The 144,179-nt window shown below is 48.2% G+C and overlaps 1 protein-coding gene and 1 long non-coding RNA gene across 3 annotated transcripts; one reads left to right on the top strand and one right to left on the bottom strand.

Annotated features, from left to right (window-relative positions):
• Nucleotides 1–2,766: 2,766 nt before the first annotated feature.
• Nucleotides 2,767–71,898, top strand: LOC135899307 (uncharacterized). The gene is made up of 3 exons (XM_065428545.1): nt 2,767–3,278; nt 54,111–54,191; nt 67,816–71,898. Exons 2-3 carry the CDS (start codon nt 54,123–54,125, stop codon nt 69,511–69,513), a joined length of 1,767 nt encoding a protein of 588 aa, XP_065284617.1. The 5' UTR covers nt 2,767–3,278; nt 54,111–54,122; the 3' UTR covers nt 69,514–71,898.
• A 9,290-nt stretch (nt 71,899–81,188) lies between these two features.
• Nucleotides 81,189–97,061, bottom strand: LOC135899308 (uncharacterized). 2 transcript variants are annotated; one of them, XR_010563586.2, is made up of 4 exons: nt 96,981–97,061; nt 96,589–96,874; nt 94,190–94,256; nt 81,189–81,925 (listed from the first exon to the last, which is right to left on the bottom strand). It is a non-coding gene; the product is annotated as an uncharacterized lncRNA (long non-coding RNA). The 2 variants fall into 2 exon arrangements; XR_010563587.2 differs by having other exon boundaries at nt 96,994–97,038.
• Nucleotides 97,062–144,179: the final 47,118 nt, after the last annotated feature.

Consider the following 144,179-nt stretch of genomic DNA (forward strand, 5'->3'; position numbering starts at 1 on the left):
TAAGCTTTACTCTCCATTAGAAACGTGTTTCTAACTATAAATATTTGCCCCAAAGGCTGACATCTTTATTTGCGAACCAGCGCACGTTATGATTTTAGGAGCATATGCATGATGTCCATCGGTAAATGGCACCTATAGTAAAACAGTTATAACGTGTGTTTTCTTTCCTTTTTAAAGCTGTTCCACTGTTACACCACTCACAAACCTGGGCGACAAGGTTTGTGAGTGGTGGCGCTGGCTAACACTCCTAGGCTTAGTTCTAGTAGTAACAGATAAATGCCTCAGAAAGTGGATGGGAAAACGGCGCCGGCGGTAGCTCAATTGGTAGAGCATCGCACGTGTAATGCGAAGACGTGGGATCGTTCACCACCTGCGGCAAGTTGTTTTTCTTTCCATCTTCATTTCCATTAATTTATCCTAATTCTTTAATACAATTAATAAATACAAATAATTTCCCCTGCGTTGTCCTTGGCGTCTTTGTTGGCTTGTTATGATATGATTAATAAAAATCGGGCCCCTCGGTTAACCCCCTTTCGTCTCGTTCACTGCTGCCTAAATAGTAACTGCAGGTTCCTTTGAAATTAACATCTAGATCTCTTACAGCCACACTTATCCACCTTCTTTCTTTCTCTTTTTACTTGTTAATGTGTTAGCAGAAGGAGTGTCAAAGGGGAAAAAGTGCGCGTGTGTGTGCATGCGTGTGTGAAGTGTGCGAAGCCGGTCACGTAGTAGAGGTATAGACGGGATGGGAGAGCCTAGAAGAGCGTGTATGTGCGTATGTGCGTATGACATATACAAATCAGAAATTGACGGTGGTCTGCTCTGGACTAGCGTCAGTTGCACTTTGCCCCTTGAAGAGGCAGGACCTGAAGAGGCAAAACAACACTTTGCAATGTGGTGAACGCGGTTTAAATCATGGATCCGGGATCTCGAAGAGGTGCGACGTAATGCTAACACATTTCTCTCGCATTCGCCGCTAAATTACCCCTAAACGTTCTTGATTTTGTGTGCAATCGACAAGATCCTTCATGGAAACTTGTTGAGTGTCAGCGCACAATCTTGTAACACCGACCTTGGCACTGAAAACTGCAGCTGCTCCGCTAGCCGAAGCCAAAGCCAAGTTTAGGGGCTTCGTCCTCCACGTTCACATTAAGCGCAAGCTGACAACGTGCGAAACGACTACGCAGATAACTCGACAGCTTCCAACTTAACGCACTGAGGTATTCCGAATCATTCCGCCCTTTGGCACATGTTTATAATTCTACTAAGTATATTACTGCGTAGGTCGACGTAAATGCGAGTGGTATGAGGCGCTTAACGTGAGCTCGGGCAAACAAATCATCTCTCAAGTGCCTTATTTTCGCGCCCTCAAAACTCAGTACGCTCCCTAGTGGTACCTAACCGACGCTACTCGTCGCACTGCAGCGCCTAGATGAAATGGGTGCGTCCATTTCGCAGGCAAAACTTGACGCCGCGCGCAGCGTAGCCCGTGGCGAAGGGGAGCGCTCGCTGCAGCCAAAGGGGCGGTGGCCCGCGCGGCACGCTGCCCGGGCGAATGCAATGCGGCGGCGGAGAAAGGCGAAAACGAAATCCGGGAAGGCGCCGCAGGAGCGGCGGCTCACAGTGGCACTCGCGGCACAAAGGGGCACTGATGCACGCGTCGGCGGGTTGCGACGCCCACCGACGCGCGCGTGCGTGCGAGAAGGGGGTCCCCTATCGGACGACACGCGCGCGGCACCAATAGCAGTGGGTCGCCGGAGAAGAATAGCCGAGCGAGGGTGCGGGCAATCGACACCTTGGCGTCTGTGCGCGAGAAAGCAGTCGTCGGGAAAGCCGCGGCGTGCCGGCTGCGTGAAGCACGACCGCTCGATCAAAGGCGCAGATCGCTTTGATCCAGTGGCCATGCCACGAGAGACGCAGGCTGTGCAATAGACACACACACACACACACACACACACACACACACACACACACACACACACACACACACACACACACACACACACACACGAAACCAAGAAAAAGTGCGAGCGAAAAATGGAAGAGCACGTTCCTGGCGACCTGCGGGCATGCTGTCACAGGTACTGCCACAGATGTGTCGCGTCATTCAGGCAAGTTGCTTCAGCTCTGAAACGTGGTCGGAAGCTCGGGCCCCATGATGCGGACAGGTACAGAACGGCATATTCACACGAAAGCAGCCCATTGTTCATGTCACAACAACACGCTTCGCCGAATCCACGCTGACCGCAGGAATTGGAGGTTGCCGATTGACGAGCTATCACGCGAGTTGCGACATCGCACTTGCAGCTTTCGACTGCGCTACAAATTTGACACTGGATAAGGTACATTTGGTTAGCCGGATGTAACTGCCGGAAATCAATTTCTCAATGCGGCTGGCCGAATTTAACACCGGCCTGAGGAGATGCGTGAAGCGAGCTGGAAAAGACAGTGCAGCGGCAACAGCAAGCTGTCTTCGCCACAACGCTTGCGCGCTCTCGGTGGCAGCGCACGTGAGGGCCGGCAGCCAATGCGGACGCAAGCGCGGACTGCGGCCAGCCGTAACCGGCTGTGCTACTCTGCGCCTCGCAGGGACTCCGCACCAGCGGGGGAGACCCCCCCTCAGTTGCAGCGCCGGCGCGAGGAGGAGAGGGAACCCCCAAAAAAGGGAGAGGGCCCGAGAAGCTCATCTTCGAAGTAGGCCATCACGGACCGGTAACTGAGTATAAGAGACTCGCGGAGGTCCCCGGGCTACATTTGGGTGCCTGCTATCCGTACGTACCGGCGGCAACGGGACACGCTGCCTCCTCAACAACAGAGAGTGGAACTAGAGGGACGCTCGTGTCGTGCCTGCCGCGACGGGATGAAGGACCTGTGTGTTGTGTAGCCGCGGCTTCGCTTCCTACCCCTCCCCCACCCCCCTACCTACGGATTTGACTGAACAGCACGGACTGCGTGCGTGGGACACACCGTGCCGTCGAAAGCACCGCAGACGCAACAGCCGGAACAGCTAGCGCGCGCTTCGCATCTCAGTGATCAGCAGGACGAACCGGCCGAGGATGCTGCTGCTGCTCCTCTGTTTCTGATCACGTACCCAGTGTTGCCCGTTTGCCGTCTCTGACTTCGTACCCTGGTCAGCAAGCCGAGACGACGTGGACGCACTCTGAATGCGTTGTATCGTGCGTGCGCGACATTCCGCTCTCTGACTCCTCCCCAAGGCTGCGCGACGCGTTGAGGACAAGGATACCCCCTCTGGACTAAAACGGACGCCTAACGACCAGGTGAGTGCTCTAGTTTATCTTATGCGAGTGTCAAAAGCGCCAACTGTTGCCTTTATGTCATTGCTCTTCTTGGGCGTTGATCACTGCTGGCCGTTAATTAATACTCCTAATTACAATATCGCGGAGCGCCTTGCTTAAGGCCAAGAACGTATCGTAGCTGCACGCTGCACTGCTGATGCCAAACGAACAAATTGAATTACGTCACTATTCAGCTTCCCTAAAGGGAGACCACGTCCCAGCAAACGGACGCTGTTGCATTTCGATACCTTCTGATTCGAAATGCAGCCGCTCCGGTCTGAAGTCCAGTCTTCTACTCAAAGGTTATTTGAAGCAGTCGAAGCTTGTATAATGTCGTGCTTTACGAAACATGTGACAAAAGTTGTTCGGATGTTGTACAAGCAATGCCCCTTGTTAACAAGCCATCAGTACTTATTTGAGTTACCTGTTATGTTGAGGATGGGAGCTTGTAATTAATGAGAGAGAGAGAGGGAGATAGCAAAGAGAGGAAAGGCAGGGAGGTCAACCAGATGAGCGCAATGCGAAGCTCTTTAGGTGCTGGTGGCACAAGTTAAGATGCCACGTGATCGATATAATTTCTGGAACCATTTAAATCCCTACGATTACCCGGATGCCGAGCTGTTGCGGCGGATAATCATGCGAATATGCCTTGCAGTCGAAGGTGGTAGCGTAAAAGAAGAAAGTAAAAGCGTCTGACCTGGCCGATCACAGACCTCTTGGCCGTTTTTGCGCTCCACCTCGATTGGCAATGCACTGAACCTGGTAGCATGGAATGGGTTGCTGCATGGATATTAGACCTCACGTCACACTCTTTCGAAGTCGATTACGATGGTCATTCGAGCAACCTATAGCGGGAGAGCACTCATGGAACGTCTCTACGCACCCACGTTTGATTTTGTCATTTCGTTTTCGTAGAGCCAGAAGAAAGAAAAAGAAAGCTAACGGCAGAAACGTTAAGCACGAAAAAAAAAGAAGAAAAAGTGGGGCTGATTCGTTGCGAACTGAGCGCTAGACAGTGAGAGGGCAGAATCGTGTCTTGTAGCTAAGATGAAAGAAATGAGCCAAAAAAAGAAAGCTCTAATTCATGCGATTGGTAAACAAGATAGTGAGCGAAAGGCCGTTGCATCGTCCTATCGAAACTTCGGTGCGCTCGGAGAACGCGGAAGAGAGGCGCGCACTACCAAGTTCCCGCGCATGGATTTCCGGAAAGAAAGAACGAAAAAAAAAAGGCTCCGTGGGCATCCACGAAGTCAGCGACGCGCCAGGACGCAAGGTTTCCCCTGCTCTAAGCCATGCTTTCTCATTCGTAAAAATAACCGGACGGTTAAGGGGTCAAAGACAGCAGCGACGACGACCTGCCCGGGAGAATAAGCGGCTTTCTTGCAGCACGTGGTGGACGGAAATAAAGGGGAGAAATAAAGCGAACGGCGCACTCGCGGATGGCTGGCGACAGCGAGCGCACGAGAGAACGAAGGAGCGAATCCCGCAGCGGTCCGGCGCTCCGCCACTTCTGTCCCCGCGATCGAGCGGAACGGCTGTCTGTGTAGCGGCGGTGCGACCGTGGGGGGGCTTCTCTCGCCGGCCAAGCGCGCAATCGGCGGGCGTGTATAAAGAAGCTGATGCTGGCTCCCAAAGTGCGTAACCGCGCGCGAAGAAAAAGTCCTGCTCTTTTATTTTTGCACTCGCTCCGGCCAAAATCCCCCGTTCGTTCTCTCTTTCTCTGGTGCTGCTTTCGACGGAGAGACGAAAGTCGCGTCGCGCGGCGTTGCGGAACGGGGATCTCCCGTTACATGGAAAAGGTCAGTGTCGCGCCTAACGGTCCGTTCGCCAAGGTCAACGGTTCGCGCTCGCGAAAGCGCGTGCACGCGCCGGCCGCTCCGAGTATTCATGCGTGGTAGGCTCTCCGGATAAGCGGCGCTTGTTGCGGCACCGACATGTACGTTTACGTTAAGCGGCGTCTGCGTACGAGAGGCAGAGGTGTCTCACACAACGACTCGGAATATTCACGAGAGCTCGTCGAATGGCAGTCTAAAGTCTTGTGAGCGTTGTACATTGTGAGGTGACGGGCGGAAAAGGGCATTCTTTACGGACGCAGTGGAAGTCGCCATATCTACGCTGGGCGTTTAAGGGCGTTCGCCACTGACTGTGCGCCCGTGCCCATGCAGTTGCATCACCGAAAAAAAATACACCGAACAGGTGTGAACACGTTGAAAATGCCGCATTAAAACAGAACTATTTCCTCTTCTGCCCCTACTTCCTCTGTGAGGATAGCTGTGAGGCGCACACCATCCGTCTGTCGTGCACTGTTCACCAATACATACACTAAGCACTCAGACCAACTGTCTATGATGCACTTACTGACTGCTTCGTCGCGAATACGGTTTGCACGCTGGACAATTTCATGAGAATGGTCGTAAGAAACTTAATGTTATGTTACTCGATGTGGCCAACCACTGACGAACAGTTCTTACGAACGGAAAGCTTTGGATATCCCACTCACTTTCATTTCCTTTTGTGTGTGCACTCAGGTTCTTCTGCAATCATCGCACGACGCTGCAGTACGGCGCATCGTTGGATCTGACATAGTACTTACTCCAACCGTCAGCTATTGCGGCGAGCCAGGAAATATGGCAAATAGCTTTGAAGCTGCATATCGTTAAAGTTCGGCGTTTTGTCATTTCTCTGACATTTTGAGTATTAATAGATTAATCCAATCCGCTGAGCACTATTAATCGGATTCCACGGATGAAACTTGTCGCTCTGATTATACTTAATAAGCAGGTTGGCGCAACTGTCTGTGAGTATAATTATTTTAAAAATATCGTTTGGGATAAACGATAACAGATTCGAGTGCCTAAATTACGCTATATTTCTATAGATCACTGCTTCACAATTTCTCGAGCAACTTGGCAAGTTATCGATGTAGGTGTGTATAACATGTGCTCAGGGAGCCAAAAGTGAAAGACGATAGTATCTGTCACGGTCAAATTATTTCTGCTTGATTTTCAATCAAAAAGAAAACAAACTTGTGGCTACACGTACGTGAAAAGAGGTCACTGCTTGGGTAACTTGATTTGTGTGCGTGTGTGTGTGTGTGTGTGTGGGAAGGCACGATAAATGGAGCAGGCTAGTCTTACGCAATGTGAGCTTTAATGCGAATTGCACCACGCGGTTGAAGAACCGTGGTACAATCCGCATAAAGCACTCTATCGGTCGTTCGCATTGAAAGCATGAAGAATCCCAATAATACACATCATGCGTGAAAGCCAGCTTAATCTAGTGCAGTGACTATAGAAGACGTTGCCCTGTTCTACGGGCGCACACAGCGTCTGCCCGAATCTCTGCCCACTTGCGACATGCAGACCTCACGTAGAAGAAAAAAAAAAACTGGCGGACGGTGACGCACGTGCTCAAAGCAGCGAAAAACAAGCACGTCCCGAATATTTTCTGGCCTACACCAGCCCCTACCATTATTGACTTACGTCCCATGAATGATTGCGCCTCGCAGGTCTTCCTGAATGCAAAAGAAAAAGTTTTTCGTCGCCACACCATTGCCTTTACCCTACGACCATCAATGCAAGGGCATCAACTCTATGTCGGACTCATTCTCAGCAGCAGCTATCACTGCGTCTCCCATCTCGAAACTCAGTGTTTACGGAATACGCCAATTGTCAATGTAAAATATAACTGTGCTGTCAACCAATATATATATATATATATATATATATATATATATATATATATACAACGCACATGTCGGATATTCTATATGGGATGGGAAGCTCTAGTGACTGGTGAAACCTGAACAAATAAATATGTTCGACTAACTACACGCGATGTGTACAATCCTATTTATTTTAAACCTACCCATCTCACGCAATGTTTCTGTTTATACACTACTCGGTTCACAAGCTATGCCGAAATGCACACACCAGTTCAGGCGGATGCGCACTGTGATACGTCAACGCAGCGGCGCCACGAGGACGAAGCTACGTTGTATGCTTGTCGAGAGAAGAACGGAGAGCAGCGGTGTGTGCACCAGACTAGTACGCCCTAAATGCGTTTGAGGCTTCTATACCTCTTCCTTCTTTTCTTTTTCTTTTTACATTGACACATTTGCATATTGAAGGATTGGACAAGAGTGATGGACAAAACTTCATTGTCGCTCAACGATGGTTGTAAGCAGTTTGCCTCGGTCAAGGCCTCCTCCTTCAGCGCACTCGACAGCGAATGCGGTGTACGCTGCGATAGATATATACTTGACAGGTGTGTCCCGAGAATGGGCACATACGCAGTGATGTCCATACGCAGTGGTCAAAGGATGAGAAACATAAGCAATTTGAGAAAATCAAGGAAGCCGTTCAATATCTGCGCTATTCCATTATGCATTGGAGATACCCATGAGCCAACATTATTAGTACAAGTTCTATGTCATTATTTATGGTTTGATCACGCAGAACAGAGGTGTACTCACTGGCATTACGCTGCCGCTGAAAATTATATGCTTTATATAGAGACTGCAGCATCCCTCGACATAACGACCAGCAGTGGAAGAGATACAGAGCCTTGCTGCGAGGAGGTGAGCAAAGAAAACTTCGCTTTAAAATACAGGATGGGGTTCTCCTTCGATTTGGCGCCACAGATGGTGTGCTTTATTATTGGGTCTGTCTGTGAACGGCGAATAACGAAATTGTGGCGGAAAAGGGCAAGGACACTTCAAACTACAGACGGGACAGGCTACTCACACAAACGCTATACACACTGAAGGGCTATACACACCGAAGCGTAGCGCTTGCCCTGTTCGGTGTATTTATTGTCCCAAATGTCTTTAACGGACTGTGTTTTCATTACTAACACTTCATCCGCGCCAGGTTTAACGGGGGCAGATGCTTTGGGTGAATGTCCCGGCCTTACTGACCTGGCAGGGACATAACCCATCATCGGCAGTGCCCGAATGCAGACAATCTTCTTTCATAGTTTCCAACGTCACAAATCTCTTAACGCATTTAGATGAACATACCAACATCGACGACAGTGGTTGGGAAGGCACCGATAAGCAAGAACGGTGAACCCAACTGTCCACCTATATTCGAAAGTCCCGCCTCTTTACAAGCATGCTCATAACTTCAAACGCGCGAGGTGTCGCATTAAGGTGCATTCGAATTGATAAGATCGCCACAATGATTGGTCTCTAATATGAGCTCCGGCTTATCTTAATGGAAGCTAACCTTGAAGAGATAGTGTGGCGCTCGTACCGGATATCCCCAGGGCTTGTGAAGATGTACTGGCAGCCATGCACTCCCGTCGCCACTCCTTCATCCTTTATTTTATTTACGAATAGTTCGCAAGACAGCAAGCGCCCTGTCAGTGCCCGTCCCTTTCTCTTCTGTGCTTGTTCACAGTTCAAAGTTGGCGCCGAGAATAGCATCACCTGACGTTAAAAGTCGTACCGAGCGAACATGCTCGCGTTTCTCGAGGTAAACGTCGCAAAAAGGCAAGACAACGCGACACTAGACGTTCTCGACGCATTAACTATACAAGTGCACCGGAGTGCTGCAGCCGCTCGATAGCCCAAACCTCAACCTCCCAAACACTGTCATCTGTGGTGTCGCGATTGCGAGGCGCCGGTGAGCATTCCTGCAGCGACAGCTCGAGGCTCGCAAAAAGTTGACGTCACAGATGGCAGCGCGTTCTCGGAGTCGCGCACGTAATGCGGTAGCCGTAATGGTACAGTGACAGAGCTTGCGCAATGGGGGCCGCGCCGGGTCAGAGTTTATTTTTATTTCTGGCCGCCGGGGCTGCTCCTCTTAGCCGAGAGCGGCTATCGGCGGAGGACGCCTTCCCGGTAAGTGACCCAGAAAGCTGCGGCGCGATGACCAGCCAGCCGCGTTCGGGCAGGCGGCCGCTCTAAAACGGGTCAGCAAGAAGACAAGAAACGCGCCCGCCGGCGAGCCAAGGTCTGCGCGCGGAGGAAAGAAGACTCCCGCTCGCTCTAATCGATCGAGCCCCCCCCACCACCCACCCGGACGCGCTTCCCCGCTGTTTGAACTGTCGCGGAATGCGGTTTCTGTAGAATGGACAGTTCAGGGACGACGTCATTTTGGCGTGCGCTCAATACAAACGAGTTCCACAACACAAATGCTGACGCTAGCTATGGTACACTGATTTAATCGGGAGTCGACTGGGAGTATCTCTATGCTCCACTTTTTTTATATATATATTAGGAACGAGAATGGAGTGAGAAATAATACTAGGGCATAGAACTCTCACTTATTTTCAACGAGTGACGTCGGAACTTTTTTGTCGTTGAAGAAACCAAAAAGTGCCGTCATCATTTTTGGCAGCGAGGATGCTCGACCAGCTCTACTGTCCCCTCTTGTACTACTGTCGACGCCGCGAATGCCTGTGACGGTGACGAGAAAAGAATTTCATCGAGCGCCATGATGCTGTAAATGAAATGCTGATGACTCGTCTGTCACTGCACGCGTGACGCGTTTAGATATGTTTCTACTGCATGGCGCCTGTACTGAGCAGGGTATCCAGGAAAATGCCATAATTGAAGCTGCGACAGTCGCTGCTTTCCTAAGCCCGCTGAAAACAGCCCAAAATTGCATGCGGGTGGGTGGTAACTCCGCGTGTTACGACATAAATTTCGCAATACTGGACGAAACTCCACGCGGCGTGGAGTGAGGCAGTTTCAAGTATCAACACCGTGACATGATGGCTAGGAGAGCCTTCTGATGCCTCCTTTACGTCGATATACGGAAGCGTAGTTCCTACTAATCCGATCTCACAACCTTTCTTTTATTTTATTTTTATTTTAAGCGGGAAATGCTGCTTGCCCCCGTTGTAGGAGATTTCGGCGCGAGAATCAACAATCGAGCGAGAGGTATTGAGAATTCACTGTGGAAGCTCACTAGAACACAACGCAAATCATCCGACAAAGTCAACGGTAACGTCGCCGTAGCAAAGATCGACCGGTACCTGCGCGCTCTCTTTTAACACATTTCACGCATAGTCAACTTGCACAAACAAAAATCCGCGCATATTCAACGACTGACAGAGAAGGTACTGGACAGACACGGTCTGACCCTGCATACGAACGCCTCTCGTAACCAGGTCGCCGAGGCGCAAGGCGTAGACTGACAGTAAAACAGTTTCATTGAAATGTATGCGACCGTTTCAAGAGTGTTTCTGCATATGCACTGCCCTACCGCACGCGCGTGTAAACAAGGAAAGAGAGCCGACGGAGATACGGAAGCGAAGAATGTTGCTCTTTGAGTGCAGTATGCACTATGAGAAAGAAAGACAGACCTAGAGAAAAGAAAACCCGAGAGCTGAAATTCCCACACTAGATTTGTTCTTGTGGTAGCGAGCCAACGTTTCCAGATTGTCCATCCTAAAAATAGACGCGAACGAGCCACTAGAGGTCATCAGTTTAGCAGAGAATGAGTAGGAGAGAAAAAAAACAGAGATATCCGTGGCTTCTTGACGTTCGAGAGCGTCGTTTAGGACGAAAGAGGCGCGTCTCTGAAGACCCCCCCCCCCCCCCCTATCCCTCGGAGCCTCTTTCAACAGGCATCATTGTCCTTCCAGAAGCGCGGCCTGACGGCGGGAGCTGATGGCGGACGAGCACAAATATAAATTGCGCGCGATAACGGTCCTCATTTGGGAGTCGGCGCTTTCCTTTTGGTATTGTTGGTAGTGCCGCTGTTGTTGGGGCTGACCCGGCTGTGTGTTTTGCCAGGGTCTTTTTTTCTTAGCTTCCGAAGAACGCCAGGATCGACCATCGCAGCGGAAAAGAGAACATACGGGTTTCTAAGTAGTTCAGCATGCAAATGCAGTTATTTATTCATTCCCCCTTATCTCTTCCTGAAGCATTTTAATGTTCCTGACGATTGGCGGATTCAGGACAACAATATATACTCAGCACGCCTGCATATCGAGACGGATGATCTGCTAGTAAAGGAAAACAAGCAAAGCAGAGAAGATAAAGGGCGAACTGGGGGTAGGTCGTATGGGGCTCGCGTTGGTTGCTTTGCAACCTATGCTGCTTGCTCCACCAGTAATTTCAGACACCGTAACCTGCTGCCAGATTGGTCTAGTTTTTCTCTTTTTTGTGTGTGTGCTTTCTTTCTCCGCTGTCTTGGCCTAAGTTCATTTAATAGAATGACCAACACACAACACTTGAAGGTACAGAAATACTCATGTATAATACCTAAAGCACTTTTCGCTCGGTTAATTTATGAAGAAATTCAACGCTAAGAGCAACGGAAAGCAACATTTTGTTGTTGCTAAAAAAGACCGATTTGTTTATAAGATCGTGGAATAAAGCACTTACGAAGCTATTTGCTGTAGCACACTGCTTATGTCTCAGGCTTGTAGCCAAGGGAAATTCAAGCATGCGCGCACACACACACGCACAAATATCCTTATTTTCAATCGGCGTTTCAATCGTCATACCAATGCAGTGACGCTTTCTTCCCAAACAAAATTCCCTTATTGTGCGCGAAGGTATATTTTATAGTAAATTATACATATGCGTTGTAGGCGCGACATTATGACTTTACTTTTTTTTTAAGTATTATTAACCATTTCATTTCCCGTTCATCCTGAGGTGGTCGATGCCATTACCTCTGTGATTCCGGTATAGTTTACCTGAATCTCTCTTCAAGAAGACATACAGTTTTCGGTACACTTGTAACGATCCACGTGACTTTGCGCACCAGACTACACATTCTCGCTTGTAAAATTTAAAAATGGCCGGCCTCTCGTGTCGTGAATTCATCTTCTTTCTGGAAGTGCATGATGACCATCTGTAAACGAATTTCCCACGAATAGTTAGTAAGATCTTTCGGATGACATCAATTTATAGAACCGGAGAGACAGTAAGTCACGTAGACAGACACACGAGGGCCACCTTCCCCTTTGCAAGGGGCGGCAGGACTTATATATAGTCCGGGCTACAGCAAAATCACCGATATTTAAATGGAAAGAAAGAAAGGGAGGGTGGGGCAAGGTAGGATCCCGTGCTTCATTCGTTTAGTTTGCCAATTTGACGTTCGCGTTCGACTGCGTATGCTCCCGTAAGCGTTGCCTGTGCTTTCCTGCATCCTACGAAACGTTGACGGGCGTTCTAGCGAGCTTCGCCGAAGAAAGAGTTCCGCAAGACCGCCCGCGACTTGCCTGTGCGCCACCGTGTACCGGCGCGGTTTGCTCGTTCGCTCAGCAGATTCCCCCTACGCAGCTCGAAATTCGCGGTGGGGTAGCGAGCAGGCACCCGCAAACTGCGATTCCTGCGGAAGTGAGCATGCGCGCAGCCCCCCCGAGCTGTCGCGCACGGGGAGGGGGGGGGGGGGGGCGGAAGGAGCCCGTGCCGCCGGCAGCTGCGGTGTCTTTCGCAACGCGTCGTGGCGCGCACCGGGAAGTTGCGGGGCGCCGAGGAGTGCGGCCCGAGGCGCCAGGAAACGCGCGCCGGTCGAGGTCAATGGCGCGGGAGCCGATGCCGCCGCGGCGAGTAATTGGCGCGCCTCCCGGGGGCAAAGGAGCGTCCGACGGAGGCGGCACGCGAGGCCGCCTTTGCGCGCGGGAAACGCGGCGGTGTGGTCAACCGTCCGAGTTTCTGTGAGCCCCGCCACCACCTCGGAAAAACGCGCCTACGCTTTGGGTCGCGTTTCGTGCAACGTCGAACGTTTGTGCGCGACCTCTGCGAAACTGGCCGCACCGACCGCAGCATCGGAGATGTAGAGTCGCGCCAACGCTTCCGTGTGACATAATGTCCAGCGCGACATATTTGCTCCGCTGTATCTGATACGTCAACGCTATAGTTGTACCCCACTTTTGGATAGTTCGGCATACCAATTACCAAGCGTTGTCGTTGTTTTTTCCTACTCTCCACGGTCAGAATAAATAAAGTTGAACAAGTTGTTATAATTGTTCTTTTATGTGGAACCGTGTTTGGGAAATACACGGGTGCGTAACACCCAGGATGGCGACGCCTCCTCACTCTCGTGAAATTTTTGTTGCCTCTTTTACGCATAATATTCACTCAGTCACACGGCGATCCGACCAGCATTCTCCGACGCCAAATCCGGGTACGGTGCTTGCGCAGCGGAGTCCAAATCGTGTCGAAAAAAAAAAGAACAGAAAAAGAAGGGGGGGGGGTAGCTAATCGTGCCCTATTGCGTGCACTTCCCCATCTGCGGCGCGTCGAATGCAGCTGCGCAGATTCACAGCACCGTATAGCATGACGTCTTGTGCCTTGTGGTACGCCTCGAGTGGCCGGCCGATGTGTAAGCAGAAAACCTCTGCAGTTCATCGCGATAAAGCTTCTCCGCGCTTTATAGGGCGATCCGATCGACCGCGCCTGCGGTGTTTGGAGTGGCGGCTCTGTTTCGACACCGAGAAGGGTCGGGCCATGACATTCCGAGGTGTACACTCTAGCGCAGGGCGCGACCGAGTCTCTGCGTGTTGCAATATTTACGCTGCGCAATGACGAGGCCACGCGCACTTTGTGTGTGCCTCGGGACACGTTTATTGCTGTGGCCGAAGGACCCGGAGAGGAAGAAGGTCATCGAATACGGTCCCCTTGCATGCGTGCGGAATTTGCTGTTGTAGAAACAATTCAATCATTTGGTAAAGAGAAAAGCGTTTATTGGGAGAACTAAAAAAAAAAAACGAGGAGGTGGAATTCCTGCGGGTTTTCCGGTCCAATGGGACCCTGGACGGTTGAATTGGGATATTTCATTTTCATTCTGAAGTCTCGTTCGTAGAAGAAAGAAACAAAAAAGGAAAAGAATATGAAATTTTGAATCGCCTAATAAAAATGCCTTTAATTCGCGTTTTAGATTATTTATTTTTTTTGTATTGTAGGTGTAGTCTCATTTATTGCATGCTTCTGAGGTCGTACAAAATTAGTAGCAGGGATGAGTTGTCTCCTTTGCAAAACATAGTAAAAATGCGCTAGATTAAATATTAGAGACCTAATGAATATCATTGTTTATTCACCCCAAAGTGAGGCGTCAGTAATAGATAGCCTATCTTATAGAAACAGTAACCTAGCGCCAAGCAGGTTACAAAAACCTCTAGCTAATTTTTTTTTTACAAGTACGCACATTTAGCTACTGCTAAAATGTGTCGAATTGGAAGCAATAATTAGCGCCAATCTGGCTATAAAATTTACGAAAGCTTGCGCTCACTTGTCGTTGGGGTCATCAGGACGAAATATGACGCATCGTCGCCGACGAAACAGGCCTGCAATGTATGAATAACGACTCCTGTTGAAGTAGCCGCATTTCATCCAAGTTATATACTATGCTATACTGTTGGCCGCTACAGACTGTTCTCATTTCCGCTGATGGGGACAGTCACGCATTTGATGAGTGGTCCTTTCTTTCCGCTCCTTCTTGATGATAACGAACCGTAGAACTAATCGTTACAACAGAAATGGACTAATAATTCCCATTCGAGTGAGTGAGTGGTCTATTCTCGTGACATCGGAAATGTTGGCAACTGGTGCGTCGCCGGCATCGCCACAAACAATAGATTGTCCAATGAGTAAAAGTTGGTGAGGTGAGGCGATCTGAAAAGCGAACAAACAAACAAACTCACGGTCCGGCAATAAAGCATATTTCAGAACGTCCGAGAGAAAGATATTGTGGTCGTTGGTACCTGTCAGCTCTTCTACGAGCCTAAAGCGATGCAAGACATTTATAGCCAAGTCAGATGACCCATTTAAACGCAATGGTACGTATCTGTTGTCCCAAGAGTGAGAGCACACGCCACACACATGCCGGTGCTCGTCTTTTGGATTCCGGCGTCGAGGAGCTCTACAGCGGGAGAAGTTTCCCGTTTTATCTACACGTTGGAGCGCCCCCATCATAAGCGACTAATATAGGCGAACCAACCATAATGCATGCTATTACGGTTGATTCGTATAGTATATGCGCATGGATTTTTTTATACGGACGCGTTCAGCCTTCCAGGGACGCATTAATTTGTAGTAAAGCTGCGCACAAGAAAAGGAGAAAAAAAATGAGAACCATCGTGTTGCAGGCATACCATGGCTGCACCGAGGTTCTCAAGCGATCGCTTTTTAAGATATTTTGGCGAGATTTTGCGTGACTAGAGCCGCACGCATCGGCACCTACTGGTGACAGCGTTCCTATTCACAATAGCCAAGTACGGTTGACAAAGCGGGAGGGACACTCTCGCCAGTAGAGGCCGACCCGTCCGGCTCTAGTCACGCTAAATCTCGCTAAGTCATCGCCGAAGGTAATCACCCGGGAATGCCACCCCAGGAAACGAAAAATTATATCGTCTATAGACCACTGCCATAAGCTAAGCCCCGGCAGGTACTCTCGCCTTCGGTGATTTGCACTTCCGGTTATACGCACGCCGCTGACGTGCGTACTCATTCTTGCAACGGTGGTCGCATATGGGATGAATTTCTTTGGAAATTAATTTGTTGCTCGAAACTGTCCGCCCCGCTATACATCCTCGAGAGGTTGACTGATATCGGAAGTCGATCCACCTGCACGCATCTAGCAGGAGTCTATGAACAGAGTAGGAGAGAAACGCATACCTGTGGAGAACTGACTGTGTTTGATGTGTGTCCAATATGTGAGTGTATCTGGGTAGCGTTCAGATCAGGTCGTGCATGAAATGACCGCCATAATGCGGAGGGAACAAACGCATCTAGTCAGTGAAGCCGTATGAAGTCGCAGCAGCGAATCTATGGGGCCCAGCAAACGCCACAGTTTCCACGCCGCAGAGGTGAAATTAGTTTTCTGTGGTGTTCTTTTTTTTGTTACTTTCTGGAAAAAGAACTTGTTGATAGGAAAGGGACTTTTAACGAGTCTGACCCCTAACGCAAAGCACCACAGTCGGGCCTCTTCCCGAACATCTCGAGTCGCAACCAAAATGTAATACCTCTAGCGCTTCATCGCAGCCGCGCAAATACAGGCTCCCCGGGGGCGCGCTCCGGTGCTTCCCACCACTGCCTGGTTCCGACACGCAAGCCTAAGCTTCGGCGGCGCTTCCAACGCGAGATGGACCGTGTAAGTTAAGCGAATCGTTGTTTGTGAGTAAAACCATTCGCGTTGACTATTAAAAAAAAGAAAGAAGATTACATTGCTTCAAAGTATCTTCGTTATTAGCTGTGAAACGTGAGAACTGCCGCTAATTCTTCAGCGCTTCTTTTTGTTTTAATGTATGCGTGGCGAAGGAATGAGCACCCCGAAAACGCCCGGGTGCCCTCGACAACTTAAATACATTGACTGCCGTATGCGGAGGCGTCTACGCAGTGCCGCGAAGAAGACACCTCCGCGAAAAGCGATGTGCGAGCGCGGTGATTGACATGCACGGAAGGAGGGCGACCTGAACGTCGCAAGCAGCGTGCCAAAGGGAAAACTCACAGAGAACAAAATCGGCCCCGCGTTCGAGAGATTGGCACTGCTCTGAGCACAATGGGCGCGTGATTGACGCGTGACGCGTCTACGACGACGTATCGTCCGATCTCTGCCGACGGAGTAAAGTTTGAAGGTTGTACACAAGCGAGATATAACGTGAGCGAGCACACGCACGCACCCACGCACGCCGTCGAATAGAGTGGAATAAGTACGAGTGGTCGCCGCTGTCAGCAGCTCGACTAGTGACGTCGAGATACGGCGCACGTACAGGTAGGTGCAGGCAAGCGGCTGCCTTGTCTGACCGGGCGGCTGAACTGGGGGCTATCTAAAGAAACGGACGAGACCTCGCTCCGTTATACTGAATGCGGCAGCGCCCAACCCTGAAAAATGGTAGCTTCTTGTGGCGCTGCAAGTCCGACCACCGGTTAGCACTGGAGGGACGCTGGCAATTAAGTGGCGCGCACTGGAATCCTCGCCCGTAATCCTGGAGCTCGAAATCACATTCGACCCCGCGGTTAGTAAACGAGGTCGTTAGTATACCATCAGGTCAACAGCCATACAAATGTCGCATTTAAATCTGTACAAGTCATATACCGGTCTCCTTGGTCCAAGCGTTTCACACACGCTCACCTCACACTCAGCGACTCCCGGCAGTTATACCAGACAATGGCGTCACACGTTACACGCTCGTCACTCGCGTTGGGTCTCAAAATCTTACCTAGCCCCAGCAGCGGACACTTTAAATGCTTGTAGACCGAGCGCAACATTTTAGCAACGCTGCAGAGCGCCTCTCGCGGCGAGTATTGCCTTCTCCTAAACGCCGCCGCACGGCTCGCTGCAGTACGAACGACACGCCGGACGGCAGCCATGCGTTGAGAACTCATCCTCTGGAGGGTTGGGCGAGAGCGCACCAGAAATGACGATGAAAATGACGACGACGGGGAACGGCGTTACAGCAGCACGCTCGCATGTGGCCAGCGTAAGTACGCGTGCCTGGCCGCGGCGTGTTACTCTCGCGACCGCGCGGACCGCGCTGCTATTATCGCGTCCCGCGTGCGAGGTCCACGGCGGTCCATTGCAGCGTGACTGTTCCCGCCGGCCATGCCACGTCGCCGCGCGGGACTGCCGTTCGGAATGGCCCAGCGGACGGACACGCCGGTCGTTTCCCACTGGCATGCAAATGAACGGGAAAAGGACGCTGGACGGACGTGGCCCGTCGATGCGCGCGGCCATGTGCTACTCCTGCCGGACCGAGTCGTCCGGAGGTCAGAACGATTTGGACCGAGAGGCGCGAAGTCTGGGTTGCACGACGGCAGAGAAAATAGCATGGAGCAGGCTCTCTGCCAGCATCTTCTTTTCTTCTCTTTTTTTACTTTAAGTGATATACCTTTCTTTGCCAACTCTCCCGGACTTTCCTGAACGTGGCTGCTGCTGAATAACTCATACTTAAAAAAAAAAAGGATTACGTGCGCAATGGTGGGATCGAACCACGGGCAGCCAGCACAGCAACCCAATGTTCCAAGCATTATACGCAAAACGCACGCATACGTCTGCAGTGCGAACGCCGAGTGGCTCCTGGAGGGGGTCGCCACGTGTGTCCCTGCGTCGATCGGCGCCAGTAAGGTGCCGATATGCTCGTACACGCATTGGCTTTGAAGCAAATGTATGTACGATGTAGCGTCGTTGAAAGCGTGCTGCCAGCTGAGACGTCAAAAAAAAAAAGTTTAACGCCGTCGCGTTTTTTTTTTTTTTTGCTCCCGCACTACTTTGTAATATAGGCAGTGAAGCGCATGCAGGGGTCTCAGCACGCGCGCACTCTAATGTCTGCTGCATTGAAAGAGGAACAAAAGAGAGAAAGACTGGGCGATCTACGCTGCAAACGTCTCATTCCAACAGAGGACGGCTTCCAACGCACAACGAGAACACGGCGTCAAGCGTTATATAGGGGGGAGGTAGATCTCTTAACCGGCACTCTTCCAAAAGAGAAGCAGCGCATAATGACGTGGGCGTATGTGGGTTGCGGCACTGTGTGTATACGTCGCCGCAGCGCGCCCGCGCTATCGCATATCACGAGCGGCTCGTTCAGCTCACGTCGTGCCTAATGCAGCCGCCGACTCTTTGTGTTCGTCTTTTGTGAACAGCGGGCACGGTCCCGTAAGAGTGCCCGCGTAAACGCCGCGCGCAGTTTTGTAATGCGCCCGACCGTGAAAACCGCGGCCGCGGAACAAAGGCAGCGGCGGCGGATGGCTCTAGCGAGCTGCCCTTGCGGCGGACGGGAAAGTGGCGCACTCGCTAGCGGCCATCGCATGCGCGGCGGCGTGCGCCGCCAAGACGCCTGGTTAAGGATCGCTCTGGTTTATTCTCTCTCCGGTTCACTGTTACACTCTGTGGGGGTCCATTAGCCCATCGGGAAAACGCACCTCCACCTCGCCCCCTCCCCCCGCCCCCCGTCCTATTTTTGTTTTCTTCGTTACGTGCAACCGATTGGCGTCGAGACATGGCATTGTGCATGCCTTTCGTGCTCGTGTGCAATGCCAACATGCTAGTATGCCACACCAGGCACTTGCTTCGTCAGAGGGGCTAAGGATGCAGTTGAGCAGGCGCTCGCAGATCCCCTCGTGATCCCGCGGCCGGAGGTGACTATGTGATGCGAAAAAAAATATAAGCTTTTTTTTCCTGGAACGCGTGGTCCGTGCACTTTTTCTCAGTGGCGTATACCTGATTTTATATCAGGGCTGTAATGGTGCACGTCTGAATATTTAGGCGGAAACGTAAAACACTGCCACTGCAAACATACCTCTTTGAACGTGTCGGTGGCACACGTGCTATTGTCGCGGCAGCTGGGACACAGGCTGAAGGAAAATGCCGCCTCTGATACATTTCGCAGAATATGGGCAGGAACAAATGGTGAACGAACGAAAGAAACTCAAGTAGTTTGCGTAGAAGTACGCGCAACGTGCTACTAGCTCTTCGGCCGTTTATGTCAGGCTTCTCGTGAGACGTATACAGACCTTATATGAATGCATTCGCTCTTAAACCAACAATTTGCAGAGCTGCCACCCAAACGCGTGCTTGGTGTTCAGAAAGGAGCTACCCGTAATCGTTAGCGAGCCGAGGTCGACATTCGGAAGGGTTCATTAAAAGGTAACCGAGGGAAAACATTTACGCAAGGTGATCCCGCCCCATGGACCACAAGATGTAAGTTATTTGCCTCGTTTGTGTGGTACGGCAATGAGCCGGACCTCCTTATGTCAGCGATTGTTATTACGGCGTCTCCTGACTTTACTTGAACTGAAATAAGCACCATTTTCTATTCCCTAGAACAAACAGTCGTGACCGAATCTTGTCCTTGCCTGCAACTCAATGAAACAAAGGAAGTAGAAAAGTCGTCATTGATCAATGACCGAAGATAACGCGCTGCCATTGCACTAAAGCCGTCGCTCTTCTTTGCCATGTCCCTCGTAATCGTTCGTATCTTTTATCGACGGATTTGCGTCCCGGTACGCGCGTGTAACACGTAAATGAAGATGGGAGCTATTGCTGGCAGGTTTCCTTAAACATGGAGCACAGAATGAAAGCGACGCGTTCAGTGCATGGTTCATCGGCTATAAGGAAGAAAAGTAACAGTTTCAAAGGATCCCGACCTTGTTACGCATGAGTGATCGAGTGTCGCGGGCGTCGCACATTTTGCACAGAAAGGCCCGCCTCCGCGATCAACGCGCATGAAAACTGTCGGAGGAAAGGGAAAAGCCACGCGTAAGTGCAAAAGCGGCCGCTTCGAGAAGCGGTGTCGCAAAATATATTTAAAATATTGCTAATAACGCACGTTACCTTGCCTCTGCTACTTTAGTATATAGGAAGCCGAGGCCCATTCTGTGTTGCACCCGATTGGAGGGTTTTTACAAGTAGGGCACGAAGACACGCTGTAATGCAGACACGCTGTTGCGCACGACTGCCCCCCCCAGACGGCTCGCTTAGTCGCCACCTTCCTACCTGGCGCGAGCGATATCCAGTCACCGTTCCACTCGGCTCAACGTCCCACGCTTTGACTCCTACCTACAGCATACGGGGTGCGGCCATGATCCTGTCGCACTTGAACTTTATACGAAACCCACGGCAACGGGGCGACGGTGGAAATTCGCTTTGAGCGTCCACATAGCTACTATCGAAATAAAATGTTTCAAAAGACCGCCCGGATTTCAACAACCTTGAAATAGCAACGTTTAGAGGGTGCGCCCTTTAATAGCAAGGCTACTATCTACGGCACTTATCCTTAGCTCTCCTGCAGCGTTATAGCACTGTTTTAATCCTGACCAAAATTATGTTATAACGCTGCACAGACCTTATTACTAAGTGTCGTAAATACGTATGCTAATAAAAGGGCGCTCTCTTTGAACGTTGCTAACTGAAAGCTGTTGAAATTCGGGTGGCCTTCTGAAATATCATTTTTTTTAATGCTACCCATTGAGTTACATTGGTGCACTGCGCTGAAGTTCGACAGATGGCCGAAAGGGCAATGTCCGAAATTTCTGGACATGGGTGCAGACATTAGACGAGGACCTTCGGTGCACCTGTTGAGCAACAAAAGTGAGTCAAAGTCCTGTGACCTCCTCACTTTTCGCCAATCAAGAAAGAAAAGGCAATTATTTAAGAATGGAGCGGTAAGCACCTCCAATGGGGGTCCGTCACTACAAAACGTTTCAAAAAACATTATGAGGTTCTTACGTGCCAAAACCACTTTCTGATTATGAGGCACGCCGTAGTGGAGTACTCCGGAAATTTCGACCACCGAGGGTTCTTTAACGCGCACCTAAATCTAAGCGCACGGGTGTTTTCGCATTTCGCCCCTATCGAAATGCGGCCACCGTGGCCGGGATTCGATCCCGTGGTACAATACGTTTCAGCTGAGAAAGCAAACTAGCTCTTTGTGACGGTAGTTAGAGTCCACCCCAAAACGTCTGTCCTGCTCTTAAGAAGTGGCTTCTCTGTAGTACTGTTAACGCAGAAAAGCCACTTCCAAGTTCAACAAGTCGAGTCAAAAGTGGTCACGGCGACATGAAAACACTCACCAGCATCCACATTATTCTACTTCGATTGTGAAACGAAATAGTCGCAACGTGTTTTCTTCTTCTTTTGAAGCTCGTTTCCGTCATTTCTAGAGCAAAATGAACAAAATAAGAAAAAGCTGGTTTCATCTCCATCGGCAGACACTGCACCGAAGAGTTAGGATACAGGAAGCGAGGTGCGGGTCGAACGTGACTCCAGCGGAAAAGGTCGTGTCCCGGTTTCTCGCATTTTCTGCAAGCCACGACGCCGGCACTCGATCACTGCGTCCTCGCGCTCCGAAAGCAAGCCGTGACTCAATGTCCCCAAAGTTCATCTGCGTGTGTGTGTGCGTGTGTTCATCCACAACGAGAAACGCATGCCGAATAGTTCTGACCGCATACTTCAGAAACGCCCCACCACAAGCATAGTAAGTGAAGTGGCAAGTATTGTGCGCCACGGGAGGCCGTAGCCGGTCCTTCCCTGTGGACATGGTGTTTGGAGCGCGTTGCTGTCTTTGCTTTCTGCTTGTTTGGTTGCTTGTTTGTTTCTTCCTTTTGTTGCTTAAAAAGAAGAAAAGAAAAGGCGGGGGTAGTGGAGTTAGGAGCAAGTCTGCTTACAAATAGCACGGTGTCGCGGGCAAATCTAAAACCGAGAGCGTCCGCACCGCACCTTCGGGAGCTGTTCAGCAGCGGAAACGGCGCGCCAACTGTAAAAAAGCCCAGGAGGCGGGCGTCTCCCATACCGCCAGCGGGCAACGGCGGGTCCCCGTGCGGCGCGCGCGTTTATGCGTATCGCCGCCGCGCGCGCTCCGACGAGGCGCGAAGGCGCGTCCCAGTGTTTGTAAACGGCAGCGCGCTGGGCGCAGCAGCCCCGGCGAGGAGGAGCACAGGTTCCTCCTGTCCGACCTTGAACCAGCGCCGAAACGAGGTCAGCGCGCCGTCTCGAGGTCCGCGGCCGCTCCCGTCGTCGGCGCGAGTAGCGCACGCGCCGCCCGCTGTGCGGCGCCGAGAATACGTGCTCGGGCGACCGTCGCTGATAGCGTTGCCTCCTCGGCGGCCGGTGGCACGGCCTCCCACTGCAGGCGCACGGTTCGAGGCGCGCGCGGGCTGGAGGCAACGAGAAGTAATAGCAGCGTAACAACCTGAAAGACAAGAAGAAAGAGCGAGTAGTACGAAATTCAAGTTCCAAATATCGCTTCCAAGTTTGGACGCCCGAGGTGCGAGGTCGGAACCTTGGAGCGGCCAAACTTATGATAGTGTTCACATACAGCGTATAAGGGTAACTGCGTCAGTTCCTGTGTCGGGCCAGTTTTATGGAGTTTTATGTAACATGTGCTTATCTGCTGTCGACCGAGACTTGGCTTTTCCCTTTGAAGATTCAAAAGGGCAAAACATGTTTAGGTATGCGGACGATTTATTGGTGATTTTAAAATCTAACCTCTCTGTGACGACCCTTAATATAGTGGAAGAACTTTTAGCGCTATTTGGACATGGCAAAGGGCTTTCCTTCACGCATGAGCTTCCTTTACATTGCAAGATGCAGTATTTAGATTTAAGTCTATTCTTTTCTGAACCACATAATTGTTGGGCGTAATGCCCGCGCTCACGCTAAGAGCTTTTACCGTTCGACTCGGCGCATACTAAACTTGTTAAAAGAGCAATAGCCTCCATGTGTCTTCAGGCGGCGTTGGTGAGGTTTCGTTCTCACAAAAGGCAGGAAAGCTTTAACTGTCAAGTTGCAAGGCTACGATCGGCGGGATACCGTCGTTCTACCATGGTTGCAGTCGCGGAAACCCTCATTCAAAAATTGAACGTTAAGCGGAAGGCCAAGCCACTAGTAGAAAAAGGTCGCAGGTCGTTGCGTACACGCATAAAGTGGCCCACAATTTAAAGAAAGAGACCAGCAGGTACAAAGTACCTATTTTTTTTTCGGCTCCACGGAAGCTTGCTGGCCTGTGCCCACGTATCTCATACTCTCAGAAGCTGACCCTTTTTTGGTAAACAATCATACAAGGCCGTATGTCACTTGCGCGGTCGGTGTAGTGCACGAAATTCCACTTGATTGGGGCAAGGTGTATATCGACTAGACAGGCCGTTGCATCAACGATAGGGCAAGGGAACACGAGCTGTCTGTCAAGAATAAGATCAATGCACATTTACCTACGCACTGGGATTCCTGCGTGCACGTGTGAGCCAGATCCGTTCCATATCCTCATTCTTGGTAAAGCAAAGGTTCCCTGGCACAGGAATTAATGGAGGCCTATTTCATCAACATGAAACGTGACTTCTGTGTCAGCTATACATCTGTGGTTTATATATATATATATATTTCTTTTGTACGAAAAGTACGGTCATCGGGCGAACCCCTTAAGCTTACGCTCAGGGTCACAATGAAGCAACAGTGTGTTCAAATTTTCAAACTGAAATTCCTCCCCCCCCCCAATAAAAAAAAAAAGCAAGCAATACGACAACGGACAAGCAACGAAGCCCTGCCCTGTTCCGCAGTCCCGCGGGGCAGATCGGCGCTAGGAGGAGTGGCAGCAGCAACATGTTCGCCAAGGCCGGCCGAGTGCGCGCACCCACGTTTAAAGGTCGGCCGCTCCGTTGTTGGACGCTCTCGACGGCCACCGCGCGTCCTGTCGGCCTGCCCTCCGCTCTTGCGAGAAGTGGCTCCCGGTGCAGAACGCGGTCACGGTGCCGCGCGTACGCAACGAACAGGCGGCCCTCCTTTCCGGCGTGTCAATCCTAAACGGCACCGCGAATCCGCCAAGCAATCATAAAAGGAAGACGAGACTGATCGCTTCTGGTTTGTGGGGCGCGCTCGAGGCGAATGCGCGCGCACCTACCTACTCGTGGGTGCGCGAACGTCGGGTGGCGCGACAGGTTGTTGCAGCGGGCCGCTCGAACTGCAGCGCTTCCACGTCGAAATCGCCTTGAAGGCCGGCCTTCCGTTGAACGCGCTGTCAACCTTGCGAGAGGTACCGAGAAACACCGCCGGGTCGTTCTTTTTTCTTTTTTGTCTTCTCTTCTTCGCTAAAATAGCAGTCCATCCTGCCAGTAACAGCGCAAAATGTAGACAAGAGGCGAGACAAGAAGGCACCACAGGCGCTGACTTTCAACAACGTTTATTCCGAAAGAAACACGGCTTCTTATAACCATTGCCCACACGTGTCGCAGTCACGTGATCGGACAATGGTGATAACCATTGTACTCGACAGCATATGTTTGAATCGTGCTTCTCAACATTGTTAATAATAATAATAATAATAATAATAATAATAATAATAATAATAATAATAATAATAATAATAATAATAATAGTATAGAAGCATTGCGTGACACTAAATTTATTGGCCATATATGGCGACAACGTCGACGCGAAGGATTCCTTCGGGAATGTTTTACAGGTGCCTGGCTGCAGTTGCTCCCTCGCTGAAAATTGATCATTGTTGCGATAACAGCTCGCGACATGAGAAATAGCGCGCCCACTAGGCACATCGGCAGTTGTGGCATACACCCTTGCTGCGACAGATCGGATCGTGACGGGCCAATGCGCTCCACCTGCTCGAAACTTCCATGACGAGCCCGATAATTCTATGGCATCGCGTTATGCCCTTCTGGCTTTCGGAACACATACGATCGACTGGGCCTCATCTTCGTGATTCCGTCCGCAGCAGGTGCCCAGGCTTACAAAAAAAGAATATCAAAAGCCAGCCACGAATGGTTGATAGGCCTCTCCATAGAGCTGCAAGCACGGCCGTTCAGTTTTCGTGGCCATGATGGTTAGTACATGAATTTGCCTAAGCTTCGTCCTTCTAGCTTCAAATGGCTTCGCGACTTTGACAAATTCATAATTTGCAACAAGATAATGCGTTATGAATAATGAAGTAAACAATCATAAACGTGTCCGGCGGAAGGAATCGAACACATTACCTTTAGCGCAGAGACGCGACACTGAAACCATTAAGCCACGGACACATAGACGAGCCTAAATGCTGTGATTAGCAGCGGCTATGCGTGTTCCCAGAGTCTTATTGTTTTCTTAACTTACGAAAAGTACAGACTGCTCCGAAATTTAGGTCAATGAAGGCACATTTTGTGTCATTATTCCCCCTTCTTGCGCGTATTTGTTTCCTTTGCTAAGTGACAAGTAGTTGCCGGTGCCGCCATAAAGGCGCCAGCCTCTCCTATTATTCATTTCAATAAAAAAAAAGGCACGTAAAGCGTAATAAACGAAGCCACAAGAATGTTTAAGCAACAAGCATCAAAATCATACAAATCCATGTACTAACCATCATTCCCCTGGTGGTTGAACGATCGTGGCACCAGAGCTAATTGTCTCTGGTAATTATTGTGAGAAACTCAATGGGCCTCTCAATACTTTCGCGACAGGGTGCACGCCATATCGCAAAAGTTTTCGTAACACTAGAGCTGCGAAAAAAAAAAGAAGTTGCCTTCCTTAGCAGAACTTGTTCTTGGGCTGGTCGGTTCAATCTCGTGGCGTTCGCCCAGTCACCTTTCTTGTATCCGTCGGTTTAACGCTTTGTTCCTTGCAGCTTCGCCATTCAGCCTGAAATAAAGAGAGAGAAGTATACCCTCGTTGTCTCGCACAGGGAAATATACATTCGATATCTCATTTTCAGCCAGTATGCGCGGGCTACGATGACAGTCCTGCCCCCCCCCCACCCCACCTCCTTTCATCCACCTCACGCTCTGAAAGCATTATAGCTCTGCGCGTACAATGTGTCCTCTTGGTGGCCTTTTGTCGCTGCATCTTTTTAGCAGCTTTGACGGCACTGCTCATACATCTTTTTTTCTTGATAATCATAAACAGTAAATATTAGCATTCGAAAATGTAGAATCATTGAAACGTAAAGTAGTGAATCACGCTGGAAGAATTTGTCCTCACCCTTTGATATTTTGTCTGTCATTTTCTGTCTTGTTCCTTAATTTTTGCTTAAGCCTTTTCGGCCTTTGCTAATGTTTCCCCGTGTGAGTGTTTCTTATGCGCGTGTGCGTATGTGTTTGTGTGCGTGGGTCTGTATGTATGCGAAACAGTTAAAAAATTTGGCGACTGCGCACGCTCTCCCTCTTTCTCGTCGAGTAACGCGTGAGAGTTAGACGGAGAGAGAAACACTTTTTTATCAATAGGGAGTTTTGCTGCCACCACAGGAAGCCAACTGTACTAAAAGTTTTGTAAAGAAGCGAGATCTATCAGATCAGTGAGTTGTGAGTGTCAACGTCCCGATGCTATACACGTATGTTATGAACTAATGGCGGGCGCTGTAATTCAGGGCTCAGAGTAAATTATGGCCGCCTGGTGTTCTTGAACATGCACAAAAAAAAAAACACGCAGCGAACGGAGTTTATTATTATTTTTGTTTCGTTCTATTCGTTCTCATCAGGATGCAGCCGCTGTGGTAGGTAATCGAATACGCGACCTCGTGCTCGTGTAGCGGGACGGCGCTTAACGACCACAGTGGGCGTACCTCTTGCGAAAAAAAAGTAATAAAGGAAGTTCGGAGAAACATAAGAACGCAGGAAAGAAAGCACCTCATCGTTAAAGTATACCCACACACACTGTCGCGTTGTGTACGCTATTAACAGCGTGAACTTACTCATGGGAGGCACCGATATAAGCCACTCTCTCGCTACCCATCCTGCCTGTCATTTCCATGTCGCTAATTTTTTTCCACTGCCTGGGACAATAAAAAATTAAAAAAAAAAAACAGAATACAAATGCATTGTGGCATCGCAGACGCCTCGCGAGCAGCGCCGCCCGCGCGTTTCGGCCCCGATACCGAGGTAATTAAAATGTTCCACCCTATCTCGATCAACCAAAACTTAATAATCTCGCCTCCGATCGACGAACAGCAAAGGAAAAAGAAGTAAAAGAGGGAGAGAGGGGCTCCTAGTGGAGCATCGAACGAAGTTCATCAGCGGCGAACATTTTGTGCATGCATCGCGCGCGACTCCGCTCGATCTGGAAAGCGCGCGGTCCGCGTTACTCGCACGGGGACGCCCCTCCCCCTCGTAATACTAGTTCCAAGTGGGTCGCGTTCGCTCGGGATTCGGGTTACACGCGTCCCGTCTCGTCCGCCCGAGGAACGTGCGCAGCGCTGGACCGCGTTGAAAGGGGCCGCGTGAGGGATTAACTGGTTCAATCAGACCGGCAGCGCCTAATCACGCGTCGGTGAAGCCGCCGCGCGGGAAGGCCAATTCGCCGGAGGCGCCGGCGGCGCACCGGCGGGACGAAGCGGACGGAAGGAGGCGACGTGCCCTGGCCTTCGCCTTGTCGCACACCCGGAGCGACGAGGAATTGCGCGCCAGATCCCTTCCAGCCACCGCATTGGCGCGTCCACAGCCGCGGGAGAAGACGTGCAGGAATGGGCCTTGTTTTTTCTTTAACGCGTCCCAGCGGCGATGCACGCACGTACACACGCGCGCGCCCAGCGAGTAAACGCGGCCACGTTGGGCCACCATCGCGGTGCCGGAACTGGTTCTTCCTCCCGGCGCAAACCGGTATAGACGCTTCGGCGACGTATACTATATGTACGCGCTCGGCGTGGTCGGTCGGTCGGTCGTGTCCTCGCCCCTGTCCTGTCGTGGCTAAAAAAAAACTGGCGCCAACGGCGCGGAGGATTACGTGCAGGGGCGACAGCGGAGCGGGCGCCTACCTCGAGGCGAAATGCGCACTAGGTGCGGTTCCGATACGCCTAAGGTCCGTAGGCGCTGGCCGTCCTCCGGAGAGGTGTGGACTGCGCATTCCCCCAAATTGGGGACGCGGCGCCGCGCTTATGATTAGGCGCGGCGAGTTTGCTGACCATATACACGATGTCCCCGCGCCTTTGCTCTAATAAGAAGCGCGGGTAAATTTAATATTGATCATTCGATTCTGACTAATCGCAGCGGTTCCACCGTCTCGAGGCGTCGACTGCACGTCAGCCCGCCGTGCAAACGCAGCTGACCAATTACGCCTTGTTGCATTCTGTCGCGCTCGCGCGCGCCACAGATGCCAGTCAGGCTCGGACAATGACGACTGGCAACGAAAGCTATGCTCCCCTCCGGCGCTCATATTATATAGCCTCAGGAAACGCGTTACGGGTATATGACCTCTTGCACAAATATGCGCAAATCATCAGTTGTCGCTCATTTTGTGTTTACGAGCGCTTGCACAAAGTATTCGGTGTTCAGAGAATCTCTATAGTAACGCACTGCTTCTCCTACCTGGAAGTGTTCGAAGAAGTCATTGGACCCGATGGTGGCGCGGGCTGTCACAAATGCTGTATATATCTAACGCGCACGCGTGCTGACTAGGATCCTGCACGTATAGGGTTAATCTTAAAACTTAAAATTAAGCTGTTAAGGCGTTGAGCATCATGTCCACCTACCTTTCTTATCTTTGCAATGGGGCAAGTATTTAAAGCGCACGAGAATTTTTTATCTCCGCATTCTGTAAATTGTTCTTGGTCGTAATTAGATCATGTACTACAAAAACTAACACAGGAAAAATAAATTATGGGGTTTTACGTGCAATAACCACAATCTGATTATGAGGCACGCCGTAGTATAGGGGACTCCGGATTAATTTTTACCCCCTGGGGTCCTCTTACGTGCACCTAAATCTAAGCACCTGGGGGATTCTGCATTTCGGCCCCCGTCAAATTGCAGCCGCCGTGGCCAGGATTCGATCTCGCAACCTCGTGCTTAGCAGCGAAACACCAAAGCCCAGTAACAGAGGGAAAACATGGTGAAGGCGGGAGATGGAAATTCAAGACGATGAGCAAAACGAGAATAAGGTGTAAGCAGGAGCCGACGTTTCGACAAGTGGACTTGTCTTCTTCAAGGCAAGTAAGAGAGGAACGTTAAACTGAGGGAACATGGAACTCCAGATTTCAGATTGTAAAAAAAGCTCGGTATATTCAAATTACAAGATCGTTTGGAAACTGATTTATAGCGCATGCTTTAGATGACGAAAGCGATCCTTTTCCGCCTGCCAGCTGTGCTGTATACATGAAAAAGAAAGCAAGAAAAAGAAAACGCATTCGCCGGGATCACCGTCGAGTAAATTTTCTGTGTATTCCTTTGATATAAGGTTAAACATCCTGAAAGTCTAGAAAAGGGCTTCACACAGCGTTACTTTTTTTGTTCTATCCCTGAGAAACTTGCGCGCAATCGCAAACGGAATTTTAATGCAGTGCAAATCAGAAGAGGGACTATGAACAGGAGAACAAGGCACTTCGGCTTTCTCTTCTACAGCGGTAACTTCCCACGCAATACAGAACGTCCACTACCGAAGAACACCCGTCGTCCAGAGAAGCGGTGCGCCTTCAGTGCACTATACAATTGCATTACAACTTATTCGCGAAAAATATTCTTCCTCCGTCTTTGACAAATGCGTAGTCGATGCAGTTTACAGCATTGCTTTGTCGGAGAAATAAAAGAGAGGTAATCAGTCAGCGATGCCAGTGATGCGCTTTGCGAAGCCAGAGAAGTGCCCATGGCAAAATAAAGCACACCGCGATAAAAAAAAAACAGTGCCTCCGTAGACAACCTTTTTTTTGGCTACTCCTGCACCTTGTATGACAACGGGCAATCCTCTATGCACGTGCGCATGTATGTTTAATGAGTGCGCGCCCAACGCCGTACCATACGATTCCACGAACAAGCCACATTGGAATTTCGAGCGGCATGTCGCAATGCTGCGTTCAGATAAATTTGATAACGTTATACATAGTCTACTGATCGCGTTTGTTTGATCACTGAGAAATTTTGGCGGGGCTTTTAATGCCACCCAACGTTCACATTTATATATCCGACTACCTTCAGACTCGCTTTCGCACTTTACCCTACATGTGCTCGCTGCCCCATTTACCATGTCTTCAATACTGCACATTTGTCAACCACTTTCCCGCTACGTGGCGCTGAGATCACCACAAGCGTTCAATGTGCGGCGTGTTCCCCTTACACTGCTTCGCGAGGCATTAGGCCAGGTCCAGCATATGTAAATACCCGATGGTAACAAAAACGGTGTTAACCTCTCTCTCTCTCTCCACACACACACACACACACATATATATATATATATATATATATATATATATATATATATATATATATATATATATATATATATATATATATATATATATATATATATATATCGGTTCCAAATTAAAGGCGGTCACCTGCAGAAGCTGGCTTCTCCGCACAAATATTTATACAGTGAAAAAGCCAACTTTAAAGGCGTCCGCTCCGTACAGATGCCTCTGAACTGGTGATGAGGTTTGCATTACAAGTTATTGCGTCTGAAAAGTTCGGAGTTCACCGTAATTTTATTTAAAGCAATTCAAACCGTAACCAACAGGAAAATAGACCTTGGTACGTGCTGTCCGTATCTGTATTGAACTGCTCTGCCAAAACCCTTCGGCGTCGTTCCGGCGCTCTTTGGCCCACTACAAGTGAAGCTAACAAGACTAGAAGTGTCGGTAGCAATTTATTTTTTCAGGTAAATATACTAACCAGTGTTACCTGGCAAGGATTTGTACTAAACTTACAATAGTTTAGAACGGATGCACGTGGGTGATCTTATGCCATGCTAAATGTTGAGTGAGACTCTTGTGGTTATTTCTTTCAAATCTGTGTTTAATATTATGAGAACAGCCGCAAAAAAAGAAAGAGAAGAACACAAGCGAGAGTAATAAAATTACATAATGGTAGTTTATGGAATAGTTTCCTGGCGACAGCTAGAAATGCGTGGGTCTGCCGCGTACGAGTGATCATAATACAATTACTATCATCGACTGCTGGGCTCTTCAAGTGATCAGCCACGTCATACTGTGTAGCATTCCGCACAGCATTTCATATCATAGCGTTGCATGTCCGGCGAAGAGTCAGAGTTTCAGGGCCATCTGCAGTCAAGCAGGAACGAGAATTCTCTTGCTGCCATTGTTAGCAATGAAAATATTCTTATCACCTTTCTTGCACCTTCGTTAAGTTTAATGCTGTCTACTAGACGCTAATATCTATTCCTCTCGCTTAAGTCGGCAATTATGTAGTCAGGGCCCGCAAAAGTGTTAACGATGAACGACATCACTTCGTCAGAGCAAGCTAGATTTTTCGCGAAAACTGTCCCTGTCTAACCTCACGGCGCCTGTGCGCTCAGTTCATTTCGTGGTTGAGCCGCACCGCCGCATCGTGTGAACGCGGTCGCTCGATAACGCGGTCGCTCGATAGCCAAAATTTTGCGCACCGAGATTAGCGCCTAAGCCCGTAGAAACCACAGTGGTTGGCCCCGTCCGCATGCCCGTGTTCCGACTACGGGGAGCTCCTCCGCGTGACCCCTTTGCTTTCTTCGCTTAAGCGTGGGACGGCAGATGGGGGGGGGGCACTCGGCGAACGCGCTAAATTCGGGTCCCGCTAATGACCTCGTTTGGCGCGGACGCCGCGGCAGAGGCGCTTTCAAACAAAGCACGCGCTGCGCATACTGAGAGCGCGCGCAGCGTCGTCCGCAGCTTGCATGCCCCGAACGTTCTCACACGCGTTCTCCCGCCGCCCGGGGTCGCGTGCGAACGTGGCGCTGGGCGCTCGCGAAAGCGTCTGCACTTGCGCGCGTTCTCATTTGGTAGGTCGGCCTCTGCCAGCGAATATGTGCACCACGAATTTTTGCTCGAAGTCGTTGCGTAGTCGCGCGCGGGATATTGTTTTCTGAAGGAGCCGGTCGGCTTCGTCCGAGTCGGACTCGCGTGGGGTGGGGAGGAGAGGTGCGCGCGGAAACCTATATCGTGCAGCATCCCGTTGGCTGATTGGCTTTACTTGGCCAAACAATACGGCTATGCGTGCATACAGTTTCCTAGAATATACTAGAGGGAACTCTGGCGCTGCAATCGTTGAGCCACCATGGCAATGATGGGAAGTACATGGATTTGTCTGACCTTCGTGCTTGTGGATTCAGACGTGCTTGTAGCTTCGTTTATTACGCTTTTTGTGCCTTCATTGTCGTAAATTTCAGAGCAATCTATATCTTTCTAAGTGCAGAAGACGCGGCGAACGCGCACAATCGTAACCAATTGCAATGGTTCAGCTTGTCGAGGTGGCCAAATCGAAACGCGTCAAGCGTCTCAAGGCACTAGCATGCCCGCGATAAATTCATCAGGGCCTTATATGTCGCTCGTCGATGCGTGCGTCCGTAGGGTAATGGTTTCAAGGTCGGGCGACTGTGCTAGAGGTCCTGTGTTCGAATCCTGCCATCGGACAATTTTAATAATGTTTACCTAATTACTTATTAAGCAGTACATTGTTGAAAATGACACGTTTACGAAGTCACGAAGCCGTTTGAAGCCAGAAGGACGAAACTTAGGCAAATCCACCTACTTCCCATCATTTTCATGCTGGATCAACCGCTGTGATTGCAGCTCCCGTAGACACCAGCTAGCGCCAGAGTTCCCTCTAGTAATTATTGCGTGAAGCTCTATGCATACGTGCACCTGAACTGGCGGCAAAATATATATGCCGGCTTCGGCGACACGCTCGGGTACTTGGTATTGTTGTCTGATTTCTTTCCTCAGCCGCCATTGCCAGCTGCCATTGAGCGTGAGGCTCCACGTGGTGCTACGAAACCGAAGAAAACAAAATCGTGCTTTTCAAAAATGTGCGCTCACCATGAGCTCGACTACGCTGCAGGAGGTCTTTCGTTGCTTGACGCTCTAGCTGTGACAGAGGCAAGCGTTCGGTCGTGCTTGGGTCTTGGCAATACTACTCTGTTGTCACTTCATTTTCTTCTGTTTTGTTTTTTTGTCATATTTGTAGGCGATTTCGTAACCACTGTCCGGAAGCAGGTGCGGCACACACTGGGCAAACAAGCGCGTTCGATTGAGTTCGATCCGCAGCGAGCGTCGCTGAGACGAAAAGGGGGCCACCCAAGGTGCGCGTAGGGCCGCGCGCACGCCCACTTCGAGTCGCACCCTTTCGTCGTCGGTGCGGCTCGTTCGAGGTAGGTGGGAAAACAAAGCGATCGCTTGCACACGGCCTCTCGCACTGCCCCTCTTAGAAGCGAGGAACGGGGAGAGGAGGATCAGCAGACCTGCCAAAACAAAGACGAGTCCGCCGTGCGGATGACGACGAAGGGGTGAGGTCCCACTTCGGAAACGGGTCGAAGATGGATACCTTCCACTACCCACCCCGCGCGCCGACATAAATCGAGTGGGACAAAAGGTGTGCGCAAAGAGTCATACAGCGGGAGCTACAGGGTTTCGGGCCTCTCAGAAAGGCCCGCCTCTGTGTCGTCTCGTCTCGCCGTGTGTGCGTACACACGGCCGCCGCGCGCGATGCGTGCTCGGCCGAGGCGAAACGAAACGCGGCCGCTGAGCTGACAGATGCGCGGCGTGAACCGAGCCGGCACCCTGGGCGACCTGCCGCGGCCGAACAATGTGATCGGAAGCAACGACGTCGTTGACCCAGAGAGAAAGAGGCGATCGCGCGCTGTATGCGGTAGGTACCAGTGCGCGGGGGTTCGTCTGTGTTCGCCCTGCTTGACATACTGGGTGACCATTTTCAAGTTTTATGGAGCCTTTAAAAATCGCCTGCGGCAGATAGCATAATTATTGTCCTTGAGCAGGATTATTCGAAGAGGCGAACAACACTAGCGCGAGAAATCGAAACACACACTGAAATGATTTAAAAAAGCTCGCTAATTAACTTCTTAATTAGTTACATTATGCCACATGTTGCAACTTTAGAATTGTAGCGGGTGAGCTTTCGAGGCGTGTCAACTTGAAATGAATTTCCAGGATGACACCAGTTTTTCACGAAGTGTGGAACGAAATACATGGGCGTTGCAGTTACATTTGTGCTTGAATGCATAAAATATCGTTTTGTTAAAAAGTAAGGGAAAAGCAGTTCATATTTACGGCAGTTGTTGTGGCGCATATTTCCAAATTGGCGTCACTCTGGAAATTCATTGCAAGCGTGATACGCCTTGCAAACTCACCGGCAACAATTTTGCAGTATGAAATATTATCATTATTATAGAACATATAAATTCCCCCTAACTTTTTTAACGATCAAATCTTACATGACATTACGCGAGTGCAATTACATCTGCTACGCGAAACGAGATAAATTCTAACATTTACATTAAAAAATACGGATAATATACATCAGTGCATTGCTCGATTCAGTACGCTCAAAAGGCACAACAGCAAAGACTACTATGGTAAGAACTCATTGCGCTGTAATATGGGCATGTAATCATAATATAACTCCCAGGTGACTCTTCCGTGATTGCTAATTGAGACAGTGGCCGTTTCGCTATCCCGCCGATGGCTATCTTGAGCGCTAGGCATCCGAACGCTGACCAAAAAAATAGGCAAACGCGTTCACGTAAGACGAGTTTTCTGAATACACGACCCTAGCTACTTTCTCCCATACAGTCACTCTTGCAAAAATTATTTAGTAGCTTTGAAATTGTGCGTCATAACACCTGTTGTCCGTAATATGTATTGTTTATAGAGATGTTGTCGGACAAGTCGTCGTATGTTTAATTCTTACGTAACGCAGTTTACGTTAAAACTACTTAGATATGACTTGCACTGTAGTTGTTATGCGCACTTAGCAATCGAGAGGCAGGTTCTACTCTGATAACTAGCCCTCCTCCGAGCTGTTGGCGTCTTCTGACGTCAGTAGCAAAGAATATCAAACACCTGTCGCCTCACGCATGTCTCCCCTCCCTTCCTACCTATTTTAATTATTTGCTTTATGAGACACGTAAGAGAAAAAAAAAACTAGAGGACCTGTCAGCAAAAGCTACTAAGGAGAATAACATATCGTAGCACTTAGTTTCAACAGCGCTACGATCCGGTCTGAAACATGCAACTCTGTTCATACTTGTACTGGCGTCACGTTTACCAATGGGAATGAATGACCTAAAACAGCGCTTTCTTTTTGCCAGAGAGTCGACTGAAACGAAAAATAAGGTGAAGTACAATACACGAAAGGTGAAGCGTTGTTCCGTCTTTTTTTTTTTTAACCCTTTCCTTCCAATATATTTATTAGTGCGAAGAAATTAGACTTACAAGAAAGGGAATCCGAATGTTTTAAACATCGTGGACACGTTTATCGCCCAATCATCATTGCATTATGCAAAAATGCGTCACAAGAACGCACGCTCTGGCGCATTTCGTTTGCACGGATGCTTCTGCTTTGCTATTGGGTCACACACTTGAGGGATCTTTTAACCAATGACAAAAATATGCTGTCCGAGTCGTTGCCTGGGTTGCTGCAATATAACTTCAGCAGTTTTGATATGAAGGGCTGGGTTAGTTGGTTCTGGATAAGACTAAAGGTCGTCATTCCGATTTTGAAGAAAAAAAGAACTACGACAAGTTATGAGGGGCCACAGGCTAACATGTGTTCTGTCGTCCTTTCTTTTTCGCTCATCCCTAATTTTTCTTTCAAGAACAATGTTTAGTCAAAGCATCGTTTTGTTAGAAGGGCCACACAGACGCCACCGCCGACCGCTGTAGTTATTCTTGTCTGCTGCTGCATTGTGAAATAATTAATTTATGTTTGCTCCCACGTGCGAGAGGTAATCACCTGTTGAAGAAACAAAAGAATCAGTCAGAAATCATTCCAGGTTTCTAGGATTGCTATTACAATGCAATAATAGTGACCAGTCTTTAGAACTACGCTGACACGTGAAGGAACTGCAAACTGGCCTTATGCACTCAGTATGCTACTTAGACAGGGATCTCAGTTTCTTTGGATCCACATCAACAGCTAAAGTCGCATATCTAGAGCTCCGGTATCACAACTTGTCCATTAGAAGGGCTGTATTGCAGCCCTCCACCCTCCCTGCAATCGTTAATAGGAGCGCCTCGCCATCTTAATCTTCTATTATGATTATTTTGCTAGCAGCTATACACCCTGCCGTACAGCTGTCCCTTCTTGGAAATATAGTCCACGCCCCAACAGAAGCAGCAGACGGCACGCTATTCTGTTCCGCCTCCGTCCATGTGCCACTGACTTGTCCCAGTCGTCGAACTTCCAGTTACACTATGCATTCCATTTCGACTGGGCTTTCGGGTCCTAGAGCATATCATACGAGCTCTATCTAGGATTCCGGTCTAGATTATTCTTTCCTCCTCCCTCCCCCTCCCAAACGCCTGCATATTGATAAGCTAAGTGCGATATAGGTAAGTATGACGTTCTGACGTCATACTTACATTACATTACGTCATTGGCGTCAGATTACATTCTGAAGCCAGCATCATCGTCATCATTTTCAGTCAAGTGTATAATTCCATATACTTGGGTATAAGACGATGAAAAACTAGTAAAATGTGTCAGATGGATATTGACGATCTGAATGACAAACAAAAAGCTCAATATGACGGCGTCGGCCATTCTTTGTCACGACCCACATTGTTTTTTTTTTCCCTCGGCCTCTGTTCTACGCGCTGTTATAGCATCCTCATTTCCACGAATACCTCTTTTCTACCGCACAGGTATAGTAGCAGCATACGTGAGCAGCTTCGCTCGCAAAAAAAAAAAAAAAGATATTTCATGATGGGAGATTGAGATGGAGAGCGAGTGCCATTAACGAGGGTCGGTGGGTGCGGAGTAGCCTAGCGCAAAGCTTGGCACACCGCTCCAGATGTCAAGCGCGAAAGATAATGCAACAGTTTTAGACATTTGCTCTAAAAGCCGTTCACGGAGCCTGGTTAATGGCTGTGTCCTGAAGGAAGGTTAAAACAGCACTTTCGTGGAGCATCGCACGAAGGTGACGCCACTCGATGGCCCAAGAACCTCCCGCCTGGTCAGAGCGGGAGTCATCACTCATATCCAACTTGGCAGTGTACCTTGATATCGTGGTCGTATAAATAATGCCTGTCCATTTTGCGGCGAAGGCTCGCTCACTGGTCAGTCCACCGAAACGAGATAGCGACATAGATGAGGTAGACGTACGCGCTTGTGTGCTACTACTTTGCAACTTGAACGAGAAGGAGGGAGAAATGTTCATTCAATGAAAGGGAGACGTTTATGCCGTCAGTGAATTTCATACAAACTGAAGGAATAAACCAGGAGGGATGCGACTGTAAAGAAAAGCGTACGTTACTTCAAAAGTATAACCTGCAGTCGACATGAAGGAAGGAGATAAATGCGAAAGCGCTCCCTCTCTTGCCTTGTCGCAAAAAGAAATAGCTTTTTTGAATGAAAGATTATGACGTATCTGGTTTTGCAGGTGTATTTGCGACTGATGTACGCATGCCTATGCTGGAAAAGGCAACTTCCAGTTGGCAGTCAGCGCTTGTCTGTGGTATTCGTTTCCTCATGTCCTTGTTTAATTTGCGCTGTTCAACCTCAGTTCTACATATGAAACATTGAGTCACTCCCGAAAATTATAAGCATAAATTAAAAAAAAAAACAATCCACCTGGAAATGTCTCTAGACTATTCCCTGCGGAAGAAGGGCATGAATCGGCCCGAAAAATAACAGCAGAATCAGCGGTGTCATGCCATGACGTCATTGTTACTGCGGTTTGGGGGCCAGAGGAATTGAGAGTTGGCAACAGTCTTCAGGTGTAACTCACTCTCCTAGTGCTTCATCTTTCTTCGCTGAAATAAACACTGGAAGAAATCAATAGAGTGATGTGCCACTCTTGCTTGAATAGTTTCTTCGTTTCTTTCTTTCTCTCTCTCTCTTGCGTTTTTTTTGTTTTTGTTTTTTTGTCCAGTGAGTGTGGAGCTCGACAATTAACGGCTAGACAAAGCACGGCACGCCGATGCTCGGAAGGCTACAACTTGTGCAATTAAAGAGTGAAGCTGTTGTCTTGGTCGTACGTCTCATCATTAATGATAATTAAGTAAATCAATAGCGTCGAAGGAGCTACACGCAACGCGTTTTTTCTTTACATTTTTGTATCCGATGACTGGAATCCACAGGCTCGCTACAGAAATAACTTCTGCCACAATGCACGCACTTTCTGCTTCCACAATTCGCTCAGCAACAGTTTCTCGTTGCACAAGCTAAAGACTCTGTTCCTCGTAATCAGCGTGACCCTTAATGGAAGCAGCTCAAGAAAGAAGGAGAAAAAATGACGAACACGCAGACAGCGCGCGCCATTCTTTGTACGAAAGTCGCGTGACTCCCTTCCAGGTCAAGCTCAATGCTTCTCGGTCGTCGCGCGAGAAAGAGTCACTTTGAGAGCGCACTTAATGCAGAGACGCGTGAGCGCTTCACGAACCAAACGAGAAGCGCCCGGCTCGCGTTTCGCGTTCCCAAATGCGCCAAGAGTTTTGAGCCCGTCGTTGCCATTACGAGCAGCAGTGCCGAGACGTGAAACAGCAGGAGATACGTGACACGCATCCGATGTAGACAGCTTTTGTTCTCTCACAATGCCGACTACATTTTTTTTTTTCCACACCTCGAAGCAGCATTCGGAAAACGAAGGTCTCCGAACGAAAAAGAAGGACAAAACAGAGAAAGAACCAAAAATGGCGGGCGCCGAGTCTGCGTTTCGCAGCGTGGTGTCGACAACAATGGACAGAGCACGCGCGATGCATCCTCGTCGAAAAAAAAGCGCGCGCGGACGCACTCGGCAGCCAGCGGCGGCAGCCGAGTGGGGGCGCCCGCGGATCTGGGTAATTGGCGGGGCCGGCCCCGCTGACCCAGTTCCCAGCCGAAAATCCCCCCCCTGACAAAGGCAGGCGCACAAACACGGTGCGGCATGCAGCAGGCTAGCGGAGAACGCGCACGTGCGCCGCTGGGCACTATGTAGCCGCGCGCTCTCCGTACTGTCCGTGGAGGGTAAAAAAGAAACCACCGAGACGTCGTCGTCGGGGGTTGCGACCTCCGGCGGGGGGCTGCTCGGCCGCGGCCAGTCCTTTAAGTGGGCGCGAAAGAAGAAACTCAAAACGGGAGAAAGAGCGGACGGCGGCGGGGGAAAACCCACGCCGGGCGCCAAAGCCGAGCAGTTTTCCCGCCTTCTCGAGAAGCATCACGCAACGCGCGTCCTGCAGCAGGTGGCGCATGCCGCGACTGCACTCGCCGCGTCCCAGCTGCGCGAACCGTCACGCGGAGGAGAGTCTCGCGTAATAAAAGCGGCCAGAGCGGGCGACTGATGACGACCGACTGGGCACGGAGGCCGTGTGGGTGTGTGCCTGCGCGTTGCGCGCTCGCTTTAGGGTGGCGGCGATGTTGCGTAAGAAAAAAGAAAGGCAAAACAAGACAAAAGTGGAAAGTGAATGATGTTTTTTTTTTCTTTCTCAAGCCCCGTAGTTGCGCCGTGAAACAGCGCGCACAGGACGGGGAATGTATTCTGTGGAACCGGAACTATACCTCTATTTGACCTTCTTGCTCCAAGTGGCTTTGGGGAAGTTGCTGGTAATACCCATGTCCGCTAGAAGATGAGGGGGGAAAAAATAAAAGATGTACAGCTACATTTCGCGGAAAGCGTCCGTAAATTGTAGGTCCATAGTCGCTAGAGCGTTCTGTTACACCGATAAATAACCTTGCAAAAGAGAAGCCTGGTGACGGCAAAGCCTTCTAAAAGTCTTGGAAAGCATATTTAGCGTCAGCGAACAAGGACAGAAGGGAAACGACACCACAATGCGCTAACTTCAACAACGTTATTTTCAGGAAACAATTACCTATTTAACCGTGGTTGCTCGCGACCTGTTTCTGTAGTCCATTCGAAGACAGCTAGCCTCGTTTAAAGATGTGATGGAGCAAAACCTTGCAGTTCATTGCTCCGTACATACATTTTGAGGCATTTTGATCGCAACCTGCACCTACATAAGAAAAGGAAGGCGGTGGTATAGGAGAGAAAAGATAGCGACGCGTGCAATCAGGATGGAAACGTCCATTTGTTGTTTTGAGTGTTTACCACGGTTATAAGAGCAGATGCACCAATAGCGTCAGCATCCGCGGTTACAAGAGGCGCAAAACAAATCATGCGGCTATAACGAATGCAAGGTGCAATAGTCACTGGGCATATTTGGTTTCAGTGATGGCGCATATAGTCGTATAGCTTCCACTATGCTAACTATGCTTGCTTGCGGCAACTGTTCGCGACGCCAGTGTTCAGTTCGCATAGCACGATACATAACTGTACCCGAGGTGATGGGCTATGGAGTTCTGCATTTGTGCACGAGGTCAGAGGTTCGATTTCTGGTCGTATTTCTGTGGGAGTAGCATGTAGAAACTCTCTTGTACTTGAATTTAGGTGCGCGTTAGAGAAGTCCAGGCGGTAGAAATTGATCTGGAGTCCCATAATACGCGTCCTGCGTAGCTCGATCAAGCGTTGCTGTGGGACCTAAAACCCCATAATTTAATTGTCGACATCCGATAACTTGGTTTCAAAGCTACTGAGTTAAAAACTGGCTCGTCCCAGTAAAAAAATAAAGGATATGTATACGCGACATCAGGACTTAATATTCGCGAAGCACTTCGTACTCTATGCAGCGTGGTTATATGAACAAACGCTGGCCGAGCTTGACAGCGAATATATTGATATCGAAAGCGACCGGCAATGACATACAGGTCTAACGAGCGAGAAGGTCTGAATTTAGCCCTAGACATGTCACCGGAGCCATGATTTGCATTAATAATTTTACACAGAGCCTGTATTTTGGAATATTGAAGCAGCGATTCTACACTTTCCATCGGGACGTCAGAAAAGGGACCCTTTGGAATGTGCCACGTACCAGAACAAAGGGCCCGTCTTCTCACGCCCCGATGGAACGTGTAGAGTCATGCCTCGTGTACGCATGTACTAAGTGGTTCGCCCTCAAAGGTATCATAAAGCAAGCAGTCCGCAATAATGAGTGTTTGTCAACATAGGCGAAGAACATGCCTCAAGAAAAGAGCATCTCAATTAGGGTCTGTTTTCACACGTAGCGGTATAATTGATAATGGCGTTCAAGAGGGGCGTTCTTATGACGGTTTTTTTCAAGCGCATCAGCCGCCTGAACACTACGTCAAACGGACAGTTGCCCCGCTGCCGTTTCCAGGCAGAAATTCTGGGGACCAAACGTAAATAGGCGCATAAAACTCTGAGGCGGCACACGTCACCATCAAAACCTATGTCACAGGCACGTGTAGAGCGCAGGAAGCGAACTATAACTCTGCCGTGAGCGCATACTTCTGTTGGGACCGCTGTCCTAATATATTTTGCTCTTACAGCGCAAAATAGTGCTGTGTACTGCCTGAGAGAACCTACCCCAGTACACAGCACTTACCTCTCCGTATTGTAACGGGGGCAGACGAACAGAAGATGTGCAACTGTCTCACGACAGCCGCAAGTTTCGCTACTTATCTTTCTCCATTCTTTTCTCTTTAAATCATTTTCCCTTTCCCGCCGTGCAGAGCCTAGCAAACCGGACTTTTTTTCTGGTTAGCCTTCCTGCCTTTCCTCTGTCTTTCTCTTTCCAATGAGTAAGGGCATTCAGGCCAAAATACGCGACACTGCCCAGTTTCCGATCATCTCCCACACAACAGTTATGAATGCAGCAAAAATTTCTCAGGAGGAATTTTCGCCGCTCATCGGTTCACGACAGACTTATGTGTTCTACGCAAGATCCAAATGAAAGGGCGTTGTATCAGTATTTTGGCGCAGTTGAACTTGAAAGGCTTTTCCACTCTTTCGTTCGTTCAAAGGTGTCCATAATTCGAGTATAGCCCGTAATAACGAGAATCGTAATGACGAGGCGCCACTGATATGATCTCCTCTAAGCCCGTAACTTACCTTGTCTTCGCTGTTATACCCGTTTCTCTCCCTGCCTTTCTTCTGCTTTGTGATGCGAAAGTTTCTTGCAATGGTTTAGTTTGGTTCCGTTCCGGTTTGAAAGTCGCTTGGCGCATTAGTGAAACCGCACTGAGCGTGTAGAACCATATCGCTTCTGCATTGCGAAGTGTACCACGCAGTAACGCCGTGTGCTGCGGGTCACGGAGTTTCTTACAAAAATCCCTAGTATAGGTACCCTGGCGCTGCGATCTTTCAGCCGCCATGTTAATGATGATTAGTACTTAGATTTGACTCATCTTCGTGCTTGCGGCTCCAATCGATCTTGAAACGTGATGCATTATTAAGCTTTATTTTTTTCTATATATTCAAGCAGGCGTAGCTTTCTAAACATATCCAGATAATTAGTATCTGCACCCACTCGTAATCATAGCGAATTACCGCGCGGCATAGCTCGGTGACTATGGCGTTGAACTGCTGCTGCGGTCGGAGGACGCGAGTTCGATCTCGGCGGCCGCGCTTCGATGGGAGCGAAATGCAAGGGATTTCGGTGCACCTTAAAGAACCTGATGTGGTCATTAACCTGGAGTTCCCCGCTATACGGCATGCCTCGTAACCATATCGTAGTTTTGTCACGTAAAAATCCCAGAATCTAGTTTGTTTTTTTTGCTTAATCATAGCGAATCGTTGCATTCATAAGGCAATACTCTGTTGAAAATTATCCGTTTGCAAGGCTGTTTTAAGCCAGACGGACCAAGTTTAGGCACAAAAGAAACATGTGCTGCCCATGGTTCGCGTGCTGGTTGAGCCGCCATATTTGCAGCTTCCGTATACACACTCATCACTAGTAATTTTCTCAGTGTACTCTATGCTGCGGGCTGACTGCCGCTTTGGACACCGAGTGTCAACGTGAGACCGAGAGAGGAAAAAAATAGACTAATTTGATTTGATCGTGGGAAAATCTGACGATCCGTATGCACTTGCCCGATATACCACGCTCGCGGTTATATTTTCGCGCGTACCTGTCGGTATACGCGAACGGGGCGGGTCTATATATCTGTACACGGCCGTGCCGACAGGGGATGGTGCACGCACATTCCTGACGATGTGGATGCGCATATCCAAGCAGCGAAAATGAATAATGCAGTATAGCAACGCATCACGGCGAAAGAAGACGGGTATGCGGAGCGCCTTCAGGTAGCAGGCGTTTATTTATACCGCGACATGTTGATATGCAGCTGCAGCGGCAGCAAATAACCGTGACGAAGAGCCAGCGTGTGCGCTGGGGATCTTAAGTTTGTGAGGCACGATTTTAGCACGGCGTCACTTTTCGATGTACGTGTGGGATAACTCGATTTTCGATTAGATCTGGTAGGTTTTGTGTTTCATTCGCTCAGCTCCGTAGTTTTACTCCTCGAAGTGTTCAAAATTTCTCGGACACTAAGTACTATCTTGCTAAAAGAAAGCGGCAGCGCGGTATACACTCGCCACTTTCTTTTTCTTTCACCAAGAAAAAAAAGAAGACAGGCGCCGTTCTCTTTTCTTGTAAACGAGATTCTTCTATTATTTTGAACACCATTTAGCTCACCGATTTCGTAGCCAATCCTCAGTAAATTCTCTATTCGCATTCCCACCTCACTTGTGAATATGATATTCCCGCAGGTCTCTTAATTCACTTGATGGTCCCGGGAAGGCTTCGTGTAACGTCCTACTGCAGCTGTTTCAAAAACGCGAGTGAAAGGATGAGTAACGGTAGTGTGGGTCTCTGTCTTTTGCGACTTCTGGTAACCAGCAAAGAGCGAAGCGCTTTAGCAACAACCTCTTTCGTCGTGTCTTTGCTGTTTATTTTTTTCTTTTTCATCGGAGAGCAACCAGCTGGCGGAGGGCCGTTAACACTACAGAAATGTTTCTACGGAAAGGTAGAGAGGTGACCTCTGACCAGCTACTCTGCACTGTAGAAGGAGGACGGGGGAGGAAAATGAATGACGAATGATAACGATGAAGACGAGGAGGTGGGTACAGTATAAAAGTCCACTACGCTGCGGCATCTCTAAACCCATGTGTCTAGCCCAGTGGCTTGTAAAAAGGCTAGATGTACACTTATAATCACGAGTGTACTGTTAGCGTCCAGGTCTAGAGACCCAAACGAAGTCTTCCGATAGCGATGTACCTATACGTAAAGCTACCTATACGTTTGATATTATTATTATTATTATTATTATTATTATTATTATTATTATTATTCACCTATTATCGATAATAATCAGAAAGAGTAGGCTCACACACAAGCGGTACACATGGCATTTTTTTGTCTCTGTTATTTTGCATATAGGCGAGACGGAATAGCCAGAGGCGCATTGCTTCCGACCTCTCCAGTTAGACGCCACTTAACCCCCGTAACCCATACCGACCGTTGTCACGTCCTTGTCAAGCTGCCCCCCCCCCCCCCCCCCTGTTGTTCTTGTATGCACATGCGCTTTTCACGCGCTGAAAACTGGCCCATTCGGCGGCGTACGCGATTCTCGCGTGTTTTCCGAGCGCACGCCCCGCGCCGAGCGAGCAAGCGCGCAACCTCCGCGCTCCCTCGCGAGAAGCAGCCGACCGTTTCCGCCGTGCAACGCCGGCTGCCCTCTTTTGATTGCTCGCCGCCGAAGTGCACGGAGAGGCGCTCGGCTGATGCGTGTCGGGATCAGCTTTATCTCCTCCCGTTATCTTCTCTTTTTCTCCGTCCCTTTGTACTTGGGAGCCACACGCCCCGCCTAACCCGAGTAGAGCATACGTGAGCGGACGGGCACTCACGACTATAGCCACAAGAAACGTGTTCCGTCCCGTTAGTGTAACGCGGGCAACCTTGAAGAGTTGCCAACTGTAGTCAAGGTTTTGGGCGAGCAAAGAACGTCGGAAAAAGGGGGCATGGCTATATACCGGCTGTTGTTTTTTTTTTATCCAAGGTAATTTTTACAATTGCCTGTGGTGGCCGATAGCCCAATTCTAATCCTGGAACTGGATTGATCGAAGAGGGGGATATTATTTGGATCACAAAGTTAGATGCACCGTCTACTAATCTCTGGTTCTACTAATCTCTGGTTAACCTCCCTGCCTTTCCCCTTTCCTCTGTCTCTCTCTCTACTAATCAATAAAATCTCATTGATCAAGCTTTTAACTAAAATCCTTCAGACACATACGCTGCAATTTACGAATAGCCGCCGAGTTCGCGAGGCATATATGCTCTTGGAGCGAAATATGAGGATGGCTCCGGTTTGAGCCATGCGCGGTCAAACATCAGGCCGAAATGCGCTGTTGTTCCACTTAATTGTTTTAACAAGCGCGTTTACGGCATTGAAGCGTAAGAAATAACTTTACTGCCAATGTATTTCTTCGCACAGCTTGGGAATTAACGTCCCGGAACTGGTGTCGACCTCAGAATTCCTTCCAGCTAGATACGCCTCGCGAACTCGGCGGCCACGATTGGTAAATTGCAACATGCGCCATAAAGTAATAAGTTGAAACTTAATTGGTTATTTCTATAACTAGAATATGCATGTCCATTTCTCGAGCAGGTAATGTCCGCCCCTTTGAGTAATCCGTCTCAAGGACTAGAATTGCGTTGTCAGCCCACAGTCGATCCTCAAAGATTACTCTAAAGAATAAAATTTTTTTTAAAAATGCACCTGGGTATATGGGACTGTTCTCTGCTGCGAACAAACTATGCGTCAAAAATAGCGCGACACGGAGGCCGGGTGCGGGGCGTGTTCAACGCAGCAGTATATAATTTATGGGCGTGCTCACCATGGTGCTGCATGGATTGCATACGTTGTTGTGCTCGCCCCGGGGTGTTTGGGCCTCGGCAGCATCGCGCTGCGTAATAACGCCTGCGTATGCCGATGCGCACGGCGAACGAAATCAGAACGTGTAAATGATTCCACGCAAGAGTGAAAAAGAGGCTTCACTCGCAAGAAAAAAAAAGAAAAAGCGGTGGAAGTTACTCTGCAGCGCGGTAAGCGCATATACGGACATAAAGGGGGTGAGGTTTTCCTTTTGACTGAGGGCATGATGCAACTGAGCTTCATCCTATAACCATGGTGTCAGTGCAGGTGTAAAGGAGGCTGCAAGTCGCGTATTTCCTCAACAACGTCCCCACAGTAAAAGATATCGCCCGACACCCCACCCCATACTCCGTCGCGGTAACTTCTATTCATCGAGCGAAGGCGCTGACGAAGATACGATCCGTGAGACGACTGGCCACGTCCACGATGCGACCACAGTATGACGCGGGTATGGAAGCGCGCGTGCTCGCGCTTAGATCCGCGGTCGGCGCGCCGCTCGACCGCGCGCAGAGTAAACGTTGTGGCCGCCGTCGACAAGAAGCGCGCCAAGCCCTGTGCGCGGCTGTCATTCAACGCCGAGCGCCCCGAACTTGACCTCATCGCGCGCAAGGTCCCGACAGCAGGGAAGCGAGTCGCGACGGCCTTGCGGCCCGCGCCCGCTTAGCAAAGTGGCTCAGTGGAACGCCGTCCAGTGCTTCCCCAATAACGCGCGTCTCAATCAGCGGAAGACGTCGATCAAAGCGGAACTCGAGGAGGATGCGTCACGAGCGGCGCGGGCCAGCGAGCGATGGAAGGAGGGAGGCATCCGGCTCGGCGGCGGCCAGTGAACGGCCGAGCGGCCAACCGCGGAGCCGCAGACGGATCTCCGCCGGCACGCTTGCTTGCGTGGCCGGCCGCAGAATGGGGTCTCTGCGCTGGGTCAGCTCACGCTGGGCGCCGCACGCCTACTGACACACATGGCGACCGCCGCCCGACGCGGTGGCGTTTATTTAACAACGGTGGCCCTTTCTTCTGCTTCGTGACGGACAGCCGTTCCTCGCAGGGAGAAAACACACCGCCGCGCAGGCAAGCCTGATGAAAGCGCGGGGCCCGCCCGTGTCGTCGGCCCGTTATACTCGGACGGCTCGCGGAGCCTCGAAATGCGGCTCATTATATACATAAATGAACAGCAATAGAAAACGTTGTTGCGTCTGCGACGAGCTGTCTGTTAGACCCAAGGAAAATTTCTCCAACTTAAATTAGTCTCCCTTCTCAAGACGATCCGTCATTTTCATTGTCGTGAAGCCAATTCCGAATTTAGCTTTCTCATATTTCCTACATTTAGATGAAAGAGGCTCGAGTTAGTGAAAGTGTTTTTCGCTCAAATACAATGTTATAGATAGATTCTAAGTAATCAATGGTTTGTCCGCTATCTCTGACAACGTGTTTCTATAAACCTTGCACTAACATAACTATGTTGCAACTGCCCGTCAATATATTTTTTTCTTTGATTACATTGTGACAATATCACTTTTAGAAAGACAGCTCCTTCGTGGACTAGCAGAAACAAGTAGACTCACGGGAATTCCTGTTCTCAACACGGTGTACTTTCTCTGGCTCACTTTGCTCTAAGCACGAATAAAATGGGACCACAGCGAGCCCACCTGTTGAAGCTCTTTGAATCCATTTCACTGCAGACAGTTGTTGCTGTGCGGCGAAGACAGCGTAAAGACAAATGAAAACGAAAGATGTGCGAACAAACGTAATGTGCAGCTTGCGATTGCAAACGCCCGGCGTATAGAGGAGAAGATTGGTGCTCACTGTTTATTGAGTGTTTATATAGGTTTGTTACTGGTGCAATGTAGCTAGCAAAAACCGAAGCCTAGCGCCAGTACGATGGTTTGGAAGTCTATGACAAAAGGACCGATGCCATTCAACATGCCTCGCCACATGAGTTCACGTTCATAAAGCACATCGACCAGTTCGCAAAAGCTGGTGAACTGCCGCCGCCGGCAGCCACGGTTTCGAGTGCGTGGAGGAAGCTAAGAAGCAAGCTCAACTAAGAGGTCCAATGAACGAGGAAGACGACCCGGAATGCATGTCAGCCGCGCCCCCATCGGACACATCTTTTCCCACAGTGCGTCCAGCTGCCACGTAAATGCACCACATTATCCGACCTTGGAGCGGCGCTGCTATTGCTCTGCGCGCTACGCAGGTGCCATTAGTATCACTTCGCAGCACTAGCCTGTACCAGACACTCTAGATACCTGTTACCGTGCGAGCCTGTGCTTCATAGTTGTGCATGCCGTGTGCTCAGGTACTACGTTCTACATCCGCCGGGATGGGCATGAGTGGTGCTGCGTAACACTACCAGGGTACTATGCAGACAGTGTCAGTACAGGGCCAGGAAATACCTCGTGTAAAAGAATACCAATACCTTTGTATATGGATAAACGAAGGCAAAATATATACGGAAGCATAGAAAAAAAAACAATAATTGCAAAGGGTAACAGAAATGCAGCCATAATAAAACACAGAGTGCTATGGGGATACAATAGGTACGAGGTGCTCCAGGGTATGTGGAAAGGTGTAATTGTTCTAGTCCTTACTTTTGGAAATGCAGTTGCTTGCTTGAAATCAGGGGTGCAATCAGGACTCGATGGGAACCAAAGGTCAGTGGGACGCCTCGCATTAGACGCTCACGCGAAGACTACAAATGACGCTATGCAGGGTGATATGGGCTGGACAAGCTTTGAAGTGATGGAATCTCAGAGTAAAATTGATTATGAAGGACGACTGAGGAATATGAAATAAAGTAAATGGGCTGGAAGATTGTTGAGGTACTTGGACAGGAAAAATATTGACTCACAGTGGGGGAAAAGAACTAGGAAGCTTACCAGCAAGTACGCGACTGGCACAGTAAGCAATGTGACAATAAAGAACGTCAAACGCAAAGGCAGAGAGGCTGAGATAATCTCATGGGTGGCGCAATGGAAAGTAAACCTGCAATGAGCAATTACCTAAGAGTAAAAATGCAATCAGGAAAGAAACGATTTATGATAACTCAGAGGGAAGCTCATTACTTTTCGAAACGAGATCAGTATTCCTTAGAACGTGTAGTTATAAGGTAAGATATAAGAAGGAAGAAGAAGCATGTGCTTGCTGCGGTAAAGCTAGGGAAACGACGGAACATGTTTTATTAGAATGTGAAGATATCTACTCAGCTGTCGGTTTAGGCTCCTCTGGCCTCCTTGAAGCCCTTGGGTTCAGAGGGAGCAGTGGAAAAGTAAATATGTCTGCCATAGAGATTAGTAAAAGGCGATTGGAGGTCTGGTGGAAGAAAAGTAGGGAGACCACAAACAATGCAGGCGTACAAAAACAGAGTTTCCAGTAACTGTTCACAAAGTTTGATGTTGGGAATTCTTTGTCTGTGTACGTGTTTTTTTTTAATATAGGTAGTAGATAGTCAAAATAATAACAAGAGCTTGGTGGCGCTAACCACCACCTCGTTTCAAAGGGGACGCTCATAGCATCCATCCATCCAGTGTCACATCTTATTCCCATATACAAATACCCAAGAAAGTGGAGGGGGGAATTATAGCCATCGCCGTATAGATCAATTGGCAGACAATTGGCGCGGGTAAAGCAACTATATCTAGCAGGCATTAAAAGGTATCTGTCTCTCTCCCATTGTGGATATGTGCCACGGACATTAAGCATAACAACAAGGACGCACTCGCAAACACACGAAGTGTACGAAGGATTCAGGGACGTGTTTAATGGGGAGAAAAAAGATCCTCAAAGGACAAAATCCCAACGCGGCGATCAAAACTTGTGTTAACTTTAATCGTTGGGCATGATTTATTAAGAAAAAGAAAAGAAAGAGACAATACTAAGGCTGAAGACATACAGGAGGAACTTTGAAAACAAAAACAAGAAATCTCAGACTAAAATATGACGAAAAACGCTTCGCACTGATAAGCTTGCAGTACATTAGAATGAACAGCTTGCAGGCTGAAACAAGCTCGCCCCGGAGGCAGGATTAGGCAGCGGTCAATTTTCGATGCCAGCGCAGCAAGAAAAAATGACCCGTTAAGCGTGTGGGCGCCACCAATCCTGTTCTGCGTGTTGCAATAACGACCCCCATTTGAGCTTCCGCAGTTTTGTTTTTAACGCCGCCAGGGTTACACCCACGCTAGCCGGGTAGCTCAGAGTTCGTTATGGGACGGCGCTCGCAATAGTGCCCGTACACGTTCATGCATCCTTCATGTCGTAGACGTGCGATTGCACATCAGCATTATGTTGTACGCCGCGTGTACTGTCAAATTAGTTTGGGCCTTATACGGTTCCCTGACGTTTCTCCCCGTCTCGTCTGTAGAACCAATTTTCCTTTCTCGTTTCTAACGTACGCACTCTTCTTATGACCCACAATTCTTCGTAGCAGCCTCCAAGATCGGCAGCACTGCAGCCTCGCTGCTCATTATCATTCCTTTCCGCGCTCAAGTGGCGGGTAATCTCACAGAAGCGGCTGCAGGAAAAACAGCGGCGTCATTTCTTTCATTCACCTTCGAGGCACACAACCCGTTATGGCAGACACCTATTAGCGCCAAAGCCCGCCGGTTCTGGTCGGGTCTCATCGTAGTAAGGGAAGCAGAAATTCGGGCAAGCGGCCGCCGCGGGCGCCCCAAGAGACCGACCAGTCAAGGGCGCGTGAGAAGCGACCAAGCAGACCCCGTGGCCGAGTCATGCACGGAGGCAAATTGCGGTCGCCCGCGCGTTACGTAGAGAGTCGCTCGGGGGCGTCACCGCGCCCCGCGCACCTCAACAAGGCCTGGGGCCGCTCGATAGCTTTAGCCGGCGTCGGCTCCAGCGCCGGCAAATCAGCGGTAAGCGAAATACCCCGGCAGGCCGACCGCGTATTTAGGCACTCCGTGTGCAACGCCCGCCCCCTCTGGCGGCGGCAGAGGGTATCACAGGGCGTTGCAGCCCTCGGAGGCCGTAGGGGCGACATCGCGTCATCTGTGAGCTGACACCGACGTCGCGGCAGCAAAGGATTGCGGTCTCGCAATCCTTTTCTCGAAATGGGCCGGACAAATGAGTTCCGTAGAAATTCGCGAACAGTCGCTGGACCCTTGTTTTAATGCTCGTCGTAACATCTGTGATACACCTTCCTTATAGCCGGCCACGAACTCGATCGCATTCGAATAATTCTGCAGCAAGTTTCTCTCGGAGGAGCGGAAGACCAGGCGAACTCGATTGTCTCTGGGTTCTTCTTTTCCCTTCGATATGTTTGCAACATTTATTTTTTTTCCTGCTTACTCAGCTCTAATGGCACGCCAAACAGTACAGTTTGCATCTAAGGAAGGGTATAGAACTTGCCTTGGCCCCTATAGGTAGTAGAATGCAACACAACTGAAACCAACTTTACTGCTTAAAAAGCGAGTCTCTAAGTTGCAGAAAAATTCGTCTTCATGCGGAGATTGAATCCAAAATCGTGCGAGGGTATAAGGCAGTCACTCTACCAACTGAACTTTCACTTTACTGCTTCGAAGACGAAGAAACTTTAGTAAAGAATAGTCCGGCAGTTCTTGATGTGGTGGCCTCAGGTGACGGCTCGAAGTTCTTGGAATCGAGCGGCATCTTCGGCTTGCCGGACGGCCCAGAGCTGGTCTGCCAGCTCTGAACTTAATGCTTCGAAAGAAAATTTTTCCCACCCCATTAATCTAACCGGTACTAAGTGATGCCTACTTTAACTTCCGAACACCATCCATGCATTTTGGTGCAGTGGAAAGCTTTTGCGTGTCGAAGTACGCTATAGAGCAGTGTTTGTGCAGTACTATAGCCATTCATATCGACTTCGGCGCCTTGGTCAGCTGCGTCTTGAACACACAGTGTTACGTTTATCACGCCTGATGACAGCCTCTTCAACCTGTTACCAATCGTAGTCCCCTTGTAGGCTTTGCAAGCCTGTGGTCCTCACGCACACCTTGTTACTTCAAAGATAGGCTGGAAGGAAGGAACTAGTAAGAAAATGTAAGGGTGCGTTTCCAGACTTTCCTTCTATGAACGTAGTTAATTCAACCTAGGTTCGGTACAGAAATCGTTAACAGAAGACATAATGCGATAAAAAGACGGGAATCGAACTTGGCGGCTCTCTCGTCTTTTAGGGACGTTTAATAGCGTTGATAAAAGCTTGCTCGTTAAGGTTTTTCCACATAGAAACATACGTATACAAGTCACTGAGGGAAAATTGAGACATAATCTGCATTACCCTGTGCAGCGCAGATCGTAGCGAGAAGAACCAAGAAATAAAGCTGGATAAAGCTGGAGCTTGATTGAAATAAAATGAAAAAAAAATTACCCCCCCCCCCCCCACTCCACTTCTTTGCTGTATGACCGAGAAATGTTTGAGGACATTACGTACCACGTAATAACATTCATTTGACACTGCTCTGATCTACACCGATCATTAGCATATTGCAAAACCAGACATTGATCTTCTGCAACACTTGTACACTGAGTAGATCAGGCGTCACTGCAACTAATTAGACAGATTTCATTTGCTCGGTTTTTATTCCCACGTCATACGATCATACACTACGTCATGCACGATGGACTCCTGAGCAATGATCGATAGCTCTAAATCGGCACCGAATGATTCGCCACAAAACAGACGCTTCGTCGCCGTAGTTATAGTATGCACCTTCCCGAAAATGAGCATTAGGGCTTAAAAGAACTGTCTGTGGGCCTAGTTTGTGCATACTTGACAAACGTTTCTAAAGCTCAAACAAGAGACACGGCACAAAAGGGAGGTCATTGTTGAAAGTATAGCGCCTTTCCTGTGTATGACCTTCCTTTTGTGCCGTGTCTCTTGTTTACGCTTTAAAAACATTCGTTGGGCATCAGGGGACAAGAAAATCGCCCTTACACCTCACGAGATCTACCGAGACGTGGGCGACAGGGTGAAACGCCTACGGAGTTTTAAATATAGCGTACCCGAGCGTATTTGCGTTTTTCTTTTTTTGGACTGCATTCGCGTTCTTTTGCATACTAGTTTATTTTTTTGCTTTTCCTTGTTTACCCGGCGGTTTGCGTCCTTTAACTTTGGGTGCGCGAAACCTGAAACTCCCCACTCAAACTTGCGTTGCACTCAACTTCGTAGAACTATCTCGTTTCAATGCATTACAGCGAAGATTTGGCGAGGGATGTCACAAAAGTTCGTGCACATGAATAGTTCCTTCGAGACTTGTTCATTTAAGTACTATGTCACTGTATATATCAGCAGTACCTACAGCGACGTTCTTAGTAGCAGCGGAGGCGGCAAAAGATTATTCGCCCACGAGTAAACAATGGTTTTGCTAAACAACCGCAAATATATTAAAACAAACTTAAAACGCCATTTCTTAGAGAAAATTTACATTCTGGGGTATCAACGTCCCGAAACTACACAAAGGGTTACGAGGACCTGCCGTGGTTGCTCAGTGGCTATATGGTGTTGGGCTGCTAAGCACGATGTCGCGGGATCAAATCCCGGCCGCGCGGCCGCATATCGATGGGGGCGAAATGCGAAAACGCTCGTGCCCCGTGCATGGGAGGCACGTTAAAGATACCCCCCTGGTGGTGAAATTTAATCCGGAGTCTTCCACTACGGCGTGCCTCATAATGAAATCGTGTTCTTAGCGCGCAAAGCCATATAATTGCTTTATTCATTGGATAGTAATGGAGATTTTAGCACCAGTGAACAGTGCTCGCTACTTTTTATCGCATGGAGAAAACTGAATGTAGCATAACATAGATATTTCCTGTTGACGCAGGGAGGAGAAGCGATGCCCCGACCGCTGTGCCTGCTGTGCTTCCTTCTGGTGGCCTGTACGTGGCCCCTGCCGCATCAACAGGTGAGTTCTCGTTCCCTCTGGCAGCCACGTGATTTATGTGCGCACGCGCGCGAGGAAGAGGCGGCAACGGCTACGAGGCCACCACAGAGGGAAACACATAAAATAGCTTTCAAGCATTTGGTTGGACCTTTGAGCACGAATTTTCTGTTATATAGGAGGCCAGCGTAAATTATAGAAGGGGCGAAAGTAAAGGCAGACGCAAGGTAATTAGTAACAACTTTAAATTGTCAATCTGCCTTTGGCAATTTCGGTTCTACACGGTAATGTAAAGGGCAGTGGAAGGCCATAAATTGTAGGAACTCCAAGCACACAAGGATGGGGAACTTCAACCTGGTACTACGTATAGGATGGAGCTCAGCGCTTGCATAGTCATGCGTATACTGCCGTTTAATGTGTTGTTCGAGCTTTAGGTTGGTTGGTAGAAGCGTGATGAGATTGTCTGAACGTCGTTTTTCTTAATCGAAAGTTTGTCATGGGGCATAAAACGAGTGAAGCATGCTATGGTATAGTTCCTTGTGTTCAGTGAAGTCCAGCAGTGATCTATGGTATGGTATGGATATATAGATGCACAGGTGAATGCCTGATTTTACCCACATAGGATGCCTTTTTAACTTTTGTCCACAGAGACTGAATTCGATCGCTCGATAGCTTTAGCAAATTCCGTCGCAACTTCGGCTTCTGCTAGGGGAAAAAAATATGCACGCTGTACACTACAGCTCGAAGCGTTAATCGAAACGGCTGAATGAAAGTCCATAAAGTGTTGCCGATGTCCGCCTGAGGCAGCTTGTCGTTCTGCTCAATCCAGAATAGACAGTCACGTGGCTTGTCCATCAATTGCCGATTGTTCAAACCACTCATCGCTGGCTTGCCTATTCTGTGTTAAGGGCAGTGGGAAATTGTACGGTCTCTAGTGCACAGACGACGTATAGTGCATTTTAGGGAGTATATGTCAATATAGCCTCTCGTTGATAGATAGGAAACGCCTATTGAAAGCCGCGACTTTTATTCGGCCTCGTGGACATTCCGTGCCATCCCTGGTTGCCTGCAGCGACCGCAGGACCCACGCGTAACGACGATCGGCGAGCTCATGCGTTAAGCTTCGAAGCGAGCAAGTGTTGCGCCTCTGACTTGCTTGACCTTCAGGCTTTCTGTATCAGGTATTCACGTGTACGGTACAAAGAGAGCTAGAGAGAGAGAGAGAGGTCATAAGGGAAAGACAGGAAGGCTAGCCAAGCTGAGCCCAATTGACTACCCTGCCCTGGGGAAGAGGGAAAAGGGACTAAAAAATTAGAAGGAAGAGAGGAGTTCACACTTTGCACTGTACACACGCAGTCAAGCGTTCATCGTCAATCGCAAGCGGTCATTGAGGCTGGTGCTTTTCAACAACCGTATCAGTGCTTTTGTGGCTTTACACATCGCAGACGCACGAGGCCACAGTCTGAAGCTTTTCTATTATGTGAAAGGCCTGTCGTCTAAGTGCCCTAAATTTGTCCGAAGGGCATTGTCATCAAGCACTGAAGCGCTGCTCATATATGTGACGTCCTGATAGCCTAAACGAAGGAGCAGCCATTTTTTTTATGAAAGTGCGGAAGGGAGAGATGCTGTCTTTAATGAAGAGGTGATCTTTGCCTGGCTGACGGCCTGACACGCTATTCTAAATGCTGCGTGAGATAATTATATACACGGTGATCACACGAATACACAGCACAAATTATCATTTAGTCATGTAGTTTTGAAATATAGTCGGAGAGCAGACACATAGAGAGAGATGGCATTGAAAATGGAGGCGCGGAAGAGATTTAGAAGCGCATGCGCTCTCTAGATGCCGACGCGTGTGCCTGGCTTGCTGACTAGTACGCTCACTGCTGGAGTGTTCTTACGTGCAGCCACTCGGGCGCAGACACATCAAACAACGGCAAAACGTTGTCGTTGGCACAGTTGCCATTGGCGCTGCCAGGCGTAGTCAGCACTTTGCCCCTTTTAGTGTTCCGGCCTGAAATGACAATTATGGGCCGTATGAGCCGCAACACGCGAGACAGCAGCTCCCCGTTGGAGGCCGCGTACCGGAGGATATGCCTAATTTTCGGTGCTCCAACGTTCCATAGATCGAGAGCTGATCTTTCTCTCTTGAAAAGTGCCACGGAAGGACAATTACATAGCGCGGTGGCAACTCTTCACTTAATCGAGTTGCCCGCTGAAGCTGCAACCGGGCTACGAGTGGACGACGCGTAGTCGGGAGCTCCGGATTGATTGCGATTAGCCCGTGTTATCTGTCCTACCGCTGCAAACTTTCAGTACGCGAGCGTTTCGTCATTGCGTACCCACCGGAATTGCAGCCGCCGTGGTCCGGATGCCGAGAGAGCTTTTGTCACTTATTCAGTGGGCTGTGAACCTTTAACGAAGGATGTGTGACACGTTGCTGGGAACTGGGATGCCACTGGTGTTGTGGTGGGATGCATCCACTGGCCGACGTTGACGTTACAGGCCAGCTGAAGAAGCTCAATGTTATCTCGGTCTAACTACGAGAGAAGACGCGTGTTTTTGCTTTTTGTTTTCAATTTACTTATAATGCTGTGAGCTAAAAGAAAACCAAGAAGCTTCGATTTTGCTTTATGCAGTGTATATTGCGTTTCACTGGACAAGGTGATTACACATTTGTTAAAGTGGATGGTGAGAAGTAGTACTGTTAGATTAGCTGAATACAAACCGTGCTACCGAGTAGTTCGCGGTATACAGCTTTACCCACGCATAACACAATTTTGTTTATGGCACAGTTCATTGTGCACGTACTGAACCTTTGCTAACTTTTGAACGCCGCGAAAATATTATTACAGAAAACAATATGTCAACGAATTGTCAGTGCGTCAATACGTATTGTGAATTTTTGTGGCGCTTACATGCTTCCTGATTTGGGAGAACGGTGACGTCGAACTTAGTTTTATTTAGGGAATATCTTTAGTCTAAATTGTTTCGTACGCAGAGCCTGGATTTCAACAAAATTCATTTTCGAGAACTGATCTGAAGTTCATGCAGAAGCACTCCGTTAGCGGTTAGCGGCAAGGAATGGCTATCGGATGAGCCATTGTCCATGCGTACAACAAGAGGGCGACGCCAAGCCTGATGCTGGCCAGAATCGAGGAAGGTTTCTACTCTCCTCGAGCAGCCCGCCCGCGGGCGTTGCCAATGCTGCTTCATTCTTCACGGCCGGGCAGCAAGCTCGATGTACACGGAGCGATGAAAACAGACGCGTTTTGTTGGTGGAACAAGGGCCGCGAGTCCTGCACGCCGTATATTTAACTACAAGTTTAGTATTCGACGCTCTGGAGGGTTAATGGAGTCACAGTCATCCAATTTATGGTGTACTTCGCTGCAGCCAAGTTTTGCTTGTACAGGGGAGCTGTAATCGGACTTTCCGTCAACCTGGGTGCTAGTACTACTGGCCTACATAACATGTGAGTCACAGAAGGAGTCATGTATAAAGCAAACCTGCCGTGGTAGCTCCGTGGATAGGCGTTGTGTTGCTCAGCACGAGGTCGGGGGTTCGAACCTGGTCTCGATAGCCGCTTTCCAATGGAGGCGAAATGCAAAAAAAAAAAAAAAACGCCGGTGTGCCGTGCATTGGGTGCACGTTAAAGAACTCCATGGTGGTGATAATTAATCCGGAGCCCCCCATATCGGCATCCCTCATAACCCACTGTGGCAGTTTAGGGACGTTAAACCCCACTTTGTTTATTATCTTTAAGGGAGGTAGTATGACCTATTCGTACGATGTAGGTAAATTCAACTTTTTTTGGGTGTGTAGTTGGTATGTTTTGTGACATGTAGCGAGACAGGAAAAGCCCCGGTGTCCGTTACTCAGCAAGTTATGTTATCGGGTTAAGGTCCCGCCATTGTTTAGTTTTACTTGTAACAAGCCTATCTTAAGCTTCAACCATGGAGGTGACGCGTAAGGCAAAATTAACGACGAATGCACCTCGTCCTATTTTATCGATGTTTCACTCCCCTTTTGAATAACTTTCTCACTCATTCCTCCAATGCTGCTGTGATAGCGAACCAAGAACGAAATCTAATTCTATTTCCCGGCCCCTTCGTGTTCATCGTAAAGGCTGCAGATACAGGCCTCGAAAATCCTGTTAACGACGCTAAGGCACGTGGCTTTATACGATTCTATTACCTTTCAACATATACGGTCAACTCTATGCCGCTGCCGTTTGGTATTACCGCCACGCGTAAGCTGATAGACAGAGCGTCGCACAACAGAATAAACAGCACAGGGGCCACACGGCAATGACTGTCACGGTAGCGTTTGAATGGTAGCAGCATGGCGGTAATTTCCGAATGACGTCAGCACTAGCGTATGAAGCCGAAGCTCATGATCACTCATGGCCCATTTCACTACTGCGAAACTTGGAATGTCGCTTAACAAAGTAACTAACCTTTATCTTGACAACAAGCGCGCTCCTATAGTGTTCGTGAAGCCGTAATAACGGTAACAAAGTCCTTTGTTCATTTAATACAACCCTATTGTCCTTTTACACGACCATCATGAGTGCTCTGAGAGTGCCGCTTTCAAACGACTAGTTGAATGTGCCATCAGACCCCAATGATTGCACTCCGTACCTGCGACTCGCCAAAGACGCGAACGGTTAGCGCACGAGGGAGTGCCGGTAAAGATAAAAGGCCACGTGCTGGTGTTGTTACAACACTTATGAAGTCAGCAAAATGGTACAGTCCTTGTGAAAAGTTTAGAAGCCCTTTCGATTTAGTGGCCAAATTAGTCTCGGGGCCACCTCGCATGCTTAGAACTCCGAAGTTGAGCAGGGAAGAGAACACTGTCCCTCTCAACCTCTGGGACACTGGAGTAACGAGAGTTCACGGGGCGCTTCAGTGCAGGGCCCCGCCGAAAGGTGCGCCCACACAAGCACTGCCTCCGACTCATGTTCCCACTCAGGCGGTTCACAAGTAAATTACTTCTGAACCACCTTGGTGGCAGATTCTTTCCCGCGATGCACCAATTCATGTTGTGGTACACCTTTTAAACAAGCCGAGGCGTTCTCCTTCGTTGTCACTCACCCAAGCAAAAAAAAAAAAAATGTATCCGCGGAGTGACTGACCCGTGGAGCTGTGACTCCGTGCCTGTTCGTGTTCTGGCACGGAATGTGTGTTCTTATGCCAGCCAGTAGTAGCATTTAGAAAAAATAATCTGTGAGAGCAGCACCGAAAATCCCGGAGTGTCAAAAGGACAGGATGCGGCGAACTTCCGCCGCTCGACTTCTTTTGCCTCTTCTTCTCTGCTTCTTATTTCGTTCTTTCTCTGTGCATTACTTTTTGGCCGGAAGGACTGAACACGGAAGGGTAAACGAGACACGCAGGGCCAGGCATGCGCCGCGTGCAAGGTTGCCGGGGCGCTCGGGGACGTTACGTTGAAGAGAGGAAAAATAGGAATAGAAAAAGAAAAGAGTGCAACCCTTTGAAGCGTTTTTTTTTCTTCTTTTTCTTCTTTTGCCGAAATCAACCGCAGAAAATGCGACCTCTCGAGATGAATGTGTATAACGCGCCTTCACTTCTCAGTTGAAAAAAATAAAGAGAAGTACGGTATCTCATTTTTCTCCTTTCGTTTGCTTTCTTTTTTATATTCTTCTTAAAAGCAGCCTAATGGAGAGAGAAAGACGGGTTCCGCAAAATTGGCCAACAGAGCGTGCAGCTCTGCAGCCCGGACAGCTGCTTTGCAGCAGCTGTCCGTGCGGTCGCTCTATCGTGGAGAAGCGGCGAGAAGAGGAGAAGAATAAAGTGCTACTCGTGAACTCAGAATTGCATAACCTTGAGTACTATGGCAGAGCAAAATGGAAACGATCACGAATAAGAACGTCGTATACGGAATCTCGATTGAAGCACGAATTGATGAAGGCTGCTCTGCGGCTTCTCACCGTAAATGTGCATATGGCGTGTCCCGGCTCAATTTCTGCAGTGTGGGTTTGTTTCCACGCTTTTTTCACCTTCTCAAGTGGGGCGCGCCAGGAGGTAGGAAGTGTGAGGGGGAGGGGGGGCATTATTTACGCTTATCTTTGTTCCTATTTTTCTGCTTGGTATGCCTCCTTTAGTGTCATCGGAATACTAATTGCTTCGCACGCCCCCATAACACAGTTCTCATATTATCTCTCTCTCTCTCTCTTTTTTTTTCTCTCTCTCTCTCTCTGGAGAACATTTGTTACCCTTCTTGTTCCTTTCGGGTGCAGAAGCGCAACTTGCAGCTTCACACAGTTCCGCTGGTGCATTGTCTATCATGTGTTCCCACACGGACACTATAAACGGCGGAAGTCAGGTTCCGAAGAAATGCGTGGCCTATAAACTCTCGTATGCTAAGTGATCGCATCAAGGCTGCCAAAGTCGAGGCCATCGATGCGCAGTGGGCGAGGGTTGCTTATCCTAGAAAGCGCATCGTCTCAGGTCTCCCCTCACGCAGTTGCGAATGTACTGGCGTCCAGAGGCGAGCTTCTACGGCACGTGCAACGCCTGCGATGCTCCGTCGCTCGTGTCTGACCAAGCATTCTGAGGCACCTCTCCGTCTTGCTCGCAATCCTTGACGGCCTGGAACCCAGTGGATAATGTGCGTGCATAAATGGATGTTGCACGCATGTACTACATTCGCAACTTCGTGCATGCGTGTAATGGCAGGTCGCTATCTTGGACGTCTGTACGGGCGCCTTAGGTGTATCTTAGGATGATAAGCGAGTCATATTTATCTGTTTTTTCCGCTACGACAAGGATTATAACCAGCGATTCGGCGTTTCCAGGCGTTGAAACGTTAAAATCCACTGCACTACGTACCATGTACTGCTGGTTTGCTGTCATTGGCCTTTCGGCATTATGACTGGCGTCTGTGTTATATAAGTTTTGGCTGTCATTGTCGACGTTTTTTTTGTATTATTATTTTTTTTTGCATGTGCGTTTGTGAACATGCTCTAGTTTCCCGCATAATAAAGGAAGATCGATAGCGATGGTTTTAACGTTCAACGATGGCACATAAAGGAAAAGACTTCGAAAGGCTTAGAAAACCAAATAGCGTTTCAAAACGTTTCTAAGACAGCCTTTCACATCGACATTCTCCTTACATGCGAGAAACAGTGGCCACTGCGTTGATATTTCAAATATTTATTTTCTCTCCTTCTTTCACGAAATGAAGATAAAACGCTTCGAGTCTCTGAGTCATCCTCCCTACGTCCTCAGGAAAGGCATGCATTACGGATCAATCAATATTAGGCAGTGTATTAGCGGTGCTGTTGAGGCAGGCGCGCATATATTTCTCGACGGGAGACGGCATAGAGAGCCCACCATTACGAGCGTGGGTCCACAACGGCCAGTACAGGAGCCGTCTCATAGAAGCAAAATAGTTGCAAAAAAAAAAGTCGTAAGCGCGATCAAACCAATCAAGTTCGAATGGGCAAAGCAGCACGAGCGCGTGCCTGCTGCAGGAAGTGCGCGTACGTGTTCTGTCCGGCGGGCTACCGAGAGAGGCAGGTCGAGTCTGTCCCGCTTGCCGGCTGTTTTTTATTTTACCAAAACGCGCAGCTCACGTCCCTCGACGCACGTTCGCAAATCTGCAAGCCTCAGCACCCGTGTTCCGCATTTGCTACTATACAATGCGCGTATATCGCGCCCGCGTTGTGCTTACACGCCCAAATGGCTGTCGAAGAATAGGAACGTGCACCGGCGGTTTTTATGTGTCCGGAAGCAAGGGGTCTTATGAGTGGCATCATTAAGTAGTCGTATTAAAGGGGATGAGGACGATCGCCGCGAACACTAGGTTGCGCTGGCGCATTTCGTGGCGTTCGGAAGGGTCCACTGCTCAGGTTTTTCTTGACTCACTGCATCAATGAGCGCAATGCGTGAGAGCATCGCCCGTAAATAACATGCGGAACCGGCTTGACGCAAGCAATACAGCATAGGCGCTGCTGGCACAGGTCTAGCAGGATGTCACCTTTGGCAGTTTGATAATTACCGTTTTTGTTACAAGTGGCGTTGCAACTTGCGAGCCGTGCTTCTTGTACACGTTTTTTGCCTGTGCCCCGTTCGTAACGCGCTTTTGCAAGTTTATCACGCGCCTAACGAGAAAGAGAGAGAGAGAGAGAAATTATGCATAGAAAGGCAGAGAGCTTAACCAGAGGTAGTTCCAATTGGCTACCTACATGGTGGGAAGGTGTAGCGGGGGGGGGGGGGGGGATAGAGAAAGAGAGCGAAAGGGGGGAGAGACAGAGGCGCCTGTGGGCTCGGCATAATGTCCATATAGCCAATCTTTGTTGATAACGCCGCGCTTGTCGATTCTTCTTTTCAATGTTGCCGTCGCTCTTGCTATACCCTACAGACTCGTGTAAGGGCCGCACATTTTTTTCACAATTTTGACGAGGTGCGGCCCTTACACGGTACCGCACCTTTTGGTCAAAATGGTGCCAGCGTAGCTGGCGACATGTGCGTATCCCGGATCCCCGGATGTACCATTGCATCAGAGCTGCGTACATGATTACCACGCAGCTCTCGCCATCTAGCAGCGACACACGGAATCACGCAGCGCGCAAAAATTCACCGGAGCGTGCGCGCGGCATCGGGGCACTGAACGCGATCGCTTCTCCGTTGTAATTTTCTTTCCCAAATTTTAGGCTGCCAAATTGGGGATGCGGCCCTTACCCGGGTGCGGCCCTTACACTAGTCTATACGGTAGTTACCTGCTTTTTTACGAATGTGATTCACCGAAACTCAGGTTATATGTTAGAATAGCTCGGCACTTCTCTATACACAGGCGAGTAATCGCGTTGTGTATGTCCGTGAGTGAAAATTTAGCTCTAATCACGCATGAGTACAAAACTTTGTGTGCTTAGAACGGAGAAGAAATTGGACGCTGTGGAAGCTGCAGATACTAAAGTGCGGGAGTGTATATGCTAGCGCTTGCCCGTACCAGTCCTATTCAGTCGTCCTCTGATATCACCGACCGGTCAGGTAACCATGTATGGTAAGCGCTAATCACCAAATGTTAATGTTCTTGCGGCCGAGGGTTATCGCTCGCTGTGTGCGCGTTCGCTTCAGCGAGATGCATAAACCGCATTATTCTGCGGCATTCTTCTCCAGGCACGCGCCCGCCCCAGATGGCGTGGATAACCTTCCCGCGCGACTCGAAGGTCAACGCGAGCAGCCAAAGATCGCCCTCGCGCATATCAGCCAGCGGTGGACGCGGCGTCGATCGGCGTCGATCGACGCGGGGGCGTTTCCACGTCGCTCGGCACATGCGCAGTGCACGCGTGCGCCAGCAGGTCAAGCCGCTATGTCATGTAGGTCGAACTGCCGCCATGAATCCACAACTTTTTCACTCTTTTTTTTCTTCCGTCCGTGCTTGTACAAGCCGCGCGGCTCCGCGGGAATTTCGGCGCAGCGACCTGTTGCCCGAGCTGTTCTCATCAGGTCTGCCGGCGCACGTTGTGCGGCTGTAAATACGGCAGCAGGTGCGTGTCCTCTGCTGCATATATATACGCGCGCCACCTTGCCAACAGGGTCAGGCGAAGGCCGCTCACCGGCAGCTCGCGCTGCAGTCGTGGGCCGTTTGACCCGGGCTGCCACGGGAAAGGCTCCTCCTCCTCGAGCGTTCCTGTAGGAAAGGGGGGTGGGAAGGGGGAGGCACGGTTAAACAGCCAAATTCTTGCGATGGCCCCCACGCACGCGCCACGTAACGGCAGCCATGGCCCGAAGGAGGGACCGGCGCCCTGGCAGTTTGTCTTCGCGCCGGTCCCTGTAAAGCGAGCTCGGCTATTTGGCCCGCGTGCTGCGTCACGGATCTCGAATGTAACCTGCGTGACATCAGTGTATATCTTCCTCGAAGAAGGGAGCCGCGCCTTTATCGCCGCCCAGATGGAAGCGAAATATTATTCCTCGCGGTAAGCCAAAACCAAGAAATAAATAATAAAAAAAGGAATAGCTGACGGCTTATTTACCAAGATGACCGATCTCGCGCCGGTCCATTAGGTGCGCGCGCGGAGAATAAATCCGCGAGCACAACTCGTCCGATCGCATGCTTCCCATGCTATACGGGGCGGCATCGGACAGCACGAGAGGAAGGAACCCCAACCACTGACAGGCCCAGCGATGTGTGCGTATAGCCAGAAGCAAAGATTGAGCACGCCAGATCGCAAGCGTCAGCCATGTAGCGGATACACCGGCGTGTATAAAATAACCGTTACACGTTCTGCTGCACTGCGTCGCATTTACGTCCTGCACGCACGCGCGCACGCGGGATGATCTTGAATCAGAGCACGGAACTCTTTTTAGATCAAGCCGATTGCAACAACACCGGTCTATCTGTCGTATTCCGCCGAATATAGGCTTCACGTTTTAAAGTAAATAGAACGGTAGACGCTTAATTGTCGGCTTAAAATGTGACAATTTAAGGATTTTCGGATTATCCATGCGTTTATCATACGTGCTGGATTTCTCACAGGTGTTTGATGCCACAGGCGCATATGTGTTTTTGTTCGTTGTATATGGCGAACAAACCTAAAACTTTATATTCTTCTAAAATACGTCCAAAACCTGGCAACACTTTGAAACTCAAAATTACCGCTTATATGAGGTGTCCCGCGTAACTTCAGACAAACTGTAGATATATGCAAATGCTGGACTGGACAGTACCAAGTTAATGTTGTTTGCCGTCGCTTGGAGATGCTCAGATTATTTCTTGCATTCCACCTAATTAGATTATTAGTCTCAATCAATTAGGAAACTTCTCAAATATCATAAATAGATGAAAAGGGTCAATGAGAGAATCGCAGAGCAACATGAAAAACTCCCGATACACCTTTCTGTTGCTCAACACGAACTGCATAAAAATGTTTTTCCGAGCGTGAAAGAAGCCCGCGAATGCTTGCGAAGTTCCTCCAGCGACCAGTCGCGCGGCAATTTTTCAGTTACATAATCACTTTTGATTCGATTCTTATTACATATACTGATATGTTGCGAACTTGAACAACACATTTTTTTTTTTAGTACCACGGTTAGATGCCAGAAGCGAGATATGGACAAAGAAACCATCTCCTCATGTTTGCTGTAGTAAAGACTGCATTTGATGATACGTCCTCAATTTTTATGCCACCTCGCGGTATTTGGAACGTACTTCACAGTCGCTTTTCGTCGTTTGCAATGATACAGCCGTTTAGCTCGAATTGCTGACGACTTCCTCGAAAGCTGATGTAAACAATATGATTAAACCACGTCCCTACAGTTCTGCATGCATCTGACTTCATCATCCTGGTCGTAAACGTTGTGTAATTACTTCATAGTTTCTTTTGATGGCAACTGAAAGCGACGTGCAATAATAATGTATATTTAGGGGTCTCAGGAGGATATAGAGCAACGACAAAAAAATAAAAAGAAAACGTCGAGTGCGTTGGCTCACTCTGATCATAGCGGCATAAATGTGAAAGTTGTATGACGTTCTGCTTGTACAATGTTTTCTGACAAGAAATGAACTCGATTGCTAAATCTAAAATAGCAGGGATTGTACATCCGTATAGGAAAACGGCACCGGTACCATACGCCGCCGTATACCCGCCATGGTTGCTCAGTGGCTATGGTGTTGGGCTGCTGAGCACGAGGTCGCGGGACCGAACCCCGGCCACGGCGGCCGCATTTCGATGGCGGCGAAATGCGAAAACGCCCGTGTACTTAGATTTAGGTGCACGTTAAAGAACCCCAGGTGGTCGAAATTTCCGGAGTCCTCCACTACGGCGTGCCTCATAATCAGAAAGTGGTTTTGGCACGTAAAACCCTATGATTAAAAAAAAATCATTCGGCGCCGTCATCTACGTGTGTGTGCGCACAGACGAGGACCGCGAAGACACGGGTCGCTTACACTCAGGCTCTATCGCCTTAGAAGGTGAAGGGCGACACGGTCTTCGGCACGAAGAAGGAAACTCGTATGTAATCCGCAGCTACCGAGTCGTGCTATTAGTATGCGCGAAGGCGTGCGCTTTCAAAAGTCAATTTAGCTCCACGATGTTTTCTTTATTTTCGAATCCATAAAGGCGTCGAAATACGCCGTCGTATCTTAGAGCGAAGCACTCCCATGCGCGTGATGCAAATGTGGGCTACGCTGCAAGAATTTCGGCAAGCAGAGGATATCAGCCACGCTCCTTCCTGTTAATAGTCGCACAGTGGATTATTGACCCGCGGTTAGCGACAAAAGAGATCTCAATTCTGACTGAGCGCGCGTGACCAGGCAACTCGGACGCAACATACGATTAGGCACTTCTTGCGTACCATATGGTTTGGCTGCCGGCAAACCTATTCTATTAAGAATTTATCTACACACGCGATGAGTCGGAAAACTCATCACCTCTACGCAGCGCATATATGTTGTTCTCCTTGAAATGGAAATATCAATGACTTTTTCTAGTCGGACGTCACCATCCGGCCATGTTAAATGGCATGTCCGACACGCTGTCGGGTTCCACGAATGAAGGGATGCGTGCTACGGGGGCGGGCCGTTATTTAATCAACCATGAAAACAGATTAACATTCTGACGCTTTTTCCCCCTCTCTTACAGCAACATATTTCACATGAAATATACTTTACGTACTGTTTGTATGAGCGAGTACGCCGTAAAGCACCACAGTTCGTGCAATGCCGGAACGCTGAACGTGAAATAAAAACAAAGAAATGTTGCCGGTGTACTTTACTATACACGATAGCTTCCAGCAACAATACGTGCCGCGAGCATGGATTGACGGGCAAGGCTAATTAGGCGCTTCAGTGTTACATTCTTTGCAATGAACTGTATAGTGCACACAGATTGCAAATTGCTGCAGCCTACCCTATAACGTTATGAGCAGTCGTAGCAAGAATAATCCAGATGTTCGCTTGGATCATAGTGCTTGCCTTTTTTACTGAAACTTGAACAAGGCGCGCCTACGTCGTCTTGAGTGACAACCCCTTAAATGAAATGGGAAACCTTAACCTCACAGTAGAAGATTTCATAATGTCATGTTTGCAAAATAAGCGCGTCTTTCTTGCGGATACCGTCACCATTAAGACCAAAGACATGAAAGGCTTAAAAGTTTGTTTTCACAGGTTGTCGGGGATATATTTCAAATTTAGAAGGCCAGTTGGGCCGGAATTCGTGAGTCTCTATTCTCTCTGCACACGTTAATGTAATGTTCTCTATACGAGACGACGGGCTGGTGATCGTTGTGCCAGGCTATGCTGGAAAGCCCCATTGTGCATTGCAGTAAGTGTGTGCTGTATGCACATTGTGGCATTCCGGACACCACATTATATCGTAGGTTTGCGCAAAGGACGCACATTATAATGTAGAGGAAGCAGCAAACATTTGTCGCACGTTTCAATTTATAGTATAGGCAAGCTGGTCCCATGCTGCGGCTTTCGAATATGTTCTGAGAATACACGTAATTTATTTTGTCTCTGTTTCTCACGTTATATACAGGACTATTGGTTCCAGCACACCATTAGTGCGTCGGCTGCTGCGAAAAAAAAGAATTAACACGATCCATTTACGTGAATGCAATGTGTGCGTCCGATTCCGTTACGTGGATGGCGAGTGAGCCTGGCTTTATTTTTGTTGCGCAGGTGTGGGCCAAGGAGATCGACAAGGCGCAGGACCTGCAGCAGGAAGAGACGGCGCACATCCCGGCCGAGCATCGCGGAGGTGGTGGCTACGAGCCTCCCGAGCCGCCGCAGCAGCGGCCGCACCACGAGGCGTCAGCTGGTCACGTTGCCGCCGTGCCTGTCATACCGATCCACGACCACCACGGCGACCACCACGGCGACCACCACGGTGACCACCACGCGGTGGCGGCCGTGGGGCCGCAGGATCCGGGCGATCCGTGGCCCCTGGGCCGGCCCGACATGCCACAGATCAAGAGTCTCAATGTCAAGTGCGAGAAGAATCACATGAAGGTGTTCCTCGAGTTCGACCGGCCATTCCACGGAATGATCTTCAGCAAAGGCCACTACAGCGACCCCAAGTGTGTGCACCTGCCGCCGAACACGGGACACATCGCCGTCAACTTCGACATCTTCCTGGGCAGCTGCGGCATGTCGAGCAGCCAGCAGGGTGGCTACGACAACCTCGGCAGCGGCGTGTTCATCGAAGACACCATCATCGTCCAGTACGACCCGCAGGTCCAAGAGATCTGGGATCAGGCACGCCGGCTACGTTGCACGTGGTACGACTTCTACGAGAAGGCTGTCACTTTTCGTCCCTTCAACGTCGACATGCTGGACGCAGTGACTGCCAACTTTCTTGGAGACAACATCCAGTGCTGGATGCAGATCCAGGTGGGCAAAGGACCCTGGGCCAGCGAGGTTGCCGGCATCGTCAAAATCGGCCAGACCATGACCATGGTTCTGGCCATCAAGGACGACGAGAACAAGTTCGACATGCTTGTGCGCAACTGCATTGCACACGATGGTAAGCACCAGCCCATCGTGCTGGTCGACGAATACGGATGCGTAGCACGCCCAAAGATCATGAGCCGCTTCCAGAAGATCAAAAATTTCGGTGCCTCGGCGTCGGTCGTGTCATACGCCTACTTCCAGGCCTTCAAGTTCCCGGACTCGATGAATGTGCACTTCCAGTGTGTCATCCAGGTGTGCCGCTACGAGTGTCCCGAGCCCAAATGCGACGGCGACGCGGCACTGGGCGGCCACTACTTGCCGGCACCGCGCGACCCCTCGTCGGCGTACTCGGAGCAGAAGGCGCACTTCGTCAAGCCGTCCGAGTCGCAAAAGCAGACCGTCTCCGTGACCAAGAAACAAGGCGCCGTCACTGTGTCGACGGACCCGCCCAAGGAGAATTCGCCTCCCGTCTTTTACAACCGACAGGGCGAGCAGCTTCCCAGTGACAACGACGTGGTGCACTCGAACACGGGCTACGCGATCGCGCACACGGGCGGCATGCCGCGCTCGCACGACGCTCGCCGGCGCCGGCGAGAGGTTGGTGCCGACGCGACCGACATCCAGACGCAGAAGGTCATCCAGGTGGTGGCACCGGGTGACGTCGCCTTCAACCTGCCTACCGGAGACAACGACACCCTCGTCGACGTGTACAGCAGCCGCTCCGCCTCGGCCGACGGCAACATTTGCATCTCCCTCCCTGGCTTTGCTGCGGGTCTCATCGTGCTCTTGCTGCTGCTCATTGTATCCATGTTGGTCGCCTCGTTCCTCTTCGTGCGTGTGCGCCACATTGCGAACAGCAAAAACCACGATCAGATAATCTCCTACGACAGCCCCGAGTTCGTCAAGGTGGCCATCACACCACAGTGAAGACCTCATGCTCCTCACCAGCGCTGCGGTTCCTGCGTCTTCCCCGGATGCTCCTGCCTCCGCGCAAGCACGAGCGTGGAAGACGCAGGCGCAGCGTGAACGACGACGACAGGCCGTGGGGGATCGTGAGGCCTGTGACGTGAATTTCGGTGTGGCAATTGCCTTAAACTGAGTAGGAAGAGCAAAGAACAATGCGATAGAGCTGACTGATCTGCTGCGACAGTATCACTTGGCCAGTCGCATTTAGACTAACAAGGTCGAACATAGCGGCGAGGAATAGTCCCTCTTCTTGCCATTGCCTAACGTCACGTGACCCGCAGGCAAGCAGAGCCAGCCAAATAGTGCACGGAAAGGAACGCATATGAGGTCGCGGGAGTTTTATTATTTTTCCCCCTCTGCGGCGTCAAATGCCATACAGTCTTGAGAATATTATTTGCTTCGGGCATTCCTTTGGGAAGATACTTCATTGCAGGATGACAATCATCATTTCCTGTATACATTAATGCCCTCATCATCGCTCTTTGTTGCAGGTAGATAATGACACTCCAGAAGACTTCTTACCGAGGTTTTAATGGACATACGTGACCAAATTTCAGGAACAAATTTTTCAGAGCCTAGCCGCTGGCGCAGTCGCAAAATGAGGAGATGGGCCCTGGAAAGAAATGGCAGAGCCATTCGTAGTTTTCTGCAAACACAGCGTGCGATTAGCACTAAATCAGTGAGAGCGCCATAAAGAAATAACCACTTTCTAGAGCTTATAAAACAAATGGCAACGGCATATACCGTCGCCGAAGGTATGCGTCGTTAGCGCTGTTTTGTGCTCAGGTACGCAGGCAAATCGTTCTGGCTGTTCTGGAAACAGCATAGCTGCGCGCGGCATGTTCAAGACAACGGCTTCAGTTTTGCTGCTGCCAGATCTTCATGCATTCAGGAGAATATTAGTCATCCAGTGACGCGCACGCGCCGACGTATGTTTCCTCTTCTTTTTTTTTAAATATTCTTTTGTTGTATAGACGTCCGCTATGGCATGCAGTGTGCAACGCGATAGATTCGCAGCCTTGCCTGTCCGCGCTTCTTTTTTGTAACATATTTATTTCGTGTTGGCAATACCACCGTGCTATTTTGTTGTTGCAAGCGTACGCGTATATCCTGTTGTTGAAGTTGATGGACACTAATCGTCAGTAGTGTTGCACCGTGGGACCTGGACTCTTAGTTTTACGGCCTTCTTACTTGAATGCATTGTTCCTGAACGTGTGTGAGTGTCCTTGTTCAACGCTTTCTGTTCTTATTTCTTGCTCGGAGTTGTAAGCCGGCGGTATATACTGCAACTTCTTATTTTGTATGCTGAAAAAAAAAAGAGACCGCAAACACGGGGTTCTGTGTCCGCACTCTTAAGATGTAGCCGATTGGACCTTTAGGAGCACGGGTGCATGCAGTGCACGGTTAGCTTCCACCTGGCTCCAGCTACGGGACGAGAAGCGGGGCGACTATCACAGCTTTGAATGACAGAACATTCCACGGAACCACTGGAAGCGGGCTTGGAAGCCTTGTCATGCCGGAATCCTGCCAGGCATTGAAGTTTCAAGCACTGTCCAAGTGTGGTCTCCGCCCTCCATGTGTAACTAGGGGGCCGGTTGTTCTCAGTGAAACAAACACTTCAGGATGTCGGTTTTGTTTCGTCTCACGGGGCATTGTGTGTGTCTCTCTCTCTTGATGACTTTGTACTATAGAGATATACTGAATGCACTGTCCCAGTCACACTTGTTCAGAACGCTTTTGTTGCCCTCAAAGGGCTCGTAGAAGGTATAGGTACTGCACTTGGTGTGGACGTTTGCTATTATTTTTTTAAACACATGGCGAAGCCTTCTCTTCGCTGCTAACAACTGCTGGAAAAGTCTCGTGTTCCTACCTACTGACCGACAAGCAGGAATTGCGTGTCTTTAACAAGTGTGATAGGGACGACGGACGCAGAGTTTCCTTGCTAGGCGAAGAGGTGCGGGTACAGTCTTCGCGAAAGAACCGCGCAGCGCTTTTCCCGCTGTGTACCCAGTCACGTCGCCTTCTGTACAGCTCTTCATCATCTTCTTGTTCTCTCCCGCCTATCTGTCTGTCCATGTTGCACCATCCATTCAAACGCCCTGCAGTAGGAAGTTTTTACTCTGCTGTACTACGGAGCAAAACTGGGCTTGGTGGGAATGATGTTTACGTTCTTTTAATTTTTGTTTTTCTTTAAACTGTCGTATACATGCACTTCAAATGAATTTGCAAGGTTTGTAACATGCCTAGGTTGTCACTACGCCCAGTCACGCGCTGCTTTTCGCTACGAGCGTACAAAAAACCCGTAGCGTGTTAGCGCCATGATATGGTGACGAATGACCTTAATAAACATAGAAACAAATGACCGCTACGGCCTTTTTTTTCTTTTGTGCTCGAACGGGCATCCTGCTATTGAGGTTACTGTACAAGGCACAACTCCCAGTCTGACGGAGTTATGTCTTGAACTGCGCCTCAAGAAGTGTCCTACATCGTTAGAATCGCAAGTCCGTGATATGACGCGGTAATAATTGTTGTCAAGCACATGTTAAAGAGTGCATATGAATGCAAGGAGGACTGTCGTTTCCTTGACATTTCACGCAGTATGTCTACTGTGTTTCGCATGATAATGTAATGCGCCTCTGCATTTGCGCTTTCTCTGTTCTTCGCAGTGCATCTTTGAGCAAATCTTACTTTCTTTATATTTTTGTGCACATTTCTGTGTGTGTGTGTGTATGCGAAGATGAAAGCCGCTAACTGCTCTTTTGATGTGACATCTTTATTTCACGCTTGCGTTAGCGTATTTCACTCTCATCTGAAGGGCTTAAACCAACGCAAGCGTCAGGTGCTTCACCCTTCTCCACTCGCACACCGTGAGCGAGCGCTCTTTCAAAAGTTCTCCGGCTGCTGCGCTCCTCACGAGAGGAGTCCGGCTTGTAGGCCTCTTATTGCATCCCCTGCGTTACACAGTCCTGTATAGAGTGAGAACAGGAGCCCTCCCCTTGCGCAGCTTTGTATCGCTAGGGAGAACTACAGGAGCCCAACAACATAGCCCAGCAATACAGTCGCAGCCTCTGGAACACAGAAAGTATACTTTTCTCCTCGTAGAACACAACTCCTCGTAGGAGGACTTGTGTTCTCCTTGTGTATCTTAACCGGACTCTTCAACTCAAATCCGCTGCACCGCTTCGCTTCGCTCCGTCTAACGCAGCAGACGCAGTAAGAAAAGAAAAAGACAAAGGGAACTCAAGAGAGTACATTTTGTATATATACGCTTTTTCAGACATCCCCTCACGCCCTCCTTTCCGCGTTATATCCACCTTGCGTCCAGATTTGCTGCGCGCGTGTACACACGGAGCCGCAAGCGCGGCGTGGTTGCCGCCAGCGCGTCCGATGGATTGCATCCGCGCATCAAGGTGGCCGCACGCATTTTCGCCCGGCGGCCCCGTTTGCCTTCGGAAATGTGGGCTCGCGGAGGCGCGGACGCCGCGGCAGTGGATGAGAGCGTGCCCGAAAAAAGACGAGCCAGCAGAGCGTGCAGGCTGCCGCCGCGTGTGCTGCTCGCATGCGGGCTGCGCGGGACGACGTGCGGGTTAACGATGCGGAACGCTCATCCGCTTCGCTCCATGCGTTCCAATGGGCGAGTTTCGGGGCTAAAGAAGAGAACGGCCCCGATGAGACAAACACGCCAGACGGATGACGCCACTGTTTCTCTCCTCCTATCGTCTCTCTCTCTCTTCCCCCTCGTTCCCCAACTTTTCTCGATAACTTTACTTTTTTTTTGCGTCACTGTATCGGTACGCATACAGCGCCACCACCCCGCCCTCCTTCCTTCCACCAAGCCCCAGCAAACAACGCCGAAGCGTCGCCAGCGAGACGCCCTCGTTTAAGCGCAGTACACGTCAGGCGCGCGTGCGCCGATTGCGCGTGATTTGGGCGGGCGTGCATCGGATTTCACGGGCACTGGAACGTGCCACGGTGCTAGTGCGCGTGAATACTGCACGAGAAAAATGCGGCTCGCGAGGCACGGTTATAGAGACTCGCTGCTTTGAAGGCTGCGCCTTGAAGTCACTCAGCGCGTAGGCATGCGTATAGTACGCGAAGGTGCCCTTAATGAGTCTAAAAAGTGAGATATTACTCTATCTAAGCCCGTGCATGGACTCGGGGAATCGAAGTTAAGAAAGACGGGTGCAGTCGTCGCAGTTGGGATGGAAGAAGATGATAAATAATTGCAGCATGCGTGCAGCTTGGCGCCGCTATTCAAAATAGGAGAAAATATTTCCGTTTGCATTGAGGTGTTCTGTCTGCGAAGTGAATTGTAATAGCTGAGCAGGTGCGAGCGGACGATTCTGATGACGCACTTTTTAAGCGCTTAGTTCCCTGCTCGAAGGCTAACAATTTCAAGAATTCGCAGTGGCTGCAGAAAAAATGCGCCATTTGTATAGCGTGGATCAATGTCACAGCCACCATTGATCGCAGGCGACATCCAGAATAACCATGGCATCAAAATCTCAATGCGCCATCAGCGTTCCAAGAGCGGCCTCCCTTCGGCGGAATACTGGCATGCGAATCAGCACAGTACTCTGGGCAGGATAGCCACTGCAGGCGACGACCACGAAAGAAACTATCGCGAGAAGCGACGGCACGCGAAGCAAGGAGTTGCTTACTGGAGTGAAAATAAGTTATTAAGAAAAGCGGGATAATAAAAAAAGAGGCCACAGCTCGTTCAGCGGGTCATTTCAAGACTCACGAAATGCGCTAAGGAATTATATAACCAACCGGACTGCGTCGGCAAAAGATGGGGCAGGGAGGGGGGAGAGTGCCGCCATTATGTGCGCCGTGTACTCCGCACCGGACGAGCTGTGCCACGGGAAATGGAGCGCCTTCACCGCACTAAAGTAGAAAAGAAAACAATGGGGCAGGTTCGTCCTCGAGGCGGATGAATTGAATACGTTCCGGCATTCGAAATGGATGGAGAGCAGCTCCCAGGGGGGAGGGGGTAAGTACTGACGATGCGAGAAAAGAAACGTGCTGCCAAATATGCGCAGCGAGCGCGCGGAGGGCGAACGCGGGTCTGCACGGACAAAGGCCCACTCGTGCACCAGATGGTCGGCGCGTTGCGCGATCCGTGCGAAGAAGCGGCGTTGCTATTTTACGTGGCAGGAGGCACGCTTCTTTAGAAGTCTCATGGACGCTCCAGCCTTCAACCCTCTTACCACCGCCTTGTAAAAGAAAAAAAAAGAAGGAACCAAAATCTGTCTATGCAGTTGCTTTCTGTCCGTATACAGCATCGGGTAAAAAGAGCAAGAAATGTTTCAGTGGTTGCAAGCTGTGGATGACGCCGCCAGCAAGTGCCATTTTCTCGGCAGCCTCTCCTCCTGGGGCCTTCCTACGACCCGCTCTTCTTTCCCTGCGGGCCTTGTCTCTCTTTCTCTCCTGGTCTGGCGGGCACTTTACGAGGGCTAAACGATGTCGGCGTGCGCTCGCCCTTGGCATTGAGCAGCGCGACGACCGGTGGCCCACTCTCTAGTGCCGCTGCTGAGGCGGCCGTGGCCCACGGTCCTGGAGCGAGCGCGCGCGCAAATTGAAGGCTATACGGCAACCGAGTGACCCGGACTGCTCGCGCTGGCCAAGGCTGCAGCGGAGGATGAGAGAGCGCGCGGCCGCTCGGCGTGTACTACATACGCCGCGGAATTAGCTCCGAGCTCGCGGAGAAAGAGATGTCGGGCAAGCCTGCCTCTCCGATGAATCGAGCGCGCACTGGCTCGCCGCTGTCCTCGGTCTGCGCCGAACGTATCGGGGGCTTGAGGTTGCGCAAGTTGGCGCCGGCCATGTAGGGGGCGCGCATGTGCGTGTTTTTAAGGCGGATGACAACTTCCATCCGGTTATAAAACGGGAAGACAAGAACTGATGCTCGAAGCCACCAGTCGGCACTGGGCGGTGTTCCACGGTAAGTGCTTCCGGGCGCGACAAGGTTATTGCGACGACTCGACCTCCAGACAGATGGGTCGATTTCGCAGGTTCACGGTCTGCACTTGAGCTTCTCGGCAATGTACGGGCACACAGTGCACACAGTAAAATCATCGCGAAGCTGCTGAGTTTGCGCACGCTTCGGAAACACACGGTAAAGGAATTGCATTTAAGTGGGTTCCTAGTCATACTCGCATATTTGGAAATGAAGGAGTAGGTGAATTGGCGAATAGTGCACACAAGCGTTGAAAAGAATAGACCATTCAGCTCTTCACTCACGATGTTAGGAACACATTAACCATGCGAGAAAACCATCTGTAGCATGGTACGACGAAGGGGCTAGATGATTCATACTGTATAACTTAGCGAATGGACTGGTATTCTGTGTATATACGTCACGCGCCCACGAAATGTAGAATTGTAAACCGGGATAATTAGAACGTACGCGTTGTAGCGGCGCACACGATACAACACACGGAGAAAGAAAAATATATTATTTTCGTTTTCTTTTTGTTTGTGCCGATTCCTGTTGGCTGCTAAAGTGCCATGAAGTGTATAAACCTTCTTTCATCCGCTTTCGACTACACTAATCTATTTCCTTATAAAATTGATCATGGAAACTCAGCGCCGTGTGCCTGAGTACGGTGGACAAAGACGTGTCGTCTACATGCTGCTGGACTGCCCCCTTTATGCCCAACGAAGAAGGGAGCTTCAAACTTAGGGCACTGGGCAACAACCACTCTGGCACATGGGACAATATTTGACCATGCAAACTCATAAAAGTACATTCTTCATTACCACGAGATCCTTCTTTATTAGTACGGACTAGGTACCCAAAATATTAGGGAAGCTTTTATGCGGAGCAACTCGAATCACATATTATTGCTGCGTTATTCTTCTTATACTTGCGATAGCAAGTTATGATAGTTCGTGTTTGCGCGTGCTGAAGGGTTTCTCTTATTTTCATTATCATTATTTTTGAAACAAATTTCAATTTCCCCGAGAGGTGTAGTAGTATAGTAGCAGGAAGCTTGATGCTCCCAGCCTCTCCGGCTTTGCTGTAGGTGACCATAGCTATACCTGCCTCCGGGTGACGTATGCGTACCGTTATGCTTTCGTTCGTGCACAAGAGATACATGTTCTCGTCTCATTTCACAGAATGTGTGATCACGCGTTTGTTGCACGTGCGAGACACGCCTTGACTACAAAAAGTGACGAGGCAGTGCAAGTGATGTCAGCAGCTGCTTTCCTACAAGACGCCCTCAGGTTGTGTTTTGGCAATAAAACGTGCGAAAACAACGATTAAAGGACGGGGAATGATAAAACTGCAAAACAAACAGAAAAATAGAATTAAATTCATTGCCTCTCATGTTAAAAACAGTGATACTGCGATGGTTTGGTGAATGACTGAAATTCACACGGCTGAGTGACAGAGCCGAGAAAAATTGTACCAGCATAGCAAGCATAGCAAGCATTGACACTTTACAAACAAAAATAACCGGACACAAATATGATCTGAATGTAAACTTTGACATACAAAACAGCAACGGAAAACTGGCGACTTACACATGCGAACCGCCATGATGTGAACTGAGGCTTGGTACCGTTCAAGGAAACCAAAGCGAAAGTTTCGGCCGGGCGTTCTGAATGGTATGAACATACGTACTCGGAAGCAGCTTACGCAATGAAATGAAACTTACAGAGTGGCTCCCACACCCTTTTCTTAGTCCGCATATGCTAACTTCTGCGCGGTGTCGAGTGTGTCTGCGCATGTATAGCAAGCGCCTGTAAATCTGGCTTTTCCGCAATATGATATGTTCTGGGGAGAGGCCCGCTTCTGTGATTCCTTTCGTTTGCAAGCGATAGCTGTAATGTATTGGATTTACCCTCTTACGTGCGTGCGTGTTCGCGTGCGAGATCGAACGCGGGCATACTCGACTTCAAAACTCGGGCCTGACGGATCTCAAAACCAGGACATCGCGTGAGTGCATATTCTTAAAGGATCTAAGGGCGAATGAATATATAGCGCGCATGCAGGAAGGAAACACGCAGGACAGGTGCTACTTGAGTTACGAGTAGCAACTGTCCTGTGCCAACCAGCCCGGCAACGCTTGTATTAAAGGGACGCTAAGGAGTAACATTAAAATAAAACGTGTGAGTAAGTTATGCTTCTGCAATTACGAAGCGGCCAGTGATAGGAGGCTCGGTAAGCCGGGAAAGACGATGCCCCGTCAGCTCGACGTAACGCCGCAAATTTTGACATCGTCTGGCTCTGTATACTAGTGAACTGTTTATCGGTGAAGCACATCGCATCGCTCTAAAGTAATCAAAGACTCATTTCAGCAAGCGAGGCTTACATCCGTGACTTCATACAAGCATACGCATAACAGCTAGAGCTGAGGGTTCAGCGCAAAATCTCTTTAAAAAAGAATAGAGAGAGAGAGAGAGAGAGAGAGAGTTGAGGGAGAGAAAACGATCGTTTTTTTTTCTCCCAGTAATGATGATTTTTTTTCCCGCCAAGCGAATGATAGTAAGAGTTTTCAAATAATGCTTTACCAAGTCCAACTAGACTTATTGCTGGATTTTATAGTTTTCCTCGAGGGAAATATTGCTTCGCGACGCGGGGTGTTGTGCGCGCCGTATGCCGAACGCTGTTGGCATTTGAAGTGGACTTTATAGCATGGTGGTTTTGGTGGGACGAATGGGAAATACAGCCGACATGGCAAAAGCAGTGAGCACACGCACGCTTTTGCGGAGGCGAGCTCAGAGATTGTCTGGGAACACGAGACACGTACGTATCGACAACGATCAGGTAGGTGTCAAACGATGAGCAGTGTATCACATCCGGTAAGTCATTCGTGTAGATATTGACAGCCATGGCTGGTGGAAATTTTGATGGAATCCAAAGAATGAAAAATATTCCAGACACAGAGGTATCATAGTTCCTAAAAAAGAGCGTGTCATCTGAACCATTCTGGTCCCAGATAAGTTAGTTCTTTTTAAAAAAGAAAGGACACTAACCAGAAAAATAAATTAAGTTGTATTAGCAAGTTATCGCGAAAAGAGGAAACGGGCGCCGACCCAGGTGACTTGACTTTTTTTTTCTAACTAACGTTTCGGCCCTCACACGGGAGCTTTGTTCACAATGTTCGAGAGTGTGAACAAGGCTCTCGCGGCGGGTTGGGGGCGGGGCATGAACGTCAGTTTTTAAAAAAATTCGCCTTGGTTGACATCTGTTTCCCGTTTTCGCCATGATTCATCCCAACCAGACCAGATTGCGGCAGACCCTCGACTTCATCAGTAAGTTATGCTTCTATAATAGCAGAAAAGCCATGCCCTTACCTCGGTAGGAAGCTAGATAGGCCATGAAGATGCAGAAACGTGAAGACATATGTTGACACCACACTGATGTTTTGGCGCTAGCTCTCCTTGGCGTCATACGATTTGACAGCCACTGCTCGGAACCAGCTAGGCGCTTATCGATTATCAAGGATCGCCCATATCATTCCGAAGAAACGAAACCCTCTAGCTAACAAGTTCTAAAAAATTTTTTTCTGCAGAAGAAAAAAGAAAAAAAGGAAGAGCGGTTTGCTTTGATATCTCTAACGTCGCAGTGCCGTACCACTGCTGCGCTTCGGTGTGAAATAGAAGGAAGGAAAGTTGGAACTTCATTTTCAATGTTACATAGTGAACATTTTCCCGTCATGTAAATGCATGTATGGTGTTAAAAGAATAATTTGCTAGTCTGAATTGCTCTTTAGAGTCCCTTTAAGTTCGCCGGTAAGGTAGAAGGAAAGTCTATATAATGTTAAAATTTCAAGTCATTACCAATAAAATAAACTTTAACGGAACAATGCACAGTAGAGCCCGGCGATCACTAAAATGTTTGAACCAGATTAACCTCCACTATAAACTGATAAATAAGTACACATATGTTCACTTTAATTCCCTTCACAATGTATCTAAAGACGAACGGAACATCTTGGACTGAGGTAGTTCGTACGAACAGCCTGTGGAGTTGAAATCGATGCTGTGGAGTATAGATAACGCTTGCTTCGTGTTTTTCATAGCCATCTAGCATCTAGTGTTTTTTTCTCTCTCTCTATTTTGGTACTTTGAACACTTCTTTAAGAAAGCTAACAACATTTACTCGAATTACCTTAGTACAGATAAATTATTTGCCCAGGCGTACATATCTTGCAAAAAAAAAAAACCCGAGCCATTCATTAACTAATTTAGCTAATCGCACTAATTACCTCCACAGTTAGCACATCTATATAATGGAAAGTTAGAGAGAATTGTTTTAAAAATTTTAGTAGCGTCTTAAAAGTTTAGTAACGCGTTTCAACATTTCAAAATTGCCTCATAGACCGAGAACACTGGCATCAAATTATTCGTTCAATTTACGTGTTTACGCACGCGGAACCACGAAGCACGAATCTCTGTCCGATTCCTCTGTGACGTTGAAGTGTGGCGTAAAATGAAGCTGCCGTCGCCCTTCCCTTTTTCCCACGAGCTTATTCCGATTGGTGCTTCTCGCAACTTCCTGCTAGTTGCACAGCCACTTTAGCATCAGGGGCGAGACAGACAGCTTTGTCGCACGATATGGCGAAGCTTCATTTTTCGCCGCTCAACTGCGTCATAGGGTGGTTGCACGGCGAGCTGCGCTTCGTGGTGGAACCTTACTTTCATGCGTGATTGCTAGGGATTTCAAACGCTCAGTGACAAATAGTAAAGGGATGTCGACTAAATCATCGCACCTGGCACCTTGGCTGCGAAACACCACAAGATAACCGGCTGCAAACCTGAAGGCTCTTGCGACGCGTGCTCCGTCTAGCCTGGATTGCAACTTCCTGTCCGGGCCTCCTTATATTGGCAGAAATGTTCCACTTATTGCCGGAACATAGGTGAAATAAGACTAACAGTAACTTGTAAATGCATGTGTAACTTGCTAATAACTTCCTCTTTCTTCCTTTCGTTTATTTGTGATGAACCTGTCGTTACGCTTCATTTATATATAGGGTGTCTCAGCTAACGTTAGCCAAGCTGTTCAACGAAAAAAATTCAGAAACACGGTGCAGTATACGAGTTTAGGATTTCCGGTTTTCATTTGTCAGAACTCTGGCGACCGAACACCGCATGCATATAATTGTGTCTTGCATCGTGTTTTTTTTTTAATCTTTGTTTTCGTTGAACAGCTTGGCTGACGTTAGGTAGAGCACACGGTTGAGAAATTATGTTGTAATGGGGTTTAGTGTCAGCATTCAACAAAGGAGCCTTGAGCGCTGTTAAAGTAGAGCTGCTAGCTGGTTAATACGTTGGGGTTCTTCAACGTTGCATCCAAATCTTGGTGAACATGTATTTTGCGTGCCGGCTCCATCTGAACGCGGCCGCCACGAACGGCAATGAACAAGTATGTTGAAGCGACTTCGACGGTCTGTTACAGGTACATGCAATTAGTGCCTCGCTGATAAACAACTTGACTTCGCGCACTGATTTAGACCAAATGCGTGCGCTGCTCGTCACACCAAGCTGAGAGCGAGCTCACTTATGAAAGAAAACCTGAGAGGTTTCTTGGAACCCGTTAGGCCTGCCACGCTCCTCTGCGGGGGCGAAGCTAGATATGTAAAAAAAAAAAAAAACTTAAGAACTCGGTAGAAGGGCACCATAAATTGAAGAAAATGTCATGGTCTTCATTTTATTTCGTAGCGTGGAGAAGACATTTTCTATTAGTGGAAGGAAAGTTTGGTCTAAAATAAAGAAAAAGAAGAAAACGCAGATCTAGAGCAACATTGGAATCTAAATGACGCGAATCTTGTTTAAGTTAGCGAGGTAGCAGAGCTTAGTGGATGACACGAGGACCGCCTCATCGCCTGTAGCTGTCTGCGTCACGAGGGAAGCATGTTGTCGAGGGAAGAATGCTAACGAAAAGTGTGTGTGTGGGGGGGGGGGGGGGGGCACATAAGTATGACAGTAAGATGGGAAGGGATGCGGGCCCAGGCCTCAAACAATATAAGAAGACGCAATGGACGAGGACAAAGACTGCATTGTGGTAGGTACACACATGTCACAGATATAATGAAGTTTGGGCCGGAGAGTCGGCGAGTGTAGCGTCGCGATAGTTCTAGCTGGTGAATCATCCGCTTCGTGGCGACTCAGGGCTCGTCGTTGATGCTCGAGTCTCCAGAGTCAGCCGGCCGGGGAACACGACAACACGTTCGGGCACCCCGTCGACGTTCCAGGAGACACGATAGTCCCAGGACTGGCTCAGTGGTCACTTGGGGCGCACTCAGAAGGAGTCCGGGCTTTCTCAGCAAGCGGCCTGGGGTACAGGCCCATTACCACCCCCGGAAAGTAACCGAGACGGCAGTTAGGGCCGGGATCACAATCCGATGGCCCGGGCACAGGCCTGCACAGAGGCCAAGACGCGGGAGGCGGACACAGCCGCCAGTGATATCTCAGGCACAAGCCTGGTCAACGGCCAAGACGGCAGGAGGCAGACGCAACTGCCGGTGATAGCCCGGCCACCAGCCGGGCCATTACCGACCTACATGGCAGGAGGCAGACACAGCTACCAATAAAGGCCCGGGCATGAGCCTGAACAGATCGGAACGGTAGAACATAGCCGGGGACAGGCGCGGCACAAGCAGAAGAGATCTCCTGCTGCCACAGGTACGGAGCCTCGTACGCCGGCGATTATTATTATTATTATTATTATTATTATTATTATTATTATTATTATTATTATTATTATTATTATTATTATTATTATTATTATTATTATTATTATTATTATTATTATTATTATTATTATTATTATTATTAAGCCTCAATTAATGGCACAAGCCCGCTGTGGGGGATAGGCCACGACGTCGCCAAAGTACCACTCGCGCACACGGCTCTTCTTTCTCCACAACAGGGACATATTCAAAATGCACAGGAATAGTTCCTACTACTGACACATATCTGAATACATTTAGGGCTTCATAATCCTTGTATGACATAACGACACATTCATTATTGGCCAAAAATGAGCACTTACCAAATGCCAAAGTTTTCAGCCCAAGTTGTATGCCATATAGGCCAGGCAGCGGCGAGCATCTGCCCTGAGTCTTGCAAACGAACTCCTACCCAAATCCGGCGTCTCTTAACAGCCTATATCCCGAGATTTATCCGAATTGTTCTTGCGCGGCCTGTGATGAGGTTGCTACTTTGCCTCAAATGCTCTGGGAGTGCGGGTCGCTGGGCCCGAAGTTCACCAAGGAAGAGTGGGACGCGCTCCTGTGAAGTCAAGTCTTCGAGGACCAAATCCTGACCATCCAGCGCGCCCGCGATCGGGCCGGCAGACTAGATCCGTCAGTCCCGTCATGGGATTAGCCGGGTGCGCGTTTTATCGCGTTTTGCTGGACCCAATCAAAGTTTATTCCCTCACTCACTCACGTATCCAGTGGCCCAAGTTGCCCATCTCTCTCGCTATATATATATATATATATATATATATATATATATATATATATATATATATATATATATATACAAGCAGTCAATGTAGTTAAGATGGCTGACCAGCAATAACACGCAGCAGCCAGCGTCTCGCGACCGTCTTCCTTTCTCTTGTTTTATCCTTCCGTAACAGGGCCCCCCGTGTGCTGAAGCGTAGTCTCGGCGCACGGTAGGAGAAGAATTGCGAGCGAAGTATGGCTTCAACCGCGAAACGTGCACGATGTCAACAGGCGTCGGAGTTGAGAATGGATCAAACTGCAACGGCGAAATCTCCTAATTGACGTCGTTAACTTGACATAGGACTTCATAAGGCCCTGTGTAGCGAGACAGAAGCTTCTGGCAGAAGCCGACCCGACGACATGGTGGCCAAAGGAGCACCGAAGCTCCTGGGGCGAACTTAACATGGCGATGGCACCAGTTGTAACGCTCTTTTTGTATATGCTGCGAGGCTAATAAACAATGTCGGGTGACTTGACGCGCCATGTGAGCGCGATCGATGACTTCACGAGCGCACTCAGTTGCAACACGTGGCACAGGATGGAAGATAGTGTCATACGGCAGTGTGGGGTCGCGTCCATACAAAACATAAACGGTGAATATCCTGCGGTGTCATGTGGAGACGAGCTATACGCGAATGTCACGTAGGCCAGCGTGTCGTCCCAGTCGGGGTGATCGCTGGAGACGTACATCGACAGCATCTCTGTGAGTGTCTGGTTGAGACGTTCCGTAAGACCGTTCGTTTGTGGGTGATAGGCGGTGGACAGCTTGTGCTCTCAGTGGCACAAGAGCGGAGGAGGTCCTCGACAACTCGAGACAAGAACGAGCAGCCACGGTCGATGCCGTGCATCGCCGATGCCGTGGCCGCTTGCGTCACTGTGGACTTTAGTCGGTACAGATGGATCAAAGTGGGCAAGTATGGGAGGTGTGGTCAGAAACCCGATGAGATCGGCGAACGCGTGAGCCTGCTCCGGGCCACATGAGAATGGCATGTTTTTCTTTATAATATCTGTCAAAGGCCGCGCAATGTCGGCGAAGTTATTGACGAAACGGCGAAAGAACACAGGCTGACGAAGCAGCCCACGGCAGAAGCAGAACGTGGCACGGGGAAACTGCGAACGGCGCGAACTTTTTCCGGATCTGGATGTACATCGGGTGCGTCGACGAGGTATCCCAACGCGCTAATCTGAGGGCGCCCGAATTGACTTTTCGTGGAGTTCAGTTGGAGGCCGGCTTTTCGGAAGACCGCTAAAATGGCAGCGAGTCGGTTAAGGGGGCTGCCGAACGTGGGAGAAAAAACAATAGCGTCGTCAAGGTAACAAAGACAGGTGGTCCATTTGTAGCCTCGATAGAAGAGAGTACAACATACGGTCAAATGTCGGAGAAGCATTGCATAGGCCAAAGGGCATGACTTTGAACTGATATAAACCATCAGGCGTGATGAAGGCCGTCTTCTCGAGGTCCATTTCATCAACTGAAATCTGCCAGTAGCCGGATCGAAAATCAATGGACGAGAAGTATTTAGATCCGTGCAAGCAGTCCAAGGCGTCATCAATGCATGGTAGTGGTTAGACGTTTTTTCGTGTCATCTTGTTTAAGTGTCGATAATCGACACAAAAACGCCAGGTACTATCCTTTCTTTTTCACAAGGACGACAGGCGAAGCCCAAGGGCTGATGGATGGTTCAACGACCCCTTTGCGGAGCATTTTGTCCCCTTCTGATTGGATGACTCTACGTTCAGCATGCGATACACGATAGGGACGCCGATGAATAGGGTTCGTGTCTCCAGTGTTTATACGGCGGTGAACAACAGATGTTTGGCCTAAAGGCCTGTCACCGAAATCAAAGGTGTCACTGTACGATTCGAGCAGGAGACGTATGTCCGTGGCCTGTGCAGAGCTGAGGTCAGGTGCAATCATTTTCGCGCAGTCATCCGTTAAGGAACCAGGGCTGTGAGCTGCAACTGGCGCTAATAAACCACTCTCGGCCTTCCCTCTCGATGTCACATTCGGAAGTACTAGAAACGCTGGCCAAGAACATGCCGGCCGGAAGCACTTGAGGACACCGGCTGAAATTCACAAGCGGTAGAACGACGTCGTTATTAGTAACCGTGTCCAGCGTATGCGGAACAGCAACGCTCCGGTTCAAAAGCATGTCGACGATGGGGCGAAGCACATATTCGCTGTCAGGAGCCTGTCGCTGTGCGGTGAAAGTCACGCAAGTGACTGCCTTGTGTGACAGACGCACATCGTGAAGCGAGCACAAGTGCGGTGGGGCGGTGCTCGGAGCATCGGCGAGTTGAGCCAGTTCCAACTGATGAACGGCGGTTGCGCAGTCGATGAGAGCAGAATGATTGGATAAAAAGTATAATCCAAGGATAACGTCGTGAGGGCAGTTGTAGATCACAGCAAAGAGAACAGAAGTAGGGCGGCCGGCTATTCTCAAACACGCAGTGCACATTCCAAGAACAACCAGCACGCCGCCGTCGGCCACACGAAGCACTCGGGCAGCTGCTGAGGGTGAAGACCTTCTCTAAGCGTCTACGTAGGCTAGCACTCATCACAGACACGTGGGCTCCAGTGTCGACGAGTGCTTGGCGAGGTACGTGGTCTATTTTAACGTCAATTACACTTCTCTGTGGGCACGTACAGAGGATTTGCGGCAGTAGTAGGGAATGCAGCACGACCTCCGAGGGCTGCGTTTCTTAGTTTTCCCGAAAGGGTGTGGCCAAAAGCAACAGGGACGAAAGGCGACGTGGCTGCACAGAACGGGAAGATGGGCGACGTGTCGGCTTTTGGCCTGCTTGAATTGTCGGCACTCTTTGATGATAGCATCAACTGTAGAGCAGCTTTTGCACATGAGCAGATTAAAGGCGTCGTCAGCAATTCCCTTAAGCACGTGCCCGATCTTCTCAGATTCTGTCAGGTCGCAATCGGCTTTACGATAAAGCGCCAGCACGTCCTGGATGTACGAGACATAGGACTCCGCGGGGGACTGGGCACGCGGGAGGCCAGTTCCTGCATTGTGGCAATTTTATGGCTGGCTGGTTTGCCAAACAATTCTGTCAACTTCTCTTTGCATTGATCCCAGGTGGTTAGCTCCTCTTCGTGGTTTTCGTACCACACCTTTGCCGTGCCTCTTAGGTAGAGCAACAGGTTAGCTAGCATTAGTGTGGGGTCCCGGCCATCTGTTGATTCTACTCACGCGTTCGTACATCGCCATCCACTCTTCAACGTCGGCGCCGTTGGTCCCGCAGAAAGTTCCAGGATCCTTGGGTGGCACAACGACAACCGAAGGTGACACAGCGACGTAGCTTGCGACGGTGACGTTGAAGGCGGCAACGACATTGATCCCGCGTGCTCACCGTCATTCATGGTGGGGACGGTGATGCAACGTCCACTGCGGAGTTCCCTTTCCAGCAGTGTTACCCAGCACCTCCCACCAATATGTTACGGGGACGTTGGGAATATAGACGGACTGTTCTTGCAATATATATATGCAAGCAGAGTCAATGTAGTTAAGGTGGCTGACCAGCAACAACACGCAGCAGCCAGCGGGATCTTCTTCCTTTCTCTTCTTTTATCCTTCAGTTACAACATATATATATATCAACGTTCAGGCATATGTTTTCACTCACGTTTCGGCTGGACAACCGACAATTCAAAGTATCATTTACAAGGCCGCGTTGCCGTATGCCACATTTTTCACAGCATAGATGTGGTCTGGCAGTATCCCCTCTATGCTACCTCTGCAATGAGCCAGAATCTATCGATCACATTTTATTGTCGCATTGACAATTTTCTACTTAACAAAAACGATGTTTAGAAATTCCGCTGGGTAATCTAGGACTGCCTTTACGCAGTACTGTTGTACTTTCACTTGAAGTAATGGTATTAGGATACAGACACAGGAGTGAGTGAGTGAGTGAGTGAGTGAGTGAGTGAGTGAGTGAGTGAGTGAGTGAGTGAGTGAGTGAGTGAGTGAGTGAGTGAGTGAGTGAGTGAGTGAGTGAGTGAGTGAGTGAGTGAGTGAGTGAGTGAGTGAGTGAGTGAGTGAGTGAGTGAGTGAGTGAGTGAGTGAGTGAGTGAGTGAGTGAGTGAGTGAGTGAGTGAGTGAGTGAGTGAGTGAGTGAGTGAGTGAGTGAGTGAGTGAGTGAGTGAGTGAGTGAGTGAGTGAGTGAGTGAGTGAGTGAGTGAGTGAGTGAGTGAGGAAACTTTATTGCAGGTCCGGCGAAGACGCGAACTCGTCGCGCACCCGGCAAGTCCAACGTCGGGACCGGCAGGTCTAGCCCACTGGCCCGGTCGCAGGCGCGCCGGATAGCCAGGATTTGCTTGTCAAGAGCGGGGCTACGCAGAAGCGAGTCCCACTCCTCCTTGATAAATTTGGGGTATGTCGACCCGCACTCCCAGAGCATGTGTGCTAGAGGGGCGGTCTGCCCGCAGGACGGGCAGGCATCGTCGCGATATATGTCGGGGTTAGCCTCGTCTAGAACGGATAGACACGGATATGTGCGGGTCTGTAGAAGTCTAAGCGAAACGGCTTGCACCCTATTCAACTTGGGGAGAGGGAGTGGAGAGAGCCTTCTAGACATGTCGAAGAATTTCATAACCTCGTTGTGAGTAGCGGGAGCGTCCCTGTGGCCGTAGGGAGGAGGGGAGTCGGCGCTCCTTACAGAGGAAGCGTGGTCGGTGAGGTCACGCGCAGCCTCGTGAGCAGACTCATTGAGGTTCGGGGGAGCACCCCCGACCGACCCTACGTGAGCGGGAAACTAGTGAATCGAACGATGCGTGAGAGCATATGGACTCGAGCCGCTAAGAAGACGAGCAGCTTCCTTGGCGATGCAACCCTTCTGAAAAGCCCTAACTGCCGTTTTGGAATCACTATAGATCTTGGACCCACGACCGTCTAGCAGGGCAAGTGTGATGGCGGCTTGCTCGGCGACTCCGGGGTCTGAAGTGCGGATCGAGGCGCTATTGTAAATCTTGCCGCTAGGGTCGACCACGATGACGGCAAAGGTCTTCCCATCGCTGTACTCCGCGGCGTCGACAAGGCTTGCTCTAATGTCTCGTTGCCTGCTCTGTTTGACGATCGCTGCTGCTCTGGCCTTGCATCTGCCCTCGTTGTGGACGGAATGGACGTCTCAGGGCACAGGCGCCACTTTGAACTTGTCTCGAATGCACCTAGGGATCAGGATACTGGCCATCGGGAATCCCGCAAGGTGGTAAACCAGCTCTTCGAGGATGCGTTTACCTGCCGCTCTGGTGGTCAGGCGAGTGAGCTGCGCGCGTTCTTGGGCTTCGGCAATCGCCTCGGCGGTGTTATGTACTCCAAGCTTGGAGAGATCCTCGGTATGGGTCCTGATGGGCAGCCCGAGAGCCCTCTTGACTACATTGCGGATGAGAGTGTTGAGCTTGTCTCGCTCCACGCTGAGGCCATTTGTGCATAGAAATCGTGTATACGTGAAGTGGCATAGTACGAAGGCATTGATCAGCCTGAGGAGATTTATTTCCTTCATGCCTCGGTGCCGGTTTGCGATTCTGCGAACGAGGAGGAAAGCGTTGTCCGTCTTTGCGATGCCCTTGCGGAGAGCCACAAAAATGTTTGCCAAGCCATTTACAATTACCTCTGTGACACAAAATTATTGCCTTAATAATATTTCCCATTTTCTATTATTTATTTATTTCTCTTTCAATAAATTATCAATATAGTAAATTCAACTAGCAAAAACATATTCACAGTAACGATTATTATTATTATTATTATTCAAAATTTAACTTAATCATTCTTTACGTCTACCCTGTGCTATAGGTATTTTAGTGTTAAGTTCATGTTACTATTTCTGTCTATGCAAGGCTGACTACGTCATTATACACTATTGTATTTCATTTATTATTAGTTTCTTTCTTATCTTCGATTATTCATATATTTTCCCTTGTTTATTTATCCTAGCATCAACCGGTTCGCGGCCTGTCCCCAGCAGTGGGTTTGTGCCGTTCAATAAGGCATCATCATCATGTTTCTTTGAGAATTGTCTTCTAATTATTCAACATAGGGGATTTGAAACAAACCGCGCTTCATAGCAGCGGGGGACATTATGTACGATAATTGTCAATGCACCAAATTAGCAGAATTTTATTAATGAACTACTTAAATAAATATTTTAGGGGGCACGTCGTAACTGAAGGAATGAAGTCAGCCAGAACTCAAAGCACAACCTTTCTTAGAAACGTTGGGCAGCCTCAGTTTCAAGAAGTACGGGCTCAAAATGTACAGTGCATCGCTGTTTCAGTTAGCAGTTTTGCGTACTGCAATTTTTTCGCCATGCAGAAACATATTAATTGGAAAAGCAATGCATATCGCAGCAGGTTCCGATTACTTGTTGCTTGAACTTGGTGCAAGGTTACAAAGAAGTTATTAGTGCTGGCTGACTTTCATCAGTTTGCTGTTACAATATATGCCCCGAAGCCTTGCCGGCCCCAGTCTGTTCTCTTTTCAGTCTCCGCTGCAATTGCTACAATGCGGGTTGATAACCGACAAGTGCACTGAGCGTACATTACATACCGTTAACGATTTACGCCAGTTTTTATACACTCACATATCGGTGTAGCAGGCAGTGAGGCTGCTAGCTGTCTTGCACGCGAGGAGGAGTTGGAGGAGACAACAGAGAAGGCTCCTCAGGACGCAAACAGAGTTATCAAAGAGGCTATCTTAATACCCAAACTCACTCAATCCGCACGGCTTTCCACACTCCTTTCCGTATTCGTGCGTGCGTGCGTGCAGAAAACTGTGCATGTCGCACACGGGTGCACAAATTTCGTTTTACACTGGGTCCGCCCGAGCCACGTGATCCGAAATTTGTGCATCTGTGTGCGACATGTGCAGTTTTCCGCATGGCCGCATGCTTGAGGAAGACATGCGAGAAGCGGTGCGGATTGAGCGAATTTGAACCCTTAAGCCACTTCGACTCATTATGGTCTTTATCGTACCAACCTTGTGTGACTGAAGGATTTAACAAAATTGAAGCCTTCCTCCTTCATGGCATGCGCACAGGGTCAGTGCAAATTTCAGCGTGGCGCTGCAAGACAGTACTTAGTGCGTCATAGTCGTGAGGGCACTTTCAAGCTCATCCTTATATTTGCGATATTTTCCTGGATTTGAAACATGACTTGAAGTACCCCTACTTGTCGCTGAGCTAGCTGGTCGCGACTGACGCCTTTTCCTGTCTTGGTCTCTACTTCACCTTGTTTCGCGTCCTGTTACACCAGAATACAGACGCAGAGTGTTAGTAAATTAACCGAAGCGCAGAACGTTGCCGCACACAAGCGCACGTGACAATACGTGTTCTCGTGAACACACTAGGATACTTAAGAGGAAAGTGTTCCGGCTCCTCCTCAACGCTGCGGCTACGCGCTGAACATCACCCGCACCCGTGCCACTGCCGGCTCGACGGAGCTCACCCGCCATCCGCCACGCCCTGCACTCGTGGCGTGTCTCCTGCGCGACAGCCGCGTCGCCCGCTTTCACCGGCCCAACTGGAGCGTGCGCACCTCTGTCGCGGCAGTGTTGGTTCTTTCGAGGATTCCTTACTTTCGGAGTTATGCGCTCCAGAAAATCGCGGCGAGGGAGACGGCCACTCAGCGCATGCAAGCAAGCGCGGAAGAAAGCGTCGCGAAGGCGGCCCCGTCGCGCTGTTTCGGCCTCGCTGGACGTGAATGGGACGAAGTGCGCGTGCGCGAACGCGTGCACACGCTACACGACGCGCGCTCGGTGTCCGTAGCACGCCAGACACAGCTCCGCTCGCAAAACAAAAGAAAAGAAAGAAAGGGAGAAAAGCCATGTCGTGCACACGCGTGCCCGCTTCTGGTGACAATGGCTCGAGGACACCACTATCATTCAAAGACCCAAAGAGTAAGCATGCGCGGCACCGTGGGCACGGTTTGTGTATGTACACTGTGTCGAAGCGCTATACCCTGCTGGCGCATATATAGAGGCGAGAGCGCAGCAGCGACGTACGCCCCGGCGCCTGGACGGTCACCGTCTGTCCCCTGCAAACAGTTATCGCAAAGCGCTGCTTCCCTTCTGTATATAGGAAACTTGCGTACACGACTCTGTTTGAAAGTGGCGTTGGCCTCGATGCTGTCAAGTGCCGCCACCACGGGAAGCGAAAAGTTTTGCTCTTGGGAGCAAAAAACATCAATGATGCGCGCCAAAACGGAAAAAAAAAGAAGTCACAGCCCTCGCGATACCAATGCTCCATGTATCCGCGTTCGGAGACGAAGTTTTTTGCCGAATGCAAATAAAAAAAATACGACATATCCAGCAAGCTTGATGGAATCAACGTTAGGCGAAGCTTTCATGAAACGTTTCAATCAAATAGCATATGCATGGAGACAGATGATGCATGCAATCTTATCTTATGTCTGAGTACGCTCAAGGTCGTTCAGGTTCTCCTATCAAGTAAAAATGTTTACACCCATAAGGATGTTTTCTTGTCGAACTGGTACCACCCTTACCATTAGGGCCTTGCAAAAATTTATAGAGGACGACAACGGAGCTGACGTGCGATGACAAAAGACGTAGTTGAAAACTATGCAGTCATTCTGGTAGCCTTGGGCACACAGAAATATCTGACAAGAAAATTTCACAGGGAGGAATATGATGCTCTCCTGTCGGATATTTCTGTGCGCCAAAGGCTGTCGGAATGATTACGCAGTTTTGAACTACGTCTTTTGTCATCGCACGTCTAGTTAGAGCTCCGTTGTCGCCCTCTATAAATTTTTGTAAGACCCTAATGGTAAAGGGTCTTACAAAAACCAGTACCAGTACGACAAGAAAACACCCTTAAGGTTGTGAACATTTGTACAGCATATCGCAAGAGTTTTGTGCCATTTGGCTGCGCGGTGGTGCTCATCTAACTGTTTATCGTGTTTATCTGCTCATCTAAGTGTTTATTCTGCACCGCATTTATTTACAGCATAGCCATTACGTGCCTGCCAGGCAGGACGGCAAGACGCGGCGACTCCCACCAAGCGACCCACGCGACCGCTGATTACATTATATTCGGGATCCGCCCATGGGCTTTACTCAACGACAAAGCGATCGAGCAGACGTGCCAACACCCCGAAGGGAAGGCGTTTAAATCTTAGCTTTATTACACGATTTCGATGCGTCTACTATATATATATATATATATATATATATATATATATATATATATATATATATATATATATATATATATATATATATATATATATATATATATATATGTTCTGGGGTTTTACGTGCCAAAACCACTTCCTTATTATGAGGCACGCCGCAGTGGGAAAATCCGGAAATTTAGACCACCTGGGGTCCTTTAACGTGCACTTAAATCTAAGCACCACGAGTGTTTTCGCATTTCGCCCCCATCGAAATGCGGCCGCCGCGGCCAGGATACGATCCCGCGCCCTAGTGCTCAGCAGCCCAACACCATAGCCACTGAGCAACTAAGTCGGATATATATATATATATATATATATATATATATATATATATATATATATATATATGAGTGAGTGTATTTGTGTGTTTGTGTGTGTGTGTGTGTGTGTGTGTGTGTGTGTGTGTGTGTGTGTGTGTGTGTGTGTGTGTGTGTGTGTGTGTGTGTGTGTGTGTGTGTGTGTGTGTGTGTGTGTGTGTGTGAACACCTTCGTTGCACAAAATGTGTTTACTAAATCAGAACTTTGTTATAATTGAATTTTCCCTCAAAACTACCGATGAAGAACGGAAGGCGCGGACGAAACGCTCTATCACCAACAATGATGCCCATGACGCTTTATGGCAGAAATCGGTGAATTGCGCAAGCTTCAGTACTGTAAACCGGATAACCGAACTATCGAAGTTCGTCAAGCTGTTGACGTGGTCGTATTAAATTAATGACTTAGTGAACTGCATACGAAAACTCGAAACTGGTCTTGTTTCGTGTATGGCCCTCAGGACATACGTTCAGAAATAAAACTGTTTCCTCGATTAATGTTTTCGCATTGTTTAATTGCTGCTTGCCACTGAGCAGATATTTTTTTGCAAGGTCAACGTAGTTATGCTGCTGTCGCCTGCCGACGGCTATATGCCATGCCTCCTCTGTTTTACTGTTGATCTCTGCATGACCATCTTCCCTCTCGCTCCCTCCTTGTACCGCATAACTGCGCAGAAATTACAGGCCTTCCCGCAAGGAGCTTTTTTCGTAGAAGACTTGTAACAGTTGTGAGTTGTTACTGTCGTTGTTTCTGACATTGCTGCACACGCTCGGCTTAAAACGAACGACCTTCAAGAAGTTCCCCCGGAGACGCCTCCAAGCAGACCCGCGCACGCATTATACACTCCTGAAAGAAATGGGGACGAATTCACGAAGCTTTTGTTAGCAAGAGCTGCCTGTCTTTGGCGCTGGCCGCCTTGGTTAATAATACGCGCGCTATAACAACTGGCCGGCGCATGCTCTTGCGAACCGTTCTGTAGCGTGCAAACTGCTTTATCAGTAAGGGCCCTGCCTTGTTTTTTTTTTCTTTGCGTTTTTCTTCGGTGTTTGTTCGCTTCCTTCTATCACCTCCATCTTAATTTGCAGTGGCGCGCTGCTACAGATGGGCCTCGGCGCTTCCATTGTGTCTGAAGTGGCAGCAGCCATCGCGACTTACTTGAAAGCGCCTGATCGCCGCCGCCTCTTTGGCCACATTCCAGCAAGGCTCCGCGAGCCGCCGCAGATGGGAGCGCTACTACAGGCCGGAGATCTCAAAATCACGAGCAAGCGGGGTCACGGCCGCGCTGCAGTCACGACTCTCAGTCGCCGCGATGGCTGTCACACACCCGGCGCGCCGACTCGCTCGTCGGCGGCGCCGTTTCCTTCCGTGGTCCGGCTCGGTCCCTCTAACCTAACTTGACTTCTTTTAGGTTTTTTTTGTTTTTTTAGTGGCACGTGCATCGAGTGACACTCTTGCTTCTTGCGCACCACTTCCGGTTCACCTCCCGAGACGACTGGAGACGAAATTCAAAATAAATCAGAAAAACATAGAAGAGAGTAGTAGAGTACAAACTTCATGGGTTTCATTATAGATATATCAGAGCATAAGTTATAGTTACAAGTTGAGTTACTGAAGTGTCTGGAATAACTAGAATTAATTAAGAATCACTGCTTACCGCACACCAAAGCACAGAACCGTAGACTTTAGAGACCCGCCACGGGAGCACGACTTTGGCTAAATTCCTGCAAACCCGGATGTAGAAAGCGGAATTAATGACGCCACTAATGAGGTCACACAGAAGACTGTGGGATGATATTCAACCGGCTAATTAATGAAATACCGTTGCCTGGCATAGACTGAACATCTGTCTAGCAAAGTGGATGTTGACGTCACTCCCTCCTCTGTCGCTTCTCCTCTCCCGGCGCTCACCTGCTCGCCCACTTGTTCGCCACAGCTGCGCGCGCGCGCTGGTTATATTCTCTGACGTCAGCGCCGGAGAGGGCGCGTAAGGTGCGCTTCTTGCGCCGCTCGCTAGGGGGCTACGCCCCGCCAGGTGGCGCGTGCTGCGCTTCGTCCTTAAAGCCCTTCAATTTGTCAATATATATACATATATGCATTCCAATTATGTGGACATTGGTTATACAGTAACATCCTCCATGCTGCTTTTCTTTTTCTATATTCGCATTCACAGTCAGGATTACACCAGGAGGAATAAGTACCACCTTTAGTTGACTGCATACCGAATCTGAATTTTTATAACTGTCACTTACAACGTGACACAAATTAAGTGCCTTTAATTCGTCACTTTGTCCCACATATTACATTACAACTGAACGCAATGAATCTTGGAATTTGCTATAATTAACCTAGGGGCGGACATACTTATTGAACAAATTAATTTGGTACTCGATTTCCAAAATTATTGGAAGATGGTCGCTGTTTGCGGCCGAGGTGATAGCAGACCAGGACAGAATGACACAACCGGGAACAGGAAAAAGTTAAGTTTAGCACCGAACGTGACTTTGCGGATACATAAGTTGGGGTTCTCAAATTTATACAATGAAGGTAATTTGACGAAGTCCAATCTAACAATAGTTTACCACAAGAATTGGACCAATAGCCCAATGATACGTGGTGCGAAAATAAATCACCAGTTATGATTACATTCTTTCTGCATGCTGCAACCATGGCATCAAGAGAACCTGCATTCATAACTCCTGTAGGAAAATAAACAATGAGTATCGAAAATGGGGCACATCCAGGTTTCATTACATCCGATGCTAGAATCTCACTTGCCGCAGAGAGTGACTGGTGACTAACCTTAGCGCTATGACAAATTTTCGATAAGATGAAGAATGCTAAAGCCCCTCTATGAGAAGGGCGATCCAGACGAAAACTACGATAATTCTTTAAATGAAAACTCTTTTTTTGGATAACCACGTTTCTTGAAAAATAATCAAATCAGGAGAAAGTTTTTCACAAAGGTACAACAAATCAGTGACTGCAGCAAAAATGGAAGGACAGATGCATTGCAGCACTTTCAAGAGGACTATGTTAAAATATACCGGCATTATTAACTGCCGCCTGTAGAATACTGTCTTTTAGGAAATCATGCTTTGATAGGTTGTCATTTTGATTCTTTTTAACCTTTAGTTTATAAAGCATAGTAGTGTTCGGGGAGTGCGGAGAAGCACGATGTTTACACGTTCGAGTATCCAAATCCATGTTCTCAATGCTTTCTGAACCGGACTCGCAAGTCTTACCACCCTCGCGTTCGACATGAGATGCGGAAGGTTCAGCGTCGTCAGCACTGCGGTGCGAGGCGTCTGCCAATAGATCTTTGTCTATATTCTCACGAGAAACTATAATCCCCGAAGCAACACTTGGTCGCGCAGTAACCTGCAAAAATTGTGACATGTGAGCAGTGAAAACTTGCCCAATGGTCTCTGAAAGGTTCGAAAAAACGCTGTAAATGGCTTTTTCCACAGCTTTCTACATAGCAGCAGCTACAACATTACTAAGAGATGCAACCACAGCTTTTGAGTGACGAGCAGAAGCTTCAGCGTACCCACATGACTTCTCTAATACAATAGCCCGAGCCTCACGACGTGAACATCGCTTACGTTCTATAATTTGTAGAATTCGAAGCTTTTGGTCTCTCGCAGTACATTTCGAACAGTCCGCAGGGTGGGAACCTTCGCACAAACAGCGTCGCTCTCTTCGAGAGGTACACGTATCTGCATCGTTTCGGCAATTAGGATCTAATCTACATCCCTTAATGCTATATCCATATCGCCAACACTGAACGCATTGCAGTGGGTGAGGAGGAAGTGCTTCGACCCTGTACATTAAAGGGCACGCCTTGATCCCTGACGGCCTAGTTGCGCCTGCAAAAGTGACAATGGCAGACTCTGCGGGGACTCTTTGATACTGATAAACTCGTGAACACTGGTAGACGGATATGGCGCCTTCAGTGGAAAACATCTACAGCAACGCAGAAGCACACAGACTCGCGACAACTCCGCTAACTAGCTCCTTTACGCAAGCTAGATTAGCAGGAATAAAGGGGCTCACCGGGTGATTTGCGAACATTCCACACTTTAGAAGGTCGGAGACAAAAGTCTGGTCCGGCGAACAACATAGAATGCCGCCTCTGCCATATTGTCGAACATCGGTTGTGCTCTGGAAGCGCGGAGTAGCTTTCCGTAGCTCTTCTTGAATTGCCTTTGGATCCTTCACGCGGATTAATCCGCCCGTGGGTCGGCACTAGGGCTGCTTGAACGCTGTGAACGCCACTGTGCAGGAAAGCCTCTGTATGGATATCATTAGTGGGAAGGGAAGCCGTCGAGAGGAAAGACCACTGGCAGGGAGAAAAAAAAGAGTCATTAGGAACTCATAATGACATCAACCAGATTATAAAAGGAAAGTACTAAACAAAACTAAGGAAAAAATAAGTCGCCCGATACTTGAGCGATATACCCCGCAACACGAGGACTGGCGAGAGCTTGCTTGCTTGCTTTCTTGCTCCTCATCTGTGGCGCTTACCCACTACGGGGGATTACCAATAAGCTGGCGTTTAAAAGATAAAGGGAAGGGGAGAGAGAAAGGCCTAAGCAGAAAGGTAAATCAGGGTGAAGTATAACGTTCTTGTTAACTATAATATAGATTTACGTGGCTGATACGGAAATAAAGATGTTTGTAATTATATATAAACAGCAAATTTTGTGTTCCTTTTTGTGTGGTAGTATAGAATGATTTCGAAGACACAATCAGCGATTTAATGATCTATCCAATTATTTATATCGAGAATTAACATGGTAGCATTTCTTGTGCCACAGAAATAGCTGCAAATGGCAATGCAGATGCCCCGAATGAAGAAGCCCCGAAGGAGAGAATATTTTGGGTGGTTAAAAAAATACCCAATTTCCGGAATGAAAATTCGAATTTCTTCCTCTGATTTCTCAATCGACGGCATGCAAGTATAGATTGCAATGGATTGGAGAAACTTTAATGAAAGTCCTGCAGGACGCACGTCAGCGCGCAGTGGGCGTCTCCCACGCAGGGACCGACAGCGAGTATACTGGCGGCCGCTGCGCGAGCCTGCTGGAAGGCCCATCGCTGGTCTTGCAGGAGCGGGCTTCGTAGGGTCTTCTCCCACCTGTCGGAGGTAGAGTCGGGCGGAGCGTTTCTGCACTCCCAGAGCACGTGTGCGAGTGTCGCCGTGACCCCGCACGAGGGGCGCGCATCGTCGGGGAAGACGTCCGGGTAGATGATGTGTAAGGTGGCGGGGTTTGGATAGGTATGTGTCTGTAACAAGCGTAGCGTTAGTGCCTGCGGCCTGTTTAGTTTGGGGTGCGAAGGCGTAGTAAGTTACCAATGTTTGCGGGTGTCTGGCAGGTAGGGCCCAGAAGGGACGGTGCCAGACCGCACCCATATAGGTAAAAATTCATTGGTGGGATGCGGCATCGTAATTCTGTTGTGGAGATTTCTAATTCACATGCGGGACACCATTTATTGTCCCATGAAAAGGACAAATGATTAAGTTCCGACGTTTCGATTTTCAGTTTTGTTGAATCTTGGAAAAGAGAAAATTTCCTAAAACTCGCCGCATTGACATAAGCCGAAGTAGGCGTAACGGACATAGCTGGTCCATCAAGAGATATCCGCTCAGGTGTGTCTGCCATTTCATTGAAGAATATACCACGATGGCCTGGAACCCATACCAACTCCACCAAGCTTAAGTTTGAGGGGATTAATGATTTAAATGTATTGGCTACAGTAGGTGTCTGAAGATGAAGTTAGTGATGCGTATACTGACATTGAATCAGCCACTATCACCGCTGTTGAATAACTTGAAGGAACTTTTCGAGGAGCTAAGATGACGGCTAATATTTGAGCCTGAAATATCGGTGAGAAATCGGGAAGGTGTAGTGCATATGACCAGGATAGGGACTCGGATAAAATACCCACACCCGCTTTAGTCTCACTCAATGACGCATCAGTCGCGATCACATTATCTATTCGCAATTGTTGTAAATGATCTCGTAGCATGCCATTCAAATATGTAGTGGGCAGGAGTTTGGAATTTGACGGAAATATATCATCAAATTCAATCTTTATATTGGACAAAGGCTTGTCTGGGCAAATGATCTGGCGTGAATAACATTTAGTGGATCTAGCTCAGCTTGCAGAAACAGAACCTGAGGTCTATGTAAGCGGGGACAATGTTCATCGAAAAATGCTCTAATTTCGTTAATAAATACAAATTGTGATCGCCTTGAAAAAGATTCATGAATATTTAAATACCTTTTTACTGTTAGAATGCGGAATCAGCCGGGAAGAGGGGGCAGTCATGCTTCTTAATATAACACATTGTTAGCAACAAATCTTGATGTGATAAATCATTATTAGAGTTTGCCTGCGTAGCCCAGAGTGATGACGGCCAAGTTTGCTTATCATCCCAACAGCGCGTACTGCTCTAGATTTAACATGATCAATGTGATCTCGCTAGCTCAGTTTTGCGTCGTATATTACACATAATTGTTTGATGAAGTCAACTTGCGGAATTATTTGCTGACGGCATTGGGGAGAGATGTTAACTGGTACATTCAATGGAAAGACAATCAAGGAACTTTTGTTAACATTAAGCAACATATAAATATCCGCAAACCAAGCCTCAGGCGTTCCTTAGTATGACTGCAGTGTTCTTTGTATTGTATGAATATCACTCGTAGACGCAAATAATGCTATCTCGTCTGCTATGTCGTTTATTTAAAGAAATCAGGAGGTTGTTAATATCAATGACAATCGGGTGATGGCTGCTACTAGTGGCGGCATCAACCACAGCCAAAGGAGAGATAGAAACACCTGAGGTAGCAAATATAAAATCTATGACAGATCGCTACTGCGAACGCACGAAAACAAGCGATGCAGTATCTTCATTTTCCTCTTTCATATTTGCGGCACTACTCCCCACTGCCGCTTGATCGTATGTGCCTCTTCACAGACATATATATATATATATATATATATATATATATATATATATATATATATATATATATATATATATATATATATATATATATATATATATATATATATATATATATATATATGTATATGTATATATGCGCAGTAAAGATCAGTTGTGAGCGAGCGCGTGTGGTATGTGTTTCTTTTCTTCGTCCCTTCGTCCAGTGTCTTGCTTCTGCTCTAAGTTTTCTAATACTTTGTGCCAACCTTACGCCTGACAATGCAATTGTTAAATACTTTTGGTACAACAAGGACTTCAACTACGCACAGTATCCACGGGGCCGGAACCGCCCGACGAGAAAGACAACAAGGAAAAACACACAAAAACGGTTAACTTATCGAGGCTGCAAAATGGATGCACCGCACAGAAATGCGCTCCTTGTGACGGCATCACGGCAAAACGCTCTCGGCACGAAGACGGCTTCGGCTAAGCTGACGCTTCCCAAAAGCAAGAAAAGTGCGGAATCTGAATATTTTCTCCTTTTATCGATTGGTCGCTTTCTCTCCGCCTCCCAGACTTCGTACCGATTTTCCTAGCAGAATTCTTAGCTGTAATTCTAGCCATTCGTAAACTAAATACAGCAGCACGTTCCACAGTGGTCGTGATGGATTATCTATCTGTGTGCCCCTCCCTCACTTCTTCTGATGACTCCCAGGTATTGCGAGCTTTGAAATTGTTAGCGCTCTCTCATTTAGCTTTGATTAGATTGGTTTGAGCACCAGGATATAAAGGCCTATTTCCAAACGAACTGGCAGATTTGTCGGCGAAAGCGTCCCTGAATGGCCCAGTCATTGAAATCCTACCACCATCAGCTTTCATCATAGCCGTACGATTTCGGAGGCAAAGGCTGCTGCGTGAAAACACGCCCGCCCCTTCTTTAACAAACTCTACAGATTTTCAGCACTTCTCACATTATTGGGATAGAACATAGTGTCAAAAGCGAGCACTTCAAGTCGCAGTCACTACACCAGGCGGTCGAATTTCGATCCTACAGTTTTACCTACACAGAGCTGATTTGGCTCTCTCACCGAACTGTCCCTATTGCGGGCAACACGAAACAATAGGTCATTTTCTCATTCACTGTCATCGATATTCTGAATTGCGAAAAACAACATCAGAAACACCGTTCCGCTTACTTAAATTAGACTTATAGGTTCAAAATTTACTATCTTTCGGTGCCTCGATCGTTGAGCACAGCATTGTAAATTCCAAATAGAGAGCATAAAAGTACACATACACATAAAGAAAACACGAAAGACGTGTACAAGCGCTGGGCACAAGCGTTGAGCACAGCGAGAGGAAGGTTGGCGATGCCACCCAAGATTACATTGCAGGATCAGAAAGATTTCGACCGTAAAATGAATACTTAAGGTTTTGTTGTATTTCTAGCAATTCCATTACATTAGTTCTATTTTTTCTTTCATTTATTCCTACATTCTATACGAATCACAAGCTAGAATATATCTATTACTTCCCATATACTTAGTCATCAATTTTGTTTCCAGTTATTTTTTTTCTTATTCTTATATGGAACTATACCCTGCAGTTCTTGGCCAATCCTCCAGAGTGGGTAGCAACGACCTCGATGGTCCTAATAAATGTTTTCTTCCTCTCTCTCTCTCCAGAGTGGGTATGTGCCACTAATTGCTAGGCTCTACATCTACATCTACGCTAACCAATCCAAGCACCGGACATCACGTGACTCGCTGGCTGGTTCTTTGGAAACGCGGTCCGGGCACGAGCTGCGCGTTCTGCTCGCGATAAAATCGTTCCGCGTTTCATCCGATTCAGGCTGCCAGAACCAGCACTCCCGAAGCTTTGCCATCAGTGTCTCGCCAGCTTCAAGATATGTCAACTGCCACTGCTCCAAAACGCCACCGGAGGAGGAAGTTGAAGTCCAAGCCGTCGTTCGGCTTGACAAGCAGCGGTCCTAGCAGCTTCCCGTCCAACATGGAGGAAAGTCTACTGGAACTCTTCATCCGCCTTACTTTGAAGCAGAAACGCGACCAAGACGAGCGCCAGGGCGATATTCCCAGGAACGCGGAAGCAGCTACTTCCAAGTCCCATGTGAAAGGTGAGCTTTTTGATAATAGCAAGCCTTCTGAGAGGAAACGATACCAACATAAGGCATCCGAGGTTGTCCGAAATCGAACCAGCTTCACTGCAGAGGAACAAGTCATCATACGCGAAAAGCCACAGCCGAAGGCTCTCTCCGAGTCAAATGTGATGAATATCGTAAGGCAGCTACGAAAATTCCTGCAGGAGAACGGCCCATCACAGGAGGATGATCTACTAAAAGCGCTGAGCCCTTCGAAGGCCCAGAAAATTATCGAAGTATATGGCACACTGACTGCCTTTTTGGAACGGTACCCAGGGTTTCGAGTGCTTCACGAGCACTTATACTCATTCATCTATTACCAAGACCCCAGCGACCAAGACGATGAGTGCGACTGCTCATCCCTAGTTCACGACGGAGCTAGTGCAGAGTCACGTGAGGCTACTACCAACGACAGTGGACGCCAGTACCCGGTGGCCCGTGACGACGAATCTCGGTCTGTGCGTGCCAGCTCGTCGAGAAGCAGTTATTACGAGGCCACCGTGTACGGCGACGTTAACGAACAAAACAAGCGCCGAATGAAGAACGGCTCGACCCAAGTACCCTCCCTTCCTCGATGTGAGTCACGAGCCCTGCAGGCGGTGCAGAAAACTTGTGATGCCGAGGTCCAGACCCATGGATGGGACCCTGCCCGGTTCACCGAGTTGCAGTCGACGCTGAAGAATTGTGACGAAGAAATTGCGGAGCTCAAGGCAAGGCTGAGAGCTCTTCAAGAGAGCCATACCCTCGAGGCGCAGCAGCTTTACGTGAAGATCAACACGCTGCTCAAGAGAACACCACCAGCACCACCGCAGAATGCGGCGGATGCAACGAACAACTGCCCCGACATGAATGAACAGAGGCCGACTGACACGAATGTGGCGGCCACCCAAGCCATCTCGCAGCCGCCACGGTCATTAATGCGTCAGAGGGGCCCACCGCCTCGTCCGAAGCACGAAGTGAAGCCGCACGAACTTTCCGTTAGCACAAGGCCCCGTCCTGTGCCCCGTCCAGTGCCACGTCCAGTGCCACATCCAGTGCCACGTCCAGCGCCACGTCCACTGCCGCGTCCACTGCCACGTCCACTGCAACAACCAGTGCCACGACCAGTGCCACGATCAGGGCCCCGACCAGTGCCCCGACCAGTGCCCCAAGCAGTACCCCACCCAGTACCCCCAGCTGACAAGAAGTTCAACAGGTCGTCAAAGCGGCCAACGATGCCAAAGTTTCATGAACTTCCCGGCCGTAAGAAGCAGGTTGCTGGTACATGCTCGGACGTCCAGTCCATGTGGTCCGGCCTCGGAGGGTCCTCTATGAAGAGCAAGGCGGAGCGCCAGATCTCTAAAATAGTGCAAATTGTGAAGAAGGCACAGCCCGATTACACGGACCCCGAAATCCGCAGGCGTGTGGACCAGTTGCGCCGGTCACAGGGTGGCTTCTCACACATGACCTTGAACGACATCGCAGCGCTCATGATTGGCCGCCTCAAAGCCGAACCCCACAAAAAGCACTGAAAGCATTTGGAGACGGCATGACCAGAAAGAAAAAAATGATCTCGTGCTGCCGCAATACTTCGGTGCACTGCAAGCCAGCGGCGTTCTTTTTTTTTTCTATTGTTTAATTTTGCGCTCTTCCCATTTAAAAATAGTGTTCCTTGATCATGTTGCCTACTTTTCACTTTTTCTGAGCATTTCTGCAGTAAACTTTTCTTTTGCCCTCTTCTCTAGTATCTGCTTCCTTCCTTTATTGCAAAAACTCGATCTGCGAAAATGTAGTCGAGTCATAGTAAAGCCACGTTTACGTAGCTGGAGTCTTTGAACTACCGACCCTTTGGAGATATCTAGCGTAGAAGTGTGCTGTGAAATGTATTGGCGTTCCAGCTAACAGTGTTCCAAAAGCTTGCGCTAAGCAGTTCCTGATTGTCTTTACTGTCACAACCGTGCTTTTTCCAGCCTATTTCAGGCACGCTTATCTATGTTGGCATTTCTGTTAAGCGGTCATTATTTAGATGGAGATTTAGATCCTTGTTATCCACAGGCACGCACTCACTCTGTGGGATTGCCCAAGAATCGGATAGGTTTAGTAAAGGATAAAATAAGTCAATTATATAATAGGTAAGCATAATCGAAAGATAGACAAACGATACAAATTGCAGAGCCTGCGGGATATTATGAAACAGGGAATTCTACCATCACCATAAAGTAAGAACACTTCAAATTCAATTTTGGTGAAAGACAAGGAGGCTAAAAATATTGTATTCAGAGTTTAAATCTTGTTAATCTTAAAAGGAAATCTTGCATGGCAGCGCTAACCTTCCCAATGCTATGCCCAAGTGTAGAGGAACCCAAGGAAAGCATATTTTCAACAGTTAAATCCAATCCAAAAAGGCGAAGTGCTGCTTCTAGGGTTTGTTTTATTTAGCTAATAAATCGCCTAGAAGAAATTTTTTAAAAATTCTATGATTTCATCTACCCTACCCACATGACAAATACGTGAGGGTGCCAGACCAGCATGGCATAAGTAAAAATTTAAAGAAGGTATGCGACAGCGAAGCCTACTAATAGTTACTTCAATTTTCTTAGTTTGACAATGAGTGCTTTTACAGTGAGAGCAGTTCCGGGCAAGTTGGTAATCCATTACTCAAGTGATATTGCGCAACAAAAAAACGACACGGACGTAAGAGAATAACACACACCAAGCGTAAAAGCGCGCTTGGTGTGTTTTCTTCTCTTGCGACCATGTCGTTTTTTTTGTGCAATATTACTTGAGTAATGCTTTTACAAGGGTACAATAAGTGCTTCAAATCCGAGGAATTCATTACATATAGCGCAGATAATTCTCGCATCATCATTTGTCTCCGAAATCTTGCAGCTATGATCAAGTTTGCTTTAGGGAAAAATTGAATGACTGGGCCAGCTAGCGACACTTTCGCCACTGAATCAGCCGTTTCATTCAGAAGGAGGCCTGTAAGCCCAGGTACCCAGCCTAGATGGATTTTAGCTATAGGTGTTGAGGTGCTAAGGATTTAAACGCTCGCAGAACCCGAGATTCATTAGGTGCTGCGAGTGAGGTACACAAGGACAAAGAATCAGTAACAACGACCACGTAATCTATTGTTGGGCTTAATTTACGAAGAGCCAGTACTACTTCTAAAAACTCTGCAAGAAATGTTGGTACATAATCAGGAAGCCGCAGGGAAAATTACCAATCGAGAATAGGGCTGAATATACCAACATTTTTTCTTGGTTCTGAGTGGCGTCAGTTGCTATGACTACATTTGTTGGGGATATTAATAAGTAATCTTGTAAAATGGCGCTTAACATTCGGTAAGGTAGGCGTTTTGTGCTGCTTGGAAAAATATCGCCAAGTTGTATGTTAAGAGAGCTTTCCCCGTTACAAGTGGGCTTTAGCTATCTGACCCTAACGTTCAACGGATCGAGAAGAGTTTGTACAAAATTAACTTGAGGAGTGTGCAATCGAGATCTATGTGTATAGAAAAACATACTAGCTTGAGAAATGAACATTGTTTGGCAACGTTTTATTTGTGATTCGTACGCCCTTAAAAATGTTTTTACCGCGAGCACACGAAACCGAGTAGCGGACATTGCATCACTGCTGCTCGGCTCCAATCACGCAATTTGAACATGTGCTCTATGAGGTAAATAACTAAGCAGTTAATTAGTGCTTTCTTTATGTACCCGCCCAGGCATTGCGATTTCTTGCGCAAGTAGCCATCTCTTCTTCGAGCAATCCACCTGAGCAGCCAAGTTGCGCTAAGTTCCCCAGTCGATTAAAAAACATTGCTTGAACTGAAAAACACACGGCATTCTTTGCGAGAGCTTGCTCAGACTGGCCATCCGCGCACTGTTTTATGTTTGTTAATTTGCAGGGTGTTGTTGACAATGCACGAGCCGCGCTCCCAAGCATTGTTAGTAGTAAGCACCGTGTCTGTGCTTTTGAGCCATGATTCGTCCACTAATTATCTGGGACGTCGTAGGGGGGTGCTCCGGTGGAATTTTGACCACGGGGGCGTCTTTCACGTGCACCCAATGCTCGGTACACGGGCCTTCTTGCGTTCTTCGGAAGTTAGATTTGGTCGAAGTTAGATATCTGGAATGGCCCGGTACGCCACGAGTCAGGGGAATATGGATGCCGTCACGATTAGTCAAACAGTGTGAGATGGTGTACAAAGGGACACAGAGTCCGTTTTCTCGGTGGTTGTGTAACACCTATAGACCTTTTCAATGAAAACGTCCTGGGCAACGCCACAATTCCCTCTGGGCTGTACTAATTGGCCGTGATCCCCCCACGAGAGCATTGCGGAAGCTGCCGCACGTGCCTTTGGACTCCCGCGGCATCGTCCAGAGAGGAAGTTCTCGCTCTCTCCGTTGAAAACGTCCATACAATTTCAGTCGTCCTTTGCTGCTCCCCAATGTTGCTCCAATGCACGCACTCTTGCGAAGATTCCGCAATGCACAGAAAGCGCTTGGACAAACCTGTTGTGGTGTCGTGTAGCGTGTACAGTATTGATCTCGTGGCCGCATTTATTTCACGACGTCGCAGCGATAAAACTTATGCATATTGCCAACAATCGTGCATGCACACGCCGCAGCACTGAATCCTCAACACCATTTTGAAGGACTGACATGAGTGCGAACGCAGAACGCGCGTAGAAACAGTTCATGGGCCACGCGCGCACTTCCAGATCCCTCATTGAGCTGGCTGTGGCGTTCTGACATCCACATAGCGTGCTCACCACAATAACTGGCCCTGCAAACGCAAGCCTGCTACCCCACAACAATGCGTAGAATACTCGCATCTTGGCATGTACTCGCTTCTGCACTACATGTGTGTCGGTCACTGTACAAAGCGAAAGCGATAACGTGCGGAGGTCTTGATGGTAAGAGCTACTTCTTTGTTGAGTCTTGCGTAATTCCGGACTGCATCAGAGGAAGCTAAATGAGAAAGAGGAAAGCAAACCGAGAAGTGCCGCATGTTACGATATCTTATTTGCTGGCGTAGGCGCTCTAGGTTGCGGGTTCGGTCATTCCCGGCCACGGTAGACGAATTTCGACTGATGCGAAATGCGAAAACGCCCGTGCGCCGTGCATTGTGTCCATGTTGAAGATCCCCAGGCGGTGAAAATTACGGCATGCCTCAAAATCAGATCGTTTTCTTTTTGACAAGCAAAGCCCAAGAATTTCATTCATTCATTCATTCATTCATTCATTCATTCATACGTTCATCAGGACTCGATCGCAACCAAAGGTTAGTGTGACGCCTTTCATTGGGCGCTCACGGGAAGACTACAAATGAAGCTGTGCAGGGTGATACGGGCTGGACAAGTTTTCAAGTGAGGGAAGCTCATAGTAAAATTATTTATGAAGAACGACCGAGGAATATGGCAGAAAGTAAATTGGCTAGGAAACTGTTCAGGTATTTGTACAGGAAAAACATGGATTCACAGTGGAGGAAAAGAACTAGGAAGCTTACCAGCAAGTATGCGGCCTGTATTGTGAGCATCACAGAAACAAACAATGTCAAGCGGAAAGGCAGAGAGGCTGAAACAACCTCATGGGTGGCGGCAATGGAAAAGAAACCTGCTATGAGGAACTACTTACGAAGAAAAAACGAAATCAGTAAATAAACAATTTATGATAACTCAAAAAGAAGCTCTTTACTTTTCGAAGCGAGATCAGGATGCGTTAGAACACGCACTTAGAAAGTGCGATACAACAAGAAAGAAGAAACATGTGCTTGCTGCGGTAAGGCTAGGGAAACGATGGAGCATGTTTTATTGGAATGTGAAGACATCTGCCCAGCGATTGATTTAAACAGCTCTGGTCTCCTTGAAGTCCTTGGGTTCAGCGAGAGCAGGGGGAAAGTAAACATGTCCGCAATAGGGATTAGTAAGATGCGATCGGAAGATTGCTGGAAGAAAAGTAGGGAAATGACAAACAACGGAGGCGCACAAAAACAAAGTTCACAATAGGGGTTCAGAAAGTTTGGTTATGGGAATTTATCGTTTTTTTTACCATAGGTAGAATATTAGGCAATATAATAACAAGAGCTTGGTGGCGCTACCCCTCCCCCCCCCCCATTCCGAAGGGGACGCTCATAGCGTCCATTTACCCATCCATCTATCCATCCGGGACCCCGCAGGCATGGGAGCGGACCAATCAGACGGCGCACCGGGAGAGGGGAGGGGGAGGCATAGGAGCAGGTGTTTTGCCGGAGCATGCCCTTTCGCCCCATGGATTCCGCTCGGCGTGAGTGGCAGCGTCGACGTCGCGCAAATCCCGAGCTTCGAGAGCGAGAAGCACAAGCAAAGCGCCAGTGGAGGAAAGCCGCTACCGCCGAGGATTCAGAGCGGGAAGCGCAACCCAAGCGCCGATGGAGGGAAGCCAACCCCCCTTCTCAAGAGGCGGCAACGCAAGCCAAGCGCCAGCATGGACAAGCTAACCCCCAGCTTCGAGAATAGGAGGCCAAGCAGAGACGTCGACGCAGAGAGAATCCTCCCGCGGAGGGGGCCGATGGGTGGTTCAAGAGAGAATTCCTCGATCGTGAGTGCGGCTCCAGCTGCAAGGTGTGTGATAGACTGTGGTTTGATCACTTCAAGCAACTGAAGAGACTGCACAATCCGTCACCGAAGCTCGAATCTGGCAAAACGACGACAACGAGAAAAAAGACTTTCATGAAAACCGCGCTAAACAAGAGTTCAAACTTGAGAAAACGACCACCAGCTTCACTTTTTTGTCAGTTCTCACTGCGTGGAACTGGCTTTACTTTTTTTGAAACGAGAGCAGTTAGAAGGCAATAAATTTTAATCAATTTCATTAGAATTTTGTAAATAAATAAACAATAAATCCTTAAATTAACGTAAGTTAGAATTTTGTAAAATAATAAATATTACATCATTAAATAACTAGGTATTCTCCTTGTGTCCCCAAGGAACTCTCATGCGGCCCTGCATACGTTTTTGTGGCTAGAACCCAATGTAGATGCCCCAAGAAAGATAATATTTTCAGTGTTTGTAGCAATGCGTAATTTTCGGAATGGAATTTCCAAGTATTTATTATTATTTATTATTTATTTCATAATACTGTGAGCCTTTCTCAGGCTCTGACAGGAGTGGAATGTACAATAGGTGGTACAACAGGTTTGGTGTTCCGGAACATGAATGAAAAGATACATAACTTATATAAATAGGAGAATCAAAAAGTGTGCAGAGCTGTAGAATCATACAATTCATGACTCATAATCAAGAAGGCTGTGACTACAACACATTTACAAAAGCATTTTCAAAGAAAGATTCAACGTTCGCAACAAAAACATCAGTTGACACGTCACTCACAATATGGCGGGGCAGGCTATTCCATAGTTCTATGGAACGAGGAAAAAAAGAAAATTTGAATAAATTACATCTAGCACCAAATGGCCGTATGCACAAGTCATGATTGATTCTTTTGGAGCGGTGGTGAGGTGGCTTTAGGTACACGTCTTTAGTTATGTTGATGCAATCATGATATAACAGGAAAAGAAATTTCATACATGCAGTTAGTCGTCGGCATTCTAACGTCGAGATGCTAGCCCTTTTACGGAGAAGTGTCACGCTATCGTAGCGGGAGTATCGGGAGTAAATAAAACGGAGTGCTAGGCTTTGAATTCTTTCAAGTTTCGTTTTCAGGTAAGACTGATGGGGGTTCCAAACTATGGCGCTGTACTCCAGGATGGGCCTTACTAGAGTCATATAGGCGTTTAGTTTTACATGCGCAGGTGCAGCTGACAATTTTCGTCGGATGAATCCAAGTTGTCGGTATGCTTTTGTACATATGTTATCTACGTGGGATTTCCAACTGAATTTTTCAGTAAATGTTACCCCCAAGTACTTTACTTCATTATTACGCGTCACAGCAGATCCTGATAAAAGGTAAGTAAAATAGATGGGAGTTTTTTTCCTTGTTATGGTGACAGAGGACGTTTTGCTTACATTTATTTTAATATCCCAAGTTTTACACCAAGAATCAATGTTAGTTAGGGTTAAGTGCAGATTATTTTGGTCATCTTGTGAACGAACCGTAGTGTACACAACACAGTCGTCTGCAAATAATCTCAGTACAACATCTGGAGTGACACAGGAAAAAATGTCATTTATGTAGATTAAAAAAAGTGTAGGTCCTAATACTGATCCCTGTGGAACACCAGAGCAAACGTCTAGGCTAATGGATTTGGCATTTTTTATTTCGACGTATTGAGTACGGTCTGAGAGGTAAGCTGTAATCCAGGAAACTATGTTTGAATTAATACCAATCATTTTAAGCTTCTCAATTAATTTACAATGTGGAACAGAATCAAAAGCCTTTGCAACGTCAACGAACACTGCATCCACTTGCAAACCAGAGTTAATAGCAGCCGCGAAGTCATGTGTAATTTCAAGTAATTGCGTAACTGTTGATAGTCCCTTCCTAAAGCCGTGCTGGTTTACATTTAAAAGCTTGTTGCTTTCCAAGTAAGTTATGACTGCTTTGTTAATTACATGCTCCATTAATTTGCAGCAAGAGCTAGTTAGTGATATAGGCCTGTACATGCTTACCAAGAGCCTATTCCCATTTTTTTTTTTTTTGAACACCGGGACCACTTTCGCACAAAGCCAGTCGGCGGGTACGGATGCTGTTGCCATGGATAAGGAAAAAATTTTTTGAAGAAGGGGAGACAGTTGTTGCGCGTATCGCTTTAGAAAAGCATTGGGTAATCCGTCGGGCCCAGGCGATTTCTTTTCATCAAGCTGTAGCAGTAAGTTAAGAATGCCGCATTCTGTTATGACAAGGTCAGGCATGCGGGAGTGGTATTCCGCTAGATTGAACTCTGAGGTAGAAGCACGGGTGAACACAGACTGGAAATAGTGATTAAAGGCGTTCGCGATACCATTTGCGTTATCCGTAATGGCTCCGTCTATTTCCATTTGGTCGATAGACGCCCCCGGTTTTGCCAGGTAACGCCAGAACTTTCTTGGCTCGTGCGTCATAAAATTGGTCAGCGTATTTGTGAAGAAATTTCTTTCTCTGTGTTGCGAATTGGTCGCAGGTTAATAAAAATTATCAATGGTTTCAGGTTCTTTGCTGAAATAATATACAGGGGAGAGCAACAGACAAGACGTGTGTAGATACATATTTAGCGGTAGAAACACGGCATCGTAATTTTGTGAGGGAGCTTTCCAATTTACGTGTGGGACACCATTGATTGTCCCAAGGGTAAAGCAAATAGTTTAAGTGTGCTATTTGTAATGTCTGTTTTTCAGAGTATTTTAAAAGAGATAGTATTCTAAATCTAGCCGCGGAGATGTAAGCAGAAGTTGGCAGAACACACATGACTGGTCCATGTAGGGACGTGCGTGCAAGTGCGTCGGCTGTGTCATACAAGAACAAACCACGGCCGACCTCGTACCCATATCAAGTCCACCATACGTAAGGTTAAAAGGATTAATGCATCTACTTCATTCAAAACAGTACTCTCTGAGGATTAGGTGAGGGCTATGCACACTGATAACGAATCGGTCACTATTTCAGCTGTCGAAGAATTTACAGGAAGTTTTAGAAGAGCTAAAGTAAGGGCTAATAATTCTGCTTGAAATATATTTGTCCAGCATAGCTCCTCAGAAAAAATGCCTACACCTTTCTCTTCCCACGTTGATGCATCCGTCGCTATTATTGATTTTCAATAATAGCGACGGATGGAAGGATGGAATAATGCATTTGGCAGCAGCAGCAGCTGGACGTGAACTCGTCTCTCACGAACGCCGCTTCAATTTTTTCAGCCCTCTGTCTTGTTTCGGCGCCTGTCGTCCTGGCTTTCCTGGGGCTTGTGAAGATTCCTAATCATCGTGCCTGCCTACACCAGCCAGTATTCTGCTGCTCTGCGCATGCCCAGACGTACCTACACCAGGCGTGAAGTTGACTGACCTACGACGTCACCAGGATCTCGACGCCACCTTGGGCCATAAAAGCGGCGGCCTCACAGTGAAACGAGTCATTTGGCAGCAGCAGCAGCTGGACGTGAACTCGTCTCTCACGAACGCCGCTTCAATTTTTTCAGGTTGGTGTCTAAACCCTATGCCGTAAACCCGAGCTCTATTTTCTGAAGTGTGCTCTCGCTGCTGCTGCTGCTGCCATCTTGCATTTGTTAGTATATGTGTTCGTAATATCTGTGTTATTCTGTTCTTTTTTTGCGTATGTTTGTGACATCATGGCATCGTTACAAGATTCTATATGCACTAAATGTAACGGGAACATCAATACTGATGAACGCTCAATGTCTTGCTGCGAATGCCTCGGGGCCTATCACTTAGGCCCATGTTCAGGGATTTCCGAATCCACGTTCAAGTCAAAGGGAGCAGAGCAAAAAAAGATGTGGAAGTGTCAGGATTGCCGCAAACATTGCAAAACTAGCGGCTCAAGTCAGAAAGAGAGCGATGATTCTGCCATTGCCACCGTGCTACTTGACATCAACCGCAAACTTGATGAACTGCTTCCTCTAAAGAAAGTCGTTCAAGACATGGAAGAATCCCTGAGCATGATGGCCAAGAAATACGACACCATTGTTTCTGATGTTGCGAAGCACAACGTCGAAATTAAGAACCTGAACAACAGAGTGTCCAAACTTGAGGAAATCGGTGCCTGCGCAGAAATAAAAAAGGTTTCTTGTGCAGTTATAGACCTGGAATACCACAGCAGGAAACTAAACATTGAGCTTCATGGCATCCAGAAAAAACACAAGGAATCTTTAATGTCAGAGGTTAACGCCATTGCGTCAAAACTTCAGCTTGCACCATTAACTGAGCAAAGTGTATCTGCGATCCACCGGCTGCCCTCTAGCTCAGATAAGATTCCTGGAATCCTCGTCCGCTTTTCGAATCAATCGACTAGGGATCAATGGCTCGGTAAACGTAAGGCTTTGCCAACTGTTCAGAACGGCGCGTACATGATGGAAAACCTAACTACGCAAAACAGGGCCCTACTGAAGTTGGCTAAAACATGGGCGCATGAGCACGATTTCTGCTATGCATGGCACCGAAGTGGCAAAGTTTTCGTTAGAAAAGAAGAGGGCGATCGCGCACACTTGATAAAATGCCCCAGTGACCTTGCCAAACTAGTTTCCTAAATTCCTGGTGACTGTATTTGTATACGTCAACCATGTTTGTGCTGATTGGGTGTGCCCTTCTGACTTGTCTAACTACTTCGGGCCTGCACACAGAAACGGCGTTAAATGCGTCCACTTGAATTGTCAATCTGCTTGCAATAAACATGATGAGCTCGACGCATTTCTTGGCAGTCTAAGCGTCTCTTTCGACTTTATCATGCTGTCAGAAACGTGGTACCACCAAAATTCTGCAATTTGGCACCCTCCGAACTACAGATGCTTCACGCAATCAAGGACGATTACACGTGGCGGTGGAGTTAGCATTCTGGTTCGAAACGAGTTGGTAGCGCAGCGTATAGAAGATTTCTGTACTGTGACCAAAGATTATGAGGTCCTTTCAGTTATATGCTCAAACTTATTGGTTACTGTATGGTATAGGCCGCCTGATGGTAACACTGAGCGTTTTTTTCTCTTCCTTGAAAACTTCCTTACTTATATCTCTAATAATCACTATGAAGTTATTTGGGGTGGCGACTTTAATATTGACCTACTTGCATTAACCCCTTTGTGTCGTGACTTTAAGCTCTTGCTACATTCCTACGGTTTTTCAAATGTTATCTCGGTGCCGACAAGAGTGACCGGCCACACAGCCACCTGTATTGATTTATTTATTACTAATTTCCCTGAGTGCAATACCAAAGCTGGTGTCTGTTCTTCTGTTCTGAGTGATCACATGCCAATTGTTTTCAGTGTAAACCGTAAAATTAAAAGATGTTCCCCATGCGAATTTTCCACTCGGCTAATTACACTCTTGCGAATGCAGAAGTTTCGTGATGAACTGCGACATATTGACTGGAGTTCGATTTTTCAGTCAAAATGTGCTAACTTCGCGTATGAAACTTTCTTGTGCATTTTTTGTGAGCTTTATGATCAGCATTTTCCGACTCGTACTAGAACAAAGCGCTCCTCCAAGATAAGAAAACCGTGGATCACGGCAGAATTATTCCAAGAAATAAAAGAAAAGAATAGTCTATATAACAAGCTCATCGTGTCCCGTGACATGGCAGATCTAGCCACGTTTAAGAGATACCGTAATAAACTTAATAAGCAGCCGCGGCTTGCTAAGATTCGCTATAATAACGAGTATTTCGAATCCTGTTCGAGCGATAGTAGGAAAATATGGAAGAAGGTCAATTCGCTACTCGGTCGTTCACCTGATGCCCTACTCCCTGTTATTATTAAGAAAGACGGGGTTGATGTTAGCCCCGAAATGTTACCTGATGTTTTTAATGATTATTTCACAAACATTAGCACGTTGCCCACAAATAGCAGTGCCTGCCGTTATATTAAAGCCGCGCCTCATGACACCGTTTTTATCCAGCCAACTGATGAAGGTGAACTTATCAGTATTTTTCACAATTTAAAAGACAGTAGCACGTATGATATGGATAACTTGCAGATGAAACCTGTTAAATATGTTATCGATGTAATTACCCCAGTGCTAACGCATATTTATAACCTTTCACTCGCTAATGGTGTCTTCCCACGTAAAATGCAAGCTGCAAAAGTGTTAGCTATATTCAAGAAAGGTGATAAATCAGCTATGTCCAACTACAGACCAATCTCTATACTCCCGATCTTTTCGAAAGCTTTAGAAAAAATAATTTTTATTCGGGTATCTAACTTCCTTGAAACTAAAAACCTTCTCACTGACTCGCAATATGCCTTTCGCAAACACAGATCGACTCAGCTTGCGCTTCTTCATCAGAAAGAATACATCTTACAAAATTTTGAGGACCACCAGCTTACTTTAGGGGTATTTGTTGACTTTAGTAAGGCATTCGACTCCATCAGTCATGAACTATTATTAAATAAACTTACCTACTATGGTATCCGCGGTGTCGCCTTAAAATTACTTCGGTCATACTTGCAGCATAGATGCCAATATGTGTTCATTAACAACAAATCGTCCAAAATTTCTTCTGTTACGGCAGGTGTTCCCCAGGGCAGTATCCTTGGGCCTCTTCTGTTTAATCTTTACGCCAATGATCTCGTTAATATTTATCCCGATGCCAAATTCATAATCTATGCCGACGACACTACTGTCCTGTTTTCGTCCAATGATGCTTCGGAGCTAGTGTCAGTGGCTAACTCTTGTTTGGAAAAAATGTATTTCTGGTCTCTAGAAAATGGTCTCAAGATCAACGCTGAAAAAACAAAGGCAGTTTTATTTCAACCGAAGAATAAGAATATCTGTCTTTATAGGGACGTGGTGTTAGGGTCTTCTAAAATTGAACTCGTCCCTTCTGTGAAAACACTCGGGGTCTTTTTTGATGAAAATATGAGCTGGAGCGATCATATTGATTTTCTTGCCGTCAAACTCTCGCAAATTACTGGACGCGTTTTCGCTATTCGCTACATGCCTAGGAAGATTAAAATGTTAATTTATAATGCTTTATTTGCGAGCCACCTTCATTACTGCTGCCTTATCTGGGGCACCACATCTGTTACAAATATTAACCGTTTGCTTGTAATACAAAAGAAAATTGTTCGCGTAATTAGTAATATGCCCTTTGACCCCCCATCTCAGCCCCTATTTAAAAAACTTCGGCTACTTAAAGCCAGTGATATGTTTAACTACCGCCTTGCTCTTGGATACCTAAATGAAACCAAACAGAACTTAAGCCTTGTTTCATCTCTGGCTAGATTAAAACACAACATCCCATGTTATAACACCAGGTCCCCGGAATACTGGCATGTGCCGCATGTGCGTTCAACCTACGGTAACCAAATGACTTGTTACACTCTCCCCACTCTGCTGAATAATCTCGGATCTGCGTCCATCGATGTACGAAATTGTTCTGGCAGAGACCTGTATAATTTCTATTGCCCCAAGAATTAATTGGGTTTAACCATGTACCTAATGTTTTTCTTAAGAGTTTTGTGTATCTATATATCCATATTGTTTGTTTTTCCTGAGCTGTTTCATGTGTGAAGCAAATTGTTTAAGTGAGATCTATGTACTACATGCCATTACTCTTTCCTTTCTCCATTTTCGTTGTTCCTCTTTTCCTTTCATTTTCTTTTTTTTTTCTCGCTCCTTGCTGTCTGCTGCCTTTTGGACCTTCTGGTTATTAGGACCAGTCAAGTTGCTTCTGTAGCAACTTTTTTCCTAATGCCTTGGCACTTTGTACCACTTGTTTCTATGAATAAAGGTTATTATTATTATTATTATTATTATTAATTAGGTTAAATGATCTTGTAATAATCCGCTTAGATATCTAGTTGGCAGGAGTTTAGCAGTGGAAAGAAATATTGCATCAAATTCAATTCTAATAGTATTTACGGGTTCTTTGAGGGGATAGTGTCATGTTCTGCGCAGGTAGCGTACGCACGAGGCTTGGTCCGAACTGCTGACTGGACTATACCGGCCGGCAGCATGTTTGTTTCAGTGGTTGTAAAGCGCCAGCTCGTGGCGCTACAGCAGATTGCACAGGCCGATGGCAACAACATAACATTCCTTCCTCCTTTAACAAACGACGAAAACCAAAAAAAACACACAAGAAACAGAACAAGCATCATAATACGCATGCACAGAGTTCAGCTTGATTACTGGCGCACATATCACATAACTGGTTTCTGCACGCGCGAGCTGGGACAAAGGTGAGTCTGAGGGGGAACCACTGGCTTCGGGGCGTCAGGGAAGACCCCCCTGGCTTCGGAGGGTCCTTCAGGGCACTGGCACATCTACCCGGATCACTGGAGACACATGTGCCCTTCAGTTCACTAGACGAAACAGCCGTAGTTGCATTGGTGCTGGCGGCACCTGCTGGGGCGTCGGCCGCGGCAACACCCGCAGTATCCAAAGGCACAGCCGGCTCCGCACTTGTAACATCCGGATGGTTTGTCTGGGGGCCCCCAGGATATTCTGACAGCTCAGGCTGTCACAGTACCACCCGCGCATGATCATGGTTCCTTGTCCACTGGCGGCCATCTGGTAGTGTTAGCTACTTGATGAAATGAGCGCTGCGAAGACGCGGACGAAAGAACACATGTACGACAGACAAGGCGCTACTTCCAACTAAATGTTTTTTGAAGAAACAGAACTTTAAATAGATGCAACCAAGAAAGGCCAAACGTGACACCACGACCTCCCTATCTCTTCAGAAAAGCTATCTCTTTTTCAGAAAGCGTCACTGAAGGGCAACTAATGCACGTGCCCTCGGCCTTAGCAATGTAAAAGGCTTCCAATATCTCCCGTTCTAGTCTATCTCTAGACCATGCCAGAAACCTGGTGTCGCGAAGATACGGACGGCAATTGTGGCGTTTACAGTGTTCCGCCAGATGGCCCCCCGCATTGTTATTTACGGCCCAATTGTGCTCACGCGCCCTTTCATTAAAACACCGTCCGGTTTGCCCGATATAAACCTGTTGGCAACTTAGGGGTATTTCGTATACGACATTACTTTTGCAAGCAGTGTACGGTGCAGCATGTTTCTTAGAGCATGGTTCGGGTTTTGCTTTTGTCATCATAGGGCATATCTTGGCCAGCTTACATGGTGCACTGAAGAGAAGATTGATGCTGTGCCTTTGTGCCACCTTCTTGAGGTTGTGGGATACCCTGTGCAAATAGGGAATCACGTGTGATCTCTTCTTATCAAATGGCTTTTTTGTGATATTGGAAGCCTTTTACATTGCTAAGGCCGAGGGCACGTGCATTAGTTGCCCTTCAGTGACGCTTACTGAAGAAGCTTACTGAATCAAGCTTCTGCTACTTCAGGTAGTGTTAGCACCGCCGCAAAACCTTTGTCCGCTTCCACCGTTGCCGGCACCCAGGCAGGACCTGGACGAAAATTGCGAACAAGAACAGTCGTTCCTGGTGGAGTGGGTGCGGCTCCTGCCGATCCTCTGTTTGCCCGGAGACTCTGAGAGACCTGTTGGGACATCACTGTGTTTCGTAAATCAGGCCGTAGTAAATCCAGCGCCATTTTCATTTTCAAAGCTCAGCGGAGCTGCACCCGGTTACTTCATGAGGCGTTGTCCGGTATGCAAGTAAAATTCTGGCTATCTGCGAGTGCTAATCATCCCCTGATTCCGCTTTCTTTAGCTTCTGCTTAATGGTCTGTAGCGCACGCTCCGCTGCTCCATTAGAGGCTATAGGTGGTATGGTGGTACAATAACTTGTAGGATGCCGTTCCTACGCAAGAAGATCTTGTATTTTTCACTCACAAAGGCTGGGTCATTGTCGAATACGTCCACATCAGGGAGTCCATGCACAGCGAACATTTTTCGCAGGTTTCCCGGGAATCCCGGGAATCCGGGACCATGGCCTCTCAGGGAACGGCCATGGCTTGATCGGTGTGTGCGTGTGCACGTGTGCGTGTGCACGTGTGCGTGTGTGCGTGTGCGTGTGTGCGTGTGTGCGTGTGTGCGTGTGTGTGAGAACTTTTATTGAAATAAGGTCCGTAGGCTCGTCTTCTTTAAGCTAAGGCAGGCGGCTCCCAAGTCGGCACTGTCAGGCCAAGCCCTTCAGCGACATCATGGGCCCGCTGGACGGCCTTTAGTTGGTCTTGTAACAGTGGGCTTTGACTTCTTTTTTCCCACTGTGTCCATTCTTCAACGAGGTTGGGGAGAGTCGTGGGACACCCCGACAGCATATGTCTGATTCCAATGATGTAATTACAATCGTTGCAGTCCATCTTAATCTCCCTCTCAGGATATAGTTTATTTACGTGGTACGGCGTGGATATGTACTTGTTTGAATAAGCGCAGTGAGACTGCTTGAGCCCTGTTCAGTTTTGAATGTGGCAACGGGAATTGCCTGCGTCCTAAATAGTAATGTTCCGCAATGTCTAGATTCCCTGGCTTGATGGTGAATGGCTCGGTTGTGACTGTCACGGTTAGCAAGTCCTTGTGTAAAATCATGAGCAACCTCATTGAGGCTTGATCGGTGCCCGTCTCGGTGATCGCTGATTTTTCTTGGCAGGTGCGGCACGCTTGTACCGCTGCTATGACGTCATCTTCCATGTCTGGCCACCAGACATGGCTACGGGTCACTGCCTCCATTTTCACAATTCCTGGATGCCCTTCATGTAACAGTCGGAACACGTCGGCCTGCAAGTACGCGGTCACAATCACCCTGCTTCCTAGCAGAATGCAGTCGCTCTAAACACTCATTTCATGAAAGCGTGGGGCATACTCTTTCCACGGTGCTTCCCGGGGAATTCCCTTACTAGCCCATAGCGCTCCGAGAAGGCATGACAGCCACGGGTCTCTGCTCGTAGCGGCTGCAATAGCTTGCGCTGACAACACTGTGGGGTAACACCCTTGGAGCATAAAGATGTCCGGTGGGTTCTCGACGTGCAACTCGGCTATTGGAAGCGGAAGCCGGCTGAGTGCATAGGCGTGTGGAATGTGGCCACCAGGTCTGTACTTCCGTAATCATATCCCGACAGCAAGAGTGCCCAGCGGAGTAGTCGAGGTGAGCAATACTCTGGAATCGGCTTATTGGACGCAAGAAGCCCCAAAAGTGACTTGTGATCAGTTGCTATTTCGAATGGCCTCCCCCAAAAGTACTGTTTGAAACGTGTTACTCCGAACACAACTGCCAAGGCTTCCTTATCCAGGCCAGGCTTCTGGACGCGAAGGCAATTGGACGCTCTTCTTCCGACGCTTCCCGCTAGGCTAGAACCGCGCCGAGACCGTATGGCGACCCATCTGTGACTAGCAATGTAGTTTTCTTCGGGTCGAAGTGCGTCACTGTCTACGCAGATGCTAAGAGCTTCTTACTCTCGCCGAAGGCCTCCTCTTGAACTGACGTCCAAATCCACGGTGTACCTGGTACAAAGAGACCGTTCAAAGGATTGAGCACCGCCGACAAGCAAGGAATGAATTTCCGGTAAAAGTTGATCAGCCCCATGTAGCTCTGAAAAGTTTTCACGACCTGTGCGGACTCGAGGAGCGCATCAAGCCGAGGAGGTGGCCATTTCCCTGGCTATCGACGACCCCGAGTGCGCGACTGTGCTCTGTGATTCTAGGACGGCACTGAGAAATTATGCCAGAGCAAGGGTGTGAGGTGAAGCCGCGCGTGTGTTGCGTCGGTCGATCTCGCGAGTGAAAATCGATGTGTCGTGTTCAAGTGGTTTCCGGCGCACATGGGCAGTGATGCGTCAGATCGCGGCAACGCAAACCACAACGAGACGGCGAACGCGGAGGCACGAGGACTAACCAACCGTGCCGCAGCTACTGTGGTCGACCCGTCGTGGTGGTGGGAAACCAAGGACAGAATGACCTCCTACAACGAAATTGTGAAGTGGAACAGACTAGAGAGAAGGACTATGCCACCACCTCATCCGGGCTTGACCGACAACTTCAGACAGGGTCGTTATTCACCCCGGTGCTGATGAGGCACGTGTGTCCGAGTGTTTATGCTAGTGACCTGTGTTGTGTGCCGAAAGGAAAGAGCCACTGCAGCTCACATCCTTTGGGACTTTCCCAAGAATCCGCACGAAGCTACAACGATAACAACTATCCCGCCACGGCTCGAGGCCGCAACGAGGTGGTACGATCAAGCGGTCCAAGTCCAGGCCGTCCAGCAGATCTCAGCGGCCCTCGAAAGGCAACGACCGAGCGAAACAGGAGGGAGGCTGCCACCCCAAAGGAGGGGCAGGCACGGTCGACCAAAGGGAGTAGTGTGGCCATGGCCGGAGTAGAGGCGCCACCCGCCGGGAAGACGTCATGGCCACGTCACCGTGACGCGTCCCTCACAGGGGAAGGCTAATCGTTCTGCAGGCATTCCTAATAAAGCTGCTTCACTCACTCCCTCGCGACCTGTGGCCTTGGTGCCGACAGAATGGCTTCAGCATTCCTGGGGCTGGGATGCAGACCTTTGCCAGTAATGACGTGACCCAAGTACTCGACGCGGTCTTTCATGACTTCGCACTTCGCTAGCTTCAGGCGCAAGCCGGTATATTGTAGGCGCTTGAACAACTGGCTCACGTTTCTCCAGTGGTCCTCGTCGTTGCTTCCCGTCAGTAGGATATCGTCGAAGTAGACAGCGACGTGTGGGAGGTCGCCCAGCAAGTTGTCCATTTTCCGCTGGAACAAAACGAGCGCCGAAACGACACCGAACGGAAGCCGTGTGAATTGATACAATCCTTTCACGGTGTTGATGATAACCAGCTCCTGCGACGGGGCATTCAGCCTTGTCTGTTGGTAGGCGTCCTTTAAGTCAAGTTTTGTAAACTTCCTTCCGCCACATAGTTTGGCGAACAGCTCTTCGATTCTGGAAATGGGGTAACTTTCAGTGACTGTCACTGGGTTGACAGGGACTTTAAAATCACCGCACACGCGCAGTCTACCATCTTGCTTTATACCACTGGAACCACTGGCGCGGCCCACTTCGACGTCTTTACAGGGCGTATAATGTCTTCGCGCTGCAACCGCTGCAACTCTTCCACATACATGTCACAAAGTACAAACGGCACTGGTCGGGCCTTGTAGGATCTTGGTCTTGCTCCCTCCCTGAGCATAATCCTGGCCAGCACCCCTTTCGTCGTGCCAAGGGAAGGAATGGCACAGGCCGGTGGCAACAACATAACAGATGGATCTTGCGTATCTGAACATTTAATGGTTCTATATAGTTGTGCTTGCACAAAAGGAACCTGCGGATTTTCTAGACGGGACCATGTTTCTTCAAAGACCGCAAATCTTTCCTTAATAAATAGATACTGCGATCGTCTCAATGAAGATGCATAAATGTTTAAGTAGGTTTTTACTCTAAGAATGCGGAATCTGCAAACAAGTGTCGGTAATCGGGCTTCTTGATATAATACATTATTAGCAACAAATTTTCGCAAACCAAGACAAATCCAGCTAGCCTCTCGATCTAGAAGAACGACGCGTCTATAAAACGCACCCAAATCCTTATATGGGTAAAACATACATACAATAAATAATAATCACAGTGCCCCTGCGTAGCCCAGAGGTGCGATGACCGAGTTTTCGAATCATGCCAACAGCACGCGCTGCCTTACGTTACATGTTCGATGTGGGTGCGCCAGCTAATTTTTGAATCGTATATAACGCCTAGTTGCTTAATAAAGTCACGCTGAGGGGATTATTTCTTGACGGTGTTGGAGGGAGACATTAACACGTATATTTAAGGGAAATACATGCAAGCGAGAATGTTAGACGTAACGTTAAGAGACAGGAAGAGTGCGGTGTGGATCAGAGTGCAAACGGGGATAGCCGATATTCTAATTGACATTAAGAGAAAAAAACGCAGCTGGGCAGTTCATGAAATGCGTAGGTTAGATAACCGGTGGACTCTTAGCGTTATAGAATGGGTGCCAAGAGAAGGAAAGCGCCGTCGAGGACGGCAGAAAACTAGGTGGCGTGATGAAATTAAGAAATTCGCAGGCGCTAGTTGGAATCGGTTGGCGCAGACCAGGGGTGACTGGAGATCGCACAGAGAGTAAGTGCTAATAATAATTTTTATGTCCACTGCAGGACGAAGGCCTGCAGTGGACATGCCATGCTCAACATGGACATGCCATGCTCAATATGATATGCTCAACGCTGTCGTATGCCTTAGCTATATCAAGAGCCATCAACACTGCATACTGTTGCCTGTGTCGAGCAAGCTTAATGCGTCCCTCCAAATCAACGTGCCCGCACCAAATCGAGCATATCGGTATAAATCCGATCTGACATGAGCTCAGTAATGTTTTAGTAGTTAAACACCTCAATATATGGACATTATAACACTCTTTCTATTAGTTTCATAATATTTCATGTTAATGCAATGGGTCTTATGTTGTCCATAGCAGTATTGACAACAAGCGATGCAGTATCTTCATTTTCCACTTTTATCTTTACGACACTACTCCCCACTGCCGCTACGTCGTTTATGCCTCTTTTATTATGTATATCTTTCCATATGGGTAGTAAAGAGCACGTGTGAGTGAGCGCGTGTGGTGCATGTTCCTTTTCTTCGTCCAGTGTCTTTCCTGCGGTCTAGGTTTTTTCATTGTTTGTGCCAACCTTACGCCTGACAGTGCAATCGGTAAATACTTTTGGTAGAACCGCCAGGTCTTCAACCCCGGATTGGATTCATGGGTCCGGAACCACCCAACAAGAAACACAACAAGGAACAATACATGAAAACGGCTAATTTATCTAGATTTCGAAGCGGATACAAAAACCTTGCAGCGTTTACCACACATTGAAATCACTTTTTGTGACAGCAGCACGGTAAAACATTCTCGGCACGAAGACGGCTTCGGCTAAGCACAAATCAATCCAAGCACCGGGCTGGACATCACGTGACTCGCTGGCTGGTTCTTTGGAAGCACGGTCCGGGCACGAGCTGCTCGTTCTGCTCGCGATAAAATCGATCCGCGTCTCATCCGAATCAGGCTGCCAGAACCGGCGCTCCCGAAGCTTTGCCATCAGTGTCTCGCCAGCTTCAAGATATGTCAACTGCCACTGCTCCAAAACGCCCCCGGAGGAGGAAGTTGAAGTCCAAGCCGACGTTCGGCTTGACAAGCGGCGGTCCTAGTAGCTTGACGTCCAACATGAAGGAAAGTCTACCGGAACTCTTCATACGTCTTACGTTGAAGCAGAACTGTAACCAAGACGAGCGCCAGGGCGATATTCCCAGGAACGCGAAAGCAGCTACTTCCAAGTCCCATGTGAAAGGTGAGCTTTTGGATAATAGCAAGCCTTCTGAGAGGAAGCGATACCAACCTAAGGCATCCAAGGTTGTGCAAAATCGAACCAGCTTCACTGCAGAGGAGCAAGTCATCATACGCGAAAAGCCACAGCAGAAGGCTCTCTCCGAGTCAAATGTGATGGATACTGTAAGACAGCTACGAAAATTCCTGCAGGAGAACGGCCCATCACAGGAGGATGATCTACTCAAAGCGCTGAGCCCCTCGAAGGCCCAGAAAATTATCAAAGTATATGGCACACTGACTGCCTTTTTGGAACGGTACCCAGGGTTTCGAGTGCTTCACGAGCACTTATACTCATTCATCTATTACCAAGACCCCAGTGACCAAGACGATGAGTGCGACTGGTCATCCCTAGTCCACGACGGAGCTAGTGCAGGGTCACGTGTGTCTACTACCAACGACAGTGGACGCCAGTACCCGGTGGCTCGTGACGACAAATCTCGGTCTGTGCGTGCCAGCTCGTCGAGAAGCAGTTATTACGAGGCCACCATGTACGGCGACGTTAACGAACAAAACAAGCGCCGAATGAAGAACGGCTCGACCCAAGTACCCTCCCTTCCTCGATATGAGTCACGAGCCCTGCAGGCGGTGCAGAAAACTTGTGATGCCGAGGTCCAGACTCAAGGATGGGACCCTGCCCGGTTCACCGAGTTGCAGTCGGCGCTGAAGAATTGTGACGAAGAAATTGCGGAGCTCAAGGCAAGGCTGAGAGCTCTTCAAGAGAGCCATACCCTCGAGGCACAGCAGCTTTACGTGAAGATCAACACGCTGCTCAAGAGAACACCACCAGCACCACCGCAGAATGCGGCGGATGCAACGAACAACCGCCCCGACATGAATGAGCAGAGGCCGACTGGCACGAATGTGGCGGCCACCCAAGCCATCTCGCAGCCGCCACGGTCATTAATGCGTCAGAGGGGTCCACCGCCTCGTCCGAAGCACGAGGTGAAGCCGCACGAACTTCCTGTTGGCACAAGGCCCCGTCCTGTGCCACGTCCTGTGCCACGCCCAGTGCCACATCCAGTGGCACGTCCAGTGCCACATCCAGTGCCACGTCCACTGCCACGTCCACTGCCGCGTCCACTGCCGCGTCCACTGCCACGTCCCCTGCCACAACCATTGCCACGACCAGTGGCCCGACCCGTGCCCCGGCTAGTGCCGCGACCAGTACCTCCAGTCGACAAGAAGTTCAGCAGGTCGTCAAAGCGACCACTGTTGCCAAAATTTCATGAACTTCCCGTACGTAAGAAGCAGGTTGCTGGTACATGCTCGGACGTCCATTCCATATGGTCCGGCCTCGGAGAGACCTCTACGAATAGCAAGGCGGAGCGCCAGATCTCCAAAATAGTGCAGATTGTGAAGAAGTCACAGCCCGATTTCACGGACCACGAAATCCGCAGGCGTGTGGACCAGCTGCGCCGGTCACAGGGTGGCTTCTCACACTTGACCTTGAACGACATTGCAGCGCTCATGATTGTCCGCCTCCAAGTCGAACTTCAGAAAAAGCACTGAAAGCATTTGGAGGCGGCAGGACCAGAAAGAGAAACAGGAAGGAATTCTCGTGCAGCAGCAATACTACGGGGCACTGCATGCCACGACGTTTATTTTTTTTTTTGCGCTCTTCCCATTTAAAAAAGTGTTCCTTCATCATTTTGCCTACTTTTCATTTTTTCTGTGCATTTCTGCAGTAAACTATTCCTTTGCGCTCTTCTGTAGTACATGGTTGCTTCTTTTTATGCAATAACTCAAGCTGCGAAACTGAAGCCGAGTCGTAGTGGTCACGTTTTCATAGCTGGAATCTTTAGGCTAGCACTACTTTGGAGATATCTGGTGTTAAAGTGTGCTGTGAAAGGCTTTGGCCAGTGGCGTAGTAGCGGGGGAGGGGGGGGGGAGGGCGGTCGTCGCCCCGGGTGCCAGGTACCAGGTGGGGGGGGGTGTAAAATATGTCTCGAGACTCCCCTCTTTCCGCCGGCTTGATTGGGCGTAAATGGTAAAGAATGCTGTGGTAACCAGAAGCCCGAGCTCATCTACCCGATGTACCAGATAGGTAGTGCCTCTGAATTGTCCGCTGCAGTTTTATCAACATCCTACGTAATAATTGCAGGAATGTGCGGGATAAAAAATTGACGTCGCTAAACTGCTCGCCTTAGCGGAACGTTTCATGTTCGGTGCACTCGGGCGGTGCGCTCTTGTCCCACCATGGATTGTGTGTCGTCAGCATGTATATAGTGTTCCATCTATCAGATTTTTATCGTTTGTATTAGTTTTGTATCAGTTTCGCGCTGTTGAATAAAAGCCCTGTCACCTAGTCATAGCTACCCGTCTCTTTGTCATATTGTTGTTGTCACGGTGGCGTCCCACAGGGTGGGGTATTAAGCCCTATTCTCTTTAACCTAACAGTGGATGGCCCTGCTGAAATATTACCCAAGACAATTCACCTACCAATGTACGCTGATCTTATTTCTCTTTGGTCTTCTCCGGTGACTTGTCTTCAAGTGCGCGCAAGAATTCAGCGGGCAGCCACCCAAACTTGTTCGTTTCTCCGCAAACAAGGCCTTAGTGTATCCCTCGAAAAATGCGCGTTAATCGCGTTTACGCGCAAACCCATGGCAGCGTACCCTGTTTCTTTCAATGTCCAAAGTATCAAAAACCCACGTCTCACCACTCCTTAGGTGTGATTATTGACAGGGACCTTTCATGGAGCTCCCACTGCATCTACAGGAAGCGGAGACTAATTTCGATTGTACATATAGCAAGGTTCCTGTGCGCAAAAAACCTGTTGCACCTCGGTACGGTCCATGCTGCAGCTGTACAGAGCACTGTTTCTGGGCTTTTTACGGTGCATGAGCGCTATAGCGTAAAGTTATTCCAAACTTTTCTATTCCAATTCTGCAAATGGAGTAGAAGGGCCACCGGGGTTCGAGCCTCCTCCGGACTTTCCCGGGGGGGGGGGGCGCTGAGCCCCCCCCCTTCCCCCCTCACTCCCCCCCCCCCCCCGCGGCGGTGCCAAAGTCTACACCCCTTCCCTCTGCCTAACGTGTCATTGCCAGAGTTCTGTCAACACATCATTTGAGGTTTCTTTTGACTTGACTCGATCTTTTCACTTAAAATTTTATTGTGGCTAATAGCTTAACGCATCATCGTTGGCGCGGTCGTGCACGGATTTTAATTCATACTTTGCTTTATTTCGCAAATCTTGACAATAGGAGAACAAGCGCACTACAGAACTTCGAGCGGCGGCTGCCTCGTCCTTATTTTCTCACTTCAACAGTGTTTTAAATTTCCACTGTAGACACCATGTACATATACAATATATTTAAATATATACACAGGAAAAACTCGGTCTTTTATCAATGGCGTGTGAAATTCACGGGAATTATATGTCTCTCAGTCTCGCTTCTCTTTCCAGTAAGCAAAGCTAACGACTCATTAAGAAAACACTTCTAATAATTTACACCATTTATTAGGGGTGGAAACATCGTCACTAGCTTGCAGAAGTCATAAATATGTACAGGGTGTTCCGATTAACTGTCATGCACCAGATTTACAAAAAAAAAAAACAATGTGTTACTCGAAGAAAACCCAGTCCATATTGCTTCCGGTACAGTGGAGTAGTTGCCAGTAATATTTTCGTTACTGAGATTTAATTAGGTAACTGTCATTAATTACCTAATTTGAGACGTACTATCATAATTATCAAAATGCCAATGCGGCATTTGTAGGCACAGCCAAGAGACATCTAACTGCGGTATTTTCAGCTACATACTGATTGCGTACTATTTTGTTTTTTACTGATAAATAAACCCTGCGAAACATAGTGAATACCACATGACTGCGCTCCCATCCGCATAAAAAGCAGCGCCCTCGAACAAGCTCTTTCTGAGTTAGGGAGGACGAAATGAAGGAAATAAAGGAAAAAATCACCGCCCAAGCACTCCGTACAGATGGTTAACAAGCGAAGCTGAAACGTGCGTACCCGACGTTTATCACTGGGTTATTCCCCACGGTTCATTACACGATGGCTTGGTAGGCGGCCGTATCCTCGGTAGGCAGTTGCTGCTTGCGCTCGCCTGCACGAGCCTGTTTTTGTGCCTGGGCTGCAGCATCGGGACGGTGTAGACGAGCTCGTTCCCGCTTCTGCTCGCGGCGTTGCCGATCGAAAGCTGCCTGCTCCTCAGGAGTACGGATGACGCGTCGCCTACCCGAGTCGGAGCCGCAGAGAAAACTCAACTCTCGGCTGCCACGGAAATCAACGACGTCACTACTGGCGTAGCCAATTTGCGTGCCTCCCTTTCGCTTTTTTTTGCATTCTCATGGGGTTGCGCCGGAAGAGTTTTCAGCGTACAGGCGACAGACGGATGGATAGACGAATCGGCTAGCCATATACAGCTTAGCTGTGAAACATTGTGATCGAGCTAGAATCTTATCTGCCGCGCCTCGGCCGAAGTAACACGTCGCGTTTGGTGTTAGTTGGAAGCATTTTTGGAAACAAAAGTTGGAAGCAAGCTGTGGTAGCTGTTGTCTTAGCGTAGATAAAGTGCACGGATGGTTCTTTTCTTTTTTTGCCACAAAACCTATCACCACAAAGAGAATTGACAACGTCAGCGCAAATGTTTAAAGTTGCGTTTTGTTTCGTCCCCGTCGCCATGTCTTTCTTTAAGTTTACGTCGGTGTTATGATAGGTCCTATCTTCTTCGATCACACACTGAACCGGACAGCATTGAATGGACGAAATACTTGAAGGAGTGGTGGATGAGTTTCACAGCGAAGTCCCGCTATCACATCTTCCACTTCCGTGGTATCAGGAAGGTGGGGCACCAGCACACAGCAACACCCGAGCACGAAACTGGCTCGATGCGACTTTTCATGCGCAACAGATCGGAAGGTAAGGGCCTATAGAAATTGGCCGGCCAGGTCACCTGACCCCTCTCCACTCGATTTTTTTCTTTGTGGTTACGTGAAATGTCGTGCTTACATGATCGAGGCGGACGTCAGATTAGTTCGAGGCAAGGATAACGGATGTCTACCGTCGAATTCGTGCGTCCGTCATCAAGAAATTAAGCCACTCAAGACCTGATATAGCGAACTCAGTACTGCGTAGCTGTAGCAGGAGACCTATTCTAACATGGTCCTCTAGACAGCAGCTGGTGTTCAACGGCGCTTACGTATTCATAGATAATAAGGGCACACTGAAATCGGATGTATTCTATTAGTTTGCTTTTGTGCAGGCCTCCCGATTGCCTATTAGTCTCATTTAGAAGTGGTATATTTACTTTCTTGGACACATTGGGTCGACTGGGTCGCTCCCCAGTCTGTTTATTTCGCTTTTATTTTTTCCCACGACCCTGTTTTTGAAGTACGTATAAAATAAAACCGTCACTTTAATTTGGTCTTGGTCCGAAGCAAATTTCTGGCGCGAAATATAGCTACGCGCGCACTCTGTCGCTGCGGTGTGAGCAAATACGGGATTTTGAAACATGCTATGCCTATTACATTGCTTTTTGCGATGTCTTTTGCATTGTTTTTGCGAGCCCCCCCCCCGAAATTTTTTCGTGCTGTCCATGCAACGCCGACCAAAGCGACCCCCGGCGCCGGAAATCACTCTGGATTTTGTCTAGAATGCCTTTTTGACGCTCGAAAAGACATTTAACCGCGAAGATTGCGAACTCGGGCTGGATTTCGTGGCAACGCCCTTACACCTGCAATCGCATAACGCCAAGCAGTCCCATCCGAGCACAATGTTTCAAGGGCGCTTTGATGGTGAGCGGGCTCGCCGCGGCATCTCACTGAGGCCACGGAATCTATGGAGCGCATGGATATCAACTGCGAAACTTTATGGGTATAAATCTCATAAGCTCTCGATGTGAAACGTGCATTGACATTTCCAAAGTTGTGCTTTAAATTTTCAATTGCGGAACTTTGTGGGTTTAATGTTGTTATAAACATTTGACGCCAAAGGTCCATTGACTTTTCTAAAGTCTTACATCGGAACATACAACGAGACAAGCCAAATCAACACACTAGCAGACGAGTTGACAAAGCACGCAGCGAGGTCCAATGAGACGATGTGCTGGCGTGGTTCATTTGTGCCGTCATGTCACATAAAAAAATATCAACACTTTTTTAACCTTCGCCAGAATAACCATGTCAAGACACTAAAGCCAGCCAAAGTAACTACGTTCTTATTTATTTTTTCTACTTAGGCCTTTATTCGCCGAGAACACATTGAGCCTCTTCAATTTTTTTTTTTTTTTGTTCTCGCTACCTTACCCGCGGGCTGCCAGAGCGAGCCAGAGCGCATATGTTTTTCTCGTATGGCCCCGACCACCGCGCGGTGCACTTCGGTGGGCGTTCGGTTTGCTCTGGTCGAGTGGATTTTCACCTGACAGAGTTTTGGAAGCTTTCTGGCTAGCAGACGAGAAAAAAAAACAGTGGTCGCTCGCCGCCATCACTGTGGGGACTCGAAGGATTGCACCGCGTTCCTTGAGCGGAACCATTCCGGAAAGTCTTGTTTCGCCGGTGTAGGATACTGAGCAATATGCGTATGGTTTTCAGGGGGCCAATCGTCTCATGATTTCTACGGTATTAATTATGTAGCCCCATTAGGTGCCCGATATAGGCATTCGATTCTGGCCAACATACTTTCCTATGCGTTTCTTTTTCCATTTCGGTGCCTCCGCCCCACAGAAAAAAAAAAAAAACATTGTTGCGGCGCAGCGAATTGCCGCATGGTGAAAGTTCGATTTTGATACTTCTTTTGCGGAAAGTAATGGGCAACGGGACGCTTTAGTTGCCGGATACGTTTATTGTATTATTGCGAAAGCAATTACATGGACACTCCAGGCGCATTCCTGCCGTCGCCGTCGCCCTCATGTTTCGTATAAAGTCCAAGGGTGATAAAATCGTGACCACGCGCTGCATGCTGTATGTGCGAGTGAAAGCGTAGGGGGGGGAGGTGGAATGGGTGAGCCGACGATGGTGGCTCAGTCTTGTGTGCGCATAGGAGAAAAGCGAGGAGCAAGCGCGCCGCCTTCCGTCGCGCGCAATACATCGGGGGGCAGAATGGGGGCAGAATCTAGGATTCTGTGAATCTATGATTGTGCAACATGTTTATTTGCCTTGTTTGACGCATTATATACAGTTATTTCTTCTTACATACATAGACTTATTGGAGACTTATACGTATACTTAAATATCTTGTTGCGAGGTTTTGTGTATACATGCAGTGAACTTTGTTTCCAGTGACACTTTTTTGTCCTTTATCAAGCCGTATTTTCACATTTGTATATCCCATTGTATCTTTGCATTTCTAATGTACGAGGGCGAGTCAAATGAAAGTGCGCCTAACCTAACCGCGCAATAATGGTTCGGTTCATTATCTGCGAGGCATGCGCGTAGGAGAACGGCATGTCTCATTTACAAAACTGACACGCAGGTGTGAAGATAAATGTTCTTTATTGCTCTCATACACTAGGTTGAATATAGTTGCGTCACATAATGGACACTTCAAAAGTTGAACAGCTCGGTGTCGCGAAGTTTTTGACAGCTAAAGGTGTTTCCGAAACAGAAATTAATCGCTGTATGACTGCCGTTTACGTTGAACACGGTATTTCATTGACCACTGTGAAGCGTTGGAGCAAACGGTTTAAAGGACGTTGTAAAGACATTCCAAGACCGGGCCAAAACCATCCTGCAATCACCCCCCACACAATTTCAAAGGTTCAAAGGTTCATGAGCTGATGAAACAAGAACGGAGGATAAGCATCGATGAACTGGCAGACCGTCTGAACATCAGTCACGGTTCGGTTCACGCCTTAATTCATGAGCTTCTCGGTTATCGGCTCTTTGGTGCGCAATGGATCCCCAAGATTTCGATCCATAGCGAAAAAACGGAGAAGTTTCGCGCTGCCTTGACTCATCTGATCGGGTATCACAATGATGATGACGACTTCATGTTTGCAATAGTGATCGGGGACGAACCTTGGTGCCACTACTACGAGCCTGAAACACGACGGCAAAGCTTACAGTGGAAACTTTCGAATTTACCACGCCCAAAGAACGCAAAGGCCATCATTTCCGCTGGAAAGGTGTTGTTGACTTTTCTTTCGGTCGTCAGGGTCCATTACTGATAGAATTTGCTAAATCTTGAGAGGCTATCAATTGTTTCCGATATTGTGAAACGCCAGAACGACAGTGTGTCGCAATCAAGAACGAACAACGTGGAAAATTGACGAATGGGGTCATCTTGTTCCACGACAATGCCTGTCCCCACGTCGCCTATGTGGTTAATACAAAACTGGCAAAGTTCAAGTGGGAAACGCTGCAGCATCCGCCATACAGCTCAGACCTGTCACCTTGCGACTTCTACATTTTGGGGCAACCGAAAAAACAGCTCTAGGGAACCAGATACAGACTTTTTGAAGCAGCAACCCAAGGAGTTTTATAAGACGGGAATCACGCGACTCGTTGGTCAATGGGACAAATGTCTAAATTCTCATGAAGACTACTTTTAAAAGAAGTACCCCGTTGTTGGCTCACATTCATTTGACTTGCCCTCGTATATCTTGCAGAATTCCTGCTTTTTATACGTGCTCTCTCTTGCGACTTATTTCGGTGCAATTACTCACGACACACGACCGGTGACAGCTGCTTCTGCGTAATACACTAAAACAAATTACAGCGTCATTGAGATTTTTCACTGGCCATTGCATATATACAAGAATGTAAGCACGGTTCTTGCATGACAAAGTTTCATTAACATATTTGTCCTCAACTTGTTCAGTTCATTGCCTTTTAATTTTTCATATCAGTGGCATGCACTGTTTTCCTGGTTTCGAACTGATATAGTTCTAAAGTTCGCGTGATATTTTCTTTACTTAAATAGACAAAAATATGGAAACATTGATATTAGTTATTTTGGGCAATACTTTTGGCACATACGAGTATATTCTTTTATGAAAAAATACATATTTCATTGTTTTGACTGTGCGTAGCGTTCAAGAATTCGTTTGCAGCATCTTTGGCAATGACAATGCAGTTATTATTCATGGATTTGATCCCTTGACAAATTGTTTAAGAGGAAGCTTTAGCTCGGGCCCAATCCGACGCGGCCTATTCAAATACTTGTAAAACGCAGAAACCCTTTTCTTAGATAATCCTGCTAATCGCTTTTATTGAAATTCGTTGCATTTGAGAGAGAAAGTTAAATCCTAGTTCTGTTGGAAACACAACTTCGATTTAGGGCCTGAATGTTGTTTAAAATATTTTGAAAAATTCGAAAGTTTGAAAATATAGAAGCACGACGTTTACAAACTAATAGCTATGCATGAATAACAGACATTGTGGTTCTGTAAACGGCATCTATTATAACAGTCAAAGCGGACAAGTTTGCTATGTCAATTTGTAGCTTACGTGAATTGGTTCCGTTGTGTACAAGGGTTCTGCACAAGCCGTATTTCCACAATACTAAATTTTTTTGAGATTCATGTGTAACTTATCCATTTTGTCCGCTGTAGATGTACTATTAGATGCAATTCACAGAATTGTGATATGATTTTTCATTGTTGAGTCACGGAGTTTTAAACTTGATAGTTTCGTTTTCTGAAAATTTTCGATTTGGCCAATTTTTAATAAATAATTGACCACCGAAATAAAAAATTTGAAACCAGTAGTCACTAGAATTAAACTTTTTCTTTTAAATGCAACAACAATATTTCTGGCTACGCCACTGGCCCCTTGTGTATATATATATATATATATACACATGGGGCCAGTGGCGTAGCCCCCCCCGAACAAAATTTCTGGCTACGCCACTGGTGGGAGCCGCCTGCCTTAGCTTAAAGAAGACGAGCCTACGGACCTTATTTCAATAAAAGTTCTCACACACACGCACACACGCACACACGCACACGCACACACGCACACGTGCACACGCACACACCGATCAAGCCATGGCCGTTCCCTGAGAGGCCATGGTCCCGGATTCCCGGGATTCCCGGGAAACCTGCGAAAAATGTTCGCTGTGCATGGACTCCCTGATGTGGACGTATTCGACAATGACCCAGCCTTTGTGAGTGAAAAATACAAGATCTTCTTGCGTAGGAACGGCATCCTACAAGTTATTGTACCACCGTACCACCTATAGCCTCTAATGGAGCAGCGGAGCGTGCGCTACAGACCATTAAGCAGAAGCTAAAGAAAGCGGAATCAGGGGATGATTAGCACTCGCAGATAGCCAGAATTTTACTTGCATACCGGACAACGCCTCATGAAGTAACCGGGTGCAGCTCCGCTGAGCTTTGAAAATGAAAATGGCGCTGGATTTACTACGGCCTGATTTACGAAACACAGTGATGTCCCAACAGGTCTCTCAGAGTCTCCGGGCAAACAGAGGATCGGCAGGAGCCGCACCCACTCCACCAGGAACGACTGTTCTTGTTCGCAATTTTCGTCCAGGTCCTGCCTGGGTGCCGGCAACGGTGGAAGCGGACAAAGGTTTTGCGGCGGTGCTAACACTACCTGAAGTAGCAGAAGCTTGATTCAGTAAGCTTCTTCAGTAAGCGTCACTGAAGGGCAACTAATGCACGTGCCCTCGGCCTTAGCAATGTAAAAGGCTTCCAATATCACAAAAAAGCCATTTGATAAGAAGAGATCACACGTGATTCCCTATTTGCACAGGGTATCCCACAACCTCAAGAAGGTGGCACAAAGGCACAGCATCAATCTTCTCTTCAGTGCACCATGTAAGCTGGCCAAGATATGCCCTATGATGACAAAAGCAAAACCCGAACCATGCTCTAAGAAACATGCTGCACCGTACACTGCTTGCAAAAGTAATGTCGTATACGAAATACCCCTAAGTTGCCAACAGGTTTATATCGGGCAAACCGGACGGTGTTTTAATGAAAGGGCGCGTGAGCACAATTGGGCCGTAAATAACAATGCGGGGGGCCATCTGGCGGAACACTGTAAACGCCACAATTGCCGTCCGTATCTTCGCGACACCAGGTTTCTGGCATGGTCTAGAGATAGACTAGAACGGGAGATATTGGAAGCCTTTTACATTGCTAAGGCCGAGGGCACGTGCATTAGTTGCCCTTCAGTGACGCTTTCTGAAAAAGAGATAGCTTTTCTGAAGAGATAGGGAGGTCGTGGTGTCACGTTTGGCCTTTCTTGGTTGCATCTATTTAAAGTTCTGTTTCTTCAAAAAACATTTAGTTGGAAGTAGCGCCTTGTCTGTCGTACATGTGTTCTTTCGTCCGCGTCTTCGCAGCGCTCATTTCATCAAGTAGCTAACACTACCAGATGGCCGCCAGTGGACAAGGAACCATGATCATGCGCGGGTGGTACTGTGACAGCCTGAGCTGTCAGAATATCCTGGGGGCCCCCAGACAAACCATCCGGATGTTACAAGTGCGGAGCCGGCTGTGCCTTTGGATACTGCGGGTGTTGCCGCGGCCGACGCCCCAGCAGGTGCCGCCAGCACCAATGCAACTACGGCTGTTTCGTCTAGTGAACTGAAGGGCACATGTGTCTCCAGTGATCCGGGTAGATGTGCCAGTGCCCTGAAGGACCCTCCGAAGCCAGGGGGGTCTTCCCTGACGCCCCGAAGCCAGTGGTTCCCCCTCAGACTCACCTTTGCCCCAGCTCGCGCGTGCAGAAACCAGTTATGTGATATGTGCGCCAGTAATCAAGCTGAACTCTGTGCATGCGTATTATGATGCTTGTTCTGTTTCTTGTGTGTTTTTTTTGGTTTTCGTCGTTTGTTAAAGGAGGAAGGAATGTTATGTTGTTGCCATCGGCCTGTGCAATCTGCTGTAGCGCCACGAGCTGGCGCTTTACAACCACTGAAACAAACATGCTGCCGGCCGGTATAGTCCAGTCAGCAGTTCGGACCAAGCCTCGTGCGTACGCTACCTGCGCAGAACATGACACTATCCCCTCAAAGAACCCGTAAATACTATTAGAATTGAATTTGATGCAATATTTCTTTCCACTGCTAAACTCCTGCCAACTAGATATCTAAGCGGATTATTACAAGATCATTTAACCTAATTGAAAATCAATAATAGCGACGGATGCATCAACGTGGGAAGAGAAAGGTGTAGGCATTTTTTCTGAGGAGCTATGCTGGACAAATATATTTCAAGCAGAATTATTAGCCCTTACTTTAGCTCTTCTAAAACTTCCTGTAAATTCTTCGACAGCTGAAATAGTGACCGATTCGTTATCAGTGTGCATCGCCCTCATCTAATCCTCAGAGAGTACTGTTTTGAATGAAGTAGATGCATTAATCCTTTTAACCTTACGTATGGTGGACTTGATATGGGTACGAGGTCGGCCGTGGTTTGTTCTTGTATGACACAGCCGACGCACTTGCACGCACGTCCCTACATGGACCAGTCATGTGTGTTCTGCCAACTTCTGCTTACATCTCCGCGGCTAGATTTAGAATACTATCTCTTTTAAAATACTCTGAAAAACAGACATTACAAATAGCACACTTAAACTATTTGCTTTACCCTTGGGACAATCAATGGTGTCCCACACGTAAATTGGAAAGCTCCCTCACAAAATTACGATGCCGTGTTTCTACCGCTAAATATGTATCTACACACGTCTTGTCTGTTGCTCTCCCCTGTATATTATTTCAGCAAAGAACCTGAAACCATTGATAATTTTTATTAACCTGCGACCAATTCGCAACACAGAGAAAGAAATTTCTTCACAAATACGCTGACCAATTTTATGACGCACGAGCCAAGAAAGTTCTGGCGTTACCTGGCAAAACCGGGGGCGTCTATCGACCAAATGGAAATAGACGGAGCCATTACGGATAACGCAAATGGTATCGCGAACGCCTTTAATCACTATTTCCAGTCTGTGTTCACCCGTGCTTCTACCTCAGAGTTCAATCTAGCGGAATACCACTCCCGCATGCCTGACCTTGTCATAACAGAATGCGGCATTCTTAACTTACTGCTACAGCTTGATGAAAAGAAATCGCCTGGGCCCGACGGATTACCCAATGCTTTTCTAAAGCGATACGCGCAACAACTGTCTCCCCTTCTTCAAAAAATTTTTTCCTTATCCATGGCAACAGCATCCGTACCCGCCGACTGGCTTTGTGCGAAAGTGGTCCCGGTGTTCAAAAAAAAAAAATGGGAATAGGCTCTTGGTAAGCATGTACAGGCCTATATCACTAACTAGCTCTTGCTGCAAATTAATGGAGCATGTAATTAACAAAGCAGTCATAACTTACTTGGAAAGCAACAAGCTTTTAAATGTAAACCAGCACGGCTTTAGGAAGGGACTATCAACAGTTACGCAATTACTTGAAATTACACATGACTTCGCGGCTGCTATTAACTCTGGTTTGCAAGTGGATGCAGTGTTCGTTGACGTTGCAAAGGCTTTTGATTCTGTTCCACATTGTAAATTAATTGAGAAGCTTAAAATGATTGGTATTAATTCAAACATAGTTTCCTGGATTACAGCTTACCTCTCAGACCGTACTCAATACGTCGAAATAAAAAATGCCAAATCCATTAGCCTAGACGTTTGCTCTGGTGTTCCACAGGGATCAGTATTAGGACCTACACTTTTTTTAATCTACATAAATGACATTTTTTCCTGTGTCACTCCAGATGTTGTACTGAGATTATTTGCAGACGACTGTGTTGTGTACACTACGGTTCGTTCACAAGATGACCAAAATAATCTGCACTTAACCCTAACTAACATTGATTCTTGGTGTAAAACTTGGGATATTAAAATAAATGTAAGCAAAACGTCCTCTGTCACCATAACAAGGAAAAAAACTCCCATCTATTTTACTTACCTTTTATCAGGATCTGCTGTGACGCGTAATAATGAAGTAAAGTACTTGGGGGTAACATTTACTGAAAAATTCAGTTGGAAATCCCACGTAGATAACATATGTACAAAAGCATACCGACAACTTGGATTCATCCGACGAAAATTGTCAGCTGCACCTGCGCATGTAAAACTAAACGCCTATATGACTCTAGTAAGGCCCATCCTGGAGTACAGCGCCATAGTTTGGAACCCCCATCAGTCTTACCTGAAAACGAAACTTGAAAGAATTCAAAGCCTAGCACTCCGTTTTATTTACTCCCGATACTCCCGCTACGATAGCGTGACACTTCTCCGTAAAAGGGCTAGCATCTCGACGTTAGAATGGCGACGACTAACTGCATGTATGAAATTTATTTTCCTGTTATATCATGATAGCATCAACATAACTAAAGAAGTGTACCTAAAGCCACCTCACCACCGCTCCAAAAGAATCAATCATGACTTGTGCATACGGCCATTTGCTGCTAGATGTAATTTATTCAAATTTTCTTTTTTTCCTCGTTCCATAGAACTATGGAATAGCCTGCCCCGCCATATTGTGAATGACGTGTCAACTGATGTTTTTGTTGCGAACGTTGAATCTTTCTTTGAAAATGCTTTTGTAAATGTGTTGTAGTCACAGCCTTCTTGATTATGAGTCATGAATTGTATGATTCTACAGCTCTGCACACTTTTTGATTCTCTTATTTATATAAGTTATGTATCTTTTCATTCATGTTCCGGAACACCAAACCTGTTGTACCACCTATTGTACATTCCACTCCTGTCAGAGCCTGAGAAAGGCTCACAGTATTATGAAATAAATAATAAATAATAATAAATACTTGGAAATTCCATTCCGAAAATTACGCATTGCTACAAACACTGAAAATATTATCTTTCTTGGGGCATGTACATTGGGTTCTAGCCACAAAAACGTATGCAGGGCCGCATGCGAGTTCCTTGGGGACACAAGGAGAATACCTAGTTATTTAATGATGTAATGTTTATTATTTTACAAAATTCTAACTTACGTTAATTTAAGGATTTATTGTTTATTTATTTACAAAATTCTAATGAAATTGATTAAAATTTATTGCCTTCTAACTGCTCTCGTTTCAAAAAAAGTAAAGCCAGTTCCACGCAGTGAGAACTGACAAAAAAGTGAAGCTGGTGGTCGTTTTCTCAAGTTTGAACTCTTGTTTAGCGCGGTTTTCATGAAAGTCTTTTTTCTCGTTGTCGTCGTTTTGCCAGATTCGAGCTTCGGTGACGGATTGTGCAGTCTCTCCAGTTGCTTGAGGTGATCAAACCACAGTCTATCACACACCTTGCAGCTGGAGCCGCACTCACGATCGAGGAATTCTTTCTTGAACCACCCATCGACCCCCTCCGCGGGAGGATTCTCGCTGCGTCGACGTCTCTGCTTCCTATTCTGCCTCCTATTCTCGAAGTTGGGGGTTAGCTTGTCCATGCTGGCGCTTGGCTTGCGTTGCCGCCTCTTGAGAAGGGGGGTTGGCTTCCCTCCATCGGCGCTTGGGTTGCGCTTCCCGCTCTGAATCCTCGGCGGTAGCGGCTTTCCTCCACTGGCGCTTTTCTTGTGCTTCTCGCTCTCGAAGCTCGGGATTTGCGCGACGTCGACGCTGCCACTCACGCCGAGCGGAATCCATGGGGCGAAAGGGCATGCGCCGGCAAAACACCTGCTCCTATACCTCCCCCTCCCATCTCCCAGTGCGCCCTCTGATTGGCCCGCTCCCTTGCCGGCGGGGTCCCGAATGGATAGATGGATGGGTAAATGGATGCTATGGGCGTCCCCTTCGGAATGGGGGGAGGGGGTTGCGCCACCAAGCTCTTGTTATTATATTACCTAATATTCTACCTATGGTAAAAAAAAACGATAAATTCCCATAACCAAATTTTCTGAACCCCTATTGAGAACTTTGTATTTGTGATACTCCGTTGTTTGTCGTTTCCCTACTTTTCTTCCACCAATCTTCCGATCGCATCTTACTAATCTCTATTGTGGACATGTTTACTTTCCCCCAGCTCTCGCTGAACCCAAGGGCTTCAAGGAGACCAGAGCTGTTTAAATCAATCGCTGGGCAGATGTCTTCACATTCCAATAAAACATGCTCCATCGTTTCCCTAGCATTGCCGCAGCAAGCACATGTTTCTTCTTTCTTGTTGTATCTCACTTTCTGAGTGCGTGTTCTAAGGCATCCTGATCTCGCTTCGAAAAGTAAAGAGCTTCTTTTTGAGTTATCATAAATTGTTTATTTACTGATTTCGTTTTTTCTTCGTAAGTAGTTCCACATAGCAGGTTTCTTTTCCATTGCCGCCACCCATGAGGTTGTTTCAGCCTCTCTGCCTTTCCGCTTGACATTGTTTGTTTCTGTGATGCTCAAAATACAGGCCGCATACTTGCTGGTAAGCTTCCTAGTTCTTTTCCTCCACTGTGAATCCATGTTTTTCCTTTACAAATACCTGAACAGTTTCCTAGCCAATTTACTTTCTGCCATATTCCTCGGTCGTTCTTCATAAATAATTTTACTATGAGCTTCCCTCACTTGAAAACTTGTCCAGCCCGTATCACCCTGCACAGCTTCATTTGTAGTCTTCCCGTGAGCGCCCAATGAAAGGCGTCACACTAACCTTTGGTTGCGATCGAGTCCTGATGAACGAACGAATGAATGAATGAATGAATGAAATTCTTGGGCTTTGCTTGTCAAAAAGAAAACGATCTGATTTTGAGGCACGCCGTAATTTTCACCGCCTGGGGATCTTCAACATGGACACAATGCACGGCGCACGGGCGTTTTCGCATTTCGCATCAGTCGAAATTCGTCTACCGTGGCCGGGAATGACCGAACCCGCAACCTAGAGCGCCTACACCAGCAAATAAGATATCGTAACATGCGGCACTTCTCGGTTTGCTTTCCTCTTTCTCATTTAGCTTCCTCTGATGCAGTCCGGAATTACGCAAGACTCAACAAAGAAGTAGCTCTTACCATCAAGACCTCCGCACGCTATCGCTTTCGCTTTGTACAGTGACCGACACACATGTAGTGCAGAAGCGAGTACATGCCAAGATGCGAGTATTCTACGCATTGTTGTGGGGTAGCAGGCTTGCGTTTGCAGGGCCATTTATTGTGGTGAGCACGCTATGTGGATGTCAGAACGCCACAGCCAGCTCAATGAGGGATCTGGAAGTGCGCGCGTGGCCCATGAACTGTTTCTACGCGCGTTCTGCGTTCGCACTCATGTCAGTCCTTCAAAATGGTGTTGAAGATTCAGTGCTGCGGCGTGTGCATGCACGATTGTTGGCAATATGCATAAGTTTTATCGCTGCGACGTCGTGAAATAAATGCGGCCACGAGATCAATACTGTACACGCTACACGACACCACAACAGGTTTGTCCAAGCGCTTTCTGTGCATTGCGGAATCTTCGCAAGAGTGCGTGCATTGGAGCAACATTGGGGAGCAGCAAAGGACGACTGAAATTGTATGGACGTTTTCAACGGAGAGAGCGAGAACTTCCTCTCTGGACGATGCCGCGGGAGTCCAAAGGCACGTGCGGCAGCTTCCGCAATGCTCTCGTGGGGGGATCACGGCCAATTAGTACAGCCCAGAGGGAATTGTGGCGTTGCCCAGGACGTTTTCATTGAAAAGGTCTATAGGTGTTACACAACCACCGAGAAAACGGACTCTGTGTCCCTTTGTACACCATCTCACGCTGTTTGACTAATCGTGACGGCATCCATATTCCCCTGACTCGTGGCGTACCGGGCCATTCCAGATATCTAACTTCGACCAAATCTAACTTCCGAAGAACGCAAGAAGGCCCGTGTACCGAGCATTGGGTGCACGTGAAAGACGCCCCCGTGGTCAAAATTCCACCGGAGCACCCCCCTACGACGTCCCAGATAATTAGTGGACGAATCATGGCTCAAAAGCACAGACACGGTGCTTACTACTAACAATGCTTGGGAGCGCGGCTCGTGCATTGTCAACAACACCCTGCAAATTAACAAACATAAAACAGTGCGCGGATGGCCAGTCTGAGCAAGCTCTCGCAAAGAATGCCGTGTGTTTTTCAGTTCAAGCAATATTTTTTAATCGACTGGGGAACTTAGCGCAACTTGGCTGCTCAGGTGGATTGCTCGAAGAAGAGATGGCTACTTGCGCAAGAAATCGCAATGCCTGGGCGGGTACATAAAAAAAGCACTAATTAACTGCTTAGTTATTTACCTCATAGAGCACATGTTCAAATTGCGTGATTGGAGCCGAGCAGCAGTGATGCAATGTCCGCTACTCGGTTTCGTGTGCTCGCGGTAAAAACATTTTTAAGGGCGTACGAATCACAAATAAAACGTTGCCAAACAATGTTCATTTCTCAAGCTAGTATGTTTTTCTATACACATAGATCTCGATTGCACACTCCTCAAGTTAATTTTGTACAAACTCTTCTCGATCCGTTGAACGTTAGGGTCAGATAGCTAAAGCCCACTTGTAACGGGGAAAGCTCTCTTAACATACAACTTGGCGATATTTTTCCAAGCAGCACAAAACACCTACCTTACCGAATGTTAAGCGCCATTTTACAAGATTACTTATTAATATCCCCAACAAATGTAGTCATAGCAACTGACGCCACTCAGAACCAAGAAAAAATGTTGGTATATTCAGCCCTATTCTCGATTGGTAATTTTCCCTGCGGCTTCCTGATTATGTACCAACATTTCTTGCAGAGTTTTTAGAAGTAGTACTGGCTCTTCGTAAATTAAGCCCAACAATAGATTACGTGGTCGTTGTTACTGATTCTTTGTCCTTGTGTACCTCACTCGCAGCACCTAATGAATCTCGGGTTCTGCGAGCGTTTAAATCCTTAGCACCTCAACACCTATAGCTAAAATCCATCTAGGCTGGGTACCTGGGCTTACAGGCCTCCTTCTGAATGAAACGGCTGATTCAGTGGCGAAAGTGTCGCTAGCTGGCCCAGTCATTCAATTTTTCCCTAAAGCAAACTTGATCATAGCTGCAAGATTTCGGAGACAAATGATGATGCGAGAATTATCTGCGCTATATGTAATGAATTCCTCGGATTTGAAGCACTTATTGTACCCTTGTAAAAGCATTACTCAAGTAATATTGCACAAAAAAAAACGACATGGTCGCAAGAGAAGAAAACACACCAAGCGCGCTTTTACGCTTGGTGTGTGTTATTCTCTTACGTCCGTGTCGTTTTTTTGTTGCGCAATATCACTTGAGTAATGGATTACCAACTTGCCCGGAACTGCTCTCACTGTAAAAGCACTCATTGTCAAACTAAGAAAATTGAAGTAACTATTAGTAGGCTTCGCTGTCGCATACCTTCTTTAAATTTTTACTTATGCCATGCTGGTCTGGCACCCTCACGTATTTGTCATGTGGGTAGGGTAGATGAAATCATAGAATTTTTAAAAAATTTCTTCTAGGCGATTTATTAGCTAAATAAAACAAACCCTAGAAGCAGCACTTCGCCTTTTTGGATTGGATTTAACTGTTGAAAATATGCTTTCCTTGGGTTCCTCTACACTTGGGCATAGCATTGGGAAGGTTAGCGCTGCCATGCAAGATTTCCTTTTAAGATTAACAAGATTTAAACTCTGAATACAATATTTTTAGCCTCCTTGTCTTTCACCAAAATTGAATTTGAAGTGTTCTTACTTTATGGTGATGGTAGAATTCCCTGTTTCATAATATCCCGCAGGCTCTGCAATTTGTATCGTTTGTCTATCTTTCGATTATGCTTACCTATTATATAATTGACTTATTTTATCCTTTACTAAACCTATCCGATTCTTGGGCAATACCACAGAGTGAGTGCGTGCCTGTAGATAACAAGGATCTAAATCTCCATCTAAATAATGACCGCTTAACAGAAATGCCAACATAGATAAGCGTGCCTGAAAGAGGCTGGAAAAAGCACGGTTGTGACAGTAAAGACAATCAGGAACTGCTTAGCGCAAGCTTTTGGAACACTGTTAGCTGGAACGCCAATACATTTCACAGCACACTTCTACGCTAGATATCTCCAAAGGGTCGGTAGTTCAAAGACTCCAGCTACGTAAACGTGGCTTTACTATGACTCGACTACATTTTCGCAGATCGAGTTTTTGCAATAAAGGAAGGAAGCAGATACTAGAGAAGAGGGCAAAAGAAAAGTTTACTGCAGAAATGCTCAGAAAAAGTGAAAAGTAGGGAACATGATCAAGGAACACTATTTTTAAATGGGAAGAGCGCAAAATTAAACAATAGAAAAAAAAAAGAACGCCGCTGGCTTGCAGTGCACCGAAGTATTGCGGCAGCACGAGATCATTTTTTTCTTTCTGGTCATGCCGTCTCCAAATGCTTTCAGTGCTTTTTGTGGGGTTCGGCTTTGAGGCGGCCAATCATGAGCGCTGCGATGTCGTTCAAGGTCATGTGTGAGAAGCCACCCTGTGACCGGCGCAACTGGTCCACACGCTTGCGGATTTCGGGGTCCGTGTAATCGGGCTGTGCCTTCTTCACAATTTGCACTATTTTAGAGATCTGGCGCTCCGCCTTGCTCTTCATAGAGGACCCTCCGAGGCCGGACCACATGGACTGGACGTCCGAGCATGTACCAGCAACCTGCTTCTTACGGCCGGGAAGTTCATGAAACTTTGGCATCGTTGGCCGCTTTGACGACCTGTTGAACTTCTTGTCAGCTGGGAGTACTGGGTGGGGTACTGCTTGGGGCACTGGTCGGGGCACTGGTCGGGGCCCTGATCGTGGCACTGGTCGTG

This window comes from Dermacentor albipictus, chromosome 1 (assembly GCF_038994185.2).
Source record: "Dermacentor albipictus isolate Rhodes 1998 colony chromosome 1, USDA_Dalb.pri_finalv2, whole genome shotgun sequence".
NCBI classification, from domain to species: Eukaryota; Metazoa; Arthropoda; class Arachnida; order Ixodida; family Ixodidae; genus Dermacentor; species Dermacentor albipictus.

Coding starts and splice junctions, on each gene's coding strand:
- LOC135899307 (XM_065428545.1), top strand. CDS start 54,123: ATGCCCCGACCGCTGTGCCTGCTGTGCTTCCTTCTGGTGGCCTGTACG. Junction 54,192..67,815: donor GGCCCCTGCCGCATCAACAG/GTGAGTTCTCGT, acceptor TTTGTTGCGCAG/GTGTGGGCCAAGGAGATCGA.